At 37.7% G+C, this 144,179-nt stretch overlaps 5 protein-coding genes across 13 annotated transcripts in view; 4 read left to right on the top strand and 1 right to left on the bottom strand.

Moving 5' to 3' along the window:
• Window positions 1-42,195, bottom strand: part of iars1 (isoleucyl-tRNA synthetase 1) — a 69,132-nt gene extending 26,937 nt beyond the window's left edge. Inside the window, exons 1-21 of one of the 2 annotated variants that reach the window (XM_051912412.1) lie at window positions 42,116-42,195; window positions 37,757-37,880; window positions 34,920-35,076; window positions 32,267-32,386; window positions 31,579-31,661; window positions 29,709-29,826; window positions 29,461-29,608; window positions 28,144-28,231; window positions 23,294-23,354; window positions 22,870-22,965; window positions 20,090-20,212; window positions 15,895-15,986; window positions 11,985-12,083; window positions 8,662-8,788; window positions 5,588-5,661; window positions 5,306-5,500; window positions 4,041-4,127; window positions 3,815-3,898; window positions 3,178-3,322; window positions 246-366; window positions 65-156 (exon numbers count right to left, since the gene is read on the bottom strand). In XM_051912412.1, coding sequence (XP_051768372.1) covers window positions 65-156; window positions 246-366; window positions 3,178-3,322; window positions 3,815-3,898; window positions 4,041-4,127; window positions 5,306-5,500; window positions 5,588-5,661; window positions 8,662-8,788; window positions 11,985-12,083; window positions 15,895-15,986; window positions 20,090-20,212; window positions 22,870-22,965; window positions 23,294-23,354; window positions 28,144-28,231; window positions 29,461-29,608; window positions 29,709-29,826; window positions 31,579-31,661; window positions 32,267-32,386; window positions 34,920-35,076; window positions 37,757-37,875 — 2,229 coding nt within the window. In that variant the 5' untranslated portion in view covers window positions 37,876-37,880; window positions 42,116-42,195. Of the gene's footprint in view, window positions 1-64; window positions 157-245; window positions 367-3,177; window positions 3,323-3,814; window positions 3,899-4,040; window positions 4,128-5,305; window positions 5,501-5,587; window positions 5,662-8,661; window positions 8,789-11,984; window positions 12,084-15,894; window positions 15,987-20,089; window positions 20,213-22,869; window positions 22,966-23,293; window positions 23,355-28,143; window positions 28,232-29,460; window positions 29,609-29,708; window positions 29,827-31,578; window positions 31,662-32,266; window positions 32,387-34,919; window positions 35,077-37,756; window positions 37,881-41,042; window positions 41,068-42,115 lie in introns of those variants that run through there. The other variant, XM_051912413.1, reaches the window with a different exon arrangement.
• A 5,308-nt stretch (window positions 42,196-47,503) lies between these two features.
• On the top strand, window positions 47,504-57,478 carry cdk4 (cyclin-dependent kinase 4). Its single transcript, XM_051913101.1, has 8 exons — window positions 47,504-47,739; window positions 49,906-50,126; window positions 51,264-51,399; window positions 53,678-53,845; window positions 53,920-54,029; window positions 55,741-55,791; window positions 55,929-56,064; window positions 56,884-57,478. Exons 2-8 carry the CDS (start codon window positions 49,909-49,911, stop codon window positions 56,956-56,958), a joined length of 894 nt encoding a protein of 297 aa, XP_051769061.1. The 5' UTR covers window positions 47,504-47,739; window positions 49,906-49,908; the 3' UTR covers window positions 56,959-57,478.
• Window positions 57,479-60,557: 3,079 nt separating this feature from the next.
• Window positions 60,558-73,131, top strand: arfgap1 (ADP-ribosylation factor GTPase activating protein 1). 6 transcript variants are annotated; one of them, XM_051912438.1, is made up of 14 exons: window positions 60,558-60,818; window positions 62,279-62,343; window positions 62,420-62,529; window positions 62,632-62,803; window positions 64,096-64,196; window positions 64,282-64,368; window positions 64,710-64,821; window positions 64,896-64,952; window positions 66,393-66,425; window positions 67,446-67,475; window positions 67,797-67,853; window positions 69,856-69,915; window positions 71,531-71,607; window positions 71,693-73,131. In XM_051912438.1, the coding sequence occupies exons 2-14, from the start codon at window positions 62,284-62,286 to the stop codon at window positions 71,961-71,963; spliced, it is 1,227 nt and encodes a 408-aa protein (XP_051768398.1). In that variant the 5' UTR covers window positions 60,558-60,818; window positions 62,279-62,283; the 3' UTR covers window positions 71,964-73,131. The 6 variants fall into 6 exon arrangements, with proteins under 6 accessions (XP_051768398.1, XP_051768401.1, XP_051768400.1 ...); XM_051912441.1 differs by lacking the exon at window positions 69,856-69,915 and having other exon boundaries at window positions 71,537-71,607; XM_051912440.1 differs by lacking the exon at window positions 69,856-69,915.
• A 2,260-nt stretch (window positions 73,132-75,391) lies between these two features.
• Window positions 75,392-97,366, top strand: elmo2 (engulfment and cell motility 2). Of its 2 annotated transcripts, none has more exons than XM_051913155.1 (21): window positions 75,392-75,616; window positions 78,670-78,749; window positions 80,253-80,293; window positions 81,027-81,099; window positions 81,882-81,932; window positions 82,050-82,219; window positions 83,379-83,478; window positions 83,900-84,051; window positions 84,267-84,345; window positions 85,841-85,891; window positions 86,311-86,433; window positions 86,801-86,920; window positions 87,122-87,226; window positions 88,539-88,647; window positions 91,459-91,595; window positions 91,678-91,841; window positions 93,490-93,602; window positions 93,681-93,788; window positions 93,866-93,948; window positions 94,503-94,580; window positions 95,885-97,366. In XM_051913155.1, exons 2-21 carry the CDS (start codon window positions 78,672-78,674, stop codon window positions 96,083-96,085), a joined length of 2,136 nt encoding a protein of 711 aa, XP_051769115.1. In that variant the 5' UTR covers window positions 75,392-75,616; window positions 78,670-78,671; the 3' UTR covers window positions 96,086-97,366. The 2 variants fall into 2 exon arrangements, with proteins under 2 accessions (XP_051769115.1, XP_051769116.1); XM_051913156.1 differs by having other exon boundaries at window positions 75,393-75,616; window positions 83,900-84,045.
• Window positions 97,367-100,494: 3,128 nt separating this feature from the next.
• Window positions 100,495-130,659, top strand: itga7 (integrin, alpha 7). 2 transcript variants are annotated; one of them, XM_051913292.1, is made up of 26 exons: window positions 100,495-100,863; window positions 108,809-108,930; window positions 109,023-109,102; window positions 110,237-110,492; window positions 111,797-111,898; window positions 112,108-112,315; window positions 112,386-112,579; window positions 113,029-113,117; window positions 114,100-114,227; window positions 114,390-114,485; window positions 114,632-114,693; window positions 114,786-114,955; window positions 117,129-117,269; window positions 119,093-119,208; window positions 119,489-119,672; window positions 119,752-119,826; window positions 119,908-119,987; window positions 121,456-121,533; window positions 121,720-121,822; window positions 123,156-123,347; window positions 123,428-123,544; window positions 123,653-123,766; window positions 125,684-125,782; window positions 125,863-125,988; window positions 127,572-127,730; window positions 130,281-130,426. In XM_051913292.1, exons 1-25 carry the CDS (start codon window positions 100,679-100,681, stop codon window positions 127,686-127,688), a joined length of 3,234 nt encoding a protein of 1,077 aa, XP_051769252.1. In that variant the 5' UTR covers window positions 100,495-100,678; the 3' UTR covers window positions 127,689-127,730; window positions 130,281-130,426. The 2 variants fall into 2 exon arrangements, with proteins under 2 accessions (XP_051769252.1, XP_051769251.1); XM_051913291.1 differs by lacking the exon at window positions 127,572-127,730 and having other exon boundaries at window positions 100,497-100,863; window positions 130,281-130,659.
• The last annotated feature ends 13,520 nt before the right edge of the window (window positions 130,660-144,179 follow it).

Below are 144,179 nucleotides of genomic sequence, written 5' to 3'. Positions count from 1 at the left end.
CTGGAATATTTTTGACAGGTTTTGTGAGATTCACTTGACTGTGTACGAGTCATATCTCGCCTACCTTCAGTCGCCTGCGGTTCGTCCGCACATACCAGTTGGTGAGCATATCCACGAACTTGACAAGTTTGGGAACCACCGTATAGAGTCTGTAGGCTGGAAACACAAGCACACGTCTATTTCAGACAGTCCTTTGTTGACAAATCACTTCATGTGCAGGAGTTAGAAGTCCATCACACGCTTACCTCCCATCTCATCTCTGAAGAACTGAATGAGTGACTGGGTGAAAGACTGGATCCATTTGTCCATGATGTTCTCGCTCACGCTGGCTGTCCTCTCATTATACAGGAACTCAATGGCCTCTTCCTAATGAGTACAGTTAGCAGACAGGCGTGAGTGAGCTCATGCAGGGTATATGTGTGCTTCCTAACCTGTTCCTGCACCTGTCAAACACTGAGAACTAAGAGACCTCCACTCTACTGACTCTCAAGGGGAAGTTTGGTAAACAATCATGGCCCAGCCAGATACTTCAAAAATGGTTAGCAGTTTATTTAAACTTTTTTGTTTTCATTAACTAAAGATCTTCTCTTCATTTCTAGTTGTCAAATCTCATTTGAGCTTTCATTCAATTCAAATATGACACGTCCATGCTGAATTCAAGCATCTAATACATCAGGTATCCCAAACTTTTTGACAGATGAACGCCTTCACTTGAAGTTCTTCTGATTTGTTAGGATAATTTTAAAATGTAAGCCTTTCAAAATATGAATCTTACAACCCCTTCACATGTATTATTTTTTGCTCACCAAGGCTGCATGTATTTGGTCAAAAAAAACATAAAATCTGAAATATTATTACAATCAAAGCTGAATTTACAGCATCATTACTCCAGTTTTCAGTGATTTCCTCAATGTTGAAAACAGTCTCATATTACTGTGGAAACTGTGAAACTTTTTTTCAGCTCAAAAGAGCAGCATTTATTTGTAATAGAATCTTTTGTAACATTATAAATGTCTTTACTGTCACTTTTGATCAATTTAATGCATCCTTGAAAAAACTAAAGATTTAAAGGGATAGCTCACCCAAAAATATAAATTATGCCATGATTTACTCTCTTACCCTCAAGCCATCCTAGGTGTATAAGACTATCTTGTTTCAGACTAACACAATCAGAGTTATAGTTAAAAATATCCTGGGTCGTCCAAGCTTTATAATGGTAGCAAATGATACCCGAGATTTTGAAGCCCAAAAAAGTGCATCCATCCATCATAAAAGGCCTTCTGAAGCGATGCATTTTTGTAAGAAAAATATCCATATTTATAACTTTAAAAAATGATATTCACTGGTTTCCAGCAACAGCCGTATGTTCTGTTGGAAGAGTGACCTTTGACCCGATGCATGACGTATTGACGAACGCAGAAGCGCAGAGGATAGAGCAAAACAAAACTCCGGTCACGAATTAGAAGTCTAAAACGAGAATTTTAAAGAGAAATGTCAGAGGATTTCGATATAAGAGAAGAGGAGCTTGAGTTTGTGTACAGCCCTATTTGTTTGAACTGTGAGAGGTGTCTAAGCTCCTACATGCGTCGGGTCAGAGGTCACTCTTCCGCCAGAACTCAACTTGCGTACGGCCGTTGCCAGAAGCCAGTGATTATAGTTTATAAAGTTTTAAATATGGATATTTTTCTTACAAAAATCCCCATCACTTCGCTTCAGAAGGCCTTTATTAACCTCTGGAGTCGTATGGATTACTTTTTTGATGGATGGATGAATTATTTGGGATTCAAAATCTCTTTGCGTTTCAAAATTCACTACTATTATAAAGCTTGGATAAGCCAGATTATTTTTTAATATAAAGAAAATAGTCATATACACCTAGGATGGCTTGCGTAGCACTGAAACTGCACTTCACATAAGGTACTGAATGATTTACTGCTCTCTGCTGACTCTGGTTCAATCTCTATACTTTTGCTATTTGACCTTAGCTCCAACTTTGATACTGTTTCCCATGATCTACTTATTTTCTCCTTTCAGATGTGGGTATTTATGGTGCTGCTCTTTCTTGGTTTTCTTCTTATCTCTCCAACAGACAGTTCTACATTTACCTCTACATGCAGGACTTTCGATCCCGTACTGCCCATTTGAAGCAAGGTGTCCCCCAGGGATCTGTTCTCAGCCCACTCCTATTTATTATTTACATATTACCACTGCATCAAATCTTGTATCGACATGGTTTTAATTAACATTTATATGCTGATGACATTCAAATATACTCTTATCTGTAGACCAGCTCTACCCACTCAACCCACCAGAATCTCTGCTTGTGTACATGAAATAAAAGAACGGCTAACCTCTAATTTTTTAAATTAAACATGGACAAAACTGAGATCATTATTGTTGGAACCCTGTCACTCACTAGCAACACTCCTAATGATTTTTCCTGTGAGTATCATTAAATCATCCAATAATGTTAAAAACACATTATTTTCGATCTATCTTTTTCATTTCAGGCCTTCTCAGTATCCCTAAGTATCGCCTCGCTTCAATGGGGGGTAGATCATTCAGCGTTGCTGCACCAAAATTATGAAATTCTCCCCCTCAATCACTCGCTGTGTCAATGATATCTCTGAATTTAAATCACTACTCAAAACCCATCTGTTCTCTGAATGTTATCAGTTGTAAGTTATTCCCTACATCTATGTTGTTTTTTGTATGTTTTCTTTGCATTTTGTGTCCTGTTTTTCATTGTGCTTTATTCTAATTTTTCACTTTGCTATTGACTGTCATTTCCGTTTATTGCTTTAGTGTTATTCTTTCCAAGTGCAACTGTAATGTAAAGCATCCTTGAGCACTGGAAAGGCGCTATATAAATAAAACTTATTATTATTATTAATGAGAGTGAGTAAATTATAGGGTAATTTTCATTTTTGTGTGAATTAACCCTTTAATTTCATTCCAAAATAAATAAATAAAAACATACTGACACCAAACTTTAGAATGGAAACTGTATATGGATGTGGTTTGGATCAGGATTGTAAACGTCAGATTTGCTTGTGTTTTTTCCCCCCACTGTTCCTGGCACAAAAAACTAAACTAAAGTAAAAGTGTTGCGCTGACGGAGCAAAGCCTTCGAGTTGAAGAGCCTCATCAAAGAGCATCTGAGCTCAGATCACGTACCTTCTGCAGTCTCTGGACGTTCTGCACCAGGAAGCGGTAGGCATTGTACCAGGGCAGGAAGACGTCTTTGAGCACGTCTCTCACTCCCTCTTCTTTGAAGCGCAGGTTCTCGGCACGGACCACGGGGGAGTTGATCAGATACAGTCTGGAGGGACAGAAGCGGATGAAATCAGAACTGAAGGAACACGAGGAAGATCTTTCCTCTGATTGAAGAGCATCTACACTCGTGAACTTTCAGAGATGTTACATTGAGTGCTCTGACCACATTAAACACATGATGGACTGAACGGCCAAATTAATTCAACAATGTTGATCTACATTAACATCAAAATAATATAGAATATACTGTAAATATTCAATATATCACACATCCCTAACACACAATAAACAGAATCAAAAATCAAGAGATTTAAAAGGCATGTTCACATCATACGTGTCAGTGTTTAGTGTGCACTGCTCCATATGGATGGATATAAATATGTTTTTATTTATTACCCATATGCTCATGTCTCAACTGTGCTTCAGGGGGAGTTTAAAATGGTTCACAGATTAATATTAGTAGATACTGTGAAGGCAGCAAAACTAAAATCATGATCATTTTGGAGGTCACTCATCATCATCAGTGTGTTTCGCTCACCGGAGCGCGTCGGCGCCGTAGTTCTGCACAATCAGGCTGGGGTCGGGGTAATTCTTCTTACGCTTGCTCATTTTCTGTCCATCGCTGCACACAGAACACACATGCACAAAGACATGTTTCCAGGTCAGTGGGTCATTAACACGCGTGCTGAACTAGTACTGTATTTCTGCCTGAGGACGGAGCCTGACAGGCCCGAGCAGAAGCCCGCAGGCTGTGTGTGAGTTACCTCGCCAGAACCAGGCCGTTGACGATCACGTTCTTGAACGGCGGTTTACCAAACAGAGCAGTTGAGAGCACGAGTAACGTGTAGAACCTGCAGCAGAGGAAAACATGTGCTGAATTTACTGCCTGAACACTTCATGTACTCCGATTATGGAACTGGGAGAGATGTTCAACTAGTGCTGTCTTTACCACTTTACCAATGTGATCATTAAAGAGAGGAATCAATGAGAACACCAAGATTTCTAAATGCTGCAGAGGGCATTATCAAGTAACCATCCAAATCTATCAGTTGACAGGATAATTTAGATACAAAAGATTTAGGGCCGATCAGTATTACCCAAGTTAAATTTAAGGTAATTTGCCTCAAGCCAAAGCTTGAGTTCCTTGACGCAAGTTGTTAATGTAGCCGGAGGAAACACTGAGGTGGGCTAAAATAAATCTGAATGTCATCAGCATAACAATGGAAGTTAAACCCATAGCATTTAATAATCGGTCCAATTAGTAACATTCAAATAGTGAAAAGAAGAGGGCCCAAGACAGAACCCTGAGGAACACCAGAACTGATGGATTTGTGCTTCTGGTATATAACAAATTGTTGGCTCCCTGTCAAACAGGAGGAAAACCAGTCAAAGGCTGTGCCAGTAAATGCAATTGTTGAAAGCCGTGACAGGAGTATCTCATGACTAACATGATAATAAAACAAAAAATAGAATTAAAAAAAAAAAAAATCAAACATTTTTCAGAGGGCCCAAAAATGTATTTTTTTATTAAACTTTTAATAAATTGTTGTTAAATTGTATGTTTCATGATTTCAAATTAATTAGACATGATTACTAAAATTTAATTTAACCATTAAAAGTCCAAAAAATATATATATACATATAAAACCGAATCCAGAAAAATTTAAACGGAAAAAAAACGAAATTTGGAAAAAATAAAACGGAATTTGGGAAAACATAAAACAGATTTCATAGGGCCCTACATGTGCTCTTTGTTAACATGTCATGTTCTCATTGGTTCTTGTTTCATTAGTTCTGTCTGTTCATTGGTTGCTTGTGTCATGTGATCCCCATATTCTTGTTTTTAAGTCATTGTGTTTGCATTGTTACTTGGTTGTTGTTGGTGTAACCTGCTGTCGGTGAGTATTACGTTGTCAGATCAAGTCTTATTTTGTGTTCATTCAATAAATGACACATGAGTTCGTCAAACTAGCCTACAGAGATATTCATCTCACACTATCCATCTGAACAGTCATGAAGGGTTTCTCACCATCCTCTGGTCTGGTCGATGCCCTCAGCGATGAAATCGGCCGGGAAGGCGTCCTCAAACTCCCGCCTGTTCTCAAACGGGTAGTGCACCTGTGCGTAGGGCATACTGCCACTCTCGAACCAGCAGTCAAAGACCTCCGAGACCCTCTTGAGCTGGCCCTTCCCACAGCGAGACGGGATGGTCAGATTGTCAATGCTGCCGAACACACACATCAACACAGGTAAAGCTCAGCAGAAACACAGCAGCGCACAGGTTTGAGGGTCGGGTGTGTTTGTGTCTAACCTCTCCCTGTGAAGATCAGATACTTTAATTCCTGTCAGTTCCTCCAGCTCAGCCATGGATCCCACACACACCACCTAAACACAAGAGCAAACGAAGAAGAACCTCACCTGTATCTTAATTCTTCCAAACTTTTGACCGGTAGTGTGCATATATTATTATTATTATTATATATATAATTTGGTATGCATTTGTTTTTCTGTTGTGTCTTTATTCATAACGAAGCAGTGTGTAGTCAACAAATTAATGATGTATAATGAGGTGAAACAACAAACAGTTTAAAGCCATTATTGTGTTAAATGAGAAAAGCATCAAATAGGCTTTACCAAAAATGGCTTTAAAAATATATTTTTTATTTTATTCAACAAAATTTATTACACAAACTTTTAGGCTTTAATGGCCATGAGGGAGAGTAATTTTTTTTTTTTTTTTTTTGAACTATACCTTTAATGTTTTTTTTATTAATATGGAAATATGAAATAATGTATGAAATTATATAATTTTTATGATTTTTTTTTTTTTTTTTTTTATAAGAAAAAAAGACACTCTAAATAAGAAACTAAAACTGCCAGTAGATGTCGGTACATATCTAAATGAGTAAGTCATTCAGTCATTCATTCATTTGATTCGTTCAAACAGCTGATTGATTCAGGAATGAAGTAAATGGCTCTCTTTATGAATGGACCATTGAATCACTGGTTCACCCAGTGCAGGAGAAAGTACAGACAGAACAGTGCAGAAATACATAGGAATTACAAAGTAGAAATTAAATATAACAATAATAAAAGAAAACAAAAATTTAAATAATGCAATATAATACAGTAGTAGAAAAATAGAGGTAAAAATATAAAAAAAATTTAATAAATGTACAGATATGTTATTTTCAAATGTGCAGTTTATGATATAATTTACAGACGTATAATTTTAGATGTTCAAAATAATATTGTAATATTTTATTATGTAATATTTTTGTAGGCAAAATTGAGCAAAAACAGACAATACTGTGCCTAAAATATAACACAATATTAACTTCTTATTTATTTAACTGTTGTAAAAAAAAAAAAAAAAATCAATTATCACATTTGCACTCGTGCTATTCAGGACAAAAACAGCACTCGTGTGATATTGCTTAACTATATCTTGATATTTATGACAAAAACTCACACAGGGGCATTTTTGCCCTGACATCTTGAATTTTAGGGTCATTGACTTTAAGATGACTTTAAGATTAGTCATAACTTTTTTTTTTTTTTAAGTATTATGTTGGTATCTGTTGGTATCAACATAACACTTTTTTAAGTGTTATGTTGTTTACTTAAACAGGTAGACTGGACTAATTTGAATCCGAAAGGAAGACTGATTACCCCTTGGCTAATTGCTAGTTGGTCAGACTAGCTCTTAAGACTCCGTATTAACACAATGGCTGTGTTTATGCAAATGGCCCCAGGTTGTTGCTTGAGCATCTATAAGGCATTTAGAGCTTTGCAAGGCTGTTACTTGGGTATTCTTGGCAGTTTCTTGGGTGCTCTGGGTGTTGAGAGGTTATTATCAGTGGTTTCTATTTGAGGGAGTTGCTAGGTTGGTTTCTAGGTGGTTGGTTACTGGCCGTAGTCAGAAGACTCTATAAAAGAGTCATATTTCGCCTACTGTAAAGGAAGTCTGTGGGATTTTTTCAACATAAAACGGCTAATTTGTCTAATGTTATGTAACGCACACATTTGCACATTTTCGTGCAAACTTAACACTGGTCAAAAACCAGGACAACCTTGATTTCCACCAGGTGGGCAGTGAAGTTTACCATAAAGTGTGTTACTAAAAGTGAGCAGCGAGGTTGGACTGCTGTCCCCGTTTTCTGCTGGTCTCAGGTAATGCGGCCCAGATACGGCCGCCTCGGCAGAGAGCAAGAGAGCTGCGCTTTCTGGCCCCGCTCCGCTCCGCTCGGGGAGTCAGTGGCACTCCAGAGACTCGCTCTGGGAAACAACTCATTATGCTATTTTCAGGAAGCAGGTCGCTGTCCTTCTTTTCGAATAGCTCGTTTCAGCAGGCGAAGACGCCAACAACCTAATTCTGACTTTCCACAAGTTGAGCTTTTAAGAAAAACACGCTAATAAGAGCACTTAAAGACCATTACCAATGTTTAAGACGGTCAACCTTCTAAGAACATTCAAATGAAGGAGGCAAAATAATTGATAGCTAATCAGCAGCGTACACCCTCAAACTTCACAGAGCTTATGGGAATCAGCACTGGAGGAATATTCACGATGATTTGCTCTTGATATCAAATTAAGTGACACAGTCTTACAAATCAACATGATATTTTGTGCTTTTTATTTGCCAGTGTTTCTTAAAAACAGTGTCAGAAGTCAGATTTACAATCCTTGTGCTTAATTTCCATGATCATTCAAATGTTCACATAAATTAAATTGTTTTAATAACGATATCTGTAGGTCAATACTGCTGTTTATTACTATGCATTATTATTTTAATCAATCAATAAATAGTTTTTCCTTGTGTTAGTGCTATTATAGTTTTTATTTTAGTTGTGTAAGTTTTATTAATATTTTGAATTAGCTTTTATTTGTATACTTATTGTTCATGTTATTTTTAGTCATTTCGTTATGTGTTACATATATATATATATATATATAGCTATTTAGGTTTATTTTCATTTCAGTTTTAGTTAATTTTCATTTATTTCAGGTTAATGATTTTACTGCTTTAACTTAAAGTTAATTCAGTTTATTGCCAAGGCAACATTTCTCATTTTTAAGTTTTTCAACTAATATTTATATTATATTTTATTCGAGCTTTATTTCAATTAACAGAAATGTTTTTAATAGTTTTAGTTAACGATAATAACCCTGCCTTGTGTTATTTGAAAAGCAGTGTGGAAAACATGCCTTGATTGGTTTTACTTGATTGGTTTTAAACTAGAGTTTTACTGTAATTGTTTTCTTGCATTAAACATTTTGAATGTACAGTGGCCATTTTCAAGCAAACACATAATCAAGATATGAAATATCACTCAAAGTCTGAAAAATTAAGATTTTTAAAGTGCTCTTGGATCTATCACTGACCTCTTCATAGTCATCGCTGACCCACAGAGGGATGGGCGTCCCCCAGTAGCGGTTTCGAGAGATCGCCCAGTCTCGTGCGTCCCTCAGCCAGTTGCCAAAACGCTTCTCCCTGACAAACTCAGGTACCCTGGGAACAAAGACAGAGAGAAACACCACTCTTAACTTTACTAAGGCTGATGCAGAAATGTCCAAAAAAAAAGTTTCACAGCAACATTCAGCGTTAAGGGCACAAATACAAATTGAGTTCTCTTTTGCGTTATAAGACTGATTCACACTGCACCGACACATACCAAACAACTGCAACAGACACCTTACCGGGTTTTTGTCGAATCTGTGTGTTACCCTGTCGTTGTCTGTTGGCGTTGGTTGGTGCTTGTTTTTGCCTATTGTTAGGTCATGAATGTCTGAGAAATTACATACTGTATTCTGGTGATATGCTAGAAGACAGTCTAACGGTTCATGCTTAAAACTACAGCCTGGTATGTTCAATGTTCAGACTCATATTTACATTAGTTATGGCTTTAATACAAAGTATGCCCAGCATAGTTCTGATCTACAGATCAGAGTTCTGTGCACCATCTGTATAGCTATGAAAATGATTGTTGTAAAGGTAACAATGTCTGAATGTAACATAAAAACAACAACAACAGCGGTCCTAAAATCGAACCCTGAGGGACTCCACAAGAAATGGCAATTTTGTTTTGAGGATTGATTACCTACAGCAACAAAAAAATGTCTATTTTTGTTGCCAAGTAGGGTTTAGATCAGGAGTATTCAATTAAAGTTTCAAGAAGTCCGGTCTATCAATCTCTAAAATATATATTTCATCAGTTAAGCCCAATTATATATAAATATATTAAAACGTAGGATCAGATGTTTTATCAAGCTATTATTATTTTTTACATTTGGACACACATATGAGGCAGAAGGCCATGTGACAGAAAGGATACTGTATGGTTCAGGGTTTTCCTCCATTTTTATATTTTGCTTAAAATGAGTATCTACTAAAAACAATGTACATAATAAAAATAAGAGAAAATAAAGCAAACTAATCATTTCAAAGTTTTAGTTGTCTTTCGTTGCCATCTACAAATAATTTTCCCAATTATAACATTGTTTGTTATGAAATGCTCTTAACATGCTGGTAATGTAGAACCTGGTTTGAACCGTCAGTGTCATATATGTATGACAGATAAAAATAACTATATTTGCAGCATTTATGAAGTGTTTTAACGAAAGTATTAATCTATTTTATGGCTTATCTGCAGCTCTTAAATGTGCCACTTTAGTGTCTTTAGCGGGAGAGAGAAACAATGTGCATGGAACGAAAATGGCTCAAATGAAGCGTGTTTGGCTCTACATAAAAATATTAGAGGATACAGTGCTGAAAGGTCATTACCATAAGGAACCAAGCTGGATTGCCTGATGCCTGATTTAAATCAATTTAAAACCATCCTTGAAAAACCTTGCAGATCTGTCAGTGAGAGTTTTATGATCAACTACATTAAGACTATATTGATATTGGACCAAAATAAAAGCTTTGGGCCATAATCAGTAAACATAAGCAAAACTAATTTCTGCATAAATGGTTAATGCTAGCTGATTTCATGGCACACAAGTAGGACAGACTTTTTAAATTATCATCATCCTATTTCTTCTTGAAAAAGAAAACTAACAACTTGAAATAATCCATCCCTTAGTAAAGGAAGGTTAAATGTCCTCCTGGGCATCGTCCTGCTGCCCCTCTTCAAGACACAGCACAGAGAGAAAGCTTTCATCAGGACACCACTGACTTCATCAATTCTCATCGGGAAGAGGCATTTCTATTTAAGTTCCATCTCAACACCCAATATATCAATTTAATGATTTTTCTCTTCTCCTATGCTCTCTCATCTATGAACTAAATGTAGAATTTAAGGGCACTGTGATGGGCTGGATGTGCAGGATACCATCCACAGCTCATTAATAAGCCAACGGAAGAAATGCGTGTTAGACTGTTAACATGCTGCAACCGAGGTCAAATCAGGATAGGTGTGCTAACGAACCTCAGTCTGTATGGCTTCTTGGGACTGATGCAAAATAAAACATCTTTGATGAAATAATGGGTTAAAGGAATAGTTCACCAAAAATGAAAATTGTGTAATTTATTCTTCTGTTACCCTCATGTTGTTTCAGCTCCAATAAAGATGAGCTTTATGAACAGTATAATTACACAATCCACAGAGAGACCCTGCAGCATCGCCACAACCCATCACAAAGCTCAGATCTGGACACAGAATAGTTCAACAATCTAAATCATATAGAATTACGTGATTTTATTATGCCGTTTATGTGCACTAAACCACATAAACCAAAAAGCACCTTGCTGAACTCTTCTGCCATTATCTGGAACACAAACATGGTCTTTTTTTTGCTGTCCGGTGCAGTACAGTGACTCAGGAGTGATGTGACAGTCACATTACAGCAGGTCGGCCCTGCTACACACAAATACTGCCAAACACCTGTGCTGTGGTCCAAACCACAGCGTCTCAGAAGAGCACTGAGCAGCTGCCAGTGTACACTTAAACATCCACATTCAGCCTGTCTCGTCTAGTTATTGTTTCACGCAGGAGGCTGTAGATTATGCGCATACATTAAAGATGACACTTTTACAAAAACACTTTCAAATATAGTTGCAACTGGCAATTACCAGGGTCCGAGAAACGGTGGAAAACAAGACAATGACCACAGCAGAAAACAGCTGTCATGTGCGTGTGGTGAATTTCCATTATCTTCATCAAACAATTGCTGAGTTACAATGCTCACTATAGGCAGAATTGGACGAAAATTGGGGCGTATCCTCAAAATATCCTCTTTTAAAAATGTACCAAGTTTCGTGCAAATTGAACTTTGCATTCAGGAGATACAGGATAATTAGTCAACATGAATCCTTGGGTCCTTTCTGCCAAAAGACCTGACAGACAAAAACTCTTTAAAAAGTTTTGGGACTGTAGATGAAACCTGGAAAAATTTAGTGAGGATGAGTTTGAAAAAGTAGGGGTATTTTTAGAAAATCAGAACAAAAAAATAGGCTTTTTTTTTAATTATTTAACAATGAGTCACTCAAAACTAACTCAAATGTTTGTTTGTAACTGCACTTTAGAAACAGACAAGCTCTTGCTATGCAGTTCTCACAAAGCACTATATGACACACGATCAAGAGACTGAATATCCTATTAGAATATATGAGAAAACACCAACCAAACTTCGATGAGAAAGTTTGTCCAGTCATGCATCATACATGCAGGTCATATACTGGAACAGAGACGCCAGATTTACTGTACCAGTAGCATTTGCTGTTGTTGTCCAGAAGTTTCTCCACCATGTGCTCCACCCTCACAAACCAGCTGGGCACTGCTTTATAGATCAGCGGCGTGTCCGACCTGCAAATGAAAGGTTATTTTCAATATTTAAAGATGCATTTTTATCATTTTAAAATACTCTCTTCTGTGCCAGTTTCATATGGCACGACTAACAAGCAATTGCAGACAGGAAGACATGGTAAAATTGTTTGGGAAACCTAAAGAGCAGTGCACTTGAAGTAAAAATCTGTCATTTTTCTCCATAAAGACACTGTGTTTCAATGATAATGAAGAAACCTCTATATGATTAATTATTTAAAAAGTTAAACCATTAAAATATAATTTTATTATAAATATAGGATGATGAATTGCTTGTGCTTTGAGTGTCTTCCAAAATACAAAATAACTGATATTGTATTTAATGTAAATAATTAATCACTAAGTAAATTGAACCATTGTTGTGATTCAATTATTCAATGCTTTATCAAGTTTTTTTTTATGAGGGATTAAAGTACACAGTCTTTGAGTTAATAACTAAAAGTGCATTGGTTTCTATTTTAGGAGCGGTGCAGTAATGACTATGATTAGCACACAGAACTGAATTTGAATTAGCCATGTCCAGTGTTGGGTAAGTTACTCTAAAAAAGTTATTAATTACTAGCTACTAATTACATCTTCAACAGCGTAATTAGACTGCTGTACTAATTACTCTCGCTAAAAAGTATTGCATTACTTATTACAAATTAGTTTATAAATCCCATATCAGCCTAGACCAGTTGAACAATACAGGGATAGACATGAAACTGCACTTTTAATTATTTCAAATAAACAATATACAACTGCATAAATTATTCTTGAATTTTTCAAAGTGTTTAAAGGGAGAAGGATACATAAAAAACAAATTTTAACATCAAATTTTGATGTTAAATCCACTATTGTCTTATAAAGAATAGTTCCATAGTCTATACAGTATTTAATGCATTACATCAGAATTAAATAAGACTAATCCCTTACTTTTTAATTAAATTACAGTAATTACTCAGTAATTAATTACACCCAACACTGGTCATGTCTGACCGCTAGCCGAACAGTTTAAAAAGTGACAAAACCAATTCCAGATATCAGATTGATGCATCCCTACTACTTTTGACGTGTACCTAACAATTGTTTTAAAAATTGATTAACTTTACAGTCACTAGAATTATTATTTGACTGTTATGGCCATTAATGCAATGATCAATCAACAGTTTTATTCACTATTTCGCTTTTCCTCGAGTTAGAGGTTGTATTATGCTAACCAGCTAACCAATGAAGACCAGATGCAACTATCTTTTGTTGGTTGACCTTTACTGAACGATGAGCTAAAAGTGAAAAAGGCCTCCATTCTCTGCTGGTTTCTATATCATGCTATGTTGTCTTTCTGCCAGCAGTCTATGATAGTAAATGTGGAACGTGTTTGACCTCTGTGAGACTCAGGCTGCTCAGCATTAGCATTCTGAAAATCTCCTGATCGACCATCAATATCTGCTGTGCATTTACACGGACAAACCCCTTCAATATCCATAATGTGACAGGATGGGCAGAGCTCATAAGAGTCAATAGGAGAGTGATTTATTGATGGCGTAAGCGTTGCATGAGTTTCCCTTCCTCAGAGGGGTTAATGAGGCTGGAGGCCTCCGTAGAGCCGCTGTGACCTCTGCCGGCAGACTCACGGTCATGTGAAGTGCTGAAGCAGCAGGGCTGATATTGAGCACCATATGCTAATGCTCCAGCCCTGTGACACCCCTCTATATAGGCCACGCTATCGATTTAACTCTGCCCCATCCAGAAGAGGTCACTGAACTGTTGGTGCCATTGACTTTTAGGGGCTAGTTGGTAAGGTTGGGCGAAAAAGAAAATAAAAAACTCAATATTTTTAACCTTTGACAATAGTCAGGTTCTCTGGATTTATGTTAAGTGATTTTTTTGGTCAGCAGAACCAAACAGCTGATGGTGAACAAGTACATTAAAATAGTAAACATTTTTCACTAGGGCTGGGTACTGACACAGATTTCACAATTCGATTCTATTTTGATTAACTTCCGATTTTGTTTCAATATTGATTCATTTATAATTTTCTCAAGAAAAAAAAAATGAAATGATGTAAACTATTCAAGGAAATCCGTCAGTCGGTACATTACTATAATATTAAAGGTTCAAATTAACTGATTTGTATACAAATATTTAAATTACGCATAAGGAAGTTTTTATAATAACTTTTTAATGAAATAATTTTAATAAGTTTCTACTCCAATTCATTTTTAAAAAAAAAATTAATGGATTTATTTAAACATACATTTAAATATTGAAGAACAGGTTCAGTAAAAATATTATGAACGTAATATAGTGTATATATGTATCAAAATACTCTCTAGAGTTATTTTTTCGAGTTATTTGCTAAATGTCGATTTTATGGTCATTAAATGGCTTTTGTGACGTTATGTGACATTATCGTTCTCAAGCTGTTTTATTGACATATTTCCGCGGTTGAAACACTAATTGAGAGTACATGAGATGCGATTCATTTCAGTAAGTTGTTCTGTATCTTTCAACATTCCTTCTGATGTTCATTCATGTTTATTTGGTGCTGTAACTAGTAGTAAAGAGGAAGAGATGATAGGTTCAACTGAGACGCTACAGTGATCTGTCACACATTAAAGAGACACAAAAACACATTTATTGTTTGAATCTCACTATAAAACTGACAGAATTTGAAAGCTGAAACTTATCAAAATATCAAAGTATCAAAGCACAAAGCGTACTGTGATTATTGGATGGCAGGCAAATTACGTTTAGTGAACCTTTGTTCATTCATCAACTGAAAACAGCACAGAATAAAAGATTGAATCTTGGGATTTAAAATCACTATTGGTTCATCATAAGGAGAATTGATTAAAATCGTTTTTTGAAGATTTTTATGATGGATTTATTTAAACATGCATTAAATAATAAAGGACAGGTTCAGTAAAAATATTATGAACATGTAATATAGTGTATATATGTACCAAAACGCTCCTCTCTAGAGTTATTTTTCAAGCTAACTATTGAGTTTTATGGTCATTGAATGGCTTTTCTGTGGTAGATGTGACGTTACGTGACATTGTTCAAGCTGTTTTATTGACGTCTTTCCTGCGGTTGAAACACTGATTGATCGATTACATGAGACATGATTCATTTCAGTCAGTTGTTCTGAATCTTTCAACATTCCTTCTGATGTTCATTCATGTTTATTTGCTGCTGCAAGCAGAAGTAAAGAGAAAGAGATGATAGGTTCAACTGAGACGCTACAGCGATCTGCCACCACACATTAAAATTTATTGCTTGAATCTCACTATAAAACTGACAGAATTTGAAAGCTGAAACTTTTCAAAATACCAAAGTATCAAAGCACAAAGCGTACTGTGATTATTGGATGGCAGGCAAATTACGCTTAGTGAACCTTTGTTCATTCATCAACTGAAAACAGCACAGAATAAGATTGAATCTTGGGATTTAAAATCACTATCGGTTTATCAAAAGGAGAATTGATTAAAATCGAGAAATCTATATTTTTAACCCAGCCCTATTTTCCCCCCTTATGCAAAATTCTTGATTGCATGCATTGCATTTACATTTATGCATTTAACAGACGTTTTTATTAACAGCGACTTACAAAAGAGGATCAAAAACAAATTGTCAAAGAGCCAATGATATTCGTAATATACAATGCGACATTTACTGTATATTACGAATATTCTTGGCTTTTAGAAAAACTGCTCACCAGTAAACTGGATTTCACCAGCAGAAATGAGCTGAATAACGGTTAATGTGAGCAGAGTAAACGAAAGCATTCACCTGATGCATCTGCACTCACCTCCAGCAGAAAGGGTAGTTGTGCTTGACAGAGCTGGAGTTCACCAGACGCCCATTCTCCTTCAGCCACTTGATGATGTTTTTGTCTGCATCCTGAAAGCATTGAGGACAGAGAGAACAAAGTCTCAGAGCACACAGTGGATAAAACCGGACAAGGTGTGACAATTAAAGAATGAAGCATTTCTGTAGCTGCAGCGCTGGCGTCGAGCCCTTCTGCAGATACAGGCCTCGTTTTATGTCTTTATCGGCAGCAGGGCTCAACGCCAGCGCTGGAGCTGTACAAATGCATGACACGTTTGTTCTGTTTGAGCCCAATCACATCCCAGCTCCTGCACGTTTCAATGACTGCCTTTCAACAAAAGTCATATTAATTCACTTTAATGGAAACATGTCCAGTGTGCCCTTGCAGCAGACCGGGGCTGAATTGGCTTCCTGTCTCATGCATAATCGATTTTAGGAACCTTTTCTTAACCTGTGAGGCCTTTTGAAGGGTAGGCCTATTCCTCCTGGAGAAAACTTTAACCCGTGAGGTCCTACGTGAAACCAAACCAGTGTTTACAAGACTCATAACTCATTTAACATCACCAGGAACAGTCTTCATCCAACGATCAGCCATCCGGCAGATTTAATGAAGGCTTCACGTTGAATTCCCATGACAATTTTTAAACACATTAAAAGCACAAATCCTGAGATAGGTAATTTAAATGTGCCAAATGCCTTTACCATGTCAAGTACCATTATGTATTTGTAATTATTTCTGAATTTATATATTTATATATATATATATATATATATATATATATATATATATATATATATATATATATATATATATATATATGCATGTATGTATTTTTACACAAATTGCAGTATAATTGCCTTTACTATGTATTTGTAATTATTTGTGAATTATATATATGTCTATGTATTTTTACACAAACTGTGAACTATATCCATCAAGCTCAACTGTTCAACCCTGTTATCAAAGTTATTATAGAAAAAAAAAAATTACACTTTGGTCAACTTCTTTTGTTTTAAATGTGCTTTAGAAATAAACTTGACTTTGATATCTTTGTCTTTGTCCTTTTAACAGTTAAAGGGATTTCCCATGACAGCGCTTTAAGTTGCATCTTATAAAGTGTTGTTTAAAGTAAAAATAACAGCCTTGTTTGCAACCTTGTTTCAGTCAATTTCAATATAAAAGTCTTTGCTACTGACTCACTCATATTGAAAGTCTTTGCTGCCATCTAATGGCACAATAATGTAACTTTCACTGAAGTCAAAACCACAAATCACTAACTGACCCTTTCTCAATACCAAATGCGGCATGTTATTTATATAAAAAAATATATATTTACTGAAAAACAATATTTAAATAAACATTTATATTAGCCATTATAAAAGTATAATAAGTTTGTGCAAAAGAAAATAAACAAGCAAACAGTTCAGTCAAAAGTACAAAAGCAGCTCTAGTTATAGTACAGGATTTCAGTTAAATAAAAATATTAATTTATGAATTTTTACTTTTTCCATTTTTTTCAAATTGTCCTGGAATAAGTAATAGATTAATAAGACCAAATATTGCCTGTTTGATATACCCAAAATTAATTTTATCTCATGTTTAGACACTATCTACATAAGAGCCAGCGGCAAATTCCCGAAGGACTGGCCAAAATAAAGCTGTTCTCGGGTACACGAGCGCTGAACGGCTGCTGATGGCCTGGAGCTCACATCTCCGAAAACAAATTCAATCCAAATTTTGGAAATATTTATGTATTATGAAAAAAATCTCTAATTTAGTGTTTCAGCCCTGTTGACAGCGCCTTAGTTTGGGGTGACATGAGGGCGTAAAAGATGACATAACATTGATAGTTATTTCTGGGTGAACTATTGTTTTGCATAACCTACATAAGGCATCAGACCCTAAAACTGACAGGGTTCAAGTGTTAATTAGCAAACCCAGCAGTATTTTGCACCCTGATTCAATATTCCCAAAGTAAATGTATCAAACTGTCAAAGAGTCCATCTCTACCGGCTCTAATTCAAAGACACAGCTGGGATGTGCGAGCACAGTAATGAGCGCTTAGGCAAGAGAAACCGACTATGAGTGCCGAAATACAAAATGACAGAGCAGAACTATGATGAAAGTTATTCTCAGGAAACAGAGCTGAGTTTCTCTGCCAGTCGTCTGCTGCTGGGTTAAACTGCTGACATCAGCGGTCCTATAGTCCCTCTGTCACCCAATCACACCTCCACACTCGCTGAACATTACGCTGGAGACAAGGAGTTTCCTCAAAGTACATTTTCATTTGTGTGGAGCTCAACTGCTCTTCTGAGTGCTGGACTGCACATACAAGCCTCATCAGCTGAACAGTTCACTGGCAGAGACGAGTTCGACAGCAGCTCTGCACCACTAGCATTTGTCAAAGTCAGCATGAAACTGAAGCTGCAACCTACTTTACCATTTTATATAACTGACACATTTCTGAGCGTAATGGCTACTGACCAAGAAACAAACGGTTGTTAATTGGATTATGAAAACCGGAATGATCTGAATGTGACTGGCAGACTGGCCTTGCATATGTTCAAAAACACTCATTCATTTAGAAACTAAGCAAGTGGCTGTCTTTAAGAATGGATCATTGAATCATTCACTCAACCAATTTGTTCAAAAATGCAGAATCATTCAGTAACGCTGTGTTGCTCAGAGACGAACAGTTAACAATAGGGCTGGGTATTGACAAATTTCACGATTCATAAACTCATAACTCCAAAACTATAGCAAAGAGAGTCAATGCTTTTCTATCATTTGATAGAAAACTTTTTAAGTTTTTAGAAAAAAAAAAAAAATTGATTACATTTGGACGTTCTCATGCTCAGAAACTGCTGATAAAATACAAAAAAAAATATAATTTTAAATTATAATTTTACAAATCTTTCTTATTTGACATGCAATAACTCAGGAAGGAAATAATGTAGGAGGACAATTCTTTTTTTGGAGAAGTTCTCATACATGCGAGCTGCATCTGGATCAATTTTATGGTGATAGAATGAAGTAATCAAAAGTTACACCATTTGCAACCAAAGTAGCCTTTTTGTTTAGCCCTTGACACCCCCCTAATAGGCATTTTTAAAATCGTTCCTCCATGAGGAATATCTTGTGATTGACGCAATGGATTGTTGATTTTGGACTCATTTCAAATCGGGAGCATCCACTGTAAGTGATGATGTGCCATTTTCTACGATCTATGCCTGTTTTATGAAGTTATAAGTGAAAACGCCATGTGAAAGCTACATCTGATTTTAGTTGGCACCTGTGGGGTTTTATGTGTCGTAACTCCGTGAGGAATATCTCATGATTGACGCATTGGACTATGTTGACTTTGGACTCATTTTCCACAATCAGATCATGTTTCATTAAGTTACAAGCAAAAACGTGACAACTGCCACATCGGTATATTATTTACATATGGGTCTTGCAGGGCTTCACATACAAAAACTCACTCAAGTTTAGTCAAAACAATTATGCTTGTTGTATTCTACTCCGTGAGACCTTTCATATGACACATAACTATCTGAGCTGTATGATGTTTTAGACACATTGCAGTATATATTACAAAATTTTTTTAATTTTTTCATAGCTAGGTGGTGCCCGCATGCGGTACACTCCAGTTTGGAGGGACTACTACTTGGATGCAATAAAAAGCTGAGTTTCTAAACTTTAAAATGATACCTATTTTCTGTTATTCCCGTCAGTGACTGCTTAGTAGTTTGATTATACATTTTTTTCACGAGGGGTGGTGTACTTTGGGCTTAAAGGGTTAAAGAGCTGCAAAACCACATTTATTGCTTTAATTTCATTATAAAATTAACAGAATTTGATAGCTAAGGTTGTTACATGTCAAAAGTATCAAAGCACAAAGCTTGTCACATTACAGATAATGTTTAATGAAGTTTGATCACGCATTGCACAGACTAAATGATTGATTCTTGGGCCTTAAAAATCAATATCTGTTTGTCAAAATGACCATCAACATGCTAACAGCATGCTAAAATCAAACTCTATATGGGAATAAACTGTGAGTGGAGTGCTTCATATGCCAGGCCTCTGATGAGCTTCCGTTTTTGTCAGGCATCTCATCAGACAGCAAACACGAGTGTCTTGTGTTTCTTAGAGAAGTGAAAATCATCCGTACCTTCACGTACTGACCAGCGAAGTGAGTGACCTCTGAAGTGAACACACCGGATGAGTCCACAGGGCAGATGGGAGCCGAGTCTCTCTGGATGATCTTATAGTCCATGCAGACGCGGTAATCATCCTGCAGACAGAGGAAACTTTCTGTGAAGTTCAACACACGGGGACTGTGATTCTGAGAACATGAGAGCACAATGAGAGTGTTTCCCGTGACTCGATGACAGAACACACTCGCGTTGTGCTAGCAACAGGGGACAGCCTGGGAAAAACAAACATCTAAGAGAACGATATGATCCTGCTCAAAGTACATGAAGTACTAATACGCAAGACAACCTGAGGACATCAGCTGTGTGTCACTATCCACAAGTCAACACACAATGATGAATGGCTAAAACAAAACACTGAGCACAATGTGAGTGTTCGCCCAGGTGTTGCTAAGGTGTTCTCGAGGGTTGCCAGAGTGTTTGTGTAGTTGTAAGGGTATTATTTATAATTTTAATGATTGCTAGGCTATGCTATGCAGATGCTAATCTGTCTGTATCAATTAGTAGGGGTGTAACGATAAACTTGTGTCACGATACTAAACTATCGCAATAGTTATAAATTAAATGTTATTATTACTTTACTATTATTAAAATATTATTATTATTTTATTATCAGCACCCACAAATATTCCCCTATTGCATCATTATACATTATATTCAACATTATAAAATCTAAATTCTGCATTTACTCACTTTCATGTTGTTTTCGCGCATCACGCAAGCATGTGAACGTCCGTGTTTACTACAGATGTAAATCTGTTCATCATATAAAGCCATAGTTTCTCTTCAGAAGACTTCGATTTGGATTAGACCACTCGATTGATTATTTTTACGAAGACATTTTTTGGATCTTAAGTTTTAGAGTAATGAACTTTAAATGGAGGAACAGAAATCTCTCAGATTTCATAAAAATATCTTCATTTGTGTTTGGAAGTTGATACGAGATAACTCGATGTTTTACGTGCATTTTTGACAGTTTTTTTGCATGTATGTGTTCGTTCAGGCACAAATAGACGTGGAAGAGAACGGCATTCGGTGTTCACGTGCGTCTGCGCGGCTCAGAAAACAGCCGCACGTTCAGAATTGAGTTCTCTTTCGCATCTTCGTGCGCTCAAATGGTTTAAAATCGCTTTAATGTTTAAACTGACAGGACCTAAAACAAGTTCAAATGATAAACTTTCATTGTATGAAGGTCAAACTTTGAGTTTTGCACTGTGATCCAAATCAGGTGTGTTTTGAACCGTGGTGTCTGCTCCGTTTGGATTTCCCTATACTAGACATCGCACATCCTGTGATGCGACTATTGCGGATGCGCGCGATACTGATGCTAAAACGTTATATATTGTGCAGCCCTAATAAATATATTAATAACACACCTCTCCTCAATAAGAAACATGATTTGAGGAATCATCTGGAGCACAAACACTGCAGGATGACGCACACAATTCACTTTAATCCTGTAGGTTTGACCAGTGATAGTGATTTACAGCACAGATGTTGTCTGAGCACTCCAGGACATTTCTGTGTCCTTTACTGTATGTTCTGGTTGTTCTCCTATAATGAATCATTTCAAGTCTCTGAGCTCATGTGCATAACAGTAGCTCTTCCTGTAGGATTTTTCTATTTTTAGCATCATCTGTTTGTCTCTGGCACAGAGAAGAACCTCAAGGTGATGCTGGTTCGCATCAAGCATTCAGCACAGAGATGAGGAGGACCAGGGTTCACTTTGGTCTCGTCAGATGGAATCGTGCTTGAGATGCTCACACGCCTTTGGGCAAAATGTGATATGAGTTTCTCAGCAAAGACTTCCTCCTGCCACTCTTTTTAATAAACCGCTTCAGCTGTGCTTTAAGGTTTATTTAATGACCTTAAAACTTTCTTTAGTCGCTGTCCTGACAGGAACTGTTCAAGAACATCTCGGAACTGCTTTTTGGGTTTCATACAAATGAAATAAAATTGAAATGAAAACACTTTTTTTTTTTTTTTTTTTTTTCACAGCTCTGTTGGGAATGAAACGTGAATTCACTAATTTCAACTGCACATGGACAGATGATGTAAAAAAAAAAGAATCATATGAAATGCAGAACTTTAGAGGCAAATTATTATTATTGATAATTGTAATTATTCAAACTCAATTTACCATAGCCATTGTAGAGCATTCTGTTATTTTCACGCCACTGCTCAATAAGCAACATTACACCGTGTCCTAACCGCGATGCGCGATACGCTTTTAATGTTAAAAGCATCTAATGTGAGACATTTTGTGTGACCTTTATAGCCGTGCTGAAAGCGACAATGGATAATTCATCTCAGATTTTGAAAATAAATGAAAGGAAACACGAACATTGAAACAATCTTTGTCATAGAATACACACCGTTTGAGTCACTCAGAATGTATTTTTAATCATGTTACAATGGTGCAATATTTATGAACATTATGATTGTTTATCGATTTCATTGCGAGAGCCGTGCGCTTGCAGAGAGACTCCGCCCACACGCTCTTCTGATTGGCTGTGGTTTTTGATTGATTTGTTTGTGAGTGCAGTGCGCTTGCAGAGAGACTCTGCCCACACACTCTTCTGATTTTGCTGCATCTCGTAGTCGTGTCGTGTCTGGTGTGGACAGACAAATTGCTTGTTGCTGGAATCTTATATCATTGCGTCTGGTTAGGACACGGTGTTACCCACAATCCCTGAAGGACACAATTTAATGCAAGCACAATGTAGATGTGACTTACAGCTCCAAAGTACGGGGCCTGATGGACCACTCCAGTTCCGTCATCATCACGCACGTAGTTATCAACCACCACAGAGAACGCCCCATTCTCCTTACACTGGGATGAAAAACAAGCATTCATCAAGATCACATTTGACAGATGCAGAGCTTTAAACAGAAAGTCTTGTGCCATTTTGTCCTGACTAATGACCACGGTTGGAGTGGGTTTGATGCAACTTCACCCAGGATGTATGGATTAAAACATCAGAGCAAAAGAGAGCAATACTTATGGTCAGAAACTTTATTATAATATAAAACTGTTCACCCCCAAAAAACAAACAAACAAACAAAAACATTCTGTCAGTATTTCCTCAATCTATGTTCCCTTTAAATAGAAACAAGAGTATGAAATGGTCAGTGCAGTGACACAGCATTACATGGTTTACCTTGATGAAGTACTCAAAAAGAGGCTTGTATTTTTTGCCCTTAAGGCTCTTGCCAGGAAATCTATAAGACAAAAACACACTTTATCAACACTGAACCACAACAGCACATCATTTAGAGAATTACTGAAATAACTGAAACATAAGGCCATTGCAGCAAAACTCTCCTTGACCTTTTGGAATATGAACACTTACAAGGGTCTTTGATTGATCAATACAGAAAAACAGGTGGGAATTTAATTCACACTGTTACTCAAGTTGTGAACAGAACTTATGTCTCACACACATTGTCCATTGTCTGTTCAAGTTCACAATTTAGTTAGTCATCATTTAATCCAGATGTTGCTTCAAACCTGTAAACTTTTCTTCTGTGGAGCACAAAAGGAGAAACTGTGTAGAACATGCACACTGCTCTTACCAATATAATGAAAGCAGAAGTGGAATGAAGCTATTAAGCTTCAAAAAAGACACAAGAGCACCACAAAAGTATCCTAACACATGATTCTTCTCTATAAAATCTTCTTATCCTTCAAATCTCTTCTTTTGAGTCAAATCTTTTTCAAAAAAAGCTATTATATTGATTTCGGAAGTCCAAGAGTTTTTAATGACAGTGGAAGCCTAAGTCCTCATTGACTGTAATTGCATGGAAAAGAGCGACTAGCAGAGTCTTCATAATTTCTGCTTTTGTGTTCAACAGATGAAAGAACATGAAGAAAAAGTCATACAGGTTTGGAACAACATGAGGGTGAGTAAATGAATGAATTGTTTTTACACAATCATCAAGAAGTGCAGTAAAATCGATGGATTACTTAACGTAATCCAGGTTCTTTGATTCACTCTGTTATCAAAGAACCCGGGATTACGTTAAGTAACCCATTGTTCTTTTTCTAACTTTAATCTGTTTAAACTTTAATAATAAATGCAATGTCCCAGCCCTACTTGTTCTTTTTCTAACTTTAATGTGTTTCACTATGGGAGATACAGACCACTACCGGATGGCACAACCTATGCTATACATAACAATTAAGGCCCTAATATACATTAAGTGAAATCGAAGAACGAACTGATGATGTTATTTCGAACAAAATCAGGCCAAAACGAAGTTAGTTTGGAGTTCGTTTTTGGGAGTTTGAAACAGCTTGCCAAAGCAAACTTTGATACAGTGGACTACTGGACATGGGTCTTGTTGGTTAGCCTCAGACATTACGCCAATGGACTGTTGGCTGAACGCCTGATGCATATGGCACACAAAATTAGAAACACTTCAGGAGTTTCGAAGTCATCATCTGATTGGTTGAATTCTACAAAGCCGCTGTGATGCCAAACCCCCTCATGGAAAAAGGACGCTGTCGTATTTACAACTGTGACAATGACAGCTTACCAGTGTTTTGGAAATTGATATTGATATTGATATTTACCTGTTTCAATGTTGTTATTTACTTGCTTTTGAGGTAAGGCCATATATGCTTGAATGATTATGAAATTAAGTAACTGCAATACTTCCTTTGTTTGTTGTAAGATAAGATGACAAAGTAACAGTTGTGAAAGTTTTTGAGTTTGATGTTTGTAACCAACCACAAAGGTTAACAATAAGGATGAAGAGAGCATGCTGCAACCTCGAGCGGAGGTGAGCCAGACGAAGACTTCAATGAACAAGAGGAAGAGTGCTAGAAGAAGACAACAGCGAAGGACATCTGGTTCAGTAAGCAAGAGATACAGAGACTGATACGCCTACAACAGGAAGATTGGATCATACAAGGCATTGATCAATTAATGACTAATATGAAGTTGGAATTTCCCAAAAAGTAGTATAAAAGTCTGAAAAAGGCCTCCTCAGATGCTGCCTACATTAAGTGTAGGACACCTGATACCCTAAAGAGGGGCACTTAACAGCATCTCCAATATTGCTGGATAAAGCTAGGTTATAGAGCTTTTTAGCTTAAGCTGATTTAAGTTTTATTTTATTTTATTTTGCATTAACTGCTTTGTATTGTAAGCAATAAAAGAAATATTTTATTGTTACGACTGCCTTCCGTGAGACTTTCTTTATAACTACAAACTGAGCCTCAATAAAAGAACAACCACAAGGTAGTCTTCTACATCATTCCTGAAGGACTTCAACCTACGGGCGGGTGAGTACTTCATGGTTTAGGCTAGATTTGACTAACCTTACCCTACCTGAATAATCTTAGGATTAAAAGGTGTACTATAAAAAGGTCACACCGACTAACACCAGCATCAACTAAATGATTTTCAACAGTATGTTAAGTTTGCGGCTCCAGTGTTGCAATAAACTTGCACAATGTTCTGGAATTAATAATTTTTTAGATGCATGCCGGTCTGTTATTGTAGGGACATTGACTTTACATTTTCACGCCCCTAAACTAGGGCTGGGACAATACATCGATTCTCAATACAATGAATCTGGATCGATCATGATATTTTCTCTCTCAAATCGATTCTAAGCTTAGCTTTAACAGTAGATGGTGCTCTAGGCTAGTTTTTAACCACACACTCAAATGCTCATGAAGAAGAGTGCTGGAGAGCAATCGTGCATTCAGCTGAGTTATGTAAGTGGTTAAATATACCTGCACCTCGGCTCAGAACGCGAACACCCTTGTAATTCGCTTCAACCTTTTCGAACTTTATGAATGACTATTTTAGGTTTAAGTGGTGTATGTAAGGAATTGGAAGCAAGCAGAGTACTTGTGTTTCTAAAGCATGTAGTGCCATCTGCTGTTAAAAACTAAGCTCAGAATCGATTCGAGAGAGAATCGCAATACATCGGAAAATATCAGAATCATTCCAGATTCATTGTATCGTGAATCGATAATAAATGCAATGTCCCAGCCCTACTCTAAACATGAACAATATGGAACAAAATGATCTGTGAACATGTCAGTCAAATGTCCTCTTGGGCGTTTTTTTGGCCAATGAAACCTGCGATGGAGTCCAGACCTTCTGCCATCGGTCCGAAGGTCTGGCTACGTGAGACTAGCCACATTCACTCTCAGCCTTCTTTCCAAAATTTTCACCGGCATTGACGCACAGTGGACGCATGTTTGTGGATCCGCAAGCGATGTTTGACTGAGTTTTGGCCCCGTACATATGAGCACATTGGGTGAAGGTCCCTGCCCGATATGGTCCACATGACAGTGGACACAGGCGGGATGCAACCTCCCTGCTCTTCGACTCATTCCCTTTGGTGGGAGTAAGGACGGTCAACATAATGTCTGAGGAGTAAAAGAGTAATCCCAAGACTCGTCACAACACATTACTCTATTGGTTCTCATAAGATAGCTAGCCCTCGCCTTAATGCCTGAAGTTGACTTGACACCACAGAAGTTCCTACTGTGGTAATTTAATATGCAATAGTCTGAACAGAATAGCTCGCCTTGACACGGACAGTATTCAGAATTTTGTGAAGTCACTCAACACAATCCAATCCAACTGATGTCGCCTTCGGTGGTGTGATGCAATGACGTCCGCCTGATGAACAGTTGCGAAATCAGCAAAAAATTGTGCTGAGAGAGCGCTTGTAGTCCCTCACGGGAAGAAAGCATGAATGATTTTGATAGGGGTTGATAAAGCTGGGGGCGGAGCTTGATCACAGGTTGACCTGTCTGTCAAAGACAGACGTGATGTCACTGGAGCTTCCGTAGTTGGTCACGCTCAAAGCGATTCCCATAGTGAAACAAAGTGAAGTTAGAAAAAGAATAACTCTACTTGTGCTTCTTATTCCAGTCACAGCATCACCTCATGAAGAACATTAATCAAAAGCAGAGAGATATTAATCAATAATAGCAGTTCGGCTCAGGACTAATCCCACAATACCTCAGCTTACTGTTATCAGCCCACCACACCACATACTGCTCAGAGAACACGCACACATAATCACACACACACACACACACAATCAATCACACACAAACACAATCAATCACACACAAACACATACAATCACACCCACACAAACACACAAATCACACACACAATCACACAAACACAATCAGACACACACACACACACACACACACACACACACACAGAATCACACAAACACACAACCAGACATTTAAAATCAAATGTATTTTAAGACCTTTTTAAGAAATTCAGAAATAAAATGAAAACTGTATGGGTGGGGTATGGCAATGTCTATGGTAAAATACTAAACTGCAGTGCAAAATGACTGTAAATAAACATGATTTAAACAATTTTACAGATCAAATAATTCCAGGTTTCTTATCTATCTGCCAGTTAACTTTTAACAAGCTACATAAAAATGTCAATCTTCGCATTGGTCTGAACAAAAGCGGAAGATCAGATGCGTTGATTGAAAATGCAAATTCGCTCTCTGACAGCAAGTGCCGCTTGTGGAACAGCAGAAATATAGCGGTTGCTCTGGTTACCTCTGTAAACAAAGACATTGCTGCTTATAAACTCTACTTTTTGAGGCATTATACAGATATAAGATGAAAAGAAAATGTCATTGAAACTTTTCTGAAGACTACATTCCTATAGCACGAACCTGTAGAACACGCATCGTGTTTTTACTTTGAAAAGTGCAGCAGTTTAATAATCACAATGAGCCATAACAATATTCCTGTTTTTCTGTCCCTAAATTTAAGACCTCTTGAAATATTAATAAAGACCTTTCTTATACCATTTAGGATATTCAAGACTTTCTATGGCCTTAAATTCGATAACACTGAATTTAAGTCTTTTTAAGGACCCCCATCACACACACTCGTCATGTGATATACTACACATTCAGTCTGGCCAAGAGAATTATTTCTTTTTGAACAAGGATGTGATGTCATCACGTGGCTCAGAGTGTGTCCTAATAAACTCACTTGTCCAGAATGGTGTATTCAGTGTCAGATTTGAAGAGAGCGACAAGTCTGGCCTCCATCATGATGTAAATCTTCTGTGAGCTGTTATCTGAGACACAGAGAGCAGATCATGAGACACACTACAGATGAAACTGGATTTCAGCAAGATAAAAGACAACAGAACACATCACAGTGATTAAAACACTGATGAACTGGCAGTGGATGCTCGCTGCGGGGTAAAGTGTGCCAGATGGTTTGGGGTAACATGTGCCAGCTGTGTCTTATATAGATAGCATGCAACAGTAACACAGTTGATGCGTCACAGAGATATGAGACTGTCAATCGCAGCCGTCTCAGATCAGCCCAGGTCATTTCAGCAGGTTCAAATGAGGATCGAAGCGACATTCAAACCGCTCTGATACTACGACATACATGCGGAGAGAGAAACAATGCGAGAGCATCAATAAAAGATGGCACTTCCCCAGGGCAGGCTGGGAAATGATTGGGCAGCACTGACACAGAGACTCCTGACGTGTCATTGGTATTCAGCACATCTCTCTCATGCAGCAGAAGCAGCGCTGCTGAACCCACGGGCTCACAGTGCCCCCTGTCAGCCGCTGCAGGACACCGCAGCCTCACCACAAACTGGGTCAGGCTTTTACTCAGGGATCTTTAGAGGAGATCCAAAGCCACGCACACTATAAAAAGACCACAAAGAGCTTTTTTTTTTTTTTTTACAGACTACGCTCTTTTTAAATGACCTGATTTGAGGTTTCACATCAACTGCAGCGCTGCATCAGGTGAAAGAGTAGCGTGAACCCGTTAGCATAGCATCCCACACGTGACAGGAAGTCAACTTTTGACCAAATGTTACTACAAACTGATGGCACAAATGTTTCTCTCAGTTTCATAGCAGCAAAAGAAACACTGTTGTGTTTACTTGCTACTCACGAAATCCTGTCATTGCCACTGTAACGTGACAAAACATGATAAAAACTTGCAGCTTGGCAATTGAAAGCGTCTCATACGCACACGTCATTCATCTTGAAATCATATGATTCGATTTGTGTCTTCCGATCGGTTCTTCTGTGGACTTAGAGGCATTTGCTGACAAATAAACCAGTATTTCTGAATGGGCCAACACAGGGATTTAGCGGATTTGAAGTGAAAGTGTTTGATGAGCGTATATTATGTGCGGAGTGCATTCGCTCAATATCATTATCTCATTTGACTTTTACATCTGTCAACTCTTCATATATAGTGTAATGATTATCCAGTTATTAATGTGAGTCGAAACAGAATAAAATTGGGTTCCACGTAACTACAGATTAACCGTACCTTTGACCTTGACGTAGCTGAAGTCGGGGCTGACGCAGAGGGCCAGATTGCTGGGCAGGGTCCATGGTGTGGTGGTCCATGCGATGAAACTCACCGTCTCATCCTCCAGAAGAGGGAAGCTCACGATCACAGACGGATCCTGCACATCCTGTTGAGCAAAGTCAAGCACTTTAAACATCTGCACCAAAGATCAAGTGATGAGTTGATGGTTTGACAAGAATATCAGTGAAATCAAGCATCATCTTGACCTTGTAATTCTGATTGGCCTCGAAGTTGGACAGAGGCGTGTTGCAGGCGGTGGAGAACGGCATGACCTTCACCCCACGGTACACCAGACCCTTCTCATACAGCTGCTTAAACACCCACCTGAAACACAACAACACAACAACAACCCTTAAAGTTGGCTTATCTTATTTATATGTCAAGTGTTAACTAAAAATACAATAAAAATTGTCCAAAAAAAAAAAAAAAAAAAAAAAAATCACCCAGCCACCCAGACAAAGCTCACATATTTTTACAGCCTGGCTAGATGATTTTACAGTTTTTGCTGTAGTCACTGAAACGGTGATTGTTTATCATGTGGACATCTGTAAAAACACATTTATATGGCTGCTTAGTGGTAAAACATGCATTCAGATGTTTATTTATTAACTCAGTCACGTTAAACATTTATTTAAACATCCTATTTAATAACAGGAAAATTGGTTTAAATGATTTTCTGTCTTGCATTTCATCTCTTCAAATGATGGACATCACTTTAATAATTAGCAAAAATAAGTTAACCTATTATTTCTGTTTACTAATAAGAAGATTCTCACATGGTCAGTCAGATGTTCAACATTTATTTAAATATTTGTATATTAATGAGATTTGGATATAATAAGCTATGGTTTCATCTCTCTGAATGATGAATTTCAATGCAACTTATTTACATTAGGAAAGCAACTTGGTCCAGTGATAAATTTATTAGTTGTACAAGCCCCTATTTATATAAATGTATATTTTATATATTTTACAATTATATTGCATACCTGTTGATGCCATAATAATTGGCCTTTTAAAAACTGCATGCACAAAATATATTGTATGGTGCTTGGCGGTGGTCAAAATGCATTTACAAAACAACCTTTGGATTAGTGTTAATCTTGTCAGCTATTTTTTAATTTAGTCTTAGTCCTGTGTCAAATGTACTTTTTAGTTATTATAATATTTAGTCAACCTCTCCTGTTTTCATTTAGTTAAGTTTTAGTCAACTAAATGTCTGTGGATTTTGGTGTAGTTAACTTTTCGTCATGCTGCATAATGGTAAAAATTATTATTTTGCTCGAAATTATAAACACAATGATCGTTGTTTTTACATTTCATCAGAATCATTGCACTTTGACCTATAATCACAAATCAAGAGAATGTCAACTCATACGCATGGTTTATTTATTTTACCTCATCTACTGTACTGATTTATTATAGGCTGTTTATCATATAAATTAACACTCTCTACATTTTGAAAACTTCCCTCAAATTATAACAGTGAAATTCCTAATAGCGATTCCCATAATTTCAAATTACATTAATGTGCTTTCTATTAAAACAACAGCATAAAAGATTTAAAAGTATTGCCTCACAGAGGTTTCATAAGTGCATTTATTCTGCAACCATAAGGCACTTTGGCACTTCTTCCGCAGTGTAGAGAGAGCGCGTGCATGTGGTTGCCAGATTGCAAAGATTAAATAAAATACCAGGCAGAAAAAATGCATCCTTTTAACAGAAAAGCTCTGATTGGGGGATTTAAACGCTTGACATCTGGCAACCGCAAGCATGAAAGCTTGTAGTTGAGGCGTGCAATATTTTGTCTCCTCTTTTTTTCAACAAAAATAAAGAGAGATTTTGGTACAGTTTTTATTTTTTAACTACATCTTAGTCAAAATGTCAAAATGCATGTTAATATACTCAAAATTATCGTTCGTGGATTCGGACAGCAATTAAATCACCACAAGACCTTGGTGTTTGCCAAAAAATAAACGACCAGGAATTTTTACGCAGGTGCTGGGAGGAAAAAACTAGCTGTAGATGTAGAAGTGACCTTACGTCCCCATGAGAAACAATCAGCAGAAATCTTACCACACGGTCTCCATGAACCAGGGGTACAGCGTCTTATAGTCGTTCCTGAAGTCAATCCAGCGGCCCATTCGCCTCACGGATGACTGGTGAATCATAATCATATCAAAAACACATTAAGGTTATTAAGGATAAACTCGCAATAATGAAGGAATAGGTCACTTCAAAAATCAACATCCTGTCACACGCAGCTCTTGAGTCCAAAAGAACTAATAACAGCAGTCAATATTCCTACTTTTCTGAAGTTGGTATTCATGGATAACCTCCAATTAAATATGTCACATGTTTGACACCATAACAACTGATTAAAAGACACTTGAGGACCAATAACTTGTTAATTTACTAGCTAATCACAACTGTTTTCTGAAACCGTATTAACTTTGTTGCACATTTCTATGTCTGTTCAATAAGATAGAACTGTTATTAATAATGTCATGCAGGTAGTGGAGTAATAACTTATGCTAATTAATCAGTTTCAGATCGAATTGAGATCAGATTATTACAGCTCATTTGCATGAACAACAAAGGCGTTTATTGCCAGAGAGCTGTTCTCTCTTTTTTTTTAATAGTTTACTTTAAAGGACCAAAATGATTTGTGGTAACTGACAACTGTTATTGAACCTGACACTCTTAACACTGTAAAACCCACTTTAAACGTCTGTTTAACGTCAAGATTCACACACACTCTTACCTCCCACTCATTAGCGTATCTCATGACGATGCTCCTGCACTGCTTGTTGTACTCCTCTATCCCCATCTTCGCCACATCCTCAGGTCCTTTGATATTCAGAGATTTATCAATCTCATATTCCTGAAAAACATCAACAATCACAGAGAGAAATCAAACCACCGTCAGCCTGACGTCATCTGTCATCAATCAGTGCTTCTGTTCCAATCATCAACACACGCGCTTTGCTTTCATGCCACACAAACACTGATGTTTTAAAGATGGTTTTGTGAATTGTGCTGGTGTAAATGTCCTTATGGTGACATTGCACGCTGTCTGACACAGACGAGGTTTGATAAAACATCTTGTGAAGCATCGGTTCAATATTATAAGGTACGTCACATTAGCAAATATTCTGCAAAACCTGTGTACAAAACAGGTCCATTATCTACTGTCAGTGGAGTAGTGACGTATGAAGCTCAGCTCACACCTCAGACAGCGGTCATGCAAGACAAACAAACTGAAGAGTCCATAATCTAAAAGCAATGCAATTAAATGTACATTAAATTTAATTGTAAGTGCAAATATCCCGTCTTGCTGCAAAGGCTGTTTACACTAACAGAACAAACACACTGACAGAAGAACGCCGCAGGTTGCAGTTGATTCAGCCTGGGTGTTGAACTACAGAATGTCGTTTTATGAGCCACCTGGAGGATATTGTGTGAAGTACAACAAACTTATTTAAATTCTAAAAAGCGTATCTGCAAGGCGCTCCATGGCCACACCATTATGTGCTATATTTAATGTTGAAAGAACTTAATATGAGTATGAATATCATTTATAGCCATACTGAAAGCGATAAAGGATAATTCACCTCAGATCCTGAAAATAAATTAAAGGAAACAAGAACGTTTTTAACTGGGACCTCAATGTGAACAAACAAGTATATTTAATGACAAAGATTGTTTCAGTCACTCGGTATATATTATTAAAATGTTAAAACGGTGTAATACATATGAATTTGATTATGTACTTATCCATTTGGTTGTCACAGAGAGACTCCGCCCACATGCTCTTCTGATTGGTTGTGATTTTTTATTTGTTTGTGAGTTTGCAAACTCCTCCTACACTCTCTTCTGATTGGCTGTGGTTTTTAAATTGATTTTGTCACGTCTCGTAGTCGTGTCGCATCTGGGGCCAGTTGCATAAACATAACATAACTGCTTAGACAGTGTCTTAAAGGGTTAGTTCACCCAAAAATGAAAATATTTATTACTCTCCCTCATGTCATTCCACACCCGTAAGATCTTCATTCATCTTCGGAACACAAATTAAGATATTTTGATTAAATCCGATGGCTCAGTGAGGCCTGCATAGCCAGCAATGACATTTCCTCCCTCAAGATCCATAAAGGTACTAAAAACATATTTAAATCAGATCATGCGAGTTCAGTAGTTCTACCTTAATATTATAAAGAGAATATTTTTGTGCGCCAAAAAACAAAATAACGACTTTTCAACAATATAGTGATGGGCCGATTTCAAAACACTGCTTCGGAGCTTTACGAATTGAATTAGTGACTCGGAGCGCCAAAGTTTGATAGTTTGATAGGAGATCCGAATCACTGATTCGATTCGTAAAGCTTCATGAAGCAGTGTTTTGAAATCGGCCATCACTATATTGTTGAAAAGTCGTTATTTTGTTTTTTTGGTTCACAAAAAGTATTCTCGTCGCTTTATAATATTAAGGTAGAACTACTGAACTCACATGAACTGTTTAAAATATGTTTTTAGTACCTTTATGGATCTTGAGAGAGGAAATGTCATTGCAGGCCTCACTGAGCCATCGGATTTAATCAAAAATATCTTAATTTGTGTTCTGAAGATGAATGAAGGTCTTACGGGTGTGGAACGACATGAGAGGGAGTGATTAATGACATTATTTTAATTTTTGGGTGAACTAACCCTTTAAGATCTAGTATTACCCACTAGAAGTTAGTCAAGAGGCATTCAGTCATACTTTTCGGTATCAAATTAGGCCAATCTACATTTTTATGTAACTGATTTTAAAAAGTTATGAACAGCCTTAAAGTAAAAAAAAGGATGTCTAACTTGTAAGACTAGTCTAAGCGGCTTACACAACCGGCCCCTGCTGCTGTAGACAGACAAATTGTTTATCGCTGGAATCTTATCGTGTCTGTTTAGGACACAGAGTCGATTCAAACTCCTGATTGTGTGGAAATGACTGGATTTTGTTGAACAACAGTAAACGTGAAAACGCTCTTTATGCAATCACACACGCATAGCAACACAATGTACAGCTACAAATCCAAAATCCTTTTTTTTTTAAATGAAAAATATAAATACATTTTAGCTACTGGCTAACTATTGTTGAGGCCTTTTATGACCAAGATATTTTGGTCATGCTACTTGTTTGTTAGCATGAGTGGAATATGGTTTACATTACTGTACATTTTCAATCATCTTTTTTGTTCTTTCATTCAAGTTCAGAAGTTCAAATTTGACTGAAAATGACTGTGTGCGGCGGTGAAAAAAAATATAAGCGCACCAATGCACGTGACCACATTATAAAAGTTTGAGATGGGCTGCTCTGAGCTGTATGATGGGCCTCATCTTTCACTACTGGACGGAAGCGAGTGATGGTGAGTGATTCTCACCACAGGCAGGCCGTGACAGTCCCAGCCGAAGCGCCGGTCCACGTGGAAGCCGTTCTGATGGGCAAACCTGGTCACAATGTCCTTGATGGTTCCGGCCAGGATGTGGCCATAGTGAGGCAGACCGGTGGCAAAGGGCGGCCCGTCATAGAACGTGAACCTGACAAACAAATCAATGAGACCTACATGCATTAGACATGTGGAAGAAGGGAATGTTATGAAAGTGATGATGACATATACAGTAATGGTCCGACACACACAAAGCACTGCGTCACGAGTCACGACACGCCTCTTGTGCAGCAGTGAACGAACGGACATTCACTGGTCAAAGATTTACAAAACTCCTTTCTAGTCAATTGAATATTTCACAGCTGAGTAAGACAGGAGAGTGTGTAAGATCCGTCAGGAACTGTGTGTCCATCATTCACAGCAGCTTGTGGCTGACAGATGCACATGAGAAAACTGAGAAGCATATTTATGTGAAGTGCATGTAAATTTATCCAGGTGTAAAATGTTTAAAGTCCCCCTGTGGTGAAAATCAAGTGTTTAATGTTGTTTATATGTCTATGTGGTGTTTGTAATATGCTTTAGGACAAAACAAACCATGAGCAAATTCATCATTTAACACCATTGCTGAGTATTTTCTCTTTAAAAGTACAGCGAACCAAAGACAGACTCAAAAACACGGTTTGAAATCGCCTTGTAAACAACCTTGTAACCAATCACGTCAACGTGTGATCATCAATGAGTGGATCAGTGAGTGGAGGCGGGGCTAATTTGCATATTCATAGAACCACAGGCAAGGGTGTAGAGTTACATTCAAGCTATTTTAAGGCATGAAGAATGGAAATGTGTCACTTTGGTGATCAAAGATGAGTTTTAAGGGATAAAATTATTGACTACAGGGGGACTTTAAAAGTTTGGGGTCAGAAATGAATGCTTTTATACAGCAAGGACACATTAAATAGACAGTAAAGACATTAATAATGTTACAAAAGATTAAATGCTGTTCTTTTGAACTTTCTATTTATCAAAGAATTAGTTTAAGAATAGTTTCTACAATGAGGGTATAACGTCGCTCGGTGGCGTAGCAAGTCAGCCCCGGGCCCATATGCAAAAAAAATTTTGCGGGCCCCCCTCGGTTTCACAGGGGGGGTGGGGTGGAGGAGATGTGTGTCTGAAGTCTTCTCTGCGAATGAGTCCCAGGACTTAAATACGAATAAGATATTATCACTAACATGCAGACAAAAATGATAAAAAAAAAATAAATAAAAAAAAAACATTTTTTAGGAATGACAATAACAGCACTATATGCGCTCCTCCATCATTTTGACTTTGCATTGCGGATCTATTTCAAAAATGTCAAAAATCAACCGATTCGACTCTGGAATTTCAGAATGATCATAACATCATTTCAGATGCGATGAGTCCGAAGATTATTCCAGTTATGAATTAATTATTCTGTCACAGACTTTTTTAATGCACGTTTTATTCCTAATAAATTTACTAGAAGTTTCTTCTCTAAATATGTTTCCATCACGTTTTATGTGCAGTTTATTTCGTTGAATAAAGAGTATCAACCCCAGCGAGTGTATGAGTTACATTTATTCACATCTTGTGCAGTATCTTAAAATGTGCAGAAGTAGCTGTTTTTTCAGAAAACCAATGTGACTCATTTAAAATTCTGAAGCCTTTGAAAGTATTTGGCTGCAGAAAGACGCGTTCGGCGTGTGCACTGCGCACTATCTAGTGGACCTTTGTTTTCAAGCACTCAATTCACTCTCGCATGGGCTGTTGTACAGTACACATGGTGTACGTGCCATCAGAAAATTGGGCTGCACGCGGACGGGGAGTGCGGACGTCCGCGAACCTTCCAGATGATGAAAATTTTGCGATGTGAATGGTGCGCGGACGCCCGAAGTATACTTTGGGGTTAAGCCCGTAATAGCGGGCCCCCAATCCGCCCGGGGCCCATATGCACGTGCATACCTTGCATGCCCAGACGCTACGCCACTGACGTCGCTGTTTCTGAAGTAATTAAACTCACAGCTTGTTAGTAGAGAGACACTGAACAGACAGGTAATTCACACACATCTCTCTCTCACTCAATAATTAACTCAAATAAATGCTATAATTCATTCATTCATTCAAATAAATGTAACCTTACCGCACTACTTTATCTCTGTTTCTGATTTAAAGCGGACAGAATGCTAGATCTAACGAGCCAGAACTGATGAAAATAAATGTAACTTTTATTCTTCTACTCAAATATTGCAGTGCAAATATCTGTCAACGCTGGTAAATGATCATGGTATAAGCGGGATAATCCACAGCTAGCTGTGCATTAATCCATATGAATACACTCCACGTCATTGCCTCCACGTTGTGCATTTGCACAGCTAGCCATGGATTATCCCTTACATAAACATCAAGGCATGAATTACTATAAAAAGAATTGTTATAAACGCATACTTTGGGGTAAGATGTGTCAGTGGCTCAGCTAATAGCACCAGTGAACTTTACCTCCGAATGCAGGAAATATATGTTGTTTGCAAAAGATATTCTAATATTAAACCTTTTCCAGGCTGCTTTGTGAAGATGTAAATGGTGTGTTAGATGAATCTAAACAGCTAATGTTCATCGTTCACAAACAACCCAATGCCTCAATAAGATATTCATTTGATAGCAGACACCCTGTAATAGACCCAGCAGTTCTGCTTTATTTCTACTCTAAGCGGCACAGCTTACCCCACTTTCCCCTATTCACTTCACAAACCACGAGCGTGAGCACCGTGATGGTACAGTGACCCAGTGCGTGTGTGTGACCTGTGCAGTGTCACCTGGGCCGGTTCTTGGACTGCTTCAGACACTCCTGGAAACAGTCCTTCTGCTCCCAGAGCTGCAGGATTCGCTCCTCCTCCGTGGGGAAGTGGATGGATTCTGGCACGGCTTCCACCATTCTGACTGGAGAACACAACAAACACAGTCCATCAGTCACACACACGCTTTATGATTTCTTTAATGACAGCTCTATAGAAGATATTTTCAGATTAAACTTCTTTATTTCCAGCAAAACATTTAAAGTCACCAAGCAAACATAATTTTGATGGATTTTTTATGGAATATTACAGTATTTAATATAAATGATTCATTGCTGCACATCATTATTGTGTTAAATTCATGTTCCTGGTAATCTTGAATCAGAATATCTTCTCCTCCCTCTTGCAGCATCTCTTCTCTTCTCTGATGACGAGGGCGGGGCAACCTGTCACTCACATGAGATCCACCAATAGCAAACCACAACCATCCAATCAATTCCCCACAGACAAAATCAAGCCCCGCCCTACATTTGTTCTTGTTTGAGAAGCGTTTCACTTCAATATACGTCACAATAAGGAAGAAAAAACTAGCGAAACCTCTGTTTCATGCTGACTTTCCTCACTCAAAGCTTCATATGACTCCAGAAGAATTTTAATATTCAGTGCACAAGTCATATGAACCACTGTTAAGATGTTTTCATGGTACATTGACATCCTTTTTCAAGCGTTAAATCTTCAGTTCTCATTCACTGTGGCTTCATTGAAAAGAAAAAGACAAGTCATACAGGTTTGGGACAACAGGCTGTGTGAATGATTACAGAAATATGGCTGAAATTTTCCTTAGAATTCAAAACTACTTTTCAAGTTGTTGGTAGTTTTTTCTTTGTGAGCGTGTTTTTTGTTTTATTAAATAACTTTTTAATAGCTACACAAGTCAACAAGACTTGCACATAACCAATTTGATTTGGTGTTCAATTTCACTTTCGTTTTTCTGACCTGCTACCTGTATAACAAGAACAAAAATAAAACTCAATAATTACTGTAAATGGACAGTAGAGCTGCATGATTATTCGTTAAAAGATCATGATCTCGCTTCAAACACACACGATCTCATTCCTAAATGACAACAATTTGCCTGTCTATTAGCTAAACCTTTGACAAGTGCGATCACAGCGAACATTCAGGTCTGTGTTCTGATCCAGAGAGAGCTGTTGTCATGAATAGATATAAAACAGCTTCACAAACAGTTTTTCCAACCAATCGAGTTCTCTTCCACGCTTGAACGAATCATAACACACACAAATTATGCCAAAATGTCTGTTTTGTCGAGTGTCCTCATAAGAGCAGTCTTAAATGAGTTAAATCAAGTCTTAAATGAACGTAAAGATTTGTGAGAAAATGGGACGCGTGTCAGATCCACGTCATGTGCAGCGGCAGATCTTAAAGTGTCATTAATGAAAGAACAAAATTAAGAGAGAGAATTACTCACTGCTGGGGTCGCAAGGGGCGGAAAGTTTCCGGTAAATTTCCACTGGAACTTAACCTGGGGAATTTCGGAAATATTCCAATTTGGAAACTTAACAGGAATTTACGGGAATTAATTGGAAATTTATATAAATTTATAATATTTATATAAAATGTATCATATACAAACATAAATATAAACATTTTGTTTGGTCATAACATTAAATAACAGTTATTTCTTTTTCACATTCAATTAATTCTAATTTAGTAAATATGTAAAATAAATATATTTTTATTGCAGCAATTGTTATGTGTTATTTATTTCAGTGTCACATGATCCTTCAGAAATCATTCTAATATGCTGATTTGATACTCAGTTATTGTCAGTGTTGGAAACAGTTGTGCTGCTTAATATTTTTTTGGAACCTCTGATACTTTTTTCAGGATTCATTGATGAATAAAAGTTAAAAAGAACAACATTTATTCAAAATAGAAACAATATCACTTTAATATCACTTTTTATCAATTTCACACATCCTTGCTGATTAAAAGTATTAATTTCTTTCAAAAAAAAAAAGAAAAAAATTACTGACCCCAATATTTTGAACGGCAGTAAATATTGTAACAAAAGGTGTCTATTTTAAATAAATGCTGTTCTTTAAATTTTTATTCATCAAAGAATCCTGAAAAAAAAGTATCACAGGTTATAAAAAATATTAAGCAGCACAACTGTTTCCAACATTGATAATAACTGAGTATCAAATCATCATATAAGAATGATTTCTGAAGGATCATGTGACACTGAAGACTGGAGTAATGATGCTGAAAATTCAGCTTTGATCACAGGAATAAATTATATTTTAAAGTATATTAAAATAGAAAACCATTATTTTAAATTGTGGTTATATTTCACAATACTAATGTTGTTTTTTCTGTATTTTTGATCAGATGTGTATGTTATGGACTGGGGGAACGCACAGTGCATGCAGGGGGTGTGGCCTCAATAGCCCTGCAGTAAGTATTGTGCTGTGTGAACATCAGGGTACTGAAATTGCATTAAATCTGGTTGTTTTAACCAAAATTATGCTGCAAGATATGATGCTGCAAGATAATTATGCTGCAACTAACCTGCAATTTTGCAAATTCCCTGTTTATTCCCATTAATTCCCGTTAATTCCCATATATTCCCATTAATTCCCATGGAAAGTTTCCAGCTTTGAAAATTCCCAGAATTTTGCAACCCTACTCATTGCTCTTGACTAAAGAACTTACACGTTCTGTTCCTTATTTGGTTCCAGTTTCCATGGTTTGATTTTCATAAACATTTTGTAAGTTATCTATTTGTTATTTCATGGTGTATTCTTATTTGTTTCGTTAATAAACGTTTTTGTTTAACATCAGTGAGTTTGTCGTTGTACTGTTTTGTTGTTGTGTTTTTCAGTAAGAACAATAACCCACCATTCAAGCATTTGCTGCTAATTTGAAAGTGAAAGTAAAATGCGCACGCCACACCCGCATTCATAAGCGATTTTAAATAATAAGAGGTGGAGGCCCCGTGTCCCGGTGACACCGGTATTACCACCGGTGTTGTTAACAGTCGATTAACCAGTGGGAACATTTTCCCACCATCACATCCCTAGACTGCAGAAATTAACATTTTTCAGAACCTCTAGTAAATTACATATTTTGTTTAGTTGTCTGTTCAGAATCATGATCTCTATTTGAAACAAAAAAAGCATTGTGCAGCTCACAGGTTGTTTTATATGGTGCATAATTTGACACCTTATTTTTATTATTCTCAGGTTAAAACTGACATAAATTATAAGCACTTTAAAATACTTACAATCAAACAGAAGACTTCACCGCAGTCTGTTCTGGCTCAACGTCATAAATCAATGCCCAGGAGGCAGACTTTCTTATAAAAACAGAAGTCAATCTATTGATTACAGTTAGTTTCTCTAGCAGTGCAAGTATTCTACAAATACTCTATATAAGTCAAAGTAGAAATACAATTTCAGCGATGGTTCTGGAGACGCTCTTCAGGTGTTCACGAAGCAGCTTCTGATGTCATTGTGTTCGTCACGGATATTTAAAGATAAATTAGTGACCTCCCATATGAGGTCATCCAGACTGGGAACGCCCCTTTTAAAAAGACCTGTTTTATGTGTTCACCTCTCATCTTGTCAGCATCACTTTTCATGCTCTACTACACGTTTTCTTCTCTACTTTGAGCATAAATAAGTCATCTGATGCGTAGAAAAATCTCATCCTCATCTCTTTGACCTCGAATTTAACTCTGTACAGCCACTTCTGCACACACACACACACACACACAACTCTGCAACACTCTCCAGAACAATACTATAAGATATCATATAAATATTATATTCACTGTATTATAGATACAGTTACATCATTGCCCATATAAGGCTTTTCCAGTATTAATAAAGCTTTAGACATAATATATTGGCTGAATACGTCAAAAAAATAGTGAGGCAGTGTAATTGTATTCTTATGTATATTATTCAACAGCTCATAAACATTTAAATCACTAAACCAACAAAACTGTTGTTGAAACATTATTTATAACATGAGCACTACTGGAGGAACAGAGTGCTCAAACTGTCTCAAACATACACCTTCTCCTTCTCTCTTTAAAAGTGTTTGTAATTAACGGATGCAAAGCACTTTATGGACATTATGATTAAGTTGTTTTGAAGTGTAAATAAACACAGCAGCTTCTCCATCACAATCTGTCATCCTCACACACGCGCAGGAGCGCGCGCTCCTCTCTACAGTCACAGTTCGCCGGTGTTATGATCGTGTTTCTCTATATATGTGATCGATAAACACAGAGCAGTGAGTTTATGTGTATAATGAGTGCGTGTATAAGTTCTGAATGAAGATGAGACTCACATGCGGACCCTCAGCCGGTGAGCAGAGACAGCGGAAATGATGCAACTGAGCGAAAGCCTGAGCGGCGCCGGACATCGTGCAAGCGTCTTTTCATAATAAAAGTCTATAATAAAGATCACATATATTGTAGTTTAGTGATGTCCATTGATATATAGAAAGACTTATTTAATGATTCGTCAGGTTTTAGATGTTAAAGAAATGTTTTTTAACAGTACTATCTGAGTGCTTGCAATGCAGCATGGTATTTATTCCCGTAATATTATATATTTAATTATTAATTCACCGTTTAACTCATCAACTACTGTTTTTGAAGAGTCTTTGATGTACTGTTCTTTGAAAACCTTAGATAAAAAAATATATATATTTAAGATTTAGTTAAAATTCTATTAAAATCTCTCTTTGACTTCCATTTATATTATCGAAATCGACTGAAATAGGAATTTAAATGTATCCGTTCGTTCGTTTCTTCGTTCATCTATTTGCATAATGAATGCATATTATGATTACATCATATGAATATGAAGGTTATCAATCTGGCACGCTGTTTCTATTTCTAGATTATCACTAGCCTATTCGTGGGAAGATGACAAAATTAAAATGTATTAAACAAATTTACCTATTAAATTTATTTTACTTAATAATGATAAAACATTGGAAAATGTCATAAATATCTGTAAAATAAGTTAGTTAGGCGTATTAGTTTTGCTTAAACGGCTGCAAAAATCAAACATGTAATATTCAAGTAGAATGTCCTCCATATCTGATACTGCTCTGACTTTTCTTGGCATTAAAGTGTACACAGTTCACAACCCTGTATGTTTGATGGGGTGTGATGCTCAACTTGTTGATTTTGTATTACAGGTGTGAAATGATGACACTATTGATAAAGCACCTTTCACACACCTTCAGCACTCGTTCATCCCAAAAAACTGCTCAGACAGCATGGTGACATTGATACAATGTTGAGTTTTGATCATCCAAACCATCATTTTGGTTGAGATTGACATTTCAGTGTTTAAAGTAAGTTGGATCAGCATTGAAATTGTGAGTGTATCACATGAGTGGGAGACAGTGATTTAGTAGTTGATGACCACATGATCCTGCAGATTTGTATCTCTGCTGAACACTAGTGGATGTTTCTCAATCAGTTCATGATGGGTGTTTTCAATTGCTTTACCTGATTTGCTCCACTTTGGGCTTGGTTTAGGGGTGGACCCTCGTGATTTTAGACTTGTTCGAGATGCATCAGCGCTGCACAGACAGATCGGCGTGTGACATCAAAGTACCACGAGAATGATTCAAAAGCATAAGGATTCATCTGGTCTCCAAACGCTCTCGCAGTACTTTGGTGTCATACACCGATCGGTCTGCACAGCGCTGATGCATCTCGAACAAACCTTTTAGCAAGTCTATTGAAAAATGGTTGAAACACACCAATTGTAGTTTGAAAATGCACACTGATTGGTAAACACCGATTTTGGTTATGTATGCACACTTCTTAGTAGTCTAATCAATTCCACGTCATTCGAGAGAAAACACAGGTATACAGTAGTGTTGTTCATTGAATCACCTGTTTTTTAGTGCTTGTTATTTGCATTTGATTTATTGTTACGGAATCTAATAAGATTTATTTAAAAAAGTGAATAAACTATCCATTTTCAAGTGCACACATCATGCTTTAGTAATATTTATTAGGAATTTTATGATTAAAGTTCCAACAACATTTCTTGAAGTGCAAGTGACATGAACGTGAGCAAGAATGTCATACTTCACACATACTGTAGCACCTTGACTTCTTTCCTTTAATAGGGATGAAGGCAGATGAGGACGGACAATTAAAAAAAAAAATGAGAAGCACCCTCTTGATAAACGTGACATTGATCATGAGTTGTAGTCAATAGGATTATCACCTGACTTGGGACTTGATGCAATCCTGTGCCTTACCTTCTGCTCCCTCATTACTGCTTAATCAGGTAATCATTCATATTCCTGAATCTGTATTAAATTTGAGGAATGTAACTGAGCTCCGTCAGTTTAGGCCCCGTCCACACGGAGACGCGTTTTTGTGAATATGCACAAATTTTGTATCGTATAGGCGTTCCGTCCACACGGATCCGGCGTTTTCGGAAGGTGAAACTCTCTTCTCACTCCTGCCTGGAAGTGTTCATTGATCCTAATGACCTTGATTAGCTGCTTCAGGTGTGTTTAATTAGTGCTGGAGATAAACTTGGGTGGAAACTTTCCTATAGTGTTATTGAAGTGTTGATAAATAGATTCAATATACATAATTTTAACAGTATTATAAATATAGTTTAGCAATTTATAAAAAAGTGAACCATATTGTGTTTAGCATATTAACATTCTTGAATGTGATTGTATGACAACTGAATTGACTTGCTCTTAAGTAACATCATGCTTTCTTTTTCAGATTTCAAGGACCCAAAGGAAAAGAGGCGGTCGTCTGATGCAAGCCAGATTTTGAAAACTTGAGCCATTGGACCACCTGTAGTTATAATGACATCAGATTTCTGAAACTAACTAGTTTTAATGTTTTTGTCCTTTTTGCCCCACTCTTAAAGAATTAAATTTTCTCTCTCTTTGTCATTGATTGTGTTACACTGTCAAATATAATAAAGCGACTCAACTGCTGGAAAGGATTTATTTATATTTTAAAAGGTTTCCCCAAACTTTGAAATGGTCAGAATTTTGTTGACGTACCATTGAAGTGTACCTGAAATATTAACGTTTCAACATTTACTTGCATCAGATCTCAACATTATTTTATGTTGACATTTCAGTTGTACTTTCAATGTACCAACAAAAGTGATTTAGAATCAACATAATATTAACATTGATCAAACGATATTTACCAATGATTATTTTTGTTCATTTCAAAGCTAATTCAACATTAGTGATGTAGAATCATAGTGTAATGATAATTCAATGCCATTACCACTGATTTTCATTATTGTTTCATTAATTGCGGGTGCAACGGTGATATTGAACCAACATCTCTTTGTCATGTTAATTCAATGAAATTAGCATTGATGCATCAACACTGACTCAATATTGTTTCAATGATTATATGCTTTTGAAAGCTGCTCATAACTGCTGGTCTAAGATCAGTTTTCTCCATAATAAAAGAATATTGGCAAAACTCTGGTGTTTTGAGTGGATTCTGAGTTCTGCACGCTCTCAAATCCTCACATTATAACATGCAACTATGTAAATAGGAGATTTATTGTGCATCATCTTCACTGATTATAACATAACTTGTAAGATCATGGTGAAGATGAATGACCACCTTTTAATGATTATAAAAGGTGATGCGCTCTTTGCGAGCTTTCTGCCATGCCAAATCCTGCATATAGCATGCTTGTTTTTCTGTTCAAATCAACAGTGGTTTATGAACGTAGATGCTTTAATAACAAATAATTTATCATTTATGCTGGGAGGCTGTGCAGTGACACGTCACTGGAGACTATTTCAAAGAAATCTATTTTAATGTTCTTAAAGGGGAAGTGCATATCCTCATGGTGTTTTTGGTGTCGTTTTAATATAGAAATTGGTCTATTTCAGATATATTATGTCAGGGGTGTCCAAGTTCGGTCACTGTCCTGCAGAGTTTAGCTCCAGCTTGCCTCAATACACCTGCCTGAAAGTTTCTAGTATGCCTAATTAGACCTTGATTAGCTGGTTCAGGTGTGTTTAATTAGGGTTGGAGCTAAACTCTGCAGGACAGTGACCCTCCAGGACCTGAGTTTGGACACCCCTGTATTAGGCTAAATACAGGATGTTATTGTTTTGGCGAATGTGTTTCTCAGATCATAAAAAAGTGTGCCCCCCTATGAAGACGAAATACAGTACTGCTTGAATTTGTTGTTTCATGGACTACACTGGCATTCATTAGACACCTACTTTTTTTAACTTCTCCCAGATCATCTTCAGACCATTCCGACACAAAAAGACGGAATTCAGTTTGATTCATCACACCATTCTCAAATAACTGGCGAACAAATTTGACGAAGAGCATGTCAAAATGGACATGAAGCAATATCTCCACAATACTTTAGTGTATTTAGACCCAACTTGGGGTGCGTTCCATTTCGCTTTTAGACATACACTCACAAACTTCCCTAAGCACTTCCCCTCGGGGGAATTCCTGCCAACATTTAGAAGTGAGTTCCACTTTGTCAAGTGAGAGAGGGAAGTTTATGTGGACAGACCCTCGTCCCCTCGATTTTGACAGAGCCAGCGAGTCTACTCCAATGTACACTTCAATCAGCTCTACAATTCAACTTGATTGTGATGTCACAGCAGATCGCGCTTAACTGTAGTGTATGATATTTTAATTATTTTGAGAATTAATTACATAATAGTGTATAATATATTAATTATGTTGAGATTTAATCGCATAATACTTGTAGATACCTTATGTTCACAGACAAAGGGCATAGTGAAGGGCATAAAAATTTGTAGTGGAACTCAGCTTTGGTGTTTGTTTTGACAACCATGGCCTGAAGATACCTGCTCGATTTTGATTAAAAGTAATAAGCAATAATGTCACATTACTTTTACACATTAAACATCACTTTTCTTCCCTATTGTGTCGTATATCTGAGTGAGATGGCTTCTCAAACAAGAACAAATGTAGGGCGGGGCTTGATTTTGTCAGTGGGGAATTGATTGGATGGTTGTGGTTTGCTATTGGTGGATCTCATGTGAGTGACAGGTTGCTCCGCCCTCATCATCAGAGAAAAGAAGAGATGTCACTGCAAGAGGGAAGTTATTTTGATTCAAGATTATGAGGGAAAATGTGTTTTAAAAAAAATAATGATGTGCACAGACAAATCTACGGAGCCCCGCACATGACATGCAAGAAAAAAAAGTAAATCGTTCGCATGATTTACTATTTCATTCGCTCGATTTGCTAAATCGTGCACATTTATGAATTCGTTCCTTTGATTCATAAATCATACCTATGATTTAGCAAATCGAGGGAATGAATTAGTAAATTGTGCGCACAATTTAGCCTATTTTTCATGTCATGTGCAGGGCTCCGTATAAATAATTTATAATAAATACTGCAATATAGAGTGGATGATGTAAATTTGCAGGCAAACCCGGTTCTCTCAACAAATGAACACAACTTATGAATTTTGATTTTTTCAAATAAAACAAATTACAAAAATATTACAAATATGCAGAGAGAGAGAGAGGGAAAAAAACTTAATGTGGCTATGCCAAATAGTTCCACATGTAAAATGTCTATAAACTGCAGTAAAGTCTGTTATTACTGTAATTTTAATGATGTGGTTTGATAGTTAAAGTGTGCAGTAAGTAATGGTTAGTTTCTGTTATTGGTTAAAGTGTGTGAAGGGTCTGATCGTGTCGCTCCGCCCTAAATCAGACAGGAAGTGAATTGAGACAGACTAAGAACAGGCCAGAGTTTTACACACACTTTCATGAAATAAACTCATGAAACATCAGCTGAACACATCACCGCACAACACTCACATCTGACGCGCCGCAGACGGAAGAAACTCCGCGCGTGAGATGAGATTAGATATGCACGGTACTCTTCTGAACTAGTTTAACCAGCTCTGCACACGAGGAGAAACGTGGTGAGTGTCTCATTAAAAGTGTGTTTGTGGTGCGCTCGTTATATTACTCGTAATAGCGCTTCGTTTGATGTCGCGAGCTCGTAAGAGTTCGGCGGATGTGATTTGATGACGTGTTACTGACTCTGTAAGTTTTGTTCAACTCATGACTGATGAGAGCGACTTAAATCTGCTCATCCTGTGAGTTTGTGACTGTTGCAGGACAAACCCCAAAATTACCTGTACTTTACCATAGTACTTTAGCCAGCAGAACTAACAGTATGACTTCACACTGGAGTAATATAAAGTATAAAGGCATGGATTTTTGGACAGTTTTTAACTAATCAATGATGTATTATAGGTACCAGTTTTTATACCTCTGATCTATTTTCTGAAATATTAAAAATAATGCTGTCCCATTTTTATATTAAGTGCCTTTAACTACTTTGTACTCACTGATTCTTAAGGGACCAGACATGTTTTAGTAGTTAGTTTTTATTATTTAATAATACATTATTTTTAAACTGATGCAAAGGTCTCAGATAATGAACCATGTAAGGGAACAGAAAAATGCACATTTATTCACTTCGGAACGTAATTTGTGTCAGCCCCGTCAGACGCATTAAAAAGCATGATATTTTCATTTGGTCCATCCAACAACAGTGTAAAGTCTTCAATTTTATGTAATAATGGTGCTCAATAAAGGAGCTAATTGAAAAGATTTATACTCTATTTTTGTTTTTGTTTTCTTGGGCTAGGGCTATTATGAGCAATCCAGTTCCTAAATTCCTTCTTTTTAATATTAAACACATATAACCAATGTTCTTCGTTAAATCAGACATTATATCATGTAGTTCAGTTGATGTTTTAATATTTTAACACAATAGATTGAAAAAAGAATAAGACATATCTTTCAAAATTAAAAAAAACCTTCAACTGCCGGAGTTGACAAATACTGCCGGAGTTGAAAAATACTGCCGGAGTTGACAATTCCTGATGGTATTGACAAATCCTGATGGTGTTGATGAATCCTGCCGGAGTTGACAAATCCTGCCGGTGTTGACAGATCCTGCCGGTGTTGACAAAAACTGACGTGCTAAATACTGATGATGTTGACAAATCCTGATGAAGTTGACAAATATTGACGGAGTTGACGAAGGTCCAGCTGTGGCCAAATATACAGTATAAATAGAATCATGAAACAACATTAGAAGAATTCCTCATATGCAAAAAACATATTAAATCACATTATATAGACTTTTTGAGAGCCGTTGTCAACCATCAGACATAAAACCTGACAGAGTTGACGTCTGACGGAGTTGAGAAAACTGAATATTTTTCCACCTTAACCACGTGTTGTTCAGTGGAGCAATTTTGTTTTCTTTCTCAGTTGTAGCTGCCTTAATAAACATATCAAAAATGACAAGATTTATCCCACAACTATTTACAGAAACTATTACACCGGGATGACGGAGTTGACATGTTAAATCTGTGACCGCAGAGACTTCAACATTGTTTGTATAAAATATTAAAAAATATAAAACTTCCAGGACTATGTGTCCTACTGTGAGATCCACAATGAGCAGGAAACAGTAAGTGCTCCTCAGAGATAAAGATGACCATGACATCTGATTTATTCACAATTATAAAAAATCCTGACGGAGTTGACGCAAAGTGAGGACACAACTTTGATAGCCATTTTTTTGTTGAAAATATAATTCAAGACTTACATTTTTGTATTGTTTGATATATTACAGATCTCTGCCTTTCAATTTAAATGTATATTTTTTAATTTGTTTGGCAATTTTACATTGTGACCTCATGCTGAGGACAGGCTAAATTACATGTATTTTCCAAGTATAGAGCATGTATTTAAATAATACTAACAAAATTATTAAAAATAAAAGCAATGAATGTCCTGAGTATCCAGATTTCCTTTAGATGGAACTTTTTAAGTATTTTTTACTTTGGTGAATTGACTTATTTTTAACATTAAGAGGGCTTTTGTGTGTAGGACATGTTTTGTCCCTTATCTCAAGAATCAGTGTACTAACATTTAATCATTTGATTCAGTGCAGTTATTGTGTATGTCCATGTTTTTTAAACTGTACTTACTGTGTTGAAGCATTGTTGAGCCAATCACAGTGGAGTTCTCCAGAGAGGCGTGTCATAACATGCAGTTTTCTGCAGGTGATGGAGCAGGAGAGCATAGTGCAGTACGAGCCAGTGGCGGAGATCGGCGGCGGCGCTTACGGTACCGTGTACAAGGCTCGTGATCGAGACAGCGGGCAGTTTGTGGCTCTGAAGAGTGTGAGAGTGCAGACCAATCAGGACGGCCTTCCTCTGTCCACGGTCCGAGAGGTGGCACTGCTCAAGCGGCTGGAGCAGTTCGACCACCCCAACATCGTCAGGTACCAGAACATGTGTGTGCATGTCCTGATCAACAGTCATGCGTGCTTCCAGGCATTAAAGGTGCAGTAAGCAATTTCAAAATGGATCGGATCGAGCACCACAACACACTTGTAGCCAATCGGCAGAAGGGGGCGTGTCCACTTATGATGGGGGAGGAGAGTGTACCAATCATCAGTAGGGGGCGTGTCCACTCATGATGGGGGAGTAGAGTGTGAGCCAATCAGCATTAGGGGGCGTGCCCACTCATGATAGGGGAGGAGAGAGTGAGCCAATCAGCATTAGGGGGAGTGTCTACTCATGATAGGGGAGGAGTGAGCCAATCAGCAGTAGGGGGAGTGTCCACTCATGATAGGGGAGGAGAGAGTGAGCCAATCAGCATTAGGGGGCGTGCCCACTCATAATAGGGGAGGAGAGAGTGAGCCAATCAGCATTAGGGGGCGTGCCCACTCATAATAGGGGAGGAGAGAGTGAGCCAATCAGCAGTAGGGGGAGTGTACACTCATGATGGGGAAGGAGAGAGCCAATCAGCAGTAGGGGGCGTGTCTCAATATATGAGGACATGAACACAGGAACTTCATCTCCACAGCTGCTCTGAGAGTCACTTCACAAGATTTTCACCGTTTCATTTGAGAAAATCTACCGTCAAATTAACACTGAAACTAAAACTGAAAGACAAACCGTCAAAATAAAAGTTTGGTTGAACTTCAAGAAATTATGATAGAAATATATCACTACTGTAGCCTACACTAAAATGTACTTCTGAAAGTAATAATAATACTAATATTATTTCTAAGGAATATCATACAACCAAGATATTTTTTCATCCATGTTTTAAATTTACACATTTCTGTTGTGCAGCATCTTATTTGACAAGATAAAAATGCAATGTTTGTTGTAAATTAACTGTTATATTTTCATTTGATTTACATTTTAAAAACTTGATTTAAATTGTTAAAGTTTATGTAAATTTGTATTAAATCATAAAATACGGAATACTCAGGAACGGGTAATTGCTGTTGTCCTATTCAGTAACAGAGTGAGACAAAATAAAACAAAATATGACACTAATATAAATGATACATTCCATATAAATACATCCGGGACATTCAGATGTGTGATGTATTGTGTGTGATCAGGCTCATGGACGTGTGCGCCACGCTGAGAACAGACCAGGAGACAAAAGTGACTCTAGTGTTTGAGCACGTGGATCAGGACCTCAGGACGTACCTGGAGAAAGTGCCGGCGCCCGGACTGCCCATCCACCAGATCAGAGTAAGACGTGCTCAAACACTGCAGTTATTTGAACCGGAGAGGTTTGTGTCATCTGTCTGAGCAATAAGGAAAAAGGAAGTCCGGGCTGATCCAGATGTTTATTTTCATATTTCACCTCAAATGTAGATCAAGTACAAATGTTTGTTTGTGGTTCAGGGATTTAATTCGATATACAGTGAAGGAAGTTCAGACTCGTTCAGATGCTCAGAAATGAGTTTTCAGACTGACATCAATCCAATCTTTTCTGTCAAGCACTGTGGTGTAAAATATGATTCAGAAAGACTCACTACTACTACATTGTAATGAACCTTTGTTATTTTTTTAATTATTTAATTCAGCAGTAGCATGAAAGCACTGCACTAGTTTGAAGGAGATCAATACCGTTCAAAGGTTCGGGGTCAGTAAGATTATTTTTATTTTTTTTTTAAAGAAATTAATACTTTTATTCAGCAAGACTGTGTTAAAGGGATAGTTCACCCAAAAATGAAAATTTGATGTTTATCTGCTTACCCCCAGGGCATCCAAGATGTAGGTGACTTTGTTTCTTCAGTAGAACACAAATGATGATTTTTAACTGACCGCAACGGTTGGAGTTAAAAATCATCATTTGTGTTCTACTGAAGAAACAAAGTCACCTACATCTTGGATGCCCTGGGGGTAAGCAGATAAACATCAAATATTCATTTTTGGGTGAACTATCCCTTTAAAATTGATCAAAAGTGACAGTAAAGACTTTTATAATGTTACAAAAGATTCCATTTCAAATAAATGCTGTTCTTTTGAATTTTTTATTCATCAAAGAATCCTGAAAATAAAATCATAGTTTCCACAAATATTCAACTTTTTTAAACTTTAACATTGATAATAATCATAAATGTTTCTTGAGCAGCAAATCATCATATTAGAATGATTTCTGAAGGATCATGTGACACTGAAGACTGGAGTAATGATGCTGAAAATTCAGCTTTGATCACAGGAATAAATTACACTTTACTATATATTCACATAGAAAAACAGTTATTTTACTTTGGAATAATATTTCACTGTTTTTATTGTATTTATTTTGATCAAATAAATGCAGCCTTGCTGAGCAGAAGAGACTTTCAAAAACATAAAAAAAAAAATCAAACTCACGTTTACGTTAAGGGTTGTTACATTTCCAACACACACTTGTGGTGCTTGACCAATCACACGCACTAGGTCAGCTGGCCAATCAGAGCACTCTGAGCTTTTCAGAAGAGGAGGGGCTTTATAGAAATCAGAGCGTTTCAGCCAGACTGGTAATAGAGGTGCTGCAATAATGTACAGTATGTGAATAATAATGTGTTTTTTGAACATTAAAGCATGCTAACATATTCTTTTAACATCTAATAAACAAAATAATTAACTTTTAAAATAGCATCATATGACCGCTTTTAATATATTTTTGATTTATCTGAGAGTTGATCTGGTCAAACGCTGCCCTGTTTATTTCCAACTCGTCTATCTAATTGAATTCCTCATGATTTGAGTCCTTTAACATGTCTCAAAATAAAGATTACCACATCAACAGAAGGGCTTGAAAAGCTATAAAATGAAATGAAGAACCTGTGATCAAAACAGCCAAGACTGATATTGATAACTTTATTTTACAGTGTATTAAGAACAGTAAATTATGCATAATTACAAGCAACTAACACTCAAACAAACCCTAACCCTATAAGTAAATATATGATGTTAATTAAAGAGGCCATATTGTGTCCTTTTACAAAGTCTTGATGTTGTTTTTAGGTTTTCCTGCTTGAATGTTGATTATTTTCCTCATATTCTCCATTGTTCAGCTCCTCTCTTCCCAGTCTGTCAGTAACGCTCTGTTTAGTTTCTGTCTCTATGAAGCCCCTCCTTCTGAAAAGCACAATGTGCTCTGATTGGTCGGCTGAAGCAGTGTGTTGTGATTGGTGTTTGGGAAATGTCCCGCCCCTTACCATAACCGCCAGTTTCAACACACTACTAACTAACTCAACCAGGCCCCGCCCCTTTATTCTGCGTATGAATTATTTAAATGAGGAATATTGTGAAGAAAACTCAAGATGGAGGCGTTTCAGAAACACTGACACTGATATAGAGAAGAACTCTTTGGAACTTTACAGAGCTTTTTCATGATCAAACAGAAACATCAAACGCTAAAGAGAGATGAACATGGAAAAATCACAATAGGTGCTTTTTAATATTACTTACTTGACAGTAAAAGAAGGTGTAACCCGGATGTTATCAGCAGATGTGTTTGCATGTGATGCAGGACTTGATGCAGCAGTTGCTATGTGGTTTGGCGTTCTTGCACTCGAATCGGGTTCTCCATCGGGATCTGAAGCCGGAAAACATCCTGGTGACCAGCAGAGGGCAGGTGAAACTGGCCGACTTTGGTTTGGCGCGGATCTACAGCTGCCACATGGCGCTCACACCAGTGGTAAGAGACGCGCGGTCTCGTATCATCGACACCGATCACACACAAACACGTCTGATGATGTTTTCTCGGCTCAGGTTGTGACGTTGTGGTATCGCTCTCCTGAAGTGCTGCTCCAGACCACATACGCCACACCTGTGGACATCTGGAGCACCGGCTGCATCTTCGCTGAGATGTTCAGACGCACGTGAGTCTAAGCAGTGATGATTATAATGCGCTGTGTGTGTGTGTGTTTGTGTGTGTGTTTAATTGGGTGGAAAGCATCCTCCAGGCAGCTATAGATGCTCATGTTTTGACACAAAGTTTTAGTTCACCCAAAAATGTAAATTCTGTCATTTATTACTCACCCTCATGTCATTCCAAACCTGTAAGACCTTCGTTCATCTTCAGAACACAAATGAAGACATTTTTAATGAAATCTGAGAGGTTTCTGTCCTATATGGATTAGTTTTACGATCTCTTTATGAACTTTTTGAAGCGTCAAAGTGGTAGTATTTCAGATGGAGAGACAGAAAACTCAGATTTCGTCAAAAAGATCTTAATTTGTGCTCCGAAGAAGAAGGAAAGTCTTACTGGTTTGGAATGTTTAAATGATCACAGCTCTTAAATAAAGCAGCCCTTTAAGATTACGTACCCTATCAGTGCACTTGTTCTTTTATTTTGAAATGTCAAAACAGACATTATTTGCAGCTGTTTGTTACTGACAGTTCCCTTTTTATTGTAACAAATGTTCAGTTGAGTTTGGCAGAGTTTGCTGTTGATGTCACATAAAAGCGTTGCTGTTTGAGAAGCCCTACAAAAGACAGTGATAAAACTTTTCACAAGAATTTGTTTCATAGTTTCAACCTGATATGGTTATTTTTCTTTGTATTTTAAAGCAGTATTCTGTATTTCAAATATCTGCCTGCTGGTGGGATTCAGGTGGCATTAATAGAGTTACTTCTATTGTATTTAAAGGAAGGGTTTGACAATTTCTTATTTTCATCTGGAATATTGGTTTAGTATCGAATGAATGTTGTGGCAGGGTCACCACCGGTCCTTACAGTCTTAAATTTGATTAATGAATTTAAGACATTCTCACACAAATCTTAAATGGTACAACACAAATCTTCCTCGTTATTTTACAAGGTCTTAAATTTGGGAACAGAAATACGGGAATTATAATGCTGCCTTGTGATTTATAAACTTCAAAAGGCGATGATTTAAATAATTAAATATGTGAGTGCTGCACATTTAAAGTAAAAAGGAGGCGCTGTTGCACATTCTACAGACTCACGGTTTCAGACACTTCAAAATAAGAGTCCCAGTGTATTTCAAGTCCTGCATCCATCCTTTCTTTCTTTCTTCTCTGGTTATTATTGGTATTTTGGTTACACAGTAAACTCTTGTATCTTCTCTCTGGGCTGAGTTCATTATTTAACACATTCACTAGATTTTTACTAATATCAGCACAATAATCTGGTTGATTTCTTTAAACATTATTATTGCATCAGTAAAATCTAATATTGCTCAACCTCTAATTCTAATGATCTATTATATATTGTTAGATAAACCATTTAAATACATATTCATATATTGAATTTAATGTGCCTTGAGTATTTTTACATTTGCTCGTTGAATGTGAACTGCAGCCTGTTTAATCATTAAAAAAAAAAAAAAAAAAAATTGTGTAAGTTTGTTCTGTATGGACAACTGCAAATAACTAAATCTGTGCAAGTTCTAAAAGGTCTTATTTTAAAGTTTGATTTTAAAAACTGCAGAAACCCTTTGTTTTATGAATGTGTTTATGTAGCATTGCTTAATGACCTTTAATGTTGACTTCATTGGCTTTCTAATGCTTATTTCCCCATAAGGTCTGTTGATTTGTGATTAATTCATTATTTATTTATGGCTTTCAGACCGCTCTTCTGTGGAGATTCAGAGGTGGACCAGCTGGGGAAGATTTTTGCGTAAGTAAAAACAGACACACTCGTGTTAGAGAGACTGAATGACAAAGACGCTGAACATTCAACACCAGACTCCTCAACGATGACCGTGTGCTTTTCAAATCCGCATGTGATTAATAATGACGTGTGTTGATTGACAGGGTGATCGGCCTGCCGTCTGAAGACGAGTGGCCGACTGATGTCACTCTGTCCCGTCAGAACTTCAGCCCTCAAAACCCTCAGCCAATCACAGACTGTGTTCCTGAGATCAGCGAGAAGGGGGCGAAGCTCTTGCTGGTGTGTTTACGTTCAATATCACTTCACTTATAGCTACAGTTTTACCAGAGTAAAAACATTGTCAGAGTAAATGAAGTAAATGAGCTGTAAAAAGTGATTTAAGATGATTTTTTAAGAGAAGAAATGATCATATATTCTTAGATTCTCACTTCAAAAATCAGGGTGTATTATTGTTAACTAAAATTAAAACCATAAAACTAACTTTTTTGTTACTTGAAATAAACATAAACTGAAATAAATAAAATAGTTTTAAAAATGTACTTGTTTTATTTCATCTCATTTAGTTTAACTGGAAGTACTAAAATAACTAAAATTGAAATAAATATAGTTCTTATTAATTGCAAAAGATAATGAAAATTACTAAAATGAAAATGTAAAATATTTAAATAAAAACTCATTCAAAAATAGTATTATTTTAGCTTTATTAATATTTTGAATTAGCTTTTATTTTTATGTTTTTATGTTAATTTTTGTTTCATTTTTAGGTTGTTTCGTTATGTGCTTTTTAAAATATTGCTATTTAGGTTTAATTTATTTATTTTAGTTTTAGTTAGTTTTCATTTTTATTTATTTCAAGTTCATAATTTTAGTGCTTATTTCAGTTTATAAGGCAACATTTCAATTTTTTAGTTTGTTTTTCAACTAATATTTTATATTTTGTTTTAAGCTTCATTTTAATTAACAGAAATGTTTGTAATGGTTTTAGTTAACGATGATAACCCTGATTAAAAACTGTAATTGTATATCAGTGATATTGAAACAGCTCAGATGATCCCTGAAGATACGGTTGTGACTCTTGATCTTCCTCTGTCTTGACAGGAAATGCTGACCTTCGACCCGCTGAAGCGAATCTCTGCGCTGAATGCTTTGGAGCATCCGTTCTTTACAGAATGAGCGTTTCATTCCCATCATTCACTGCAGCCTGGGACCATCGAGAGTTCTTCTCTGCCTCATACTTAAGAACTGAATAGTCAACCATGCCCGTTTGTGTGTGTAAACGTGTTCGTCTGTGACTCGTCTGTGAGCGGTTTCACTGCCTGTGTGGAGTGTTGTACATGATGAGGAGGATTTGAGTGTCCTATTCGCCTGTGATGATAGACCTGAACTATTTCTCTTCCTTTACAGGGGATCATTATCATTAGCAGGTGTAAACTGCCTTCCACTCTTATCTCTCATCCAGCATCTGATTCCACAGCTGCTCTGTTTGTTTCCACAGAGAAAATAGATAAACCAGATAAACCGGCCCCTGAAGCTCACTGATCTCAAACCAAGAACTGCTAACATCAGGGGTCGGGGGTCACGTCCTCACTGCGTAAAGTCTGACGCAAAACCAAACGACCATAAGCTGTCCACACCAACTTCACCATTTCTATTCTTTCCCATCCAACTGAAATAAAATGCTTTCATTTATAAATGTTTTTTCTCTATTGGTTTATTCATCATTAGGGTTGGGTATCGTTTGAATTTTGACAATTCTGAAAAAAACTAGACATTCACATTTATTCTAAGTCTTATTGCAAAACAATTAATTGTAGCTGAATATCATGAACAAAAGTGAACAGGCTAAAAAGGAACGTTTGTCTGTGGTTTAAAAATACCATAGCAAAAACAACTAGCCTAACTAATATACATTTCAAGCATTATTAAAGACAAGAAAACATTTTTAATTAAAAGTAATTAAAATAAATAAACAAATTAGCAATCACACAAATAAATGCAACTGAAAAAATATATTCAGATACAGAAACTAATCAAATGCAAAATTACACTGCACTTTCTAAATAGAATATAGATTACAAAAGGTTTGTAGGTGCATTCACGCTAATTACCATAATTACGACATTTCAACTTGTAAAAAGCGCTCACGTCCTCATAGAGCTCGTTATTTTCTGAGAGCTCCTACTTGTACCTCATGACAACTGCAGATTCATTTTCGGTCACTTCTGACCGAAAAGTTTTACAATAAAAAAAATTTAAAAATCGTAGCTTCATCGGAATGGTACGAAACTGTGTGACATTTATGGTACTTGGTATATGAACACAAAAAAATTGGGGACAGGATTTGACAAGGCTAAGTGGTCGTAAAAAAAAATAGTCACACTCAGGGTCAAAAGTGACCGCCATAGGAAATGAATGGGAAATTGGCAAAAATACGAAAATACAGAGATTTTTTTGTGTGTACAATCTACAAATCAGCCACGATGCCTAAAAAAAGTACACAACAGTGAAGGGGTGAATCTCTAAAACATCAAGAGTGCAAAACAGAAAAACACACTCACACACACACACACTTATACACACATAAACATACACACACACAAATGAATGTGTGTCACTGTAAAAGCTATTTTTGGAAAATGTGTGAAATAAAATCAATTATTTAACCACAAAGTAAGAAAAAAAGCACACAGCAATGAAAGCATGAGACTGTAAGCCATCAAGATTGCAAAGTAGACACACACACACACACACAGAGAGAGAGAGAGAGAAATATGAGACTGTAACAGGGAAAATTGAGAATATGTGGAATAAAATCAATGAATCAAAAAAATGGGGAGACACTGGATCCAAAATGCAAAAGTCTCACACTGTGTTTCTCTCTTGAAAACACAGGCACGTGCGCACGAGCACACACACACACACATAGAGTAATGTGACATTGTAACAGAGAAAATTGAGAATATGTGAAATGAAATCAATGGATCAAATAAAGGGGAGACATTGGGTCCAAAATGCAAAAACCACACACTGTCTCTCTCTTAAACACACGTAAACACATACACACACACACAGAGAGAGAGAGAGAGAGAGAGAGAGAGAGAAAGAGAGAGAGAGATGTGAGACTGGTAAGACTGTAACAGAGAACATTGAGAACTGTGTCTCTCTCTTGAACACTCACACACACACACACACAAAACAATATAAAAATGTTTATAAAAACAAAACACCAATCACAGCATGAGATGTGAAAACAAGCATCATTTGCACAAAGTGCAATCATCCAATTTGCAAGAGACACTCAGTTGTGATCTGTGACGTGCAACAAACACTAATTACAGTTAGTATGTAAATATGCAGATAATATGTAAATATAGTTAGGATGATATTTAAAACACATTTTATTTTTTTTATTTTTCTATTTTCCATTTACTGTTTTATAATTATTATACTTTTGCTGTTATTTTAGTTTTTTGTTCATAATTGCTGTTGCCTTTTGAAGATGAGTTACTGTTCATTGAATAGTACAATGAACAGTAAGTTCATTGAGAGTTATGAATCAGCGTGTCGAATCAGCGGTTCGGAGCACCAAAGTCACGTGATTTCAGCAGTTTGGCGGTTTGACACGCGATCCGAATCATGATTCGACACAAAAGATTCATAACGCTCCGAAGCTTCATGAAGCAGTGTTTAGAAATCGGCCATCACTATATAAGACGTTATTTTGTTTTTTTGGCGCACCAAAAATATTCTCGTGGCTTTATAATATTAATATTGAACCACTGTACTCACATGAACTGATTTAAATATGTTTTTAGTACATTAATGGATCTTGAGAGAGGAAATGTTATTGCTGGCTATGGAGGCCTCACAGAGCCATCGGATTTCAACAAAAATATCTTAATTTGTGTTCTGAAGATGAACGAAGGTCTTACGGGTGTGGAACGGCATGAGGGTGAGTAATAAATGACATTATTTTCATTTTTGGGTGAACTAACCCTTTAAACTTATTTTTATGTATTTATTTTTTCACACTGCTTTTTTATTTATTTAAATCAAGTTTATTTATTTAGATTTATCAAATGTATTTAATTTATTTAAATGCAATTTTTAGTTTATTTATTCATTTTAATCAAATGGTTTTAATTTATTTTTATTTAAATAACATTAATGTATTTTCATTAAATGTATTCATTTATTATTAAATCAAATTTAATTTATTTTAATCTATTTATTTATTTTCCTAGTTTAATCTTATTTTATGTATTTTATATTTTATACGGCCTTTTTATTTAAATCGTGTGTTTATATATTTATTTAGATTTATCAAATATATTTATTTAAATGCAATTATTTATTTTTCATTTATTTTTAATCAAACGGTTTTTATTTTTTTTATTTAAATAAAATTGTATTTATTCTAGTTTATTTTTATTGAATGTATTAAATACATTTAATAAATAAGTAATCAAATGTTTGTTTTTAAATAAAATTTAGTTTTTTCATTTTAATCAAATTTATTTAGTTTATTTTTATAAACATTTTTAGTTGCCATTTCGATTGGGTGTGAACATACAAATCAAAGTCTTAAGATGAAACTATTCACTCAAGGCGTTGACGTCATTACTTGCCCACTGAGACGAGTTGTGGGCGGAGCGACACGTGTAGCCCCGCCCCGTTCTGCAGGACATTCTCGTCTGACTCGTTGCTCCGCTTCTCTTCCGGCAGGGGGCGCCGGCGCACGGACGCCCGCGTCACGACTCAAGACCTACGCCGATGACGCAGGCGTGACGTAGCGCGGATGTCCCAGAATGCCGCTGTCTGCCAGCGCAGCAGTGATCAATGGTCAGGAGAGTCACATCCACCGGCGATTAAACGCGTTAAATGCCAGAGATCAGCGGGTGATCGAAGCTCTTCGTGTCGGGTGGAAATCGCTTCACGTGACAGTTCATGAGTGAATGAGATCTGCTTAGAGAAATCACCATCATCATCCTCCTCCTCATCATCATCATCAGAGCTGAAGACAAACCCAGCAGGTGAGATCAACACAATAACATCACGATCGGTGAAAGAGCGGCTGTTATAATCACATGACAGTCTATTATAACACAGTCGAGATTAACCAGTTCCTCCTTCATCTTCATCACTTCTCTGATTCCTCATGATCACAGCTGTGCTGTTCGGCCATCTGTAGTTTTTAACTTAATATTATAATATATATATAGTTTAAGTAAACATCATTCAGTACAGTCACAGTGTTTGTGTGATTGATCATCACTGAAGATGAATGTGTTCATGTTTTTCCTCAACTGTGGCACTATAGAAAATAAACTGAATGTGAAAGTGTTTATTACATTTATACACACACATTATAATATTTCCAGCACATCTCAAATCATTTGATTAGTAATATGGCATTTGAAACGTTTTGGGTTTGTCTTTCTAAGGCTGATTCTACAGATTGTTATTATATTTGTACTATATATACACTAGGAAAGTAAGCATTATAACTAAAATGTGATGTTTTATTGAGTATTCTTTGTTTCTTCACACATGTCATATTTAATCTTTTGTTAGTTTGGAGACGAGTGTCTGATTTTAAAGGCTTAGTTCACCCAAAAATGTCATTTCTGTCATTAATTACTCTCCCTCATGTCGTTCCACACCCGTAAGACCTTCGTTCATCTTCAGAACACAAATTAAGATATTTTTGATGAAATCCAAGAGGCTCCATAGACAGCAACACTTTCAAGGTCCAGAAAGGTACTAAAGACATCGTTAAAACAGTCATGTGACTGCAGTGGTTCAACCTTAATGTTATGAAGAGACGAGAATACTTTTTGTGTGCAAAAACAAAACAGAAATAACCACTTTATTCAACAATCTCTTCTCTTCTGTGTCATTCTCATACGTTGTTTACATCCAGAGCTTCCAGGTTCATCGTCAGAACGCCGACTCATTATTGGCCGGCTCCTGCGTCAGTGTCAAGCTGATCACGTGATCAACTTTGGCCAATACTGAGCCGGCATTCAGATGTAAACACGGAAGCCTTCACTGTGTTACTGTGTCACCTGCGTAAGGATAATGACAGAGATTGTTGAATAAAGTGGTTATTTTAGTTTTGTTTTTGCGCACAAAATGTATTCTCGTCTCTTCATCACATTAAGGTTGAACCACTGCAGTCACATGACTGTTTTAACGATGTCTTTAGTACCTTTCTGGACCTTGACAGTGTTGATTATATTGCTGTCTATGGACGAGTCATATATTTCATCAAAAATATCTTAATTTGTGTTCTGAAGATGAACGAAGGTCTTACGGGTGTGGAACGACATGAGGGAGAGGAATTAATTTTTGGGTGAACTAAACCTTTAATATCAGGGCTACTGATCGTTCAGTTTTCTGGGTTAAGGCTAAAACAATAAGATCTGTACGTCAAACCAAGACATTTGAATATGTGATGAAGGCATGATAAAATCATGATGATGTGTTTCAGGCCAGATGGCGAGTCCCAGAACCAGACGTGTGCTGAAGGAGGTCCGGACTGAAGACGAGAACAATGTGAGTCTCCGTCAGCTCCTTCAGTCGTCCTCTCTCCTGTGCCGTGTTTTAAAGCGTGTGATGTTTGTGTTGTCAGTTGTGTTTCGAGTGTGGCGCGTTTAACCCGCAGTGGGTCAGCGTGACGTACGGGATCTGGATCTGTCTGGAGTGCTCGGGCAAACACAGAGGCCTCGGCGTCCACCTCAGGTCAGACTCGCAGCCGCTTCATTCAGATGCATTTGCAGATTTTGAAGCGTACCTGAAAATGGTTCATTCATTCATTGGTGAGCTCCGTCTTTCTCCTCGTAGCTTTGTACGATCTGTTTCGATGGATAAGTGGAAGGACCTGGAGCTGGAGAAGATGAAGATGGGAGGAAACAGGAAGTTCCGTATGTTTCTGGAGCTGCAGGATGACTATGATCCCAGCTGGAGCCTGCAGGAGAAATACAACAGCAAAGCTGCTGCGCTGTTCAGAGACAAAGTGAGTCACGCCACCACTGACACATTATTTTAATCCTTCTTTAATCTGATGATTATTTCTTAGAGTGATCAGTTGAAAAACCCTAATTATTAACTCTTTCCACACCAGTATTCTGTTTTTAAGTTTCCAGCATTTTTGATAATATTCACAAAACTTTCATGGCCCCCAAAATGTTTTGTTATTATAGTTGTTTTCTCTTCATGGGTTCGATATTTCATTTGGTAACGTTATTCAGTCTTGATTTATATGCTGTTTAATGTTTGATGATCATGTTAGCTTGGGCTGTGGCTGTGTCTGAAATCGCCCCCCTGTACCCTTAAACAGCGCACTATTTAAGTTAACAGCCATTTTATTGGTGTTCGAAACCATAGTGGACGTTAACGAGTGCACTCATTCAATCCCATAATGCACTACAATAACGATGTATGCTCAATGACTAGAGAATACCCATAATGCACTGTGAGAGTCGGCCATCGAATTAATTCCAGCATTTTTGACCAGAAGATGGCGCCTGCATCTGAATCATCAATCCGTACATTTTCCAAACTGCTGGTCCAATGAGGCTACAGCGTAATATCATTCAGGTATAAATTGTTTAATTAAGGTTTATACTACTATATTATCAGTACTGGAGCTGCCTCACAACAGGATCCACTTACATTTTTGATATTTTGTTCCCCTTCTGGAGCACCCATAGTTTTGTTTGTGAGTACCAGATGTGCCCCTGGATGATATATTTTCCTCAGATTGTATTTGTCTGAAAGAAGATAGTCATATGCACTTAGGACGGCTTGAGAGTGAGCAAATCATGGGATAATTTTCATTTTTGGGTGAACTATCCCTTTAATGCAAACTCTTGTGACTTTATAACACGTACAGATAATGATACAACTGTAAACTGTGATTTAAGCACAGTAACGGCACACGCGTCTATCATCTAAATACATGCGGATTTCCTGCAGCAGCTCAGTCTGTGTCCTCCGCTGTTTTCCAGATGTGTTTTGTCCATAGCAATCTGTTATTCCTGCTGTTAAATGACTCGACTGGCAGATGTTTTCCGAGAGCGTTCAATCAATAATCAAATGCATTGTCGATTATGTTCATGATCGATTTATAATCAGTTTTATCTAATAGTTGTTGCAGCCCATCTGACTCTGTGTACAAGCAGGAAGATCTGTGGCCGCTTGTACAGATGGAAGATTAGATGAAACTAATTATTTTGCAGTAATTATTTAAGTCTGATTGTATGTGGTGAAGTTGAAGGTGTGAAGTGTGTGTGTGTGTGTTTAAAGGTGGCGACTCTGGCCGAAGGGAAGGAGTGGAGCATTGAGAACTCGTCTGCCAGGAACTGGACGCCTCCGCAGGCCAAGAGCGGCCTGAGCGCCGCACACCGGTACGACACGCCACTGATCGAGCAGATGATGAGTGATGATGATGATGTTGTTGGTGATGATGATGATGCGATGGTGTCGTTGCAGGTCCAGTGCCGCTGCCGGTCAGAATCACGCTCACTCTGATAAAGCGTTTGAGGACTGGCTGTCTGACGATGTCAACTCTTACCAGAAGTGAGTTTCACTCCGTCACTGATCCATATCTTCAAATATTAGATGATTAAAGAGGCCATATTATGCTCTTTCACAAAGTCTTGATGTTGTTTTTAGGTTTTCCTGCTTGAATGTTGATTATTTTCCTCATATTCTCCATTGTTCAGCTCCTCTCTCCCAGTCTGTCAGTAACGCTCTGTTTAGTTCCTGTCTCTATGAAGCCCCTCCTTCTGAAAAGCACAATGTGCTCTGATTGGTCGGCTGGAGCGGTGTGTTGTGATTGGTGTTTGGGAAATGTCCCGCCCCTTACCATAACCGCCAGTTTCAACACAACATATATATATTTTTTTGTGATGTTTCAGTGCTGGAGCGTCTGGAGCACAGGAGAATCGATATGTGGGCTTTGGAAACACTCCCAATCCACCTAAGAAAGACGAAGACTTCATCAATAATGCCATGTCCTCCATCTACACAGTAAGACAGCAGCGACGGCTCTGTTATACTAACGCTCTGTCCGTCACGTGTCATTAATGTCGTCTCTGTTTCAGGGCTGGAGCACTTTCACTGTTGGAGCCAGCAAGTTTGCGTCTGTCGCTAAAGACAGTGTAAGTACATCACTGCACACACACACACGGACCAACTGTTAACCTAGTTCACATCACACCACTAGACTTACTAGTGAAGGACGACATCAGCTAGATCAGAACATTTGTGTCCTGAATATGTTCATGTTTAATAAAGCAGTAAGACACTGGAGCTGGTGTTACAGTCTGTCAGACACCCTTCAGACTGCACTGCATTCACTGACAAGTCAAGACTAATTTGTACAGTGCTTTTCACAATACACATCGTTTCAAAGCAGCATTTATCATGTTGTTAATGTTTATAATATCTTAATATCTTCATGCCTCATAGTAATAGGGTACAACGGGGCTAAGGGCACACCATAAGAAAAACGTGCTTTTCATTACTCCCACAGTGCATGATTGCATTGTTTTTATTGAACATTGATGGAGCAACAGATTTTGTGTGAAAATAAATCATAAAAGTGTTTTGTTTAAAAATCTTATAAATGTATGAGGTGTCGAGGGAGGCAAAACCAGCAAAATAAGCTAAAATAATATGTTATTAATAATGTCTACTTGTTCAAAACAATCACTTTAGCAAAGTTTGTACTATTTTCTGTTTATTTTGATAAATAAAAGAATTCAGTAAATATACTGTCATTAAAATGTTCATTTTAAAAATACAAAACCAAAATTATTTTAAAAAGTAAAGATTCTGAAAGCATTGAAGGAGATCCCATAATATTTAATATAGATTTACAGTAGTAACAATAAATTATATTTTATTATATGATATGATTAATAATTATTTTTAAATATGATGGTTTCATAATAAATATGTTGATTATCTCTAAGGTGGACACCCAACTTAATATGATATTTTCCATCTGAATCTAACCCTGTCATGTCAACAAATGGAAAACTCATCCAACTGTTTATTATCATGTTAATTATTGTGCCTTTTACCCCAAATACCATACTTTTACATATTCTTCTGTTTTTGAAAAATTGTCGCTTTTATTACCTTGAACAAAACTGAAAATCATTAACAAGTCCTTTGTCTCAAAATATAGTCAATAATTTTATTGATTCTCATTTGCTACTTAAATCTACATTAGATCAATCTTATCAGATCAAATTAGCACAGAATCAACTTTGCGCTGCTGTCTGTGATCGTCCATCTTGAAAAGCGGTTGTTAGGAAAAGTGCTGAGCTGAATTTTTCTGCCATCTAGTGGTTCAAAAGAGAATAAAGTCAATTGCGCTGTATCCTATTAGTTACATTTAGCGACTATATGAACAATCAAACAGTTGAGATTTGCTGCATAAATAGCTTCTAAAATACTTCAGCAAAGTCTGTACATGATCACAATACACTATAATAACTTCACTATACAACCATAATTCGCAACCATAATTCATAATTATGCGATTGTGATTATAAAGAAACCTTTTTTTTCTCATCTTTTCTCCTTCACAGACCACAAAATTGGCCAGCCAAGCAACTCTGAAGGTACGTGTCATGTTGTTGAGTTTCGTGGCTTTGGAAAATAGTTTGAGTTTCAGGGCGGACTACATAACAGAGAATTACTAAACCATAATAATGAGCCTTTAAAACGCAAATTAAGCACTTTAAGCACACGCATAAATCTTGCTGCAGCACGCTGGTAAAAGTAATGATTATAATTGTGACTGAAAAGAAACTGTCTGAACATTTTAACGATTTATTAATAACTTAGTGTTTTTTGAGTCTTTGTCAAAAGATGCACTTTAAGTTAAACATGTCATGCTGATTTAGCTTCCTAATAGTAGTGCATATTTATCAAGGTAAACCTATCAAGGTTTTGTTTCTGCAATCAACTGACTAAGTAAAATGTGTTCAACCAAGCCTCGTCTCGACGACTATTAAGTGGCGGCCCTATTTTAATCCATCTTCATTTTAACCAACCGATATCGGTTCTTAAATCCCGAGATCAATCTTTTAATCTATGCTGTTTTCAGTTGATGTGTGAACAAAACCTCACTAAACATTATTTGTAGCTCTCCTACCATCTAGTAATCGCAAAATCATGCTTTGGGGTGAATAAATAATCAGGAAATGTACATTTTTGGGTGAACTATTCCTGTAAGGGCCTGGTGAAGTCCTTTTCCTTTCCTCACTTGGGGGTAAAATGAAGTTTGAAGCCCCTGTGCAGCGATATACTGTTAACCAACATCCAGACGCCGTCCAGATGAATGTGTAAATATGTGCTGTGCGTTTTCCTCTCAATAACAAAATAAACACACCACAAAAATGCCAGCGGTGAGAAAACAGCAGTTCAGAAAGCATCTGATCATAGTGATGTGGATGTTTGCAGTCATGTATCTAGAATAAATTGCTTTAAAGCAGCAGTTCGGCAGTATTAAACATGAACAACACTGAAGCTGTAATTGTAATCGAAAGCAACACTGACAGTTTCTACCAGCAGTAACCACTGTTGTCTGTAGTTTATATCGCTGCTTTATTCTGTCTCTGCCGCTGCTGTGGATGAAGTTACGGGGTTATAAACCGCCGCCTGAGCCGGTAAAACACTCACCGCATGCTGTATCCCCATGCGTGTGTGTGTGTGTGAACACTGTATCAGATGCATGTGACAGGTGTTCAGACTCCGGTCATTTCCAGTGTGCATGTCATCGCTTTACTCCATTCGGCCAATAAAAAACTCCCGTTGCATTCGGTTTGAAGGTCATTCAAACAGATTGCGCCTCCTCACACAAGCATGTACATGTAGTGGCTCATGGTCCGTCATGTATGTGCTGTGACTCTCATGTTTTCATCTTGTTTTATTAGTGTGTGTGTGTGTGTGTGATACAATGTGTATTCACTCTTATGTTTCTCTCTCAGGCTGCTGAATTGGGCCAGACATTAAATGACACTGTTATCAAGCCCACACAAGAGAAGGTAACCAGCATGTTTGTCACTAGCCTAGTTAAGAGTGAGTGTTGTATGAGTGGATGATGGCTGTGAACGAAAGACGCAGTCAGAAGCGTTTTTATCATGTCAGATTACATTTTCTACATGCACGGAAAATGAATTTTATATCCAAGTAAATTCATCCTGGTTTATAAATACATACACTACCATTCAAAACTCCATTCAATCTCTTCTGCTCACCAAGTCTGCATTTATTTGATCAAATATACAGTAAAAAACAGTGAAATATTATTACAATGTAAATCAGCTGTTTTCTATGTGAATATATAGTAAACTATAATTTATTCCTGTGATCAAAGCTGAATTTTCAGCATCATTACTCCAGTCTTCAGTGTCACATGATCCTTCAGAAATCATTCTGATATGATGATTTGCTGCTCAAGAAACTTTTATGATTATTATCAATGTTGAAAACAGTTGTGCTGCTTCAGATTTTTGTGGAAACATATATTTCGTGTGCCATATATTTTATTTTTCAGGATTCTTTGATGAACAAAGTTCAAAAGAACAGCATTTATTTGAAATAAAATAATTATAGTAACATTATGAACATCTTTACTGTCACATTTGATCAATTTAATGCAGTCTTGATGAATAAAAGTATTAATTTATTTGAAAACAAAACAAAAAAAAAAACCTTACCCCAGATGTTTGAACGGTAGTATCTATCATACATGATGGTGAATTGCCAATGTATAAAACATTAGTCATGAGTTCTTCAAGTGTTTTTCTTGTAGGGCTTTCACACTGGGCACGTTTGCTGCGATCCGATTGTGAAAGGTTTCATTAGTGTTGTTCATGTTTGTTGACGACCTTTTTTCCATGACTATATCGAGGCGACACCACTGTGACTATATCAACATGCAATATCAATGACGGAAAAAATGAGACTAAAATGTAGTTAAAAAATAAAAGCTCTCTTTTCACAGAGTTCGGTTCCACAGTTCCAGTGCAACCAAACTCAGATCACTTCCTACAGGTCGCCTCGGGGTTCGGTACCCCTGTGTGTGCTCCCGCGTCCGCACGACAGCTTTCACTTTTCCAATGTTTAATGCAAACCATGTCCTGTTTCAAACCAAACTGCCAGTGTGAAAGAACCCTTAAAAAGCTCACTGTGAACTGAAGTGTGGGGTAAGATGTGCCAGCGACTCAATTAAAGAGGACCTATTATGCCCTTTCACAAAGTCCACCAAGACCAGTGTGTTGTGATTGGTCAAGCGCTTCGAGCGTGTTTGGGAAATGTCCCGCCCCTTACCATAACCGCCAGTTTCAACACACTACTAACTAACTCAACCAGGCCCCGCCCCTTTATTCTGCGTATGAATTATTTAAATGAGGAATATTGTGAAGAAAACTCAAGATGGAGGCGTTTCAGAAACACTGACACTGATATAGAGAAGAACTCCTGCTGGAGGGACTTTGGAACAGCAACATTACACACTAAAGAAAGATGAACATTGAAACAAGCAGAATAGATCCTCTTTAATGCTTATGAAAATGGGAATAATGTGAAGCAGAGCAGATTATACAGTAGTACATTTTTATTTGTTAGTTGTAATGTAAATGGTTCACACAGCTACTCCTCTGATGAGACACATGGACATGAATGTGTGTGTCTTCATGTTATAGATACTTTCTCCTTTTTCTAGATCCTGAAATATAATCAGGTGTGTTAGTTTGAGCTCCATCTTATTTCTTATTTTTGAGATTTTGCTGTAAATTGTCAATTAAAAATGGGACAAAGCAAAACAAAATACCTAAAATGGCTTCTCGTCTTATACAAAGTCATTTAATTTTTTCTTTTGATTTTATGGTGAGGTGTTTTTGTGTGAGGTTCAACCTCTGTGGCGAATCTCACTGAAACATCATGAAGCTAGTTCTTCTTCTGCTGACCGATGCTAATGTGCAGCCGAGTCTGAAGTGTGTTGATCGCATTCACACAAGTGCGTTTCTGCTGTGACTCGTCTAGGTGAAGGAGGGGAAGTTGTTTGATGAAATGGCCGTCGGCATCACAGGTCTGGCCACTAAGGTACGAGGCTGCGGTCGCTCTCACGCGGCTCGTCTGCTCACGCTCATCTGAAGCGTCGCTGTGATTCAGTGGCGCGTCGGTGATCTGGATCAGAGGAGCCGTGTGAGAGAATCCCTTGTGCTCTTTCTGTGTCTCAACTCACTCTTCTTTCTCCTTTTTTTTTGCTGGCATTGTGATTACGGTGGTGAGTATGATGATCTAGAATTAACATGTAATCAAGTGTATGCAAATGAATCAGTAATCATGGATGCTTGTATTAAAGACCCCATGAAATCCAGACTGCAGCTCTGTGTGCTCGTGAAGTTTTAGCAGATAAACACTCTCTCTCTGCTGGGATAATAGTCCAAAATACTGCTGAACTTAAACTGTTTTTTGTCCAATCACATGCTCTGTAGAATGAGAACGATCCGCCCCATAATATCACCTGTCACTGACATTAAACGGGTCATGAACTGCATTATTTTATTGTTTTATAATGTTTTATAATGTTTTATAATGTTTTTATTATTATAGCTCTCAAGGTTAAATAATCGTGTAAAGTTTTTATATTTAGGTATATAATGGCATTATATTCAGATCGTGGCATAAAAGGTTGCAGTGATGATCATGTAGCCGAACACAGACATGTTTTTGAGCGCATGAAAGCAGTGATCTCGTCATTGCAACTCAACTTCTGCACACTAACGAATGCTTTCATAACTATCAGTGCAAACACACTGTAAATAAGAGATTCGTTGATTATTATGGGAATTTTGGCGCGAGTCCAGAACTCAGCGCTGGTTGATTGACAGCTCCAGTGATTGCAAAGGGAGCGTTCTTTGAACGCTTTCTATTTATAATTTAATCACAGTTTAAATAACAGATTATTTTCATCCTACTAAGAGAAACAATGTGAAGTTGAGCATTAAGTCATCACTGGTTTGATTTACTGACACAGAGAAAGAACATCTGACTGTACATGAATTATTACAATTGGTTTTCAGTTTTGAAACTTACAAGATATTCTTATAGTATGATGACCTCTTATATATCCAAACCTCAAGGAAAATTTTCTTTCTCAGTTCATGACCCCTTTAAGCATCCCATCAGGCTTCATGGGGATGTGGCGCAACTCGAACCTTCTGGATATTAAACAGCAAATACAAATGGCACAAACTCTCCATAATGTTATGCCCAAACTTCATGTTTCTATAGGAAATATATCCAATATTCTCATCGGGGCATTTCACGGGGTCTTTGAATCATCTCACATTTACCGTTATGTGATGATCAAACCGAATAACCTAAAGGCCCTTTCACACCAAAGCAAAAAACACTGATCATTGGTCTGTTCACACTGAGAATGACGCAAATTTTAGACTCTCATTTCAATGAAACAATCCTAAATCAATACAAACAATGGTCAATAAAGTGAGATTAAATCCATAAAGTCCATTTATCTGTTATTAATGGATTACGCCATTATTGTAAGTTTATATTTTTCTGGATGTTTGCGATTTGGATATTTGTTGGTTGTGAAAGGGTCTTAAAACACTGCGCAGTTGTTGATTTGATCCTTTCTGTGTAATTGAATGTCTTCGGGTCAGCGCTGTTAAGTCTCTCTGTGTTCGTTCAGGTTCAGGGTGCTGGTGCTAAAGGCTGGAAGGACGTGACATCATTCTTTGGTGGGAAACAAGAGGCCGCTGATGATGGGTAATTACACATTTATTCAACAAGAACATTGACACTAAAAATGTTCATAATGTTGCAAAAATATTTTTGCTGATCTTATTTTCAGCTCTGCCTATGAAGAAGGTTATCAGAACCAGGATCCCTTCAGCACTCAAGGTCCTAAGAAGGACTTCTGGGAAACCTTCGGCAGTACCGAGTCTCCCAGCGGCAATTTTGTAGAGAAGAGCCGGAGCTCAGAGGCGCAGTCTGACACTAAGAATGGTGCTGGAGATAGCTGGGAGACCTGGGATAACGACTGGGAGAAAGCTGGAGACACCAAGAACAAGAAGAGCCCGTCGAAACCAGCCGAGGACTCCTGGGACAACAGCGGCTGGTAGACCAGCAGAAACCGGCTCCACATGTGTGTTTGTTTTCATCGGTCCTTCCTGAAACCCACTGTCACGAACACACCTCTGACCGGATGCGTCACTTGTTTCGCTTGTCGTTGTTCGTTTCTGTTGAGAATGAGTTTATAAAGGTCTTTCTGACGTCTCTGTCCATGATGGAGGTGTTTGATATAACAGTATAATGTTTCATGTTCTAGTGGATTTGACACCAGCAGAGATCTGCATGTCATCTGCTGTTTGTGGTCCGTGGATCATAAACTTTCTGATAATGTGATCGGATCGCACTGGCTTTCCTGTCATGACAGACTCCAGAGAGCTTTTGCTGTCTGTTTGTTCATGAATTTTTGTTTTATACGTATGTGTTAAATATATATAATATGACAGATTCCTATTAAAAAAAAAAAAAAATCATTTTTATCAGCAAAATCATTCAGTCCTCATCCAGGCTTCCTGTTCATTATGAAATCATAACAACAACTAAACGTTTGTCTGTAGAAGCATGACACTTTTTAGTTAATATCCTCTAGTTCAACATCCATCACCTCATGGCCTTTTGTGGATATGGCTGGTATTTTTAAAAAATAATTTGGGGGTTTATAATCATGCAATGTATTTTGTTTGTTTGTTTCCCCCTTCTGTAATGGCTGCTGAGTGTTGTTCATACTGTCATTCCAGCTGTTCATGAGCTCTTGAATTACATGCAAGAACAAATTATCACAAGGTTTCATGTAAAACTCAAGGCATGGACATCAAACATTATTTATTTCTCTTTTATTTGTGATTTCGGCTGAACGGGATGTGTCTCTTTACCTCAGTAATAAGGTGGTTGTTTACTGTGTTATTGTCAAGTTCACCCTGAATCTCTCTATGATATTGAACTATTATCCAAACTCATGTGTTCAATAATCCATTGATTTGGCATGTACCTGACTAACATCTGTGGTACGTCTGTGCATCATGCCGTATGTTTGAGCTGTAACGACACCTGCTGTGTTTGGGGAACATGGGTGAGATACACTATATTCTGATAGTTAAATGGTATAGTTAATAAAGCGTTAAACACCACCTGACTTGGTCTCATTTGAATCTAATTTTACTGTCAAGTGAAACCTATCAAACTGTCAATGAGACTAATAAAGATCATGATTTAACAGCTGAAGATGTTTCCTGTGCAGATTTTGAACACATACCGTCGTCGCACATATGATGTGATGTTATGGTTGGGCTGTAGCTGTTATTCGCCTGTGAGCATCGACTGAAGGTTTGAGGAAAGTGGAATCGGGAGTTTCTTCATGGAAACGCTTTCAAATAGACCATAAACAAAGGCATTACTTCAGCTTTAAGTGTTATTATGATGTCCGTTCGCTTACAGGCAGATCTGCTGGAGATAAGGAATGTCCGAGTCATGTGGGGTGCCTCAAGGCTCGGTGTTTGGTCCTCTCCTGTTCTCCGTATATTTAATATCTTCTGCTGCGTGGATGTACCTGACTAACACACCTGTGGTCCTTCTGTGCATCATGCCGTATGTTTGAGCTGTAACAACACCTGCTGTGTTTAGGGAACATGGGTGAGATACACTATATTCTGATAGTTAAATGGTATAGTTAATAAAGTGATAAACACCACCTGACTTCTGAACTTGGTCTCATTTGAACCTTATTTTACTGCCAAGTGAATCCGTTCAAACTGTCAATGAGAAATAAAGACTGAAGATGTTTCCTGTGCAAATTTTAAACATACCATCGTCACACATATGATGTGATGTTATGGTTGGGCTGTAGCTGTGACTGCATGTTATTCACCTCTGAGCGTCGACTGAAGATTTGAGGAAAGTGGAATCAGGGATTTCTTCATGGAAACACTTTCAAATGAAGCACAAAGGCATTACTTCTGCTTTAACTGTTATCATGATGTCCACTCGCTTGCAGGCAGATCTGCAGGATTGTCAGAGTCACGTGGAGTGCCTCAAGGCTCAGTGTTTGGTCCTCTGCTGTTCTCCGTATACTCAGCCTCACTGGACACAGTCATGAAGGCACATGATTTTCCTATCAGTGTTTGCTGTGCAGCTTCTCATCCAAGCTCTTATCGTTCCAAGACTGGACTACAGCAATGCTGTACTGGCTGACATCTCCCTGTTCCTTCACAATGAGGTACAAAGTCAGACCCTCCACGCTCGCTGGTGGAATGAGCAGCCGACCTGAAGCTGAAGACACATCATCCACAATCACTGAACCACCCCAAAGCCTTAAATCAACTCCTATTAATTAGCTTGTGTGCTAATCTAGTTTTACATCTGCTTCAACTTGCTTTCGATGATGGCAGAACATTGATAATGATGGAAATGCATCTTTAGAGTGACATGAGGCTGAATATTGTAATATAATACTCTAATATTGTGCAATGTTAGCTTCAGAGATGATACAGTGTTTTATAACTTCCTAACACAGTTCAAATTCTGATGTTGGATGACTTAAGAGAATTTAATAGTGTCCTTGTAGCTCAAACAGTAGTGTGTGGTGCTTGCAGCGACTAGGTCATGGCTTTAATTCCTGACATCTGTGCAATCTAGGTAAACCACATGTTCTCCATAGGGTCATGGGATGTCTATCAGCGTCTAGGAAAACAGCCTAGATGAATGGCCAGTCCATCACAGTGCTTATATGTCCAAATTCATTTGTTTCCATGACGACAGAGTAACACTGAAGCTGTATCCATAGCACCTACTTGTGGCTACAAAAAATGAAAATCTAGAGGTGACATAAGAGAACATTAAACATTGTCACAGTCAGTAAACTTCTGAACGTATGTGCGTCACATTTCATTTAGAGATGTTCAACAGGAAGGCTGCCCAATGTCATTGATGTCACATGATGAGGATGCTGAAGTCTTCTATAATGATGATAAGATTTAATTCAAGTTAAAGTTTGATTGAAACATGACACTTCATGCGCAACACACACACTGTAAGAGAGATCTGATGTGTTGATGAACTGTTTCTTGTTCTTTACTGAGGCCATCTGCATTATGAAATACATGATTATAAACAGTTTTGAATGCACTGTGTACATTTATTGCATTATTTTCATCATTAACATGATAAATGAGTAGTATTTCAACTGGAAACTGCACAAGTAAATGTTAGTATTTTTACATTTAATTCTACTTAAGATGTATTACTGTAGAGCAGGTCATGATTGAGATGTTTAATACATCCACTTCTGCCTTTATTTTCCACAGCAGTAGTTTAAGTCACTTTATTTCCAGCTACTCTACCCATCTGTCTCGATCCAACCAGTCATGAAGTCGTTAACCAGATCTAGTCATGGACTGATGATGTCTGCTGCTGCTGCAGTGAATCATAGGGCGGAACTTGATCGCATCAATCACTGCAGCTTGTGTTCTGATTGGCTGGTGTGAGCTGAGGGCGGGATCAGATGGAGGGCTGAATCATTCATGTACAATACACCGATAAATGCGCGCTCTGTGCTGGATCATATAGCGCGATCAGAGGTATATAACAGATTAATGTGATTATCAGGATGAAGAAGAGTGCGGTGATGAAGATGTAATGGCGTAAACTCCGCCCATCAGCCTCCATCTGAACAGCAGCTCACACACATCGCTGTTTTATCGCTCGTTTTGGGGTAAGAACATCACATAAACATGACAAACACCCTCGCATACTGCATGACAGCGGTGTCAGAATGATATTTGCGCTGTTTGCATGCCTTCAGATGAAGATTCCGTGCAGATTTACATCAATTTGACATTTTATGATCGATGCATGTGTGATGATTGCGGAGTTAAACGCGTGATGTGTGTGAACGCTGCCGAATGCGATGCGATTTTAATTCACATTATATCGACGCCTATCATCAGATCTGCGCACGTTCGTGTTTACTGTCATATCAGTGTCATTGACTGTCATTGTGTTTAATTCTTTCATCTCGATCTGTGTCCATTAATAGAACAGACACCACTGAAGCACATCAGTTACAGTGTTAAAGATCATTTCGATGTGCGCTACACTGACATCTGTAAGAATAATTTCAAAGAAAACACACTGATTGTTGTAGTCGGTTAGTTGTGACGTCATCTCGATTATGTCATAGAGGGCTCATTTGTGTAACAGAGACATTCTAATTTCGAATCCTGTCTGTTTAGTAACCATGGTGATTCATTTTCACTTAGGAAATAGAACTTCTTTCAAATCTTGGTTACACTTTATTTAAAGCTGTCCTTGTTACATGTTAATTATATGAGTAAGTAGTGTTAATTAATGTATAGGGTTAGGTTTAGGGTTAGTTGCTTGCAATTATGCATACTTTACTGTTATTACTAGTAAGTCACTGATTCTTGAGATAAAGGACAAAACATGTTTTAGAAGTTAGTTTTTATTATTTAATAATACATTATTTTTAAACTGATATATTTGTAGACAAATGAACCATGTAAGGGAACAGGTTTCTCTGAAATTTTTTTTTCTCTAAAAATGTACATATGTAATTTGTGCCAACTCCGTCATGGACAAGTTGACAAAAACTGACGGAGTTGACAAAAACTGACGGAGTTGACAAAAACTCACGGAGTTGACAAAAACTGACGGAGTTGACAAAAACTGAAGAAGTTGACAAAAACTGACGGAGTTGACAAAAACTGGCGGAGTTGACAAAAACCGACGGAGTTGACAAATACTGACAAGTTGACAAAAACTGAAGGAGTTGACAAAAACTGAAGAAGTTGACAAAAACTGGCGGAGTTGACAAAAACTCACGGAGTTGACAAAAACTGACGGAGTTGACAAAAACTGATGGAGTTGACAAAAACTGGCGGAGTTGACAAAAACCGACGGAGTTGACAAATACTGACAAGTTGACAAAAACTGAAGGAGTTGACAAAAACTGAAGAAGTTGACAAAAACTGGCGGAGTTGACAAAAACCGACGGAGTTGACAAATACTGACAAGTTGACAAAAACTGAAGGAGTTGACAAAAACTGAAGAAGTTGACAAAAACTGACAGAGGTGACAAAAACTGATGGAGTTGACAAAAACTGACGGAGTTGACAAATACTGTCAAGTTGACAAAAACTGACGGAGTTGACAAAAAGTGACGGAGTTGACAAATACTGACAAGCTGACTAAAAGTGACGGAGTTGACAAAAAGTGACAGAGTTGACAAATACTGACAAGTTGACAAAAACTGACGGAGTTGACAAATACTGTCAAGTTGACAAAAACTGACGGAGTTGACAAATATTGAATTTTTTTTGACAAAATTGAATTTTTGACCGCCTTAACCACGTGTTTTACAGTGGAGAAATTGTGTTTTCTTTCTCAGTTGTAGCTGCCTTAATAAACATCAAAAATGCCAAGATTTATTCCACAACTATTTACAGAAACTATTACACCGGGATGACGGAGTTGACATGTTAAAGCTGTGACCGCAGAGACTTTAACATTGTTTGTATAAAATATGAAAAATATAAAACTTCTAGGACTATGTGTCCTACTGTGAGATCCACAATGAGCAGGAAACAGTAAGTGCTCCTCAGAGTTAAAGATGACCATGACATCTGATTTATTCACAATTATAAAAAAATCCTGACGGAGTTGACGCAAAGTGAGGACACAACTTTGATAGGCATTTTTTGTTGAAAATATAATTTAAGACTTACTTTTTGTATTGTTTGATATATTGCAGATCTCTGCCTTTCAATTTAAATGTATATGTTTTTTCTGAGGACAGGCTAAATTACATGTATTTTCCAAGTATAGAGCATGTATTTAAATAATACTAACAAAATTATTTAAAAATAAAAGCAATGAATGTCCTGAGTATCCAGATTTCCTTTAGATGTAACTTAAGTATTTTTATTTTGATGAATTTATTTATTTTTAACATAAAGGGTGGTTTTGTGTGTAGCACATGTTTTGTCCCTTATCTCAAGAATCAGTGAAGTACAAGATGTGTAACATTGTAAAATAAAGTGTTAACTAAAATCTTGAGTCAAAAATTATGATTGGAAGTTGAATAAGTATTCACAGACACAAACACTTTCACAGATGAAAACAGCTAGACCAGGGCTGCAAAACCTTTGCTTTAAACCTGATCCAGCTAATCAAGTCCTTCAGGTTTATTTGAAAACTACAGGTATGTGTGTTTAATTAGGGTTTGCAGGGCCGTGTGCAGTTTTACACTCCTGAAGTAGACAGTAAAAACAGCTCTTTCATAGCTCATGAGTCTTGATGGAGCTATCTGTTGTGTTTCACTGGTATTCATTTTGTCACAGATGTTTCTACTAAATTACTTTAGAGAAAGAAAAATATGGACTCACATGAGTGAGAACAGTCAGCAAATTCATCTTTGCTATAACATCAGCTTTACTTAAACTCTGTTCACATTCTATAAGAAAGAGTCAGTGGCCTGTCCATGTGGTCGTGTGTAGCGTACTGATGTGTGTTCAGCGATTCACAGCCACCGCACGTCATCGAGTTTCTGTGAGAGTTGCCGACCGCTGGCGAAGCGACAGATATGCAAATGAGCAGTGAAGTGATGCGGAGACTACCAATGGGAGAGCAGAAACTGTATATGGCCATTACACTCTGCTGTTTAAATATGTGGCAAATGTTTGCTGGTTTGCAACGACTAGCTGTTATGAGACAAGTGTGTCATTGACGTGTGATCATGTGTTTCAGTCATGCCACCTCCATCAGACATTGTGAAGGTGGCCATCGAGTGGCCTGGTGCAAACGCTCAACTCATCGAAATTGACCAGGTATTGTTTTTTACTCCTACTAGTATTACTAACACACAGATTGTTTTGTGCTTTTGTTTGACCTGCTGACATTTTTGACCAATGCACTGTCCTCTTAAAGCACACAATGATTTTTTCTTTTCTTACTAAAAAGTAACCATGGTGAAATTTTCAGTCAAAATACCACAGTAAATACAGTTATCAGCCACTACTGACATAATTAAGGGAGAAGAAAATGACTGAGAGATAGTGAAACCTCTTACAGGCTCATCTGTGAGAATTTAATAGTAAAAATAATGTCTGTAATTACTAGTGGTCGACTGAGATTGATTTTTGATGGCCGATGGTCATATAAATGATATCACACTAATTTAAAGATAGTAAAAAAAACATGTGCATAACAGTTGCTGAAATGAAATGTATATTTATTTTGCTAAATTAGAAATAAATAATTTGAAAAATTAATATGAAAAAAGTGAACTTGATAAAAAATAAATCTGTAAAATAAACTTTGAATCGCAACTTCTTGTGTCAGGAGTATGTTAGTTTCATTGTGTTTTAGTTTGGTTTTGAGTTCCTAGTCATTGGCTGTGACTGAAATCGCCCCGTACCCTTAAATAGGGCACTATTTGAGGGAACAGCCATTTGTAGTGGTGTCCAAAACCATAGTGGACGTTATCAAGTGGACTATATTAGTGGCATAATATAGGGAATAGTGAATGAGGGTATTGGGGATGATTTCGAACACCGCTGTTATTAGTTTCCTTGGTTGTTAATGAGTTGCGCACCTGTTTCTGATTCTGTTGATTATCTTCCCTTTGTATTTCAGCCCTTAGTTTTTCTCAGTTCTTGGTCTCACGTCAACATTATATTCCTGTGTGTAGTTCTTAATGTTTCTGATTGTTGTTTATTAAAGGGTTAGTTCACCCAAAAATAAAATTTCTGTCATTAATTACTCACCCTCATGTCGTTCCACACCTTCATTCATCTTCAGAACACAAATTAAGATATTTTTGTTGAAATCTGAGAGGTTTCTGATCCCCAAGAGAAAGCAATACCACATTCAAGGTCCAGAAAGGTACTAAAGACATCGTTAAAACAGTCATGTGACTGCAGTGGTTCAACCTTAATGTTATGAAGAGACGAGAATACTTTTTGTGCGCAAAAACAAAACAAAAATAACTACTTTATTTAACAATTTCTTCTCTTCCCTGTCATTCTCCTGCACTTTTTACATTGTATAGACAGTTCTGCGCTTCCAGGTTCTGCGTCTGAACGCCGGCCAGTAATGAGTCAGCGTTCTGACGTAGAACCTGGAAGCGCTGAACTGTGTTTACAATGTGAAAAGCGTAGGAGAATGACAGGGAAGAGAAGAAATTGTTGAATAAAGTTGTTTTTGTTTTTGATATATAGGTCTTGGCGACCACTAGTAATTTCTGTAGTATTTGTGCAGAAGCTACATGTACTGTTTGATTAAAGAGATTCTCTGTAATGTGTGTGTGTGTGTGTGTGTGTGTGTTGCAGAAGAAGCCGCTGGCGTCCATCATTAGAGAAGTGTGTGATGGGTAAGTCAGTCTGTCCTGCATCTGCTGCTAAAGCTAAACACTGACAGTGTGCTGAATCCACACATGCTGCAGATCACACTCACGTCTCTCATATAGCTCATTTCTACCGAGCGGTACGGTACAGTACAGTATGGTACGCAAAAAAAAAAAAGTTTTGATTATCAGAAGTTGTGAATGGTATAGGTGACAGATCTTCTGTTAGATCATGTAATGACTTGCTTTGCATTTATTTTACATCCCACTAATGGTTTATATCACAATGTAGTTATTTTGTGAAAAATCTCTAATTTCAGTTTGTATTGCAAACATTTTTTGTATTACATGTTTTCTGAAATTGTATTTTTAAACATGCAAATGAGTTATTGTCTAATTAAAAGTGCACTAATTTGCATACATTTCCAGAACAGAAAATATGTATTGAATTTGAAATCTACAGACGCAAACAGATCAAGTGCAATAAAACAAAGACTTAAATGTGTATTTTGGATGTTTTCTTTCTACTAGTCTGAAAGAAGACATGATATGGAAGCAAAATAGATGAAAAAATAATGTTCTCTCTAGGGTTTAAGCCAATGTTTAGGCGATTATTTCTCAGCCGCGGTTTTGAGTAGAAACATAATTCATCATTAGAAAGCAGTGATTCTTTAGCGCATGAAGCTCCACATGTGTTTCTGGGTCACAGGGACTGAAATGCTGGACCAGGTGACATGAATCTGTGTTATGTTTGTTGTAGATGGTCTCTGTCGGGATCGGAGCAGTTCGCCCTGCGTTACGCTGACGGGCCGCAGCTCTACATCACTGAACAGGTCAAGATCAACTGGAGCTGGAGATCCACTGATATTCATAGTTTTCACGTTACGTCACACACTTATAAGAATGCCCACCTGGAGGGCAAAACCTTTCCTCCATCAGCCTCATTTTTACCAGTTTTGTAGTAAGTACTAATTTGGTAAGACCAAACTTCAATATTCAGCTTATTGATGAAGCATACTATATACAAGCAAGCAGATGAACCCAGAATATAAACGCAACACACATAGAGAACCATTGTAAAGAAAACACTTGCGTTCATATTCTGGGTTCATCTGCTCACCTGTATATAGTATGCTTCATCAATAAGCTGTATATTGAATTTCAGTATCACTCTTTTAGTACATTAAGGCACTTTAAGTGTTTTTCACGTTAATGTCCTGCTGTTTTTGGTGATTGAAATACTGCAGCAGGTGCCGTATATAGACCACAAGTACCCAAAACTTGCATTTTGTTCACATATTTTTGTTTCTCTTCTTTTGAGATGGAAATTTGACAGGTCTGTGCTGCAGTTCTGTGGATGTTTTGCTCTCCAGGTCTCCTCGCCAGTCACGTGACTGAAAAATATGAGTATACAGTGTGTGATACCTGATAAGCAGAACTGATATTTGATCATTGTTTTTGCACATTGCTAACTAAATAATTAGTACAAAAAACATAATATGCTTTATCAATATTTAATCATCATAACATATAAATAATATTCTAACCGGAGAAGGTATTTTTCTGTTCAGTGGTACGGGAGTTTAATCAATCTCCATCTGTCTTTGTCTTTCAGAGCCGTAGTGAAATGAAAAACGGCACCATCCTCCGACTGGCCATCTCTCCTGTGAGTCTGACAGCAATCGCCACACGTTCTGCTGGACTGGAATGAATTCTGATTCCCCAAGATCGGCACAGAAATAGTGTGAGGGCTTGATGTTAACTGGGTTGTTTTGTGTGTTAGATGCGAGCCGCTCGACAGCTGCTGGAGCGGATCCAGTCTCATGGGATCGACGCCCGTCTGGAGGCGTTGAAAGAGCTCGCTAAACTCTCAGCTGACCCCACATTCGCCACAGAGTTCATCAACATGGAAGGCCTGGCGACACTGGCGCGGCTGGTGGAGAGCGGCACACAGTATGTGTCCCATATACAGACAAACGGACACATGATGAGCTTAATGAGGCGGCAGCTCATATACAGTAGTGTTCAAAAGTGGAATTTGTTTTTAATGACCCTATAAGTTCGATTAAACCATCAAAATATGAGGAAAATATTTTTAAATATTTTAAATATTAGGGAACAACAAAACACTAAACTTGGTTAGGGTGTTTATCTGACAAAATTATTTGGCAAAAAAGGCAAACTACAGCTACTGGTTTTATTTTACTATGCAAATAAATGCATAGAAAAACAGGAAAAAGCAAACATTGACTACAACATAATCAGTTATTAATATTTCTTTGATTCTCTATTGTTTTTGCATGTGTTCATAATTTCTTTGTATGTCAGGCTGGCCAAAAATTACGTCACGCAATTTGGCATGTTTCAGTGCATTATTATCACAAATAAAACAATTGACTCCAAGCACAACTACACAATATGCTTTAACACAAAATCTTTAACAATTTTTTTTAATTGTGTTTAAATATAGGGTGAAGATGTCAATTTTCCTAGGCCAGACATCACTTTTGACCACTACTGTAAACTCTTTACAGTATTAAATGGCCAATCACAAAAATATGACAACATTTTACCTCTTGATATATTACCATTCAAAATAACTTTTTTCTAATTGAATATATGTTAAAATGTAATTTATTCCTGTGATCAAAGCTGAATTTTCAGCATCATTACTCCAGTCTTCAGTGTCACATGATCCTTCAGAAATCATTCTAATATGATGATTTGCTGCTCAAGAAACATTCATGATTATTATCAATGTTATAAACAGTTGTGCTGCTTCAGATTTTTGTGGAAACTGTCATACATTTTATTTTTCAAGATACTTTAATGAACAGAAAGTTCAAAAGAACAGCATTTATTTGAAATAGAATCTGTAACTCTTTACTGTCTGGATTTAATGTGTCCTTGCTGAATAAAAGCAAAAAAATCTTACTGACCCTAAACTTTTGAATGTTAGTGTGTATATATTTCAACCTATATCCCTTCATTATTGTTTAAAATTGTGCTTGTAGTTGTTTGTAAGCTTAAATAGACTCAAGAAGTATGATTTCTTCACCCTGTTCCAAGATGTGTGTGTTTCAGTGCTGTCATGCGTGTTTTATGTGTGTAGTTTTGGGGAGATGTTGGCCTTCACTCTCACGGCATTTCTGGAGCTCATGGATCACGGCATCGTGTCCTGGGATCTGATATCTATGTCCTTCATCAAACAGGCAAGTAAAACACGTACAACAGGTCTGTCTGTTTCTAAAGAAGCCTTTCTCAACTTGAACTCTGACTTTTACTCTCTGAAAGGTGTCCTTCTGAAAATGGGTATGTGTATCTCCTCAGAACATGCGTTATTTCAGGATTTAATTGAATGTATATTTAGCATCCCACAAGTCCATGGTCTTGTTTATAGGTCATTTGCATTAGACAAAATATTTTCTAGAGATGATGAATGGATGTTGTTTGTCGCTGATTTGTTACGGAACCAAACATGTGACTGTGTTTATGAGTCATTGATTCATTCACTCAACCAATTTGTTGGATGTTTCCTGTCTGAAGATGGATTTGTTGTCAATATTTAGTTACATTGCCTGGTAGACTGGTGTTAATGTCATGTAATAGTCATGTCAGTGTGGTGTGTGACAGATCGCAGGTTACGTGAACCAGCCCATGGTGGACGTGTCCATTCTGCAGCGCTCACTGGCCATCCTGGAGAGTATGGTGCTCAACAGCCACAGCCTGTACCAGCGCGTGGCGCAGGAGATCACTGTGGCGCAGCTCATCGCACACCTGCAAGTGTGAGCACATACACGCACACACACACGCACACACTCACAGCAGCGCAGGTCACGTGCTTCTCTCCCGCACGCACGCACACACAGCCACTGAACGCGAGTAGATGTGTAATAAAAACCTCCAGAGCTCCAGACAGTGACATGTGATCTAGAGTCCAGAAGTGTTGGAATCCAAGAGCAAGATACCTCTAACTGTGTGTGTACCATCAACTCTGCAGGTCCAATCAGGAGATCCAGACGTACGCCATTGCTCTCATCAACGCCCTGTTCCTCAAAACCCCCGAGGACAGACGCCAGGTGAACACACACTGTCATTGTTAAAAGGTCCATTCACAGTAGGACATGCTGTCATTCACATGTTTAACAGATGACATGAAAGACCCGTTCATCAAGGACACTAACTATGTCAATAAAGATATAGTCCTAAAAATCGTCCACACCACAAGTATAATGATAACGGCAGAGAGGAACGATGTTGTTGGAACTATTTTTCCAGCTGATAACGATAAAAAACATTGACAGCCAATCAGAATCCATCCTGCTTTAGTAACAGATGGCATAAACTACACTAATATAGTAGGGATACACGATATATCGGCCACCGTATCAGTATCAGCTGATATATGTTCATTTTAATGTTATCGTTATCGGCCTGATAAGAAATTTAGCCGAAATATCAAAACAAACACTATGAGGCGTCAGTGATTTTTAATTCGCCTCTAGAGGTCGTTATCGCACTATATAATGATAGTGAACCCTCCTCAGCTGCTCCAACAACGGACTCAACCCGGAAAAACTATCGGTGTGGATTTTTGCCGATAACCAATTGTTTCAGCAATTGGTCATTGGTGCCAATTAATCGGCAAACCGATCAATCAGTCGACCTCTACTGTTGCCACATATAAGGGCGTGTTCACGCTTTGCAGATTTGGTCCGATTAAAGCAAACTCTGGTGTGATTGCTCTGTTAGTGCGGTTCATTTGAATAAGCATTTCACTGAAATATGAACACAAAATCAATTTGGTCCGGTGTCCTGACATTTCATCCTACCCGTCAGATTGTCCTACCTGGGTTTTTCTGCACGTGCGCACATCAATATTACATCATTTTTGTCATGATAAATAACACAAAATTACTGTATTTTTGCATTATTGTAAGGGTAGGTTTAGTGTTGGGGTAGGTGTAGACATTAATAAAGCACAATCTGATAAGTAGCATTTTTCGTTATCGATTTATACTTGTTCTAATGATTAATGCTATATCATATTGTGCTACCACTACTGTACTTACTTTATCATAAGGGTAGGTTTAGGGTTGGGGTAGGTGTAGAAGTTAATAAAGCCATAAACTACGTTAATATCACGCTGGAAGCACAATCTGATAGGTAGCATTTTTCGCTGTCAGATTTTACTACCCACTGTTTCAATGTGAGGTAGCAAAATCTGACAGGGTAGCACAAATTGTCAGAACACCGGACTAAAGGAACCAAGAAAACCACAACTACAAGTGTGAACACACCCTAAATGTTTCTTTTAGTAAAAGATGACAGGCAGATTTGTAGAATTGTGTGAGTCTGTGAAAGAAAAGTTTATAATAATCAGACAGAGAACAGCATGACAAAAAACTGAATTGTAGGAGTCATTGATTCATTCACTTAACCAATTTGTTGGATGCTCTCAAAACATTCTCAACACTGCATATTTATTGCAGTGTTTCCATCTGTAGTCTGTGTTTGGAGTCTGGTTTAGACATTCACAGACCTGCTGACTCTGTATGTGTGTGTTTATGACAGGAGATGGCAAGTACACTGGCACAGAAACACCTCCGTGGCATCATACTAAACGTAAGTGTCAGGTTTTTGTAGCTGTGATCCGCACGTAATGGCATCAGATTCCCCTTGCCACTCATATTCTGCTATCAGTTGCTAAACAGCTAACCGATTAGGACTGCAGATTCACAGCACACATATCCAAATGTGATGGTGTAAATCACAGGTGATATCACTAGTGACAAATCCAGCAAACAGCAGGTGAAAACTCTGAAGGTTTAATGAAGGATCTTCGTGTTTAAGCATTTTCCCATGTTCTGCCCCCTCATGTAATGAAAGAAGAAAAAAGGGATCTAAACACGAAAATGTAGGCAATTTCCGCCCATGTGTGTATAGGATCATCAGTTAGTAGTGGTTCAGAAGCAGCGTGATAATGAGAGTGTTGATTTAGGAAACACCTCTGTGAGTAACAGCATCGACAACCTGTTTTCCAGCACATCATCCGTGGGAATCGACCCGTCAAAGCTGAAATGGCACATCAGCTATACGTGCTGCAAGTTTTGACCTTCAACCTTCTGGAGGAGCGCATGATGACCAAAATGGACCCCAATGACCAGGTGAGCTTTATGTCTGAAAATGTTCACTTTTCATTACGATTAATAGAGGGATGATTCAAATGAATTAGTGTTAAATGGCATCTAATGTGCATGACAGCTGCTTGAGCCTTAAGTCTTCAGTATTCATGCATATGATGAAAATATTACAGACGAGGATATGAACTCAGGTCTTGATGTTCTTGTATAATCACATTGATCACTAAATTACAAGAGAAGTTCCTAAAAATCAGTTAAAGGTGGATTTAGGCTTTAGTCTGAATTGCTTCTGTCAATCCCAGAATGAAAATTGCATTCTTTTAGATTCTTCAAACAGCTTGAATTATATAATTATATTCTTGTTATATTCCGACCTCTCTTTTATCTTTAGACACAGAGAGATATCATATTTGAGCTCCGACGAATCGCGTTTGATGGAGACAGTGATCCAGGCGGAACAGAAAAGAGAAAAGCAATCTACACTAAAGACTACAAGATGCTGGGCTTCACCGTGAGTGATGTCTGTTTGTTGTCATAACCTGTGATCTTTTAGAAGGTGATATTTAATTACAAGAGATAATTAAATTCCCTTTCCGAAACAGATGCTAATGTGTGTGATGATCAGTGATAGTGATGTGTCGAAGTGTTTGTGATGATGGTTAATGGTGATCAGTGATAGTGATGTGCTGTTGTGTGTGCTTTATGTGCACAGAATCCTGTGAATCCTGCCATGGATTTCACTCAGACGCCCCCGGGAATGCTGGCACTCGACAACATGCTGTACCTCGCCAAACTGCATCAGGACACGTATATCAGGGTAAGAGCTCAAATTCATAACCATTATCTCTTTTTTTAAGCACTGTTTCCTTTTTGTAAATGTGTAAAAAAAAATGTTTGGTTATAATAATGATAATAATAAAAGAATAATACATTATGATATTGCATTAATATAATATTATTAGTGTTTGCCAGATAGCTGGAATGCTGAAAATTTAGTTCCCATTATCAAACCCAAGTAACATTATCGATACGCCAAAGCATGTTTGTTTGAATAGAGCCAGAGTTACAAAAACGGAAAGAAGGAAATAAAAATCGCTGCGAAAAAGAGAGGTAGTGCAACTGAATGTCGATCTTTGCAGTATCACATTTTAGAAACAAAATTCGGTTTGCCTCTGATTCATTGGCTCAAGATGATTCGAATGAATTCTACCAAATAGAATTTTCTGAAAAACCTACTTTTTCGAACTCTGCATGATCGTATGTCTGGTTTTCACAAAAATTAAACCAGATCATCTTCAGACCATGCCAACACAAAAACATGGAATTTTGAAAGTTGTTTAGTCAAGCTTTTCTAATAACTTGTGAACTAATTCTAAAAAGAGCATGCCAAATTGGACATGAAGCTATATCCCTGAAACACTAAACTTGGTGTGTGTTATGACAACCATGACCTGACGGTAACTGCACAGTTTCGGTGCCGCCCAGTGGTCAGGAGATATGAAAATGGCTATTTTTCTTTATAACTTCTGAACAGTTTGACCAAAACGAGACTGGTCTCTTTTGATTCGGTGCAGCATACAAGTCGAATAACAGCCAATTTTCCCACGTCGGCCATTTTGGGTGTCGGCCATTTTGAATTTTGCCATAAAATGCTACATTTTACGAACGCATTGGCATATCGCTACGCCATTCTTGCATAACTTTTTGTGTTATCTTGTTTCGATTTTATTGACTTTTTTATCCTTTTTTTGTGGAACATAAATATATTATATATGCTTATATATGCACGTCTTCTGTAGAGATTGATCAGTTTATATGATGGATAGATATTAATTTAATAGCTTATCAAATATGGTAAACGAAAGATCAAACACGCAATCAAGTCCATCAAGCAATCATGCTTTAGTTTCTGTTTGTGTGAAGCTGGGAATACAGATGCTAAATTTGGAAATCTAGTTTTCATTCTGCTTTATTTCATTATGATGTTGGCGATGCACATGCTCTGGTGTCTGCTGTCACTTGTGTCTTTTTCTGGTGCCATCTCCTCTTCCTATTCTCCCTTCTGTCCTTTTTCACAGTCCCTGTTGATAATGCCTTTGGCCTGTACATGTCATGCTTTCGTTTTTCAGATTGTTCTAGAAAACAGCAGTCGAGAAGATAAACACGAGTGCCCATTTGGTCGCTGTGCCATTGAGTTGACACGCATGCTGTGTGATATTCTACAGGTTGGAGAACTGCGTAAGTGTTTTGCGATGTCTGCGATTCCTCAGTTGACTCTGAATGAGATGTTGAGGCTCCCTTAAGAGCAGATTCTCCACCTCAAAATTACAATTCTCTCATCATTTACTCATCCATCGTCACTGAGATGATAGTAATAACCCTGCAGTGGAAAAATCAATGTCTTACGAAGCTAAATGAGAAGTGAGAGGGTTGAGTGGTGCGTGGCTGATCTAAACTCCAAAACTGAACATATCTAGTTCAGAAACTTTCATGCTGGTACAATCATACAATGATTGTACCAGCCTAATGCTATACGAGATGAAACGACTGATTCTAGTGTCTCGATGCCCATCGGCGTTACGAATCCCCACGACACCCTACGTTAAATAGATCTTGCCAAAATCAGGCTGATATTGTGTAGTCTGAACCAGGCATTAAAGGGTTAGTTCACCCAAAAATGAAAATAATGTCATTTATTACTCACCCTCATGCCGTTCCACACCCGTAAGACCTTCATTCATCTTCGGAACACAAATTAAGATATTTTTGTTGAAATCTGATGCCTCCATAGCCAGCAATGACATTTCCTCTCTCAAGATCCATTAATGTACTAAAAACATATTTAAATCAATTCATGTGAGTACAGTGGTTCGATATTAATATTATAAAGCCACGAGAATATTTTTGGTGCGCCAAAAAAACTAAATAACGACTTATATAGTGATGACCGATTTCAAAACACTGCTTCATGAAGCTTCGGAGAGTTATGAATCAGCGTGTCGAATCAGTGGTTCGGAGCGCCAAAGTCACGTGATTTCAGCAGTTTGGCGGTTTGACACGCGATCCGAATCATGATTCGACACAAAAGATTCATAACGCTCCGAAGCTTCCTGAAGCAGTGTTTTGAAATCGGCCATCACTATATAAGTCGTTATTTTGTTTTTTTGGCGCACCAAAAATATTCTCATGGCTTTATAATATTAATATTGAGCCACTGTACTCACATGAACTGATTTAAATATGTTTTTAGTACATTAATGGATCTTGAGAGAGGAAATGTCATTGCTGGCGATGGAGGCCTCACTGAGCCATCGGATTTCAACAAAAATATCTTAATTTGTGTTCTGAAGATTAACGAAGGTCTTATGGGTGTGGAACGACATGAGGGTGAGTAATTAATGACATTATTTTTTTTTGGGTGAACTAACCCTTTAAGGAGCTGTTTCAGATTATTGACCTGAATTCTTAAAAAAAGATTCTTATTGGTCTCGTTTACACCTGGCATTAACATGTGACCTGTATCGGGATGTTGTCCACATACACATTGAAAAGGCAAGTGTAAACGTCTGTCCTGCTACAGATGTAGTGAACTAGCATCATATTTGCATTCACATATCAACGTCACAACATCGCTGCACATAGCTGGGTGATTTTGTGACACAGTCGAGGACGGAGTAGAACGATTATATAGTTGAAAGTTTGCTTTAGTGCTCGAAAGTTGCACAGCCATTAGGGGTGTAATGGTACACAGAAGTCACGGTTCGGTACATACCTCGGTTTTGGGGTCACGGTTCGATACGAGCTCGTACAACAGGAAAAAGCAACAAATCCCCAGTGCTAGGTTTCTTTTCATTTATTTTAAACAGACAGTAGTGCATTTAGTCCCTCTGATGTAGTTGGTACAGTACAGCCTCCTTTAGTGTATGAAGCACTAAAAATAAAATTTAATTTGATGTTGATTTGTTACTCTAATCGATAGATTGACCAATGCTGCTGTTTTCAAACTTATTGGTTTGATTAACCTGATGAGTGTAACCTATGCTGTCATTTACCTTGCGCGTAAGAGTTCCTTAATATGGGGTGAGAACGGCGGATGCACAAAGTTCAATATTACGCTTTTTCAAGAAATCACAGAAAGATGAGCAAGAAGGAGAAAAAGAGCCTACTTCACCTTTCCATGAGGAGACAGCAAGTGAAGCGGCACCTGAGGCTTCCCGTTTCCAGGACACGCAGATTTCATCACTGGACTGTAGGAGTGAGACTTCACGACTCAAATCGGCACAATTCCAAATGATTTTGTCTGATTATAACAGCGGAAACAACTTAAAATATTCTGTCATTAATGGTCATACAGATAAAAGTAAGACATCATTCGAAACTATAAACTGTTAAATACTTTTATTTATGAACACTGTGAACATTGTGATTTTGTAAAATAAAGAAAACAAACAGAATGCCGCCTCGATTTCCTTTCTGTGAAGTTTGTGGAGCGCGTCACAAAAATGAATCGAATGGGTTGATGCGTAGATTGTCTCTTCTTCTGCTCTGGCGGTTAGCAAACACTGTTGCATTACTGCGCACGCCCCCTTCTGGATTGGAGTGTGGATTACCTGTGACTGGCTGTATTCATCGTCTGACTGTACGCACTGAACCGTGACGGTTCGGGGCGAACACATGTACCGTAACACCTCTAACAGCCGTTCATTGTCTGTAAAAGATACACAAATTTCCCAATGATTTCTGACCTATATGTCTCTTTTTACCGTTTCGATCGCACCGTCTATTTAATGTATTATTATTTGCAATCTTCTCCTTCTCGTTTTACAAGATTTAAAACTGCAACTGAAAACACTTCAGGTCAACGTTGCACCAGGGCCATTTTTCCATTAAATATTTTATGGGAAATAAGTTAGCCTCTTAATGTTGATAAGTGTAAACACTGATTGGCTGATAATCCCATCTGCTTGATCGGATCACAGTGATGAATGATGAATGTTTCTACAGCGTGTGTATTTCTGTGATGTAACGTAAACTCATTTGTCTCTGCAGCGAATGAAGGGTGCAACGACTACCATCCGATGTTTTTTACCCATGAGCGCGCTTGGGAAGAGTTCTTCTGCGTTTGCATACAACTGCTCAACAAGACGTGGAAGGAGATGAGGGCCACTGCGGAAGATTTCAACAAGGTGAGTGTGTGTGTGTCAGCTAGAGGACAGACGGGTTGCAGTGTGTATGTTTGCATCAGTGAACACCGTGTGTGTGTTTCAGGTGATGACGGTTGTGCGTGAGCAGATCACCAGAGCTCTGGCCATGAAACCGCCATCACTGGAACAGCTGCGGGTCAAACTGCGCAGTCTGAGCTACTCGGAGATCCTGCGTCTGCGTCAGTCTGAGAGAATGAGCCAGGACGACTTCCAGTCGCCTCCCATAATGTGAGTCAAGAGAACATTAGTGAGCTGTCTAATCTATCTCAGAATCAGTCTGATGTAGTTAACACGCTAATCTAATGCCTTTTGAAGGAAATGAAATTAAATAATAGGTCTTTATGATTTTTAAAGTGATAAAGCGTGAAATGAAAATTGCGACCATCATTTTTGTGAGTTAAACAGCTTCTCGAATGGGAAGAAATGTAGGGCGGTTCATTGGATCGCTGTCGTTTGCTAATTACTGTGATCTCATGTGAGTGACAGGTTTATGGAAGAGGGGACATTCATGTTTTTGATTCACATAAATAATAATGATGCACACATAAATCTTTTAAAATAAATATTCCATAAAAAAAAAAAAAAGACATGTAAATTTTGATTTCACGGTGACTTTAAAGTGCCCCTATTATGCTTTTTGGGATATTCCCTTTAATGCAGTGTGTAATAAAGCTGTTTGTGAATGTAAAAGATCTACAAAGTTTCAAAGATAAATGAAGTAGAAAGAACCTGAGTAGATTTGTAACTAATTAGCATAATGCCCGCCTGTTGTCTTCAGAAAACCCATGAAGTGACCAGATGTAAATATTCCCTAACTTGTACAATTAAAAAACTGCTGACTGATCAAGTGTTTTAAACAATAAATTAATATGCATATAGCCTGTCTGCTGAGCATTTTACTTTTATATGCATCATTTCTTTGGAACTTTGTATATTTCTTCTCTACAAACAATAATTTTGTAATATATTTAATTGTGTTTGAAAACATTATTATATACAATGGAAGCCCATTTCACCACATAAGATAAAAAAAGTCATCCTCTGGTAAATCATAATTATGACAGAAAATTTTGACTATAAAAGTCATAACTATGACATAAAATGTCAAAATGATGACATGAAATGTTGTAATTATGACGTACTAAGTTGAAATTAAGTTAAAAAGTCAAAATTATGATTTAAAAAGTCGAAATTACGATAGTAAGTCGAAACTGGCTTAAGTCATAATTATGAGGCAAAAAGTCAAAATTGTGACTTTAAAAGATAATTGTTACATAAAAAGTCAAAATTATATAACAAAATGTTTAAATTATGACAGTAATTTGAAATTATGAGAATAAAATTTCAAAATTGACTTAAAAATCTAAATTAGGATTTAAAAAGTCACAATTAAATGTCATAATTATGAGATGAAAAGTTAAAATGTAATAATTTTGAATTAGTATGTCATATTTTTTTGTCATAATTTCAATTTATGCTATAACTTGAACTTAGTCTGTCATAACTATAACTTTTTTTACATTATAACTATAACTTTTAATTCTCAGAATTTAAATTTAAGACTCTTTAAGTCATAATTTCGACTTAGTATGTCATAATTTTGACTTTTTTTCATAATTATGATTTACCAAAGCATGATATTTTTCTTATGTGTCAGAAACGGGCTTCCACAGCACACAGTATGTAAAGGTTAGCAGATGGTTCGACGCACAGAGCTGCTCAGCTCGTCTTCACTTGACCAGCACAGATGAGCCACTAAAGAAAGAGTAAACAGATGACAGGAGAATTACACCATCAGACGGCTCAAGAAGAGACAGAACCATCTGAAGGATTGAGATCCGCTGATCTTACATGTGTGTTTTCTGTTGACCGTCAGTGAGCTCCGTGAGCGGATCCAGCCGGAGATTCTGGAGCTGATCAAACAGCAGCGACTCAACCGCCTGTGTGAGGGAAGCTGCTTCCGCAAACTCGGCAATAGACGGAGACAAGGTGACGTAACCTCACATCTGCCGACATTAGTCATTTAATGAGTCTGTCTAATGATCTTGGCTTTGGTTCCTCTCACAGAGAAGTTCTGGTTCTGCCGCCTGTCGTTGAATCACAAGGTCCTTCACTATGGGGATCTGGACGAGTCTCCGCAGGGTGAAGTGCCGTTTGAGCTGCTCACTGATAAGAGTGAGTCAATATAAAACCACTCAATATTATTGGCATGCGCTGCACAGTGTATTTAAAACTCTGTAATTGTCTCACAGTTCCTGTGTCGGACATGAAAGCCGTGCTGACCGGGAAAGACTGTCCGCACATGAAGGAGAAGAGCGCGCTCAAACAGAACAAGGTAAAACACTGACTTCATCTTCTCCAGAGCACAACTGAACCGAACTGATAGATCTGACATGATACTGTCTGTTTTGAGTGTTTCACAGGATTTCGCAGCACATTACCGGGTTTTATTTTCACTGCATATTCTGCATCATGCGTCCCTTAAACTGTCAAGTCTTCATAACTCATTATTACATTTATGAAACAAAAATGTTAATTTATTTAAATATGTTCCTGGCGAGTCTGGTCAAGGTTTTTCTCCCTCTTAGACCTAAATTGTTTAGTTTATCTAGAACGTTTTGCTAACGTTCACATTAAGTTATGAAACGTTATTTCTGAATGTAATTCAAAACATCCAGTTTTTTTTAAAGTTTTTTCTTAATTATACGAACATTAAGGTACCGCACACATGACATGCAGGAAAAAAATAGTAGGCTAAATCATGCGCACGATTTATAAATCGAGGGAACGTAATAGTAAATCGTACACAGTAAATTGTTTATATTCCCCTGACTAACATCACATAGATATGTAAATGCCTGAAGTGTTTTAATGGTGTTGTGTTCGTAGGAAGTGTTAGAGTTGGCATTTTCCATCCTCTATGATCCTGATGAAGCTCTCAACTTTGTGGCGCCCAACAAATATGAGGTGAGTCTGAAAAACAGCAGTGCTTTTAACTGTTAAATCACAATTATGACATTTGTTCTGTTGAAATTGAAAAAAAATGAAATTCTGTATAGTTGTCACATTTGATCTGTCCTGTTTTCCAAGGACTCTTATTTTGAACTCTTCCATTGACTCTTAGTTTGTATTTTGTTTCATTCTTCTAATATTCACTTCCTGTGTTTCTTCCTTATTTGTTTCATTGGTTAAAGATGATTTGCACCTGTGTCCAGTTTAGTTAATGGTTATCCTTTGTTTGATGGTCAGCCGTTTCTGACCATTTTGGCCCCTCACAACTTAAACTTAAAACTTAAATGGCAACATTTCTAAGCAATTCATTTTAGAGTAAGAGTGGTCATGAGGTAAAGAATCAAATATTGCTTTAGTTTTTGGTAGTTAGTTAGCAATGAAAGTTTCAGAGATGTACAGTATCCAAACTCATTTATTGTAAATTCATTTTTAAGTTTGCTTTTTATGGAGACCTCTAGTTCAGAGGGTCTCAATCTTTTTGGGGCCAGGGACCTCTTATAGTGTAGAAAATTACAGCAGTGATTAAAACCCAAAATAAATATAACAATCAGGAATCAGCGCTTTCTGCCGTCTAGGTCTCTGTGAACTTCTTTCTGGAGCACGTCACAAAAATGAACCAAAACACAGCGAATACTTAAATGTCTATAAAAATCTTTAAGTCTGTACTTTTTGCTTATTTGATGCATTATATAAGTCATTTTGTAATAGAAGTCACAGCACGTTTTAGATTATAAAAAAAATGTGACTTATACAGTAGTCCAGAAAATTATTAGCATTATTTCACCAACCTCCAATATTTTCGCTGACTTTCTAAAGTTTTCTGTCTGCCTTGGAGACTTTGTGTCCCCATTGGCGCCCCTTCCTTGTGGAGTCCCTCAGGGGTCTATTCTGGGTCCGATGCTTTTTTCCTTGTACATGCTCCCATTAGGATCAATTCTAAGAAAGCATGGCATTTGGTTTCATTGTTATGCAGACGACACTCAACTTCATCTGCCACTGAAACGAAAAGATACCAGCTCTTTAAAATTATTGTTGGACTGCCTCAAGGACATTAAAGCTTGGATGGCCATGAGTTTTTTACATTTTAACAAGAGTAAAACTAAAATTGTGATATTTGGCCCAAATAGAAGTACCCATATGGCCCCAACACAGAATATGTTAAATCCTCCATTAAAATCTGGGAATAATCATGGACAGTGATTTTAAATTTGGAAAGCAGATGATTTCTGTGGTTAAAGCCATTTGTGTCTGTCGAGCAGTACTGCATCTGGACGGATGGACTCTCGGCTCTGTTGGGGAAGGAGCTGGGCAGCGACCTCACACGAAGTGACCTTGACACACTAATGAGCATGGAAATGAAGCTCCGCCTCCTCGATCTGGAAAACATCACCATCCCCGAGGCTCCGCCCCCTGTGCCGAAAGAGCCCAGCACGTACAACTTCACCTATAACTACGGATGAGACGTTTGTCCATTTAATCAGTGTTTTTCTGTGTCTGTCACTCTTCAGAGGTGAAGTGTGTCACTAAGATACTTTCTTGCCAATTTCATGTACTGTAAGTCCGTCACTGGTAGTTTGACGTGCTGACGTGTGACGTCTGTTTGTTTGAGCGGCCCGACACGTAAACTACTGACGCGACCGAGTTCAACATGGACGAAAGGTGCGGAAGCAGCAGAAATGACACACTTCACCTTTAAGCTAGTGTATGTGCCTATACTACACATGAACTACGAGAGTATTTTTTCAGTCCCTTTTCAAATGTTTGTAAGGCAGAAAAACAAGCGGTTCTTCTGTCTTCAAGTATTTGAGTCGAAGAAAAGCCCTGCAGAAACAGTATCTTAGACATCATTCTGTGTTTAAACATTGTAAGGCATCTACGTCCATGTGCTGATGTGATGTTAAAAGCTTATACGAGTAACAAAACTGAACAATTAGTAACTTTGTACCCCACAGATCTGTCCGAAGATAACTAATATTTACTGACGTTTGCTTTTGTCAATAGAAATATATATTTTTGTACTTGATGTGAAAGACACTATATGATACATTGAGGAGTTTGCATGAAAGAACGAAAAGAGCAAGAAGATGGAAACGTATTGTTATGCTGAATTTTGACTCGTAGTTGATGTTTAACAGGACGAACTGAAGCACTGCAGCTGCTCTGTGATATCAGCGTTCAATACAGTCCTTTAAAAACTGTATGTGATAATAGCCATATGACTTCTTTTGGGTTATTTCTTTGTTATAGTATCCAAACATGACTGCTCAATTCGTTTAGTAGGAGAAATGCCTGCTGATGGTATTTACACATGTTGGTCTTCTCTCTCTGGTGGCGTTCATATTTGAAGGTTGAAAACACAAGAGATGGATCACTAACAGAGGTATAATTATTTGCTTCATTATAAGCCTGTGTGAAGGCTGGTCGTTTTTTGAATGTTTTAGTGGCAGGTATCAGTATTTGGTTTGAAATATTAGTACACATTATAATTATATAGTGCCTTCAGAAAGTATTAATTCCCCTTTATTTCTCATTACAGAGAAGATTCCAGTTGATTTTCCTGTTTTTGATTTCATTGTTATTGAAGGTATACAAAAATATTCCAACATATTAAAATTTGGCGGCGTAACAAAAGGGTGTGAATACTTCCTAAAGGCCACTGTATATGAACTGTATATATTGTGCTGCCTTTATCACAGTAATTGCAATGGATTTGTGTGCAATAATAAAAAGTGTTAAAGTCATAGCTTGATATTTACTTGAGATTTTTTATCCATTTCATACATCATTTGAGCTGTGCTGCACATCCACTATTAAATGCAGTTATGGACAAACCATCTATGAAGGTGTACATTCATTGAATCCGGGTAATAACGCACACCTGATGTGTAACTGCGCTTTGTGTCGTAACCCTATTACCACCTCAGGTGTGCATTATTTTTCTGATAATTCAACAGCGTGTCGTAAATGACTCCTTACATGAGGGTGAGTAAATGATGACAGAATTTTCATTTTTGGGTGAAATAACCCTTTAAATAATATGAACAAATACAACTTTGGATTTTAATTATGTTCAAAATTAACATTGGGTTCATAAAATACTATTGTTCATTAGTTAAGTAATGTAGTTAACTAATTACTAACCTTATTGTTACTAATAATACTACTATATATGAATTATCACTATTAACCCTACTGAATATCAAGCACCTTTCCGTGTGCATTTCAGTTCAGAAACGTGTTTACAGCTTGTGGAATCTTGACTGACGGTTGCATAAGGCTAGAGAGGAAGAGGGGAGGTCACATGACTCATGGGAACAGCTGTGGCCACATGTCACGACACTGTCGACAGGCCGGGCCGAGAGTACAGCACAAAAGCATCTTTACATTCTCTTTATCATTTATTCTTCTCATTACAGCTGCATCAGTTTGTATCAGTGGGATCTGATCTGAACTCTTAACTCATTTACTCCCCCTCATGTCATCTTTCTTTCTTCATTGGGCACAAAAGGAGATAAATGTTCACATGCATAAAATGAAGAGTGGATGCTAGCAGAAATGACAAATGTATCTTGAAAGTACTAGAGTCGTCCACACACGTTTTCATTGCTTTGTGTGAGGAACAGACCAAAATATAAATGTATATTAACATGATTCCATAAAAAATTTAACACCTGTTACACATACTTACTGTAGTAATAACAGTAAATTATGCATAATTACATGCAACTAAACCTAAACCAAACCCTATTCCTAACCCTACGGTAAGTACATGTTGTTAATTAATATTACTCAGTACTTAAATGTATAATTACGCTGTAACAAGAACAAAATTCAACATCATTCTTTCATCAAATCTTCAATCTTATTCCATGTTTTTATTTAAATCACTTTATCTTATGTTTCATTGGGTTTGTCGGTAGGTGATGATTTTGTACATTAAACAGATGATTTTTGAATACTAGATATTTATCAAAATTAGAGGTGGGTGATATGAGCAAATTCTTATTTCACGCTATGAGAAATGTTATTTCACGATAACGATATATATCACGCTGTATTTATCACATTTCTGTTATTAAAAATAAGAAAAAAGAAGCAAATTACAAACAATAGGATAAATACAATTTAACAAAAATATGAATTAAATACATTTTTTCAGGTACAATAGGTTTATTTAACGTGTAGTTAGAATTAGTACAGAAATTTAATAATCAAATGTAAAAATTAAATATTGCATAGTCTTCACTGTGTGAATTAAATATAAATTTATTCTTGTTAAAGGGTTAGTTCACCCAAAAATGAAAATAATGTCATTTATTACTCATCCTCATGTCGTTCCACACCTGTAAGACCTTCGTTCATCTTCAGAACACAAATTAAGATATTTTTGATAAAATCCGATGAGGTCTCTATAGACAGCAATGACATTTAACTTCTCAAGATCCAGAAAGCTACTCAAAACATATTTAAATCAGTTCATGTGACTACAGTGGTTCAATCTTAATATTATAAAGCAACGTGAAAACTTTTTGTGCAGCAAAAAAAACCCTAAAATAACGACTTTTCAACAATATCTAGTGATGGCTGATTTCAAAACACTGCTTCAAATCTTTTGTTTCGAATCAGTGATTCGGATCGCGTGTCAAAATGCCAAACTGCTGAAATCATGTGACTTTGGCGCTCCGAATCACTGATTCGAAACAAAATATTATTTTGTTTGAATGTTATTTTGTTTTTTTGGCGCACAAAAAGTTTTCTCGTCGCTTTATAATATTAAGATTGGACCACTGAACTCACATGAAATATGTTTAAATATGTTTTGAGTATCTTTATGGATCTTGAGAGAGGAAATGTCATTGCTGTGAATGCAGGCCTCACTGAGCCGTCGAATTTCATCAAAAATATCTTAATTTGTGTTCTGAAGATGAACGAAGGTCTTACGGGTGTGGAACGACATGAGGATGAGTAACAAATGACATTATTTTCATTTTTGGGTGAACTAACCCTTTAAAGCTAAAAAAAAGTTATTCAGTCAAGAGCAGTAAGTTATTTTCTCTCTTGTTTGATTGACATTAATGACACAGAGCAGCAGGTTTATTAGGCTGCTGTCACTTTAAGAGCAAACGTCTACACATCTGGTTTACACCCAACTGTTTACTTTCACTTGAGACAGAACCGACTGTATTTACATGAATACTGCACACGATGGGCATTTTGACATAATCGCATGTGTATTCGACCTTTCAAGCGAAATAAGACGTGAAAGAGAACTGAGTTCACGATCACATGCTGAGAGACGCGGCTTTCTGTGTGCGCACTTACGCTGTGTGTAAGTCAGTTCTTTTTCACTGCTTACTGTGCTTAATAACACTTTTTAACATCGAGCACATCCCAAATTTCATTACTCTAAAGTGTCACTATATATGTACATACTGCGATATACACAATATAGCAAAATCTTTTAACGATTTTATACCGTGGTAACAACATCGCCATACTGCCCAGCCCTAATCCAGATATCAGCATTAACTTCTCTTCCCAATAATCACACTGCAGCGTCATGACCTTGAGCATGAACTGTAAGAAATCAACCCAGTATCTGTTTCACAACAGACGTTCTGTAAGGTGTAGCCTGAGACGCCTCAGTGCAACTGAATGACACTTTCACATTCTGTGTCTGATGGCGTGTTCAAAAGGTTACAGGGAGTAAAATTCACCTTTTTTAAATGTAAGTTTGGTGGAGTGACTCAACACAGATCTGCAGCTGCGGGTCCTGGTATTCTTCAGCGTTTGGTCACATCCAGATCAATGTGCCACGGATCGCTGAGTGATGATGTCAGCTGAGGGGGGTGTGGGTGGTCTATTCACGGCTCTGTGTGTGTGTGTGTGTGTGTGTGTGTGTGTGCAGTCTTTCTTTGGCAGTCTTACTCCCGGCTGGAGCCGATCTCAGACTGGCAGCAGCAAACAGACACTGATCACTTTTGAAGACGTTCTAGTGTCTTGTGTCGGTGATCTGGACTCATCCAGGACTGTAGGTGCTGCTGAACTCTGACATGTCCGTCTGGCACACACAGCAGAGGAGCACGGCTGGACTCCTGCTCCTGCTCACGCTCTGCTCCCGGATCTCAGCGTTCAACCTGGACACAACAACCATCCTCATCAAGGAGGGAGAGGAGGGAAGTTTCTTCGGCTTTTCTTTGGCTTTACACCAGCAGCTCACACCTGAGCCTCACAGCTGGTGAGTCTGACTGTGAAATATGATTTCTGACTCTGTGTTTTTGTCTTGTTTTCCAGGACAAATATCTAAACATTCTTAAATCAAGACAAATTTACTGGAGAAGCAAAATTACATATTATATTAAGTCTTGTTTCATTAAAAATGTATACAATTTAAAAACAAATATCTGCCAGTGAGGTCCGAAAGATCTTCGAATTCAGTTTATTTTTCTGACGCCATTGGCAGATATTTGTTCTTATTTTAGGCATACACTTTTTTCAGTAAACAATACTTAATATCTTCATTCATTTTGCTTCTCCAGTAAATGTGTCATGATTTAAGAATGTGTAGATATTTGTGCTGGAAAACAAGACAAAAATACTAAGGATGAACATCAGTTTTTTTTTAGCGCATGTCCTGCACTATTGATTCAGCTCATGTAGACGGCAAAAGATCTCAATGCCGAGAATGATTGTGACTTGAAACATGATCTTGTATAGCAGCACTGTTCATCAGTGCAATACTTAATAAATAACATATGAAGGCTGTTATTGTCTATTTAACATGTGCATCTGTGTGTGTGTGTGTGTGTTATCCTGAATGACTTTGCGTTCAGAGACGGATCTGTTAATATTCAGGATGATGTTCAGTCGGTGACACAGCAGATATGATCAAACACATCTGACTCTGTTGAAGCTGAACGCTTCTGTTCTCAGACATACAGTGTGTGTATGAGATGAGTTACAGTGAGAAGCATTACTCTGAGCTGAGCTCACTGCTTATTATCAACTATTATTAGAGGCCAGAATCACTCTTATTGTTGCTCACTATAGTCCCTGCAGCTCCAGACATAAATGATTCCTCAAATCATGTGATCGGACGCCCCTTTTTCACCTGCTGGACCAGAAAACAGGTGAAAAGACACCAGAATCTATTGATAACAGTTGTACTTTATAAAGTATGTTCACTTCCTTCAAGGAACTCTAGTAAAATGAAAGGTTACACTTTATTTTGATAGTCCAATTTAGACATTCTACTAATTTGCAACGACATGTCAACTAACTCGCATTAGAGTATTAGTAGACTGTTAGTTTAGGGTTCGGGTTAGTAGAATAAGCTGAAATAGTCTTGTAAAGTTACATATGGTCAGTAGAATGTCTGTTGGGGAGCATCAAAATAAACATAGTCTACTACTAATACTCTAATGACTGCTAGTTGACATGTGCTTGCAAAGTTACTTATAGTTAGTAGAACGTCTAAAGTGGACTATGGAGGTGTTGCCAAGTTAAATGCATGCATATTCACCTTATAGTTGATAAGAACGAGTCAGGACTGTCTTCTATAAGTCACATGATCACAGCAGTTAGACAGTGTTTTACACCTCAGAACCAACACAGCTTTATTCATGATCATCTTCTCAGAGAAAACACCAGGCTACACCGTGAACTAAAGCACTACCATGATCTGTCATTGAACATGAATGTACATTGATTTGAGTTGAATGGAAATCAGAAGCAAAACATTTATCCACCGCTGGAATGAGCCTTTAATGCCTATTATGCATAATACTGTCGGTCAGGATGGTCAACTAGTTACCCAACAACCGAATAGTTGTTATATATATAGTATATATATATATATATATAATTATGTATATATATATATTAGGTATGCACCGATATGAAAATTTTGGTATAACCGATATTTTGGCCGATAAATCTAAATGCAAATTTTTATATAATTTTTGAGAGCCTGATTACAAAAACAAAAGTCTCACCAATAAAAGTCATGTCCCATGCACACAATTATAATGTTCTCATTATAATTTTATGGGTAACACTTTATTTTAGGGTCTTTTAACTAGTTGCTTATTAGCATGCATATTACTAGAATATTGCCTATTTATTAGTACTTATTAAGCACATGTTAATGTCTTATTCTGCATGACCTTATTCTACATCCCTTAATCCTACCCAATACCTAAACTTAACAACTACATTAGTAACTATTAATAAGCAGTAAATTAGGAGTTTATTGAGAGAGAAGTTGTAGTTAATAGTTTATATGTGTTCCTTATATATTCCCTGTTACCATTCTATGTAGTCTATATGACAGACTTGCACTGCACATGTTGCACTTAAATGTATTTTCCTTTTTGAAGTTATTTCAGTCATATTTCAAGCAATTTATAACCATCATGGCGATCAGTGTGCATCTGAAGTGTCTCAGCTGAAGGAAATAATCCATTATTTATCGGCTTTAATATATCTTTAATATATATTTAATATATTCATTTTCTTATCCTTAAAAATGAACATATATCGTCCGATACCGATATTGTGGCCGAGATAATGTGCATTCCCAACATGTAAGTTATATATTTAGTTCAGTGTGCTGACAGTAACTGTGTGTCTGTAAATTCACTGCTACATCACAGCACTTTTGTAAGAAATCCATCTATTTTGCTTTTGGTTTTTAATGTATTTAATGTATTTTTAACTTATTAGTGTTCCACTGTAGACAAAAGAGTTTCAAAAGAGACAGCATGCAATTTACTTTGGGTATGCCTTTTTAAGGCGTTTTTTAAGGCAAATTTTACAGGAATGCTTAGAGGTTATTGTATTGGACAACCAATCTCTGTGTTGTGGTTTTGCTTTGTCCTTTTTCTCTCTCTATATGATGTGTAAATGTATTTCTGCTCATAGTGTCCATCAGAGCTGTGTGTTTACTAGTGTACTACACTCACTTGACTCACACTGGAGTCTGTCTGTCTCTAGTGTCTAAAAGGAGGTTGTGTGTGTTTAAGCTATAAGGTTACAAGATGCTTTTTTAGCAAGAAGCTGTCAAGTTTTAAAAGTTTAATGACTAATACTTTAAGGGATTTTAGTCAAGGCCCGAAGCAGAAAGGATTTGTTCGAAGTTCTGTGGCCAGTTGCATTAACTTATTAGCCACTATGTGTCTTAAGAACTAATTTGACCAACTAGCAATTAGTCAAGAAGTAATCAGTCTTATTTTCTGATTCAAATTAGGCTGATCTTCCTTTTTATGTAAAAAAGTTAGGACCAGTCTTGAACAAAAAAATGTGATGATTATCTTCTAAGACTAGTCTATCAGTTTATGCAAACGGATCCTGATGCAGGTTTGGTCACCAGCAGATCTTGTTCAAAATTTTCAAATAATGTGTGTCAGGTTATTTAATTTATATATATTGTTTATTGAGGGGAAACTTCAGAAGCGCAGCCAGACATAAACCCAATCTCCATGACGCACTTGCTTCTGGTGCTTTGCTCCCTTTTTATAAATGTTTTAGATTACAAAAGTTAATGGATTTAAAGTTTCATGTAATTCAATCCAGGGAAATTCCCTGAATATATGACTGTGAAGCATTGACTACTAACCTCACCAGGTAACAGTACATGGCGTAAACTTGGACACAGTTTGTGAGATCTTCATTTCTAACGCCTCTGGCATGCCAGATGAGTCCAGTGATCTTTCTCTGACTCACACGGAGATCAGATCCAGGCAGTAAATGCACGTTTGGACACAATTGATTGGCCTTGTATAAGGAAGTCATGTGGTGTTGTCTGGCCTTCTGTTACTGTGTGTGAGCTCTATTTATACTCATATGAGAGCTGCTGCCCGTTATAGTCCGCTGCTAAAAGAGAAGTGACCCGACCTCACAGCCTCTCTGGCCTGTTTGCTGCTTATTCTGATGACTATGTAGTTATTTAGATTTTTTAAGGAACTTGTATTGGAACACCTGACCATTGCACCAATAGTGACTGTAATGACATCACATTCTAAATACATAGACATCAATATATAGTTGGTCCCCCCTCTTGCAGCTATAAGAGCTTCCACTGCTCTGGGAAGGCTTTCCACAAGATTCTGTGGGAATTTTTGCCCATTCATGCTGTAGAGCATTTGTGAGGTCCGGCACTGATGTTGGACGAGAAGGCCTGGCTCGCAATCTCCGCTCCAGTTCATCCTGAAGGTTTTGGATGGGGTTGAGGTCACGCCTCAGTGCGGGCCAGTCAAGTTCTTCCACACCGAACTCATCCAACCATGTCTTTATGAACCTTGCTTTGTGCACTGGAGCACAGTCATGCCGGACTAGAAAAGGGCCTTCCCCAAACTGTTCCCACAAAGTTGGAAGCATAGCATTGTCCAAAAAATTAGGGTTTCCCTTCACTAGAATCAGGGGCTTGTAGCCCAACCCATGAAAAACAGCCCCATACCATTATCCCTCCTTTATACCAAACATTACAGTTGGCACAGTGCAGTCAGGCAGGTACCGTTCTCCTGGAATCTGCCAAACCCAGACTCGCCTATCAGACTGCCAAACAGAGAAACGTGATTCGTCACTCCACAGAACACGTTTCCACTGCTCCAGAGTCCAGTGGCGGCGTGCTTTACACCAGTGTTTGTCAACTGGTTTGATAATATTTAATCTGACCGCAGATACTGAATGAGGACAATGCGTTTCTCTCAGGCACTCTTTACTTAAAGTGGACCTATAATGCCCCTTTCACAAGATGTAATATAATTATCTGGTGTCTCCAGAATGTGTCTGTGAAGTTTCAGCTCAAAATACCCCACAGATCATTTATTATAGCTTGTCAAATTTGCCCCTATTTGAGCAAAAACACGCCGTTTTTGTGTGTGTCCCTTTAAATGCAAATGAGCTGCTGCTCCCGCCCCCTTTCCAGAAGAGGGCGGAGCTTTAAGAGCTCGTGCTTCGGGTGCTCAAAAGTGAAATCGTAATCAACCACCCCTTTAAACTGCATCTGACAGAAGAGTCATTTGTTGTTGTTTCTTTGACTACATACTCCGCGACCCACTCACAGCGGTCTTGTGACCCACTTTTGGGTCGTGACCCACCAGTTGAGAAACACTGCTTTACACCACTCCATCCAACACTTGGCATCATACTTGGTGATGTGAGGCTTGCATGCAGCTGCTCGGCCATGGAAACCCACTCCACGAAGCTCCCGCTGCACAGTTTTTGTGCTGATATTAATGGCAGTTTGGAACACTAAACACTTCCACTTTCCAATAATACCATATATATATATATATATATATACACAGTATATTTATATATACAGTATATTTACCAAAATTTATTCAGACACCTTGAAAATTTCATTCATTATTACAGTTTATTACAGTTAAAAAATGGTAATAAAATATGACAAGAGTTAAACTGTGTCAGAAAAAATAAACCTTAATTATGTCAGATAACGCTTAAGTAAAACATGGTCAGGTCAAAGTGTTTGAATAATTTTTGGTCCCAAATTTTTATCAATTTTACTGGTAGTCCATCCTATGAAGAATTTTTGGGTATAATATGTCACAGTTTACTTTATTTTGCTATCCTCACTTACACAAATGAACTATAGTGTCCTGCACACACTAGTAAAAAAAATTATAAAAAATTATCTAGTGTCTGAATAATTTATTGACTGAATATATATATATATATATATATGGGATCCTATCAACAAGCACCTGGAGTCCCAAGGCTTCAAAACAACAAAAAAAGTGCAAAAAGTGAATTTATTAAACAAGAGTAAATGAGGAGCAGCATAAGCTTCAGGAGGGGGCAAAGGCTTAATGCTGCGTTCACACCCTGTCATAATTACTGTGAGCTCAAGATGACAACACATTCTATTCAGAGCTGATTACGTCCTCGGACTGGGAATTATGCATTTCTATGGAGACACTATCAACGCCTAAATGAATCTGCAGTGGTCAGGTGGCACAGCGACAAGTTTAGTTTCTGTGTGCTTGCTGTATGAGAAAGAATGAAAAAGATTGTGTGTGTGTGTGTGTGTGTGTGTGTGTTATTTCCCATCTACACAGATCACAAAAATGCATTAAAGGAGAGAAGCAGTAAATGTACAGCTGAAAGAAATATTGAAATGCAGCGAGAGGGGAGGATCAGCTCATTGTCCTCCATTTAGATGCCTTTCACATAGAGTCTTTTTCATGCTAATGAGTTCCCAGAGTTTTTGGAGCACTTGTACCACATCCAGGCGCCAGAACACAAAACCAAGGGCAAGACTCAGACCCTCGCATTCTGTCTTCAAAGATCTTCAGCTTTCTTTCGCACTCAGTAATACAAAGCTTGTTAAATACAGTCAGGGGCTCAGAAAAGGATGTGCAATATATGCAACGCCTGGACATTTGCGGTTCGTACAAAACCCTTGTGTTAAGACACAATGCCATGAACCTTACAAACTCTGGCAAATCTCACAGCTATTTTTTTCACTCTAAACCACTCGTTTTACCAGCCTACTACCTTCTAAACAATGCTTAAAAACACCTGGTGAGTCTGTACAACATCAGATCACAGAAAGCATTTTAAGCTTCATAAATTGACTGTGGGGTCCAAAAACTCAAGCAAATGTGTAGGTTTTCCCTCTCCCGTCATAACACTTTATTTAACAATTAAAGCAAAGCATTTATTTTAAATAAAAGATGCACCTGCACACTCACCAATAAAACATTTATTGATTCTCTACACATGTGCTTCCTCTGCTAGGAAACCTGTGTATGACTAAATGACACTGAGACTTCAGAAATGAAGAAAACTGAAGTTGGTGAACAGAAAAGATCCTGCAGCATTTGAGCGCAACCAAGGGTTGTGCACGTTCTATGGAAGCTTGTTTCCACCATGGAATAAAACAATTTAAAAGATAATTGTGAATTTTTATCTTGCAATTCTGACTTTTTTTCCCTCACAATTGCGATTTTATATCACGCAAAACTTGCAAGTTTATATCTGGTGACCAGGTGAACATAATTAAAATGATTAATTGGATTGCCACTCAATTGCCACTCAGATTACTAGTGGCGTGCCTCAGGGCTCAGTTTTGGGCCCTCTTCTGTTTATTATTTATCTATTGCCTTTAGGACAATTTTTTTTGCAAATTCAGTATATAAACTTTAATTTGTTATGCTGCATGATGACACCTAGCTCTATATGCCTTTCAAGCCTAATTCAACGTTACCATCTTCCTCTCTTTTGCTTTGCTTATCTGAAATTAAGTCATGGTTTACGTGTAATTTTTTTTAAGGTTAACAGTGAGAAAACTGAAATTCTATTAGTAGGCGCTAAATCAAAATTGCAAACTGACCATTAACAATTCTGTTATCTCTCCTTCCCTTCAGGTTAAGAGTCTGGGTGTCATCCTTGACAGCACTTTACCTTTGAGGCACATATAAATAACATTACATGGTCAGCTTATTATCATCTGAGAAATATGAATCGTCTTCGACCATCTATTTCCACTAATAGTACTGCTGTCCTTGTTCATGCATTAGTTGCATCTTGTATTGACAATTGTAATACTCTTCTCAGTGGTGTTTCACAGAAACTTCTTTACAAACTTGAAATGGTCCAGCTTCAGCAGCCTGGACCATTACACGAACACCTATAATTGAGCACATTACTCCAGTTTTAAGGCAGCTCCATTGGCTTCCAGTCAGGTATCAAATTCAGTTTAAGATTTTACTTTTCACTTGTAAGGCTCTCCATAATCTAGCACCTTCATAGTAGCGTGAATATCTTCGTGTGTATTCATCTATCAAGATTACCCCGTCTCTCAGGTCTTCTGCTTCTATGACTCTAGTTATACCCTCTGTACGTTTGACTGAGATGAAGAGCTTTTAGTTGTACTGCTCCAAGTCTTTGGAATACCTTACCTCGAGACATGTGTAATAGTTCCAGTCTTTCAATTTTTAAATTTAGATTAGCTTATTCTGGTTGATATAGCATTGTGTATTATTTTTTTTCCCATTTATTCTTCATGTATCTTATTATTTGTAAGGTGTTCTTGAGTGTCTTGAAAGGCTCCCATAAAAAATGAATTATTATTAATTAATTATTATGTTTTGCTAGTAAATGTTAACTGTAACTGATCTAAGAACAGCATTTAAAGAGTTAGTCGTCCTCTACAGGATACTGGTTGGGGCCCCTCAGGCCCGAGGTTTGGGAACTTTGCAGAACAGCCGTCCCGGTGCCCTGTATCGCTGCCCGGTTACATCGGAGAAGTGTGAACGAGTGGACATCGATGGAAGTGGTAACAGCTTAATTTTTTAAATGTGATGAACTAAAGTATTATCTCTGCTAAGCTGTGTCCATTCAAGGAAACATGTTTCTTGTTTTCTCAAGTGAGTCTGGAGCAAGAGAGCAAAGACAACCAGTGGTTGGGAGTCACAGTTAAAAGTCAGGGGATTGGTGGAAAAGTGGTGGTGAGTATATTTTATCCTTGTCACATGTAGATCTGATGTGAAGCAGTCATTGGCTGTGTATAACATCCTGCACAAAGTGCAGTAGTGTTTAAGCAGGGGTAGCAAACCTGCTACTTACAATCAGATATCAGTTCCAATCCTGCTTCAGCACACATGCTTGCTATTTTGAAATAAAGATGAACACCTTGATTAGTTGGTTCAGATGTGATTGATAAGGGTTTGAGCTAAACTTTTGGTGCGTCCGAGATTGCATACTGAGTAGGCACTACATTTAAATCTGAACTTACTTCGCGATTGTTGAAAAGTACATTCCGTATAGTATGAATATGGGTAGTATGAATGAAATTCGGATGTACTACATCTGCCATGTTGTTACTGTCATGTGACCTACCAGTGTCAATTGCATCACTTCACTTCCATTCATAAATCTTCATGGGATAGTAAAGTGTCCATCAAACACGCACTTCAGAATCTCGCCGGAAGGTCATCCAGTGACTTTTCACCTACTGTTTTTCAAATGCTATGTATTTGGACATACTACTCTTTTGGCGTACTGTTTTTCGCATACTATATAGTAGAGAAATATTCAATTTGGGTGCTTCTCGAATGGTAGGCTGCATGCTAGTAAGGCTGCAAACCTTGGCTGCCAAGCACCGTCAAAGGCGTCACAGTTTGAAGGATCCTTAGAAGGCAGCCTTCTTTTCACATCCTTCATTCAGCATATTTTGAAGGATGCATCAAGTGTATCCTTCGTGTCCTCAAAACGTCTAGGGTTACTGGTGTAACCCTTGTTCCCTGAGTAAGGGAACGAGACGCTACGTCGAATGTTCCCACGAAAGGGAACGCCCACAATTCTTTGCACACATTCTTATTGATGAAACAGAACTGGTGAAAAATTATTCAGCACTGAGATCGCCCGAATTCAAGTCTAGTCTAGAAGCCTCAGAAGGACTAGATAAAAAGAACATGAATTTAAAGAAAGATGGAATTCAATGCAACTCAAGTACTTCATCCAACAATGACTGTCAATGCTAAAGTTCGGATTTTAAAAATCAAATCAGAATTGTGGTCAAGGTCATCATGGCAGCATGTGTACCAAATGAGTCCTGTTTTTGTCCTGATGTCATCTCACAGACATGTGCTCACCTCTATGAGCACAGACAACATGTCAACCAGACGTTTGAGACACGTGACCCGATCGGACGCTGTTATGTGCTGAGTGAGGATTTGACTGAGAGAGATGATCTAGACGGGGGAGAGTGGAAGTTTTGTGAAGGTCGTTCTCAAGGACACGAGCAGTTTGGATTCTGCCAGCAGGGCCTGTCAGCTAGTTTCACACCTGACAAAAACTACATCCTGTTTGGGGCTCCGGGTACCTACAACTGGAAAGGTAATGGGATTAAGAAAAATGTATTGGACCACTCATTTAAATGATCGCTAACATTTTATTTTGATAGTCCACTATAGACATTCTACTACACTGCCCGGCCAAAGAAAAGTTTGGATTTAAATAGGCAGATATTTAAATAGGCAGTCTATGACTGGATCATTATTGCTGTGATTATTATGTTTCTATGTTTGGCAACAGTTCTTTTAACCCTAAAAGATGGATTGTGTAGCTTTTCATTTCTTAAACAACCATTCCAGGATGACAACATCAAGATTCATCGGGCTCAATGGTTGGGACACATGAATTGTCCAGACCTTGAGTCCAGACCTTAAACTCATTGAAAGTCTTTGGGATGTGCTGGAGGAGACTTTACAGAGTGCTTGACTCTTGCATTGTCAATACAATATCTTGGCCAAAAAATTTATACATTTCTTGATGGAAATAACATCACAACATTCAAGAGGTGCATTGATTTACTCCAGCACATCCCAAAGACTTTCAATGAGTTTAAGGTCTGGACTCAAAGGTGCCAATTCATGTGTGAACATTTACAAATGTGGATATACAGCAATAAAACAATTATATTGTGTTCATTACTCCCACCCACACTGAATTTGGGTTTAATCACTGTTATAGCCTATTATGAGGGGTTCTTGGAAAATTTTCTACCTTATAAGTTTGAGAACGTTTGGTATAGATGAGGTATCTGTGATAAACTGTACACCAAATCACAACAATCTCGTGCTATGGGCAGTGCCATTGATACAGGCATCGAAAGGTATTTTACACTATATTTGCTTCTACTTTTCGAACGCAGAAGTGTGATAAAGGCACTGATCTAGGCTATATAAATTCTCTATTATAGATCAGATAAAGGCATATTTCATACACGTCATGTTCAAATATGTCTTTTTAACGAAATAACATATTGTTATTATGAGAACATTACATTTTAACAAGAAAAATAGGTTGTTTTAACGAAATAACATCTTGTTATTACGAGAAAAGATGTTGTTTTAACGACATATCTCGTTATTGCAACATAATTGAGTGGAAAAAAAAATATTATGTATGTTGCCGTAATGTGCCACTGTAGTTAGTAGAATGTCTAATGTGGACTATCGAAATGTAACCAAATGATCACATATAGGCTACGAATGTAAAGAATTTCTGATGTTTGGACATTGGATTAATTCATTGTTTTCTTATGAGTAGGTCAGTATGTTAAGGCATACATTAGGTATTAGATTATTTATTTGTATAGCTGTCCCTGGAAAATCTTCTCTTCCTGTCTGTGCGCTCAGGGCTGTTATTTATGGCCAGTCCTGTTGAGGATGCTCTGGTCTACAAAACTGTGGAACCGTCCAAAAGCTCCGTCAAAGACGTCTCTCAGAACAGCTACCTGGGTTTGTAGACAAAGAACATTACTAACTCTTTCTGTGTGATATTTGAATAAATTGTTTTTCATTTGCAAACTCCAATGTATTGGTATTGACTGCTGATAGTGGTTTCCTGACAACACTAATACACTCACAATCCCATGCAAGATCATATAAAATCAAGTCCAAAATCATCACATGCTCAGTTGGTATTAATCTGTCTCTACTCTTCACAGGTTTCTCTGTAGACTCAGCCAAAGGTCTTATAAGTAAGTCTGAGTTGACACTTGTGGCCGGAGCTCCTCGAGCCAGTCACAGAGGAGCCGTGGTTCTGCTGCGGAAGGACAGCGTCTACCGGCTGATGCCGGACCATATTCTGTGGGGCGAGGAACTGGCCTCCTCCTTCGGTTATTCTGTGGCCACTGCTGATCTGAACAGCGATGGGTAAGAACCTTTACATGTCCCTGTGTAAAGCTGATGTGCTCAATATCTAACGGGATGATTTCATCTACAGTTGGACAGATCTTGTAGTGGGAGCTCCAAATTTCTTCGACCGAAAGGCAGAGATTGGAGGTGCGGTGTATGTGTTTCTGAACCCAGCCAGCCACTGGGAAAAGGCACGACCGATCCGACTTAACGGAACGTATGACTCTATGTTTGGGATGACCGTCAGCAGTGCTGGAGATCTGGACTGGGATGGTTATGAAGGTAAGAGCAAAATAACACACAGTGTGTTTCGTCTTCATGGTATCTCAGAAAGCAGATTAGACAAAAAAAAAATCAATGGTAATGTCAATGAATCAACATTATTACTGTGTGATTGATTCTACATCACCGATGTTGAATCAATACTGAAATTAACAAAAATAATCAATGGTAGTTTTGTTCGATCAATGTTACAATGTAATGTTGATTCTAAATAACTTTTGTTGAAACATTGAAAATACTGAAACATATGGGCGTTGCTGGAAGCCAATGATTATAGTTTGTAAAGTTTAACATATGGATATTTATAGATTACTTTTATGATGGATGGATGTGCTTTTTTGGGCTTCAAAATTGCACGTTTTGTAATGATATTACACAGGGGTTTACTCACTTCTAGTGTATACAGTATATCTTTTTCTCTAAAATCTAGTCAATGTGTTTGTTTTCAGACATTGCTGTTGGAGCCCCGTTTGATGGAGATGGGAAAGTTTTTATTTACCGCGGCACTTCATCTGGCATTGATACCAAACCTTCGCAGGCAAACCTTCTCTCTCTCACACACACACACACACACTTACACACACACACACACACACACACACACACACACACACACTGGAAAAGTCTTAGGCACATTCGATTGTTTTAAGACAACATTTGATATTTATATATATATGAGTGAGTCATTGAATCCTTCATTCAACTGATTTGTTCGAAAACACATTTACATGGGCACTTTTTGTTTCACCTTTTGAATTCATTCCGATTGATGAATCCGAGCGTAGTGTTTACATGAACACTAAATAAAGTGATCGGGTTGATGTGCGCATTTATATGTCACAAGCTTCAAATCTGAATTGATTTTTTGACATGTGCACACTACACGAATATACAGAGTTTCCCGCTGTTTGCGCATACGAATATTTATCTATTTCGGGTCTAAATTAGGAGACGACGAGCACATATCTTATATCTGTCAAGCAGTAAAAACGCCCCTTAATTCCTGCACACAAAACAAGGTGTCTGTGGATGAAAGTCCGAAACAAGGACTGGTGGGACAGCATTGTGCTGCTCCACTTCATAGACGATGAGTGGAAGAAGAACTTTACAATGACAAGACAGTCATTTATGATGCTATATTCAACAACAACAGCTTATTGCGCGTGTCATTACACCATCTCTACAGCATTGCACGTGTGCAGTACTTTCCAGTTTCTGTTTTCAATCCGATCAAGTGTTTACATGTCCTGTCGATTGGATTAGAAAAGGTTTAAACCACCCCTTACAATCCAAATGAAATTTTAATCGGATTTGGCCAATTCATTCCGATTGACGTGGTTACGTGTGACTTTTTTATTCTTAGGGTCCATGTAAACACAGCTACTGATTCATTCAGAAAATAAACAGTTTTCAGAAACATGTTCAAGGTTCTGTTTCTGAATATATGTATTGACATTCAACCAGCAGTGCCATCACAGTGATTCGACTTTAATCATCTGTATATTTATCATCATATCAAGGTTCTGGATGGGCTTAATGCAGGGGTCAAGCGACTGGGCTACTCCATATCTGGAGGACTAGATGTTGATGGAAATTTCTATCCAGATCTAGCCGTCGGCTCCCTCAGTGATCAGGTTGTGCTTTACAGGTGAGATCTGAACTGCCTGAGAAAAACGTGCAAATGAAAAACATGCATCCCGTATCGAAGATGTCAGCTGAATGTTTAAAAATGGTTGCATTGTCATTTAAAGCCACGGCAGCAGTTATTTTGAGATGCAAGATGTTTTCTGACTCATTGTTTGTCCATCAGGTCACGTCCAGTGGTCCACGTGATCCGAGAAATTTCCATCGAGCCTCAGTACATTGACCTCACGCAGCACAGCTGCCGGGGGCAAGATGGTGTTTGGTCAGAAGTTATTTTACTTTTTCAATGTCTTCACATTGTGTATATGACATCTTTCTTGGAAATTACAAGCAATATTCATTACACACAGTATAGATAATTCATTTCAACATGATATTATAATAAATGACTGACTTGTCTTCATCTAGTGTGGACGTGAAGGCCTGCTACAAATACACGGCTTATCCAGACTCCTACTCACCACATATCAGTAAGAAATTCAACATCTATAACAACAACATTCGCTGTAAGTGCAGATATACACATATATTTGAATGTTTCTGTGTTGCTCCTTCACATCAGCACTCGCTGTACATTTTGAGGCGGACGTAGAGCGCAGGAAGTTGAGTCTTCCTCACAGAGTTCACTTCCTGGACCGCAGTTTATCAGGGCCGGAGTACGTTCATTCTGTGGAAGTGGAGCTACGTGGACAAAAGCATCCGGACTGTCAAACAGTGACTTTTGCTGTGAAGGTAGAACTAGAGATGCAGATGAATGTGTGTATTGACAGCGCCCTCTTTCCACCTGGTGTAAAGATGGTATATGAGGTGCATTTTTGTTGAGCAGGTGGAAGCTGGGTCTAAAACAATTTATGAATGTCAAGTCACCTTTACCTTACACCACTTTTTTGTTTCAAAGCAGCAATCACTAGTATGATTAGCTGTGTTTCCATCAAAGTTGCGAATTTAACTTGGGCGCAAAATTGGAATTTGCGAATAAAGCAGTTTTCCATCATATGTGTTCAAGAGAACAAAATCATCACTTCATGGGAAATTGGCTCAAAATATTAGAAGTTGCTGCAATCGGGCTCTTTTTTCCTCCATCATAAATTAGTTGCATCTCAGAGCCATAGACGAAACGCAATAAACGCTGTTCTCTTGCGTTCGGATGTTGGTGTTTGGGAACGCAATCACGTGAGACGCTTCTGGAGGGAATTAAACCAAATCATAACTAAACCAACAATTGAGATGTGGTGCGATGCGATTGGTCTGCTGGTTAGTCCAGTTATCCAATTACATCCTCTGAGACAAATTCATGTTTTTGTTGTGCATCAAGGGATTTAAGGGGCGGTCACACTACACTTTTCGTTCCATTGACTGCCATTCATAGACCTGGAAATGCAAGCTCATGCAAAAAGTTTCGCATTTCAAGTTTGGTGAATTGCGAATTTGCATCACATGAAGACGTGTGACCAGTAGAAGATCGATACGTCACAGCGTGACCTCTTGGCTGAATTAAAAGAACAATATTTCTGCAGTAAAGTGGAGAAGATTTTTATATTTTGAATGTATTATTATTTGTTATATGTTGAATTCATGTTTATAAAAAAGACGCTGCAGGGCGTGACGTCATATCACGACCGTCACATGCTCAAAGTCTACGGCTTTATTCGGTAAATGTGTTTCCATCGTAGTTTATGTGCATGTCTTTTTAACAGATAAAAAATTATCCACCTCACTTTAGCGCATATGTTTTTATACGTATCTTGATGTTTCCATCCACAGTTTTTGCGACATAACAAAATAAAAAAATTAATACTAGGTGGATGAAAACATAGCTACTGAAACCACATAATGAGGAATTTAAAAACATGTGAACACATGGCATTTGTAGTGGAAATGCATATTTGCATCCTGACAACATTAGCTTTGTTTCATTTTCAAGGCTGCACCCTCCGGTGTGACGCTCCACTCAATCGCTCAAGGCCCAAGCAAACGCTCTACTCAAAGACATGAAATTTTCTGTAATATACGTCTTTCTGTTGAATTTCTTGAATAAATGTCTCAATTACAGTTGGTCCATGTGACTGGACTGGATAGTGCAGGATTGCAGAGCCGGATTTCCACCTCGCTATGATCAGATGCTTTCTTTACTGCTGTTTTCTCACCATTTTTGTTGAATGTTTATTTTGTTATTGAGAGGAAAGTGTGGGAGGCATCAGGATATTTCTTAAAAGTATACCAATGCAAAGTTATTTTCAACTTCTTTTTGCCCCTAAGCAAAGAACGATAAAGACCTTCGCCGTGACAGTCTTTGCTAACTCAAGTTCTCCACACTCCCTTTCAGTTTCTTCTCCTTCTTTCTTCTTAACTTTGATGTTTACTATAAATTTATGTATAAGGTTCGCAGCAACAATATTTGAACTCCATAACCTTAGACATATTGCTTATTTCCCATATTCTCAGACCAGCACATCATAAAGGGTTGAGCGAGCGGCCCTGAGGGAAAAGACGTTTTCCGCTCCAGAGGAAATTCAGCCGTGTACATCATTGAGAATGTCTCATTTCAGAAACAGAACCGTTATAAAATTGTCTGTTATCCCTTGTGAGGTGTAAAATACTGTAATTATGTCCTTAATTTGCAATATAATGGTTACTTTTCTAAAATGAGGCTGCAGCCTTCAAATGAGACACAGCTATTGACTTCTGCCCGCTATGGAACATGTTGTGAAAAATCAACACTTTGAACATTAAACAGGGGGTTCAAACTTTGCTGCATTGTACCAAAACACACACCTTGCAATCACAATTGCAGCTGCATTTCATAACACGAGAGGAGGGTCTCAGTGAAGTCCGATCAGAGGAGGCGCATGATAATATCAGATGAAACAGGGCCATATGAACTCTTCTGTTCTCATTTCATCAGGAAAACATTCGGGACAAGCTGCGGCCCATCTCTCTGGCGATCACACACACTATACGAAGAAGACATCACCATCACACGGGACACCATAACCAGCTGAGCCCCGTCCTGAGCCTCAGTCCCTCCAACACACTCTACTCTGAGGTAAAACAAACGTACTTCACATGCTTTTAGATTTGGTTTGTCTCTTGATTTTGGGTGTGAATGGGTCAATCCCTGCATTCTGTGTTCAGAAGTTTGTCTCAAGAAAGAGATGTCCTGCATAGTGTGATTAGTTTCACCTTTATTTCTATATAACACTTTATACAATACACATTATTTCTAAGCAGCTTTACAGAAAATCATGATGTCAGTGTCTTACAATATCTTAATATCTTCATGCCTTATAGTCGGATTTGAGCTGAGATTGTGATGTTATTGAACCAAACTGAATCAACACTGAACTGATCTCAGCTGGATAATGTTTACTGTTGTCTTTTTAGAGCTGCTTTACAGCAGAATTGAACTCTGTTTGCACCACTGAATCGTATACTTTCCTGTTTATCACTGTAAAGCTGCTTTAAAACAATCTGTATTGTATAAAGCATTATATAGAAATAATGGTGACTTGACTGTTAACTCTGCTCTGTCTTTCTTCTCACATAATAAAAACATTTACCTCAATATTGCATTGCATATTGCAATCATAGGCGGAGTTTTAGACTGACAGATGGGGGTGGGGAGATTTATTACTTAATAAATTATAATAATAATAAAAGAATTAAATGGTTGAAAGGGATTTAAAGTCCCCCTGTAGTCAATAATTTGATACCTTAAAACTCATCTTTGATCACCAAAATGACATATTTAAACATTTTTTCCTGTGGAAAAAAATGCCTTTAAATAGCTTGAATGTAACTCTACACCCTTGCTTCATTTATATATACGTGGATCTATGAATATGCTAATTAGCCCCGCCTCCACTCACTCGCACGAGCTCAGAGATCCACTCGGTCAACTTTACTGAAGTAAACGCTGCACAATGGTTCGGCAATGGTGTTGAATGATGAATTTGCTCATGGTTTGTCTTAAAGCGTATTAAAAACACCACATAGACATATAAACAACATTAAACACTTGATTTTCACCACAGGGGGACTTTAAGGGAATAAATAAATAAGAATGGTAAAAGAAGTTCAAGGTCTAATTGTAGTTATGAACTATTTGCACATAATATTTTATTTTAAAATGTGCACACATTCACTCTTATTCATATGCCTAATATGTTGAAAATGCAAACATCTTTTTGTCTCGTCACATTCATTTATGAATTAGTACATGAATCACAATCGCATATTTTAAGTTCAAAACAGCGAAATTTCATAAAAAGTTGAGCAGTTTTCATAAGATAGTCTATTTCTGTCGGTCGCTGAACATTTCTATCAAAAAACAGTTGTCTACTTGCATCTTTCCACAAACTCTCGCTGTGACAGTGACAGTAAGACCCGCCTTCTTTGATTTGATTGGCCATCTTGATCATTTTGACATTGATGAGTGCTGTTAGACCGCTGAGGCAGAGCAGCCTAAAAATGTAAATAGCCTAGGAATTTACCTTTTAAAACATCCTAACAACAAACATATTTACTCATTCTACAGTAAAATGATAAGATAAGACAAATAAATGTGAATTCTATTGTTTATTATTCATAAAATTATTCATAGCTCAGGCAAAATCATTGGCTCTGGTCCCCCCCCAAACTCTGCCTATGATTGCAATATTACACCCAAAATCAATACTGCTTGCCCATGTATTCATTTAAGTAGTCATATGATAGCTGTTTACTTCATGTCAGAGGGTATTTTGTGAAAATGACTAGCTGTCAGTACATTATCCCTTATATAATGCTCGTCGAATGATAATTCAAATCCATCAGGAACCATTAGTATAACAGTAAAACTGAATGCGCAAGCTTTCTGTCTGTTCTCAGGTTAATTTTGTCAGGGAAGGGTGTGGTGAGGATAAAATATGCCAGAGCAACCTTCAGCTTGTCTATCAGTTTGGCACAAAAGCACCCATTTCAAACGACTTCACTCCTCTACCGCGGTAAGTGACCATACACATATTTCTGTGTCTGAAGTGATGTCTCCGGCACTGCATACTTACATTTATAAAGATGTTCATGGACTAATACTAAACGTGAACATGTGACTAAATGTTCCTACAAATCATTCATAAATTGCCTGTACATGTGAAGACATTTTTCCTAAACCAGGTTCTGCTGTACAGTGCAAGCATTTTACTAAATTATTGTGTGCAAATGTAAAAATCTTAAAGGCATAGAGGCCCTGGTTATTTTAATTTCTCCCACATGCTCTGCGTTTAGAGACGGGTCTGATGTGCCGGTGTTCTCTCTGTCGGATCAGAGGTCAATAGTGCTGGAGGTCACGGTGACTAACATGCCGTCTAACCCAGAAACCCCGCAGGAGGATGGAGATGATGCCCACGCCGCCCAGCTGCTGGTGTCTCTGCCAAACACGCTCTCGTACTCTGGACTCATGGGGCAGCAGGTACACCACCAGCAATGCTGAGCTTGTTTATGTGTCAGTCAGAGCCAGCAGTAGTTCCTGATGTGTTCCTGTTTTGAAGGTGTTGTGTGAAGTCAATCAGAACGGCTCTCAGGCGCTGTGTGAACTGGGCAATCCATTCAAAAGAGAAGCGACGGTACGGTAACAGTCTCACACGCACAGTTACACGATTCTGACCTTCAGGAAACTCGAATTGACCATGAATTCTTTATGTCAGGTCAAATTCTATCTTATTCTGAGCACTTCTGCGATCACTATAGAAACTACGTCACTGTCTGTTCATCTCGCACTGTCCACGTGAGTTTCAGTCCTGTTTTCTGCCTGCCTGTATTTCTTTTGTGAGCAAAACAAAATCATACAAATGATGTTGGATGAACCTCACAAAGAAATGTCTGGGTCATATTTCACCCTGAATATTTATTTTGCATTGTAACATCACTTTCATGACAGCAGCACGATACCTTTACTTTTATTACGGTTATATTTTTAAATTCATAACAGATTTTTCAAAATTCAGATCATTACAAACCAAATTCAGTACTACACAAACTACCATGATTTATTTGTATTTACATGTGGCATACTTAGAGCCAGATTTACTAAACAGGGTAAATTAGCATGAGATCGCAATCTAGGGCTGGGTGGTATGATGATATATATCGTTACCCCGGTATCAAATGTCTATCGTTGGAGATTTTGCTATATTTTGTATATCGCGGTATGTAAATATATAGCACTATTGACACTTCAGAGTGATGAAATGCATGAATGAGAATATAAAGAGCGAGACGTGCTTGATGTTTAAAGATTAAGCACAATAAGCAGTGAAAAAGAACTGACACGCAGCGTAAGCACGCAAACAGAAAGCAGCTTCTGTCAGCATGCGATCGTGAACTCAGTTCTCTTTCACGTCTTATTGCGCTTAAATGGTCAAATACACGCAGTTATGTCAAAATGGCCATTGTGTGCAGTATTCATGTAAACACAGAGGGTTATGTCTCAAGTGAAAGTAAACAGTTGGGTGTAAACCAGATGTGTATCAGTATAATGGATCCGTGCGTTTGGTCTTTGGTGACAGCAGCCTAATAAACCTGCTGCTCTGTCTCATTAATGTCAATCAAACAAAACAGAAAATAACTTACTGCTTTTGACTGAATAACTTTTTTTAGCTTTAATAAGAATAGATTTATATTTAATTCATACAGTGAAGACAATGCAATATTTTATTTTTACATTTGATTATTAAATTTCTGTACTAATTCTAACTACATATTAAAGCATTAGTTCACTTCAGAATTAAAATTTCCAGATAATTTACTCACCCCCATGTCATCCAAGATGTTTATGTCTTTCTTTCTTCGGTCGAAAAGAAATGAAGGTTTTTGAGGAAAACATTCCAGGATTTTTCTCCATATAGTGGACTTCACTGGGGTTCAACGGGTTGAAGGTCCAAATGTCAGTTTCAGTGCAGCTTCAAAGAGCTCTACATGATCCCAGACGAGGAATAAGAGTCTTATCTAGAGAAACCATCAGACATTTTCTAAAAAAAAAATAATGTATATACTTTTTAACCACAAATGCTCATCATGCACTGCTCTGCGATGCTCCACGCATTACATAATCAAATTGGAAAGATCACGCGGAAATTATATTTATGCTGATCCCCCTTTTGGGATGAAATGTAACCTGGACATTGTTGTGAGATTCACCCTGTTGAAAAATGGCAAAACAATGTAATAATTTCAGCCATGTAAATGTCACACAGGATAAGTGAGCAGCCTTCTTTGGCCCCTGTTACGGCGTTTGCGCGAGTGGTGATCGAACTTCCTCTGGTGCTCAGTGGGTGTGTGTTCACTTCCCTTTATCTCTGATTATTGGTGTTTACACATGGTTTCTAAAATAGCAGCATATTTTCTCATGAATGCTGATGTCACTTCAGTGTATAAATAGATCTAATATCTCATTAAATGTTCTCAGAAGCTATTCTTAAAATGTCGTGTGATGATGGTGTTTTGTTGGTCTCCTGTAGGCTGTCTCGCCCTCATCAGCTGTTCTTCAGCGGAGAGGTGAGGGGAGAGAGCGCCATGACATCACTGGAGGACGTCGGCAGCGCAGTGGACTATGAATTCATTGTAAGTTCATGTGCTCAGAAGATTTGGAGGTGCTCTATCATATCTCAGGAGACTTAAAGGGTTAGTTCACCCAAAAATGAAATTTCTGTCATTAATTACTCACCCTCATGTCGTTCCACACCTGTAAGACCTTCGTTCATCTTCAGAACACAAATTAAGATATTTTTGATGAAATCCGATGGCTCAGTGAGGCCTCTATCGCCAGCAAGATAATTAACACTTTCAAATGCCCTGAAAGCTACTAAAGACGTATTTAAAACAGTTCATGTGACTACAGTGGTTCAACCTTAATTTTATGAAGCGACGAGAATACTTTTTGTGCGCCAAAAAAAACAACAAAATAATGACTTTATTCAACAATATAGTGATGGGCGATTTCAAAACACTGCTTCATGAAGCTTCGAAGCTTTTCGAATCCTTTGTTTCGAATCAGTGGTTCGGAGCGTGTATCAAACTGCCAAAGATTTCAGTAAACGAGGCTTCGTCACGTCGTAAGTGTTTCGAAATTTCAATGGTTCACCCCTGGGGGCCATGACTTTGGCAGTTTGATACACGATAAATTGCCCATCACTAGATGTTATTGAATAAAGTCTTTATTTTTGTTTTGTGCACAAAAAGTATTCTTGTCTCTTCATAACATTAAGGTTGAACCAGTGCAGTCACATGACTGTTTTAACGATGGCTTTAGTACCTTTCTGGACCTTGAAAGTGTTGATTATATTGCTGTCTATGGACGAGTCATAAACCTCTCGGACTTCATCAAAAATTTGTGTTCTGAAGATGAACAAAGGTCTTACGGGTGTGGAACGACATGAGGGCGAGTAATTAATGACAGAAATTTCATTTTTGGGTGAACTAACCCTTTAATTTTAGTTCTAAATTACAAAGATGGAAAAACTTTTTAAACTGTTTAGCTACTTTAAATGTATATTGATTTATACAATTTAATTGTAAAACAAAATTTCGCATAGCTTTTGGAACTGAAAATGAACTGAAATGAACACTGAAAAATTGTAAGTTTTGCAAAACCCCAGGTTTACCACAGAATCATTTCAGAATCGCTAAAGAAAGATTTGCAACTCATTAGAGAATTTTTTTTCTCCCACCGCTAATGGATACTTTATATTAAATATACTATATATTGGATATTAACAGTGTTGGGGAAGTTTACTTGTAAAACTCGCTAAGAAAGTAACTAATTGGATTACTCAGTTATTTTTAATGGAAAGTAGAACAGAAGTCTCCATTTGTATGGAGAAACTGTATGGAGAAATGAAAGGAACAGGATAGAAGGTACTTATGTGGCAATGATTATTGTCCTGTGTGATAACAGATGACTAATACTGGGCAGTCTCTCCAAACGTTCGGCTCGGCATCTCTGAACATCCTGTGGCCGTACGAGCTGATCAATAAGAAGTGGCTGTTGTATCCGAGCTCTCTGCAGATCGACGGCCATCCACACACTCGCTGTGAACCACAGTCGGCGCTCGACCCTCTGCATCTGGCCCAGGCAGAACACCTCAAGGTACTCGCAAACACACATCAAATGAAGCTGCTGGTCATCAATAAATGCAAAAGACGTTTAAATGGGTCATCTGTGAACAGAGCAGCAGAAAGGTGCGCTCGCATCAGGAAACCGAAGCAGACGTGGTTCCCAAAAACCCTGAAGGCAAAATCACTCCAGCTGTGTCTGCGTCTGAGAGGAGGAGGTCTCTCACACTGGTCAGTGTGAACCAGAGAGTAGACAAAATGAGAAATACTTTTGCGACCATATTTCATTCCGTAATCTGCTGTTGATTGTGATTGATCTGACCTGCTGATGTGTTTCAGGATTGTTTACTGGGCTCTGCACGCTGCCTGCTCTTCCGGTGTCCTCTAGACAAGTTCTCCGGCTCCATCCATATCAGGATCAGAGCAAACTTGTGGAACAGCACTTTCATTGAGGTGAGAGCTGCTCGCTCTTGAACGATCGTTTTTCATGTTAATATTGAAAAACGTCAATGTTCTGACTAAATTCGATTCAGATTCACAAGATCTCAATTCGATTCTTGATTTTCAATTTGATTTAGTGAATTCAATGATTCAGCTTTTACTGCCCCCACCACAAAAAAGTAATAAATGAATAAAACAGTTGTTTTTTAGATAATTTTGAAATTTCAAAATTCTCAATTCCAATTTCGATACCAAACAGTAACAGTAGTTTTCAGTTACAGAAACTGAATAAAGTAATAAAATGTAAGACAACATTGCATATAATCTTCACTGTACAAATTAAATAAAGGTTAATCCTTATTAAAGCTTATAAAAATGTATTCAGTCAAGAGCAGTGAGTGATTTCTTCATCATTTGTAGTTTGATTAACATTAAAAACACAGACAGCAGCAGGAATATCAGGCTGCTGTCACTTTAAGACTAATGCACGGATCCAATATACTGATACATGTGTTGTCTTTCACTTAAAGGGGTGGTTGATTATGATTTCACTTTTTAAACTTTAGTTTAGTGTGTATGTTGCTGTTTGATCATAAACAACATCTGCAAAGTTACGACGCTCAAAGTTCAAAGCAAAGAGAGATATTTTCTTTTACAGAAATCGCTTTTTAAGGACTACAACAAATGGCTGGTAGGGACTACAACGAGCTTCTTCCTGGGTTAGTGACATCACTAACCCTAAAATTTACATAAACCCCGCCGCCTAGAACACGCAACAAAGGGGACGGGGCCATGTTGGGCTGCTTTAGAGAAGAGGAAGAGTTGTTGTAGTAGAGTGTTGTTGTCATGCCGTCATTTTACGCCGGACTGCTTCACAAACGAGGGTCAATTCAACGCTGGATTTACACAAAAGATTAACATGACGGCACATGCTAGTCGATGAGTTGAATCAACTCCACAGCAACTACATAAATTTATCCACTAACCATTCAGAAACGTCTAAAAGTTGTAACTTCTTCCTGAGTCTCTCCATCAGTGTCGACTCCGGTTTGAACAATGTAAGGCTGAACACCGTTACTGACAATCCTCATTTTGGCTGCGTGAGATTCTCCAGCTTTGTTGTCGTTGTGCGACCGAAGCACGAGCTGTTAAAGCTCTGCCCTCTTCTGGAAAAAGGGGGCCGGGAGCAGCAGCTCATTTGCATTTAAAGGGACACACACAAAAACTGCGTGTTTTTGCTCACACCCAAATAGGGGCAAATTTGACAAGCTATAATAAATGATCTGTGGGGTATTTTGAGCTGAAACTTCACAGACACATTCTGGAGACACCAGAGACTTATATTACATCTTGTAAAAGGGGCATAATGGGTCCCCTTTAAGCCATAAGTGACTATGTTTACTAGGGAACTCGCTTAGGTGAGCATTTTGGGAAAAATCTGTGTGAATTTATCCGTTCAAGCACAAGGAGACGTGAAAGAGAATTCATTTTATTATTTGCACAGTTGCCTGAGGATGACATCTAAGACAAGTAATAAGATTAACGTCAAACAGATATTTTGTTCAATGTTTGTGAGGAAATAAATACGCAAAAAAGATCAATTCGTGGCTTTTGAGAATCAATATCGAATAGACCACATTTTAAAAAATGACTAATCGAAAAATAGATTTGTTTGGCCAGCCCTAGTTGATATGGTGGGACAGTAACTATCAGCTCAATGGAGAGTTACATTGAAAAGATGGAAACAGTTACAGACAAGAAAACGGCACCACAGCAATCACCTCAAACACATCCAATTCAAGCCCACAGTCAGTGAATTAATGTCCATAAATGCACCCAGGGTCTATACATATGTGTGGTCTAATGGACACATAAACGGGTTACAGATGCAGAACTCTCAGTACAGCATTCACTCTGTCTGTTTATTAGGAGTTTTCATCGGTCAGTGCCGTAGAGCTGCTGGTCAGAGCCAATATCACCATTAAATCCGACATCAGGCATCTAGTGCTGAAGGACGCAGCTACACAGGTCAGATAGCACACATGATCACACATGCCCACACTCCCATGCGTGTTCTTGTTAACGCATAAGTGTTTGTGTTTGTGCAGGTGTCAGTGATGATTTACCCAGAGATCGGGCTCTCAGACCAGCACAGCATCCCGTGGTGGATCATCCTCATTGCCGTCCTGGCTGGAGTTATTGTTCTTGCGCTGCTCGTGTGTGTACTGTGGAAGGTGAGTGTACGCCTGAACACACTCAACAAGCTTCTGCTTTTATTGCACAACCTGCACAGAGCAAAAGATTTTTTTTCCTCAGTATTTTTGCCTACAAATATCTAAACATTCTTACAGTCTTGTTTTGTGAAAAGTGCCCTCTTATGCTATTTTAAAGGTTTCTAATGTTGTTTTGGCATCTCCTACAACAGGTTCACATTCATCCAAGATCAAAAACACTTTAATTTTCTCATAATATCCACTGCAGCATCAGCTCTTTTCTCTCAGTGTCTGAAACGCTTCCATCAAGGATTCGGTCTCTCTAAACCCCACCTTTCTGAGAGCTGCTCTGCTCTGATTGGTCAGATGGCCCAGTCTGCTGTGATTGGTCAGAAACCAAACGCTCATTATCATATCTGAATCTCAGCTCTTGATTCACAGTGATACGAACAGTAACGATGGCGTCGGTTTTACCGTATCAATCTCATCAAAGTGGATTTGCTTTGGCAGCAGAAAACAGCGTCTTCTCGACATGAACAACACGAACCAAACTCTTCCAGTCTCAGATACAACTACAGTGATTGAGGGCGGGGCAAAGAGACGCTGTTCAGCCAATGAAGAGCAGAGGTGGGCATTATGCAAATTAGTTACAAACCTACGTACGAGACAATAACATTTATCTGCACTTTGATCTTTGCAGACCTTTTACATTCACAAACAGCTCTATTACACACTGCATGAAAGGGAATATCACAAATAGCATAATAGGGGCACTTTAAAACAATAAACAATATAGCTGCCAATGGGGTCAGTACAAGATTTTCGGACCCCATTGGCAGATATTTTTCTCGTTTTAAGCAAAAAGCCACTTGACTAGCTTAAGTCATTATGCTTCTCCAGTAAATGAACCTTGATTTAAGAATGTTTAGATATTTGTACTGGAAAACAAGACAGAAACACTGAGGAGGAAAATGTTTTTTTTGCAGTGCACCCATGACCTCCATGAGGATTTTTCAATCGTTTGACCATCTACAGTCATTGTGAATGCCCAAAAGAATAATTTGGCATGCTGACATGGTCAAGTTGCTGTTTGACCAATCAGTAGAGTGGTGATCATGTTGTGATTACTGGTGAACTTACTAGTCATGGACACAGTCTAGTGGATTATTCTAGTCAAAATGCCCAATGCTTTATGAACTTTTTCAAATTTATTTGTATAGCACTTTTCACAATACACATAGATCATATAGTAAAGCAGCTTGACTGCACATAGATTTGCCATGGCTCCAGTGAACAACAGGGGAAAAAATATGTTTAAATTCATCCTGAGACAAACTTTTTTCACTTTTTGTGAAATGTGGTTTTCCAAAGTTGATTTGCTGTCATTTCAAGGCATATTTCTCTCAAAATGAACATTCTGTCTTTATTTACTCACCCTCATATTACTCATATTACTTTCCTACCTGTTTTCTTCCATCCAATGAATGTGATTGCATACTATTGTCTATATAATATTTCCTCATTTAACCCCCCATTGCTAGTTCTTCATGTGTTCTTCTTTCTGTACCTATGCATATGTCATATTTTCCCGTCTGGTGGAGCAGTGTGGTTTTTTCAAGCGCACCGAGAGGCAGCCTCACTATGAGACCGAGTATTACAGCGCTCATCTGCAGCAGCAGCCGTCTGATGCGGAGAGGAAGCAGGCCACTGAACTTCAATAAGAGCCTCGTCCAGCCTGATCTTCCTCTAGCACACGTCATGTGGTACAGCTCAATTCTGCGGTGGAGTGTGCTGATGTGCTGTGGCTTTGGCATGATAACCAGTATCTAAATAATAATGGGAAGGCCTAACAAGAGCTTAAAGGTGGTAAACGCCCCTACCCAAAACAAACACGCCCATACCCCAAAGGACCACACCCCTATCTTGATAGCTCCGCCCACACATTCACGTACACACCATGCAACGCAGGCAAGGAATCTACCGTGCCTGCCACCCGAGAGTATGATGCCATCAATAAGTGAATGCAATTTTTGTTACTATGATCATTCAGGTCGAATGTCTAATTGTTAATTAGCTCCTCTACTCCTTCGTTTTCCCAAAAAACAAACACCGTTTTCATGAGCAGCTCCCTACATATAACACGAAAGTCCAAGTAACTACAAATGTGACAAGATTAAGGGGTTATTGCGATCACTAAAAGGGGAATCAAAAGAAAAAACATATATTAGGAGTGTTATCTCACTTTTCTGACACATTTTGGGAGCCGATGATTGAAATGGGCGGTGAAAAATGTTTAGACGTTAGATGCTTATAATAATAATAATGAACAAACAAGATGACACGAGTATATTCAAAAGGCAGCATATCTTAGTTCTGTAGAACAGCAAAATATGTTGTTTTTGTGCATGTATCTTTAAATGCAAATGAGCTGCTGCTCTCCACCCCTCTTTCCAGAAGAGGGCGGAGTCTGTACGGCTCGTGCCTTGGGTACTTTGCCAAAAACAAACAAAACATCTGTTTGGTTTTGATTATCATCTCTATCACGGTCAGGCTCACATGACATTGCAGTTCTTCGTCATCATGAAAGTTAATCATCTAAAGCATATAAAGGCATATCAATCTAAACTTCTGATATACAGTTTTCTGAGCGCTCACATCCGAAGCACGTGCGCAGAAAGTCTCATGAGTATCAAACTAAGTTCTCTTTTATGTCTTATTGCACTTAAACTGTCAAATACACACAAGGTTATGTCAAAAACACATACAGTCGATTCTGTCTGTGAACATAAACAGCAGGGAATGAAATCACATGTGTATATTAGATCTGTGTATTAAAGTGACAGCAGTGTAATATACAGTACCTACTGCTGTAAATGTTGTTAATATGAATCAAACAAAAGAAAAACAGAAAATCACTCACTGCTCTTGACTGAATATCTGTAGTAGCTTTAATAATACGTTTCTTACTTGAATGCTGCTGTTAAATGCTCTGGCGAGGAGATGAACATGGCGGACTGTGTACAGCTCACTCGGGGGAGGAGCTAAGCTAATAGGGCAGAGTCCGTCAGCAGTCGTGGGCGGGGCCTGTGCAATGTGACGTCACATTGCATAGAAAATACAAACAACTTATTCTGAGAGACTGCTTATGATTAATGGGGATTAAAAAAAAAATGAGTGGGTGGATTTTTACCATTATAGAGTGCTTGTGTACACACACTTTAAGGTCTCTCCTGTGCTGGAAAGCTTCTCCGATATTAACGCAGGTCCTACCTCTTGCCTGATTGTAACCCTTGTTTTTAAAGCTTTATTCCCCTGGCCTTTTCCTCGTTTGTATTTTCTCTGTCATTTCTCTTTCTATAGTTGTTCTGCTAATGTCTGTTTTGTGCACTGAGCTCTCTCTCCTCCCCCATCATGAGTGGACACGCCCCTTACTGCTAATTGGCTACAAGAGTATTTGGTGCTTGGTCAGATCCACTTTTCAACAGCGTTTAATATCCATGATCTAATAAGAGATGTTGGCACGAAAGCGATGACACATGGCATCAGCGCCAAACCTTCTTGTTTTGCAGCACTACTAGGGAATTTATTTAACATTATTCTAATAGTTTGTTGTAGTGAGGATTACAGAATTACAAGTCAAATGATTTGACTAACACCAGTTACCATTTTTATTTATGAATTGATTTAGGTGATACTGATAATGCACAAGGGTGATATATGCGTGTAATCAACAAATATAGAACAATAAGAAACATTCTTCAAGAATTAAAGCCTGCCGTTCTTTGAAGAATGAAGATGATGGAAATTGTTTTGTATTTAGTGCTTCAGAATGTTGCATTGAAGTTGATGTTTAGGATAAGGAATTCAACCGACTACATCCTGATATACTAAAAGTTTGATCAAGGTATAAAAGATGTGCAAAATATTAGACGTGAACAAGTCATTAGAGTTTATCTTGTCTGAGAAGACGTCATGTTCTGTTAGATGAGCAGCAGCATGTCGAGCATTAACTTTATCACCTTAAAAATAATACAGTAAATGAAAAAAAGAGGTTGATAAAGCTAAAGCAGCTTCAGCTCAAGCATGGCGTGAATGAATGTCCTTGCCAACGGAGGATTATATATCATTACTGTGGAATGAAAATTTGAACATACTTTTTTTCCAGCCAAACATTCTTTTTTACTCACGTTTTTCTCACTGGGCATGTGTTAACTTTGGACCCTGGGATCAGGGTTGCACAGTGTGTCTCAAGGTGATTTTATTTAGTGCTAGATATAAATCTTTATCTCATTCGACCTCTTTCTCTCTTGCAGTGTGGTTTCTTCCATAGGGTTCGGCATGAAGATCAAGTGCCCCAGTATCAAGCTGTGAAGATCCTGCGGCAAGAGACGCCACTTCTGGACAAGACTTTTATTTTGCACAAAAAGCAATGGACGACCCACTGGAGCGATGGGACAATCTAATATTCATCCTTTTGTCCTCAGAAACATGGACGCTGACCAGAGACTGCAGTGGACTTGCACTGACCATAAACATACACTGCTACACATTTTTATGAAGCATTTTATAAGTGTCATTTTCTTCAGTGTTCTGCAGATCGAAAGAAAATTTTAGGAGGACAGCTGGATCGAGCTGGATATAGTATATAAATGGAAATATATGCACCTAGTATTAAAAGTGTTATTTAACATATTAATGTTGAATTGAGTTGAATTGAGTGTCTTCATATTTCATCATAAGCAGAACGTGATAAAGTTTTCAGGTCATATGAAACTTGGCAAACATCATCCCAAGACCCTCCTGACATAAAGTTAAGTCAGTTTTATTTGTATAGTGTTTTTTTTTTTTTTTTTTTTTCACAATACAAATCGTTTATAGCAGCTTTACGATATCATACTGTTGTCTATAATGCCTTAATGCTTTATCGTGCTATATGCCGACATGCAACAATGATATAAACGATCATAATAAATTATATAAATTAAATCTCCCTCACCAGTAAGGTAGTAAATATCTTAAAAAAATAAAAGGGGCATTATATAAACTGTAGGCCCATTTTAGGATAACACAACCAACAAAAATGAATCAATTATTTGATCTGTTCATTTGTAGATTCTAAAGTCATGTTATAAAAAAACGTGCCTACAAACTTAAGGTCGTTTCAGAACCTGGTGCGTTTTCTCCCTTAGATCGGTTCGTTTAGGCATATTTGGTGTAACACATTACAGGTAACACAAGTTACGTAATCAGATTACTTTTTTCAAGTAACTAGTAAAGTAACGCATTACTTTTAAAATTGCAACAAAATATCTGAGTTACTTTTAAAGTAACACAAGTTTGTTTTCCCATGTATTGACTGACAGCTCTCCTGTCCTCATGTTACGAGAAATCAAGGGTAAGTGCAGAGGTGTTGTGTGTGAACATGATGGTTATTCTAGACAAAAAATGTGAGCATTCATTTACTCATTTACAACTTCTCCAGCGTCCTATTCTTCTGTGATCCAGAATGGCAGCACAGCTGAAAGGTTTGTTTGAACTGCGCCCTCTACTGTTCAGATGTGAATTTACATTTCCTTCAGCCTCTCCTCACTTATTCATTTCACTTTTGGTGTGAAAGGGCCTTTACAAATGTGTGCCTGCCTCTTTGACAAATTAATATCGGCAACAATATATTACGTTGATTGCTAATGAATAGAAAAGTGTGAGCTTGAATTTTCTGCTGTTGTTAGAATAACATGGAAAAATCTTCGAGGAAGTTGAGTTCTGAGGAAACATTCGAGGCTAATACAGAGTCAAGGGAAAGAAATCCTGCAATTTATGCCGCAGAGGATAGACTAAATCAACAGGGGGCAGTTGTGTTTCATTCTTTGAGGAGTGGTAAATGAGCAGAATAACTGTTACATCAAGCTTCACTGCTAGGTTCAAAAGGAGGATTTTGGCATCACATATAATGAGAAAAGACGTGAGGACAGATGAGGACAGACTCTTTACAATAGCTTCCACTGTATAAACCCTAGATCTTTCAACTTTCAAGACTATTTTATGGAGTTTTTGTCTACTGAAAGTGTGTGTTTGTTCGGACACATTGTATACATAACTAATGAGCAACATTATTAACACAATGCATCGTTCAAAAAGGCAACCATCTGAGGAATCATCTGTCGCTAAAACAAAGAAACCTCTTTTGGAGAAGAGTTTACAAGCAAAAAGCGAAGATGGTAAAGCCTGTAATACAACTCAAAACTTAATTAATGAATTTGCAGCACAAATGCCTTCGGTAATACTGCGAGCACACTGTAAACCTGAATAAGTTGGCGCAATTTTAAAAATTTGAGGCAATCTGTTGTACTCATACACTTTAATTGTTCTTAACTTGAAATGTTTGAGTACACTAATTCATACCTTTAACTTAAGATTTTCATGTAACCTTAATATGAACAGTTTTATTAGTGTAAAATTTTCTAGGTATAACAAGCTAATTTGCTAACATGTTAACAATAGCATGATAAAGAACTTGTTGAATGATTACAGCATTATAAAGCATGTAACATACTTGCTCTCAAACCAAGCCGCACGCGCCACTTGTCACCATGATGGAAACTCTCCAAAAACCCACATTAACAGAAACTCTTCTAAATTAGCATAACAAAACATTATTCACCAATAAATCTCCCACTTAACATTAACATTGCACAAAAAACATTATATAACACTTAATTTTAGCATTTACTCTCCCTTTTGAGTGCCATGGGCAAAGCATGCTGCGAAGTAAAAATCCCAGCCCAGTTTGAGTTTCAACTTAAGTTTGTCAAAATATAAAACTCAAAACAATTAAACAGTTCAGTTTATTCCAAAATATATATGAAAGTAAAAGAAAGTGCAAAATACTCATAAAAGTTCATTTGACTGAATTATGTTTAATTTGAGTTTGTCCTACTAAAACCAATTAAATTATTTCGAGCGTTAGGGTTTACAGTTCAGATGGTGAAAACACCGCCTGTAAAAACATTCAACATTTATAGTCCCCTGAAGTAATGATGCAGTGGCCTCAGTGATGAAAGTGAAAAACAAAAACAAAAAGACACTTGATCAATGAAATAAATACAAAACAAAAAGACATTCTGTAGCACTTTTAGGACTTGCAATCCTCTTCTCTCTTTGAGTTTGACTGAGAAACTGAATGTTTATTGCCCACTAGGGCTGGGCCAATACATCGATGCAATGTGAATCGAGAAATGATTCTGGATCGATTCTGATAGGCCTATTTTCCGTATGTATCGCGATTCTCTCTCAAATTGATTCTGAGCTTAGTTTTCAACAGCAGATGGCACTGCGTGCTTTAGAAACAGCCGTACTCTGCTTCCTTCCAATTCCTTACACACACCACTTGAACCTTCTATAAAATAATCATTCATAAACTTGAAGTGAATTACAGGGGCTGTTTACATTAATCTCACGTCATAAAAGCATTCGGAGGTGCAAGTATATTATCAGACTCAGCCGAATGCACGAGCACTCTTCTTCATGAGCATGCTGTTAAAAACTAAGCTCCGAATCAATTTGCGATGCATTTGGAAAATATTAGAAATGATCCAAGAATCGCGATGCATCGATAGGATTGTCCCAGCCCTATTGCCCACTTTGGCTTAGCACATGCAAGCCAGTTAAACACACCTTTCTTAAAGTCCCCCGGTGGTGAAAATCAAGTTTTTAATGTTGTTTATATGTCTATGTGGTGTTTTTAAAACTGCAGTGAACCAAAGAACGTGGTTTAAAATCGCTGGTGTTTCTGACATCACAAACTACCTTGTAACCAATCATGAGTGGATCTCTGAGCTGGAGTGAGTGAGTGGAGGCGGGGCTAATTTGCATATTTATAGAACCGCATGTACTAAATAAGGCAAGGCTGTAGAGTTACATTCAAGCTATTTTAAGGCATTAAGATTTTTTTTCAAGGAAAAAAACGTCATTTTGGTGATCAAAGATGAGTTTTAAGGGATAAAATGATTAACTTCAGGGGGACTTTAAATTAAGGACAATTATTCTCTGAACCCCTTCACTTATGGCTAACTTTTTGTAAGCCAGGCCCAACCTTAAAAAAAGACACTTACTATTTAATAGTATTTAATGATTTGTAGATAACGTTTAATAGATTACACTGTAATGAAAACATTGCATTTGGTTTGTAAAAGGTGTGAGTTTTCGTTGCCTTTACCCAGGTATGACCAGCAGGTGTCGCCAGCGTGAGGCGATTCAAGCGCTTCCAAACAGTAGATCATTTTACTAAGCAAGTGGTTGATTTGTGTTAGAGTTTGGAGTTCTCATCACTACCTCAAAGTACAGCAGCCTTTTGTTTCAAATTATTGTAGGTAAATATCCTCTTCATCCAGTACTCTGTTTGTTCTCTGTGTTCAAACTAAACTCAGTCTTACCCACTGAAATCACTTCATGCATCAGGGTTGAACAAATAGTTTTGAGAATTTCAGTTGTGAATTCACCAAAGTGACTGAGAAAAACAGAAAAAATGTGTCTTCGTTTTATTGACAGAGAGTCAAAGTCAGACTGAAGTTTCCATTTCTGACTATAACTTTCCCAAACATTCTTTTAATGATGAGAAATTCTTCTGAGCAAAGGAGACTTTGAGAAGTGGGAAATGAAGAAGCACCTTCACTTGAGATGTGATGAGAGATCAGAACAGATGTGAGGCAGATGGTGGAACGGTGTCTCAAACAGCACAGGTTCAGTGTTAAGGCTCATCTCATTCTCTCAGACAGACAAGAAGTTGCACATTCACCGTTTCAGAGGTTACTTGTGAAAACTGGTGAAAACGCATCTTGCTAGCATATTTGAAATCAGGAATATAGTAAAAAATGCAAAGCACTCAACTCTCTGGAGATTGTATAGCTGAAAACTATTTCAGCACATGCAACAGCACACACATTTTCCATTCCTGCTCTCTTTCTCTCTCTCTGAGGCTGTGCTACTGTAGCTGATGGAGTAACAATAACATGTGCTCGAGCTGCTGAAACTTAAGCTTGCCAGTGATTCTGTCTGTTTTGTTAAAGGCCCCACTCCCGTCCATAGCCATGGAAATACACAGTCGCAGCCCAAAGCCAAGCAGTACTACATACTGGTCTAGTCTTGATTTTCATTTTTCGATAGCAATTTAACTTTGTAAATGGTTAGTCATGCCAAAATGTAACCTCTGTCGTCATTTACTCACCCCCATGTCATTCCAAACCTCCACTAAAGGTGCATTGATTACTGAAGTTTAAAAATGAACATTATTATAAAGTATAAGAACTATTTTGTCTAAATGCAGATCATATGCAGCTTTCAAACTGACAAGCCCACCGTTTCACCGCAAATCTCTGCCTGGTTTTCAGACATCTCAGCTTGGGTAAAGGAACTTCACCTTCAGCTCAACCTTGTGAGCACAGTGCAGCTCATAATCCATCAGTCGACCACAACATCATGGTGCACTTGGGTACTAACACCAACCAGGAAAGCAAGAAACCTGGAGGTGGTGTTTGATGACCAGTTAAGATCTTTAAAGACCCCCTGTGGTGAAAATCAAGTGTTTAATGTGGTGTTTTTATATGCAAATTCATCAGTCAACACCATTGCTGAGTATATTCTGTTTAAAACTGCAGTCAAAAAAAGCAATTTGAAACTGCCCCTAATTCCTCGTCACAAACTTGTGACCAATCCCTTCAATGAGAGGGCGGAGCCCTCTTACAAGATGCCCCTTTTACAAGATGTAATATAAGTCTCTGGTGTCCCCAGAATGTGTCTGTGAAGTTTCAGCTCAAAATACCCCACAGATCATTTATTATAGCTTGTCAAATTTGCCCCTATTTGGGTGTGAGCAAAAACATGCCGTTTTTGTGTGTGTCCCTTTAAATGCAAATGAGCTGCTGCTCCCGGCCCCCTTTCCAGAAGAGGGCGGAGCTTTAACAGCTCGCGCTTTGGTCGCTCAACAACAACAAAGCTGGAGAATCTCACGCAGCCAAAATGAGGATTGTCAGTAACGGTGTTCAGCCTTACATTGTTCAAACCGGAGTCGACACTGATGGAGAGACTCAGGAAGAAGTTACAACTTTTAGACGTTTCTGAATGGTTAGTGGATAAATTTATGTAGTTGCTGTGGAGTTGATTCAACTCATCCACTAGCATGTGTCGTCATGTTAATCTTTTGTGTTGAATTGACCCTCGTTTGTGAAGCAGTCCGGTGTAAAATTACGGCATGTCAACAACACTCTACTACAACAACTCTTCCTCTTCTCTAAAGCAGCCCAACATGGCCTCACCCGCTTTGTTGTGTGTTCTTGGGGGTGGGGTTTATGTAAATTTTAGGGTTTGTGATGTCACTAACCCAGGAAGAAGCTCGTTGTAGTCCCTACCAGCCATTTGTTGTAGTCCTTAAAAAGCGATTTCTGTAAAAGAAAATATCTCTCTTTGCATTGAACTTTGAGCGTCGTAACTTTGCAGATGTTGTTTGTGCTCAAACAGCAACATTACACACTAACTAAAGTTAAAAAAGTGAAATCATAATCAACCACCCCTTTAACACAGTGAGCACAAGAACACCTTTAAAAGGATAGTTCACCCATTTACTCATTTACTCGCCCTCAAGTTGTTCCAAAGCTGTAGTACATCCAGAGACTCGGCTCCAGCTCTGACAACAACAGGATTTTCCAGGATATTTGGCATTTTCTCTTATTTTCCAAGTGTTCTCCAGGACGGGTGGGAGCCCTGCACTTCTACACATAATATGCTACTTGCCTCTTTGATTCTATATGGAGTAAAACAATTCTGAAGGGCCATTTTAAATGTTTTTTAATAAATAATAATAATATAATTGGCTTATATTATTGGCTAATGAGGGGGACCAGCGATTGCTTGTCAAACACTGTCACATAAGCAATAATGCCTACTTTACTTGCATCCAACGTTCGGAGACCCACACTTGCCTTCTGCTCCATTACACACATCTGCTTTGCAGCATAATTTCAGTAATACAGTGATCAAATCACATCAGAAAACAACATGATGCACATGTTACAATGATTTATTGATTGTTCATGAGCCAGTTGATGTTCATGATGAAAGATAAATTGTGCATTTGGCAATAGATGTGCAAACTTCAGACCTGCAGGCTATATTTTTCTTCCTGAGAGCTCAAAATCAAAAGCAGCATGTGATGTTTTCCTGATATCATTACTCAGGTGTTTTGACATTCACTATTGCTTTTTCTCCTGCAGACCAACTCATGACTGCAATGAAAATGTCATGTGACCAAAACAGGCGAATTAAAGGATTAGTTCACCTCAGAATTAAAATGTCCTGATAATTTACTCACTCCCATGTCATCCAAGATGTTCATGTCTTTCTTTCTTCAGTCGAAAAGAAATTAAGGAAAACATTCCTGGATTTTTCTCCATATAGTGGACTTCACTGGGGTTCAACGGGCTGAAGGTCCAAATGTCAGTTTCAGTGCAGCTTCAAAGAGCTCTACATGATCCCAGACGAGGAATAAGTGTCTTATCTAGAGAAACCATCGGTCATTTTCTAAAAAAAAATTAATATTATATACTTTTTAACCACAAATGCTCGTCTTGCACTGCTCTGTGATGCTCCACGCATTACGCAATCATCTCGGAAAGGTCACGTGTGACATAGACGGCAGTACCATGGTAAGGCGAAAAACTCCATCTCATTTACTCCTCCAACTTCAAAATCGTCCGACATCATTGTTTTACATTTTTTTGTAAAGGCCGCTTGACTTAGTCTTTCACATGATTGCACCGCAGAGCAGTTCAATAAAATGAATGTTACACTTATCTTAAAATCTCAGGAGGTTCAGCTGACAAAAAAGTCGAGGAATCCCTGCATTGCATCTAAATATGAAATGATGTGAATTTGTACATTTTAACGTGTTTAAAAGACAAAAGCCATCTCGAAAAATATGTCTGCCATCGGGCACTGAAGTTTGAGCGGCTATCAGACAGTGTTAACAGAGGCCGATTGGAACGAAACTCGCTGGGCCTGTTTGACTCCAAAAAATTTCAAAAGAAATCAGCCACCAGGGGGCGCCTTCGCGTTTTTCACGTGTGTAAAGAATGGTGTATCGCGTGATTTTTCACGCACGCCCACGACATTCGTACCACATGGTAGAACTCCTCATTCTGAGCATCTTTGCCTCTAGGACCACAGCTGTCCATCGAATTGTTCATTAAATATTGGAGATTATTTCAAAAACCGACTTTGGCGAACTAGTCCTAGGTTTTTGGCTCAACCTCGATAACTGTTAAAAAGCTTTAAAAACTATTTCCTATGGTAAATTGCATGTATTTGCTATAAATGGTCTTTTCCATCTTACAGGCTTGCAAATTAAAACATTATACCTTTTTACGCTTGTGCTTAAAGGCCTTGAAACGCTGATGCTCACAGCTATATTTTTGATTGTTTTTGTTTTAAAAACATTTATTTTAATTTTAAATCTGTACGATTTAATGAATAGCTTTTCATCAAACCTCCTGCAGCTCCCTCACCAAACCCTGACATAATGTAATATTTAATACACTTCATGTTGTTCATAACAAAGAATAGAATATATTTTATTTCTGTTTGTATTTTTAATATCAATATGGTACAAGTTTATCCTAATCAAATTAATGTGATGAACGATTTAGGTCAAAAGTAATCTAAAAGTAATCAGATTATATTACCTTAAATGTGCAATTTTTGTCATGTAATGTCGAATCAGTAACCGACTACAATCTGTAAGTAATCTAGCACATGAAGCAGTCGGTCTGATTTTCTCTGAAATCTTAGACACATCCCACTTCCTGCTCTTGAGATGGGGAGGAAACGTGTGCCGCTCACAGAATTCCCTGAGCTCCGGCTAACAAAGGCACATCTTGTGTTCACCATGCAGACATTTAGACTTATTCATTCATTCCTATGTAGAGATTTGTGCTTGTTTCCATCTTGATACATGTAGTACTCATCTGCATGGAATACCTTTTCTTATGGCCAAGTCAGCTTTATTTTTTACAGCGCTTTATACAGTACAGATTGTTTCAAAGCAGCTTTACTATGATAACAGGAAAATGATTTAATGATGTGAACAGCAGCTCTATATAAATAGTGTCATTGTTCAGATGAAGTCAGGTCAGTGTTGATTCAGTTCTGTACATTTTTAAATAGAAATGGAGTTTTTTTCTTTGCCTAAATGCTGAGAGCTTCACATGGTTGTTAAATTAACAGTCTACTCTTTATTCAAATGTCAAAGAGACAAAATCTGCTCTTTAAAGACCCAGTTTCAGCGATTCAGGACCTTTGCACCTTATGAGCAGTGTAATTCTGCAGGGATTTAAATGCCTTTGGAGTCGACTTTCAAAAACAATAATTATATTTCAACTAGACTAGGGAGATGTCATGTCATTTTTAATCAGACACATTTTGGGTTGAATTATACGAGTTTGTCACTTTTGTGTTTCCAGTTTATGATGTGAAGCTGTTACATTGATTCCTGCCGTATGGATTGCTGTCCTATTCTCTTCCCTTGCCTATTTGTTGATTTATATTTGTTGATTGTCATCGTTCATGAGGTTCGTGCGTCGAGTGTTGAGGTCTGTGTACAGTGTTTTAACAGTATCTCCCAGATATTGTTGCTTTATGGTATGAACGTTTTTTCCTAGCAAAATTAAAATGAAAAATCAAATGCTCAAAAAGATCAAATAATAAATCAAATTCTCAAAACAGCTGCTCAAAAGAGAAATCAAAAGCTCAAATGCAATTTAATTTCCTCATTCAGGGAAACATAACTACCAAAAATAAAATTAAAAATAATTTGTATTTAATATTTAATTTTCATCATCAATCCGGTATAAACCTGTCAAATGTTGTTAGGAAAAAAACTTCCATATTATGTGTTGATTGCTCCTTCAGAAACAAATATCACCTAGTTCACACTTTAAAGTCCTCAAAACAATATGCGTGTTACCAAAATACTAGAAAATGTGTGTAGATTTTCTTGCAGTAATGGCAGCAGTAATTCAAGGACTAAGGCGGTCACTGGCATGTCATTCCAAATTATATTTTATTTTTAAATATTCCAGTGGTGTTAAAAAGGGCAAATAAGGTGTCAGAGCTCCAAGTAAATAGCAGCCTATTAATAAAAACCTCCAGTGCGCTGCTATATTCAGTTCAAACTCCCCTGCATCAGTCCAGCATTCATTCCTCCGTTGAAATAACGGCTAATTTAGGACATTTCCTAAAATCTAGGCTAACATTCCAGCCCTAGGGTGCACTCTCACTAGAAACACATAAATGCAAAATACGTAAAACAAAAGAACTGCTTGAAGCCAGTGTAAAATGTTGGGGGAAATGAGTACCTTATACAGAACATGTGGATTCATGTGTCTTGGTGGAGTAAAGTACGCCAGACTGTGATAGTCTGCTGGATCATTGTCTCTGGTCTGCAGGATGGGCAGCTGCGCTCAGTAAACTGCATTCAGCACACACATTTTTGGGGTATTTTTGCACTGTTACCTGATTTAAATCCTCTAAAACTGTCCAAAAATATCCAAAAACATGACCATAAAAAAGTGAAACCTAAAAAAAGTTATAGAGGTTTAAGTTTATGAAAATGATTTATGAACATTATTTTATATAAAATATTTATATAATGAAACATGTTGAACATAAATCTAAATAATTTGTTCCAAATTTGAAGTTGATGTCTCAAAAAATGAGCTTTCAGTAAGATTTTGTTTGGGCGCAGTACCAAATTTTCCCCATTAGATGGGGAAACAATACACACACAATTTTTTTTTATTACACACATACAAACCACACTCTGACATCAACACAAACACACCCACACAATTAAAGCTGCATAATTTATCCAATTTACTCTATAAAATAGAGAAGCAGAAAACAGGAAAAAAGCGAGTATTTGCTTTATAGGTCAAACTTGAGAAAACGGCACCATCTGGTAAAAAAAAAAATAGTAAGAATTGTAATTCTTAAGCCTTGCAAACAGAATGAAAGCCTATTAACAAAGATTGCATCGTTTTATAGTTAAATGGCCCAGGGATTAAAAATTGCAGTTTTAATGGGTTTCAATGGGGACATTTTTGTTCTCAAGGTAATGAGTGGAACTATTTTGTGTTACTAGTGTAAAATAGATTTATTAAAGGAAATAGGGGTGAAATAGTAAAATTCCAATAAAAATACACACTAGTGCCAAAATGTATGCAGTTGGCAATAACACAGGCAAAATGATAAAGGTTAAGGACACTTAAGGGTACAAACGCACCAGCACTTTGATTTCACCAAACGATGGGATTTTAATTGTGATGAGAGGTTGAGAGGTCATCAGGTTTTCTTTGCATCTGGTTTCTGGTGAAGTGTTCAGGTGACTCCCTGTTCATGCTGTATTGGATGCCTTTATTGGTCACGTGTATGTGTGTATTCCCAGCATATTCTTCCCTGGTTCCTGACCTGAATAACTGGACATTACATATTCAAATACATTGCTTTATTAGGTATTTCTTCAGACATCTTATGTTTGGTTAAAGTGGTTTACTCATACCACCTGGTCAAACAACTCGACAAGACCAGTGTTAACATCTTTCACCACCTGTTCCAACAGTTCAGGCCATTCATGACAAAAAATGTCCATCACAGCCCATTTCTTTCCCTGTACTTTGACCTTAACACCCTAAAACACACACACACACACACACACACACACACACACACACACACACACAAATTTTATAATAAAAGTCTTTCTGTGATTCATTGGAGAATCAGCTTGGAGATTACTGGAGGGATGCGTGTGGTTGGGGAAACATCCGGCAGAGGATATAGCTAACATCACAGTTTATTTGTCTTTCTGTTTAATATGAAAGCTTGGAGCTTGTCCGACTTCAGTTGTTAAAATGAGATTTTTAGGGCATTATGGTTAAAAGTTAATGATGGTTTTGATGCTGCAATCATGTACTATATCAGTGAAGTGTATGTGAGCTGTAATCTGAGAATCACTAGTTTTATTTTAATGTTCTCAAGAGTGTCACTAATTAAACTGAATTTTTCTTAGGTGTCTTCTCATAAGCTTAAAGCATTAGTTCACTTCAGAATTAAAATGTCCTGATAGTTTACTCACCCCCATGTCATCCAAGATGTTCATGTCTTTCTTTCTTCAGTCGAAAAGAAATGAAGGTTTTTGAGGAAAACATTCCAGGATTTTTCTCCATATAGTGGACTTCACTGGGGTTCAACTGGTTGAAGGTCCAAATGTCAGTTTCAGTGCAGCTTCAAAGAGCTCTACATGATCCCAGACGAGGAATAAGGGTCTTCGTCAGTATTTATCAACATCGTCAGTTTTTGTCAACTCCGTCAGTTTTTGTCAACACCGTCAGCATTTTTCAACATCGTCAGTATTTGTCAACTCCGTCAGTATTTGTCAACATCGTGAGTATTTGTCAGCTCCGTCAGTATTTGTCAACATTGTGAGTATTTGTCAGCTCCGTCAGTATTTGTCAACTCTGTCAATATTTGTCAACTCCATCAGTTTTTGTCAACATCGTCAGTATTTGTCAACTCTGTCAGTATTTGTCAACTTCGTCAGTATTTGTCAACACCGTCATTATTTGTCAACACCGTCATTATCTGTCAGCTCCGCCAGTATTTGTCAACTCTGTCAATATTTGTCAACATCGTGAGTATTTGTCAACTCCGTCAGTATTTGTCAACTCTGTCAATATTTGTCAACTCCACCAGTTTTTGTCAACTCTGTCAGCTTTTGTCAACTCCGTCAGTATTTGTCAACTCCGTCTGTATTTGTCAACGTCAGTTTTTGTCAACTCCGTCAGTTTTTGTCAACTCCGCCAGTATTTGTCAACTCCGCCAGTATTTGTCAACTCTGTCAATATTTGTCAACATCGTGAGTATTTGTCAACTCCGTCAGTATTTGTCAACTCTGTCAATATTTGTCAACTCCGCCAGTTTTTGTCAACTCTGTCAATATTTGTCAACATCGTGAGTATTTGTCAACTCTGTCAGTATTTGTCAACTCCGTCAGTATTTGTCAACATTGTGAGTATTTGTCAACTCCGTCAGTATTTGTCAACTCTGTCAATATTTGTCAACTCCACCAGTTTTTGTCAACTCTGTCAGTATTTGTCAACTCCGTCTGTATTTGTCAATGTCAGCTTTTGTCAACTCCGTCAGTATTTGTCAACTCTGTCAGTATTTGTCAACGTCAGTTTTTGTCAACTCCGTCAGTATTTGTCAACTCTGTCAATATTTGTCAACTCCACCAGTTTTTGTCAACTCTGTCAGTATTTGTCAACTCCGTCTGTATTTGTCAACGTCAGCTTTTGTCAACTCCGTCAGTATTTGTCAACGTCAGTTTTTGTCAACTCCGTCAGTATTTGTCAACTCCGCCAGTATTTGTCAACTCTGTCAATATTTGTCAACATCGTGAGTATTTATCAACTCCGTCAGTATTTGTCAACACCGTCATTATTTGTCAACTCTGCCAGTATTTGTCAACTCCGTCAGTATTTGTCAACATCGTGAGTATTTGTCAACTCCGTCAGTATTTGTCAACTCTGTCAATATTTGTCAACTCCACCAGTTTTTGTCAACTCCGTCAGTATTTGTCAACGTCAGCTTTTGTCAACTCCGTCAGTATTTGTCAACTCTGTCAGTATTTGTCAACGTCAGTTTTTGTCAACTCCGTCAGTATTTGTCAACTCCGTCAGTTTTTGTCAACTCTGTCAATATTTGTCAACATCGTGAGTATTTGTCAACCCCGTCAGTATTTGTCAACTCTGTCAATATTTGTCAACTCCGCCAGTTTTTGTCAACTCCGTCAGTATTTGTCAACTCCGTCAGTTTTTGTCAACTCCGCCAGTATTTGTCAACATCGTGAGTATTTGTCAACTCCGCCAGTTTTTGTCAACTCTGTCAGTATTTGTCAACTCCGTCAGTATTTGTCAACTCTGTCAGTATTTGTCAACATCGTCAGCATTTGTCAACTCCGTCAGTATTTGTCAACTCCGTCAGTATTTAACACCATCAGGTGAAGGTTTTTGTTAATTGTGAAAGAAATGTCTTATTCTTTTTTCTATTTATTGTGTTAAAATATTAAAACATCAACTAAACTACATGATATCATGTATGATTTAGCT

Source organism: Ctenopharyngodon idella, chromosome 11, assembly GCF_019924925.1.
Source record: "Ctenopharyngodon idella isolate HZGC_01 chromosome 11, HZGC01, whole genome shotgun sequence".
Classification (NCBI taxonomy): domain Eukaryota; kingdom Metazoa; phylum Chordata; class Actinopteri; order Cypriniformes; family Xenocyprididae; genus Ctenopharyngodon; species Ctenopharyngodon idella.
The sequence above is the reverse complement of the archived record's forward strand: the minus strand, read 5'-3'. Positions and strand labels throughout refer to the sequence as shown.

Coding starts and splice junctions, on each gene's coding strand:
- arfgap1 (XM_051912438.1), top strand. CDS start 62,284: ATGGCGAGTCCCAGAACCAGACGTGTGCTGAAGGAGGTCCGGACTGAA. Junction 64,197..64,281: donor GGCCTGAGCGCCGCACACCG/GTACGACACGCC, acceptor GTGTCGTTGCAG/GTCCAGTGCCGCTGCCGGTC. Junction 64,369..64,709: donor GATGTCAACTCTTACCAGAA/GTGAGTTTCACT, acceptor GTGATGTTTCAG/TGCTGGAGCGTCTGGAGCAC.
- itga7 (XM_051913291.1), top strand. CDS start 100,679: ATGTCCGTCTGGCACACACAGCAGAGGAGCACGGCTGGACTCCTGCTC. Junction 109,103..110,236: donor GGATTGGTGGAAAAGTGGTG/GTGAGTATATTT, acceptor GTCATCTCACAG/ACATGTGCTCACCTCTATGA. Junction 119,673..119,751: donor CTGGACTCATGGGGCAGCAG/GTACACCACCAG, acceptor CCTGTTTTGAAG/GTGTTGTGTGAAGTCAATCA.
- elmo2 (XM_051913155.1), top strand. CDS start 78,672: ATGCCACCTCCATCAGACATTGTGAAGGTGGCCATCGAGTGGCCTGGT. Junction 93,603..93,680: donor CGGCAATAGACGGAGACAAG/GTGACGTAACCT, acceptor TTCCTCTCACAG/AGAAGTTCTGGTTCTGCCGC. Junction 93,789..93,865: donor TGAGCTGCTCACTGATAAGA/GTGAGTCAATAT, acceptor ATTGTCTCACAG/TTCCTGTGTCGGACATGAAA.
- cdk4 (XM_051913101.1), top strand. CDS start 49,909: ATGGAGCAGGAGAGCATAGTGCAGTACGAGCCAGTGGCGGAGATCGGC. Junction 50,127..51,263: donor GACCACCCCAACATCGTCAG/GTACCAGAACAT, acceptor GTGTGTGATCAG/GCTCATGGACGTGTGCGCCA. Junction 51,400..53,677: donor TGCCCATCCACCAGATCAGA/GTAAGACGTGCT, acceptor CATGTGATGCAG/GACTTGATGCAGCAGTTGCT.